Genomic DNA, 144,179 nt, shown 5'->3' with positions numbered 1-144,179 from the left:
GTTGTGAGTGGTATGCGTTATACATGTTACCTAATTTTATCTTCACAGCATAGTGCCTGGAACCAACCAGGTATTCAATACATATTTACTGACTAAATAATAAATGACTCTACAAAATATATATTACTATTAACCCAATTTATATTTGAAGACTCACATAGTTTAAATAACTTACCCAAGCCTAATCAATAATGGCTCTAATGCCTAATCAATAATGTAGGCACACGTAAAGAAAAAATGTATTAACCAAATGAAAATGCCCTAAGTGAAAATACGAAATGAGAGGTTAGAAAGGCAGAAATTAAATGCACTTTTATACGCTGTCCAGTGAACAGTGTATCAGGTCAGTGGCACTATAGTTCTTTAAAAAGTGTCCAGGAGGCTTTAAGATTCTAGTGATTAAGGTCTTTCCAACATTCACCGCCCAACCTCCACCAGGGATCTGGAAACCAGACTGTGGACTTTGTACACCCCTGTAAGAACTCTCGGGAAGATGGAGAGTTATTTGAAAGTTTTAAGCAAATGAATTTTATCAATTTATATATTAGTTGCCAGCGCTGTCATAACAAAATACCACAGACGGGGTAGCTTAAACAGCAGGAGTTTATTTTCTTAGAGTTCTGGAGACTAGAAGTCCAAGGTCAAGGTGCTAGCAGGGTAGGTTTCTCCTCAGACCTCTCTCCTTGGCTTGCAGTGACTGTCTTCTTGATGTGTCCTCACATAGTCATCTCTTGGTCTGTGTATTGTCTGTGTCCCAATCTCTTTTTACAAAAAAGCCTGTAATGTTGGATTAGGTCCCATTATATGACCTCTTTGTACCTTAATTACATCTTTAAATGTCCTATCTCCAAATAAATGTAGTCACATTCTGAATTACTGGGTGTTATGACTTCAACATATGAATTTTGGGGGAGGACACAATTTAGTTCATAACACTCCACCCTCTGTGACCACCAAATTTATGTTTTTTTCATAAGCAAAGTATATTCATTCCGTCCCAACAGCCTCAAAACTCTTAACTCATTCCAGCACCAACTCTAAGTCCAAAGTCTCATCTAAATATCATCTAAAAGGGGTATGGGTGAGACTCAAGATATGATTCATTCTGAAGCAAAATTCCTCTCCAGCTCTGAACTATGGAACTAGACAAGTATCTGCTTCCAAAATACAATGGTGGGACAGGTGTAGGACAGATATTCCCATTCCAAAAGAGAGAAATCAGAAAGAGTTCATAGGTTCTCAGCAATTTCAAAACCTACCAAGAATTCCATTATATTTTAGGGCTCAAGAATAACTCTGTTTGATTTTCAAGTCAAGATGGCAGAGTGGGTAAACACTGTGCTTGATTCTTCTCATGATCTCATTGAAATTACAAGTAAATTACAGAACAACCATCACTGAGAATCTCTTGAAGTCTAGCTGAACTGAAGCCCTACAACTACAGACATACAGAAGAAGTACCTCGAGATTGGTAGGAGGGACAGAGATGCAGAATGGGCTGGTCCCATACCTGAAGGTTACTGTTAAATATCAGGAGGGCTATCTGGGCTGCGGAGATCTCCTCTAAAGAGCGAGGGTTCTTAGCCCCACACCAGGCTCCCCAGCCCAGGGTTCCAGAGCTGGGGAGAAAAGTCCCCATAATGTCTGGCTGTGAAAACCAGCGAAGATTGTGGTTGGGTGAGATGGAGGGTGGCTAGAGTCCGGGGCAATTCTCTTAAAGGGCCCACGCATGGACTGACTCCCTGAGGGGGTTTGAGGGCAGGTTGAAGAAGGTAAAGGGATTAAGAAGTAAAATATAGTCATTGGGATGTAAAGTAAACATAGGGAATGTAGTCAATAATATGGTAATAACCATGTGTAATGCCTGGTGGGTACTAGACTAGTCAGGAGGATCACTTCTTAAATTATATAAATGTCTAACCACCATGCTGTACACCTGAAATTAGTATAAAGTAATATTAAATGTCAACTGTAATTGAAAAATTAAAACAGGGAGAAGGAAAGGAGATTAGTTATCCAAGAGATCTGGTAAGGGAAATGCCTTTGGGGAAAAGATAACGAGGGAGGCAGAAGATGTTGAAGGATCCAAAGACCTTGGAGAAGACAGGGAAGAAAGGAAAGATGGTTAAGTGGAATCATCTTAGACCGCAGTGTGGTTAAGAAAGTATTGCCAAAGCTGATTGGCAGTCCTTGGCCAAGGATGTCCATCAGAGGAAACCTCATCTTCCAGGAAAGGGTTTGCCTTATATCACCCTACCACACTCAGTCACTGGCTGGGGGCGTCCATAGGAAGCATGGCCTTGGCATCAATGTGGTGGTATTTTTTCTCAGAGTGTAATAGCTGGAGCTGTTGTTCAATTATATAATCTGTAGCCGAGATCTGAGAGGCACTTTCCATAGCCACCTCCTCTTTCATGTCTATTTGTAGCTTCCTACGCAATATTTTATATAAATGAGTGAATATAAATAAAAGTATCAAAGGAAATTTGAAAAACTGTCTTTTTCAGAGTCTCTAGTCCACTACCTGAATATCCATAACAATACTTAGTTAAGTAAGTCAACCAATGGCAACAAACTATTGTTCAGGCAACTTAGAATTGGTAGAAGATGAATCTTTTGTCATCAATGTCTAACACATTATCACTATCTCATATCTCACGTCTTTTAATAGACACTCTCTCTGTGCTGCTTCCCCTTCATCCCGTTAGTTACCAGCCTTGAATCAGCCCAGGCCCCAGCTTGCCTCCTCCTCTTCCATTCTCATCCTCTCCCCACAAACTTCCTGTCCACGTTACTCTTTATGTTGTTGCTTAGCCTCTATCCCAGAACGTTAAACAAAGCCACTAGCTCTCAATCTCATTTTCAAAGGAACCCTTCCATCCATGAATGTATCCTTGTGTTTTCATAAAAATGTGATTTAACAGCCATGTACTCAGAACATATTTTTGCAAGATGGGTGAGTCAAAAGGTAATAATTTTTTAATATAGGAAAGTCTGAAGGAGAATATCTAGTTTGCTCTTCTTAACACTTGGACTAAGATTTTTTTTGTAACATAATGTGTTCATTTTCCAATGAAGTAAACTGAATCACAGGATAAAGAATAATTTTATTTTTACTCTTCTTTGTGAATTGACACCAAAGTCAGAAATCTTATATTAACTTTTCTAATCCTGCACCACACTCAATCACTCCTTAGAGATTGCGCTACTTATACAGGCTGAGCACGTCATTTTTGAGAATCATGCATTGTGTGTGCATGAGAGGCTAAATAACTACTTTTGAACCTGAATATTGATTCTTCAGTGGTTTGTCATATTAGACGTACCATTTCACTTGAATCAAGCAATTTTTTTTTCAGGGTTGCAGAGGAAAACACCTACAGAACCTATTTTCCTGCCTCCTAGTTACTTAAATGAGGACTTCTGTTTTTAATTTACCGGTAACCATGCTAGCCTTTGCTTTTATCATTCTCTCCAGTAATGTCTATGCATTTAGGATTTAAAGTGGTAGTGGGGGAAGTGGATCACAGATGAGAGGAAAACTTTTTTCCCAGGGTGAAGGAAGACAGGAATTAATGGCTATATAGTAACAGATTTTGTAATAGTCCTTTTTCTTCTAAGGATTGAGAGCTCAACTGCCCTTATCTATGTAGCACTGACACCAAGATCTACTGTTTCTAAAGACAAAACAAAATCTCTATAGAACCTCATTCACCTTACTTAAGGCATTCATTTACAGGGAGCTTTAATTATTCCATGCGAAGAAGTTGAGCACTTTAGAGGAGTGAAAACAATTTTCTCAGGTCTCCAAAAGACCATTCCTATTTTAGAGCCTCAAGGTCATAGGCTCAGAGTCCTAGGAAGGTCCCTAAGATGTGTCACCTACTATTTTGTTCAATACAGAAATGGCCAAATTTCAGCTTGAAGATAGCAACAGACCCTTATGTGCAGCCCTCTGTAGCAAGGGGAAAATGGCTACTCTAAATTGTGGTGATTTGATGTAATACTATGTTCTTTAAAAGACTTGATATACCTAATATGAATCCTGGAAATGTCTGTTCATTTTATTTCATGTACTAAATTACTATTTTTTATAATGTGGTCTTGATGAGTAACACTAGTGAATTTTGGTTCCCACCCTTCTTAGGTTTGGCCACACGTACTGGGATCCTGTGGGCAGTGTTGAACCTAGCCTTTCTGCATACATGAAAATCTATATAGTCTTTGGTCCAGTTTACAAAGACCTCAGAAAGAGAGATTATGCAAGTTTTTTCCCAGAAAGTTATTTCCCTATTCTTTCTTCTTTTCAGTGATTCTTATTCCCTTAAAAGATTTTGTTTGTTTGCTCTGCTTTTTAAAAAATATACACGAGCACTTGGGGTAGCTTCTCCATCAACTTTCCAGGCTGCAAACATCATAATTGTCTTATGTTTTACTCAAAGATTTTATATCCCAGACTTAAATAACTGGAAAGTATTTCTCGTTATTTATTCATGAAGTAAATTATTTGGGCCTACACTGAGAGCTGTGGCAAAGGCCTGCAATTGACACGGATCCGGAGTCTCCCGGGGCAGTGGCCCATGGCCCTAAGCTATGTAGGACCCTTCTCTTTGCTTGTTTCAGCTTGGCTTCCTCTCTTATGTTTGCCTAATCCTCACACTGTTAGCAAAGCAGAGAGAGAAAGGATGGAGAGAGGGCTGCCTCTGCCACTTTCTCCAGCCCTCCTTCTCTTTGCTTTTTTTTTTTTTTTTTAAGCAAGTACATTTTCCCTATAAATCCTTCAGAGCTTTCCCCTATTTTTTCACTAGCCTGGATTTGGCACTAACACCATTGTTAAAACTATCAGTAATAAAAGAATGGGATTACTATGTTTGGCTTAGACTATTTCAGATGTAGATATTGGAAATCAACCAGAAGAGCTATAGCAGGCATGTTTGAAAATCATAAAGTACAAACCATTAAAGAGATGTAACTATAAATGTTTGGGGTGTTAAACCTGAAGAACATATTTCCAGCTGGGATGAAGAAAGAACTGACTTCTGAATTGAAGACTGGAATTATGCACAAGAAGATGAAACAGAGCATTTTAATTCACAAGTCAAGAAATGGCAATGAAAAAGAATGGGACATATATAAAGTTACAAGGTACATTTGGCTGAGACAAAGATATATGAGGGCATACTAGATAGCTTTTGCCATAACAATAACCCCACATCTCAGAGGTTTACAATAGTTCTCGCTTATCCATGGTTTCATTTTTCAAAGTTTCAGTTACCCACCGTCAATCATGGTCCAAAAAATATTAAATTGAAAATTCTAGAAATAATAAGTCATACATTTTAAATAGCATGCTGTTTGAGTGGCATGATGAAATCTCGTGCAGTCACACTCCATTCCCCCTGAGACAGGAATCACGCCTTTGGCCTGTGTCCCCACACTCTGTATGCTCCCCACCTGTTTGTCATTCCATAGCCACCTAGGTGATCAGAAGGACTGACGTGGTATCACAGTGTTGTGTTCAAGGAGTCCTCAATTTACTTAATAATGGCCCCAAAGCACCGGAAGAGTGATGTGACTAATTCAGATATGCCAAAGAGAAGCTATAAAGTGCTTTCTTTAAGTGAAAAGGTGAAAGTTCTTAACTTAATAAGGAAATAAAAAAGTACATGCTGTGGTTGCTAAGATCTATAGTAAGAAAAATCTTCTGCCTGTGACATTGTGAAGAAGTAAAAAGAAATTTGTTCTAGTTTTGTCGTTGCCCATCCAACTGCAAAACTTATGGCCACAGTTACGATAGAGCTTAGCTAAGATGAAAAAGGCATTAAATTTGCAGGTGGGAGACATGAACAGAAACGTGTTCAGACTGATGGCAATGTGCTGCTCCAGGAAACACTGAGCCTATATGAAGGTCCCCTGCAATGAGTGACAAAACCATTTACTCAAGCAAGGGATGATCACAATAAGATATTTTGAGAGACAGAGAGGACACATTCACATAAACTTTTATTATAACATATTGCTATAATTGTTCTATTTTCTTATTATTTATTGTTGTTAATCCTTACTGTACCTAATTTATAAGTTAAACTTTATTACAGGCATGTATGAATAGGAAAAACAATATAGGGTTTGGTACTATCCACAGTTTCGGGCCTCCACTGAGGGTCTTGGAAAGTGTGCCCTGCAGATAAGAGGAACTACTGTAACCACAACTATTTTTATCCTACTCTAAGTTCTGCCAGTTGTCAGCAGCTCCGTTTGGCCCTATTCTAAGTGTCTTCTTATTCTGGGGCACCAGGATGGAGGAGCAGCCCCCTATCTAGGATATGCTCCTCTCGTAGCAGAGAACAGAAACCCACACCTATGGTGACGTTTCTAGAAGCCCAGTGAGCTGGAGAATGTTAAGGTATGCCTTCTGAGAGAAATCCAAAGTTGCATCATCTCATGCCTCCTACCACTAAGAAAGAGGCACAAAGGTTGCTGGGACTCTGGATTCTGGGGCAGCCCATGTTTCAGTTAAGTATGCTGTTCTATTTGATTTACCAAGTTATCTTTAAGCTAGATAGTTTTGTGAGGGATCAAGAGCAAGAGAGGATCTGCAACAGGTCCAGGCTACCACATAAACTGCTCTACAAATTGGGTGCTTTGATCCAGCAGATCAGGGAGTGAATGAAGTACCTGAAATGCCAGATGAAGCCTCTGAAAGCCACAGTAGGAGAATTACTATGCAGACTTTTACGATTTGGATACATGGCTGTTCCCTCTTCTGCAAACTAACTACTATTCTCCTTGTGAAAATCAGCTCCTGGCTTGCTGCTGGTAGAGAATAAATATTTGACCATGGAAACCAAATTACAACCAGTCAGACAGCAGCCGCCTCCACAAAATAATGACTTTTCCGTCTCTCTTTCAAATCTTGTGCAAATAGCTCACATTGGCAAATTCTAACCTTGAGCAATAAGGAATAAGGAATTGGGGAAATGTAATCCCTGGCTTCTCGGCAGTGCTGAGGCCCTAGAAGAGGTGGTAGTGATGCCAAGTTGGCAAAGGGTAATGAGACTGGAGAGAGATACTAGGACTCAATTGTGGAGGGCCTTAAATGCTACACCAAGAAAGAAGGCGATAAGGAGTCATTTATGGTTTTAGGTAGAAGAGTGGCGTGATCGGAGATTTACTCTGAAGCTCTTTCAAGTTTCTGTAGGTAGGAAGGTTACAGGTGGACACAACAGAGTCATAACACTTACCCCTTAACAGTGTGCCTTTGTGCCTGCTACTGAAATATATCCTTTTGCTTAATCTTTATACTTAAATCCTATTAATCCTTTATATATTATCCTTGCAAGGTAGATTTTAACATCTCTATTTTTATGATAAGGATACTGAGATTCAGAGAGATTAAGGAACCTGATCAACTTTCCCCAGCTAAGAAGGTGTAGGACCTGGTACCTAAGCAGGTTTGCCTGCAATTCCAGCATCCAAATACTTTCATTGTGCTAGACTGTCTCTCCCTGTGAACCAAATCACAGACAGAGAAGGTCCAGAGGGCACACAGTTCTGAGGGGCTGAAATCTCTTTGCATTCATTCATTTACTCCTCCATTCAACAAACAACTAGAACCTAGAAGTTAGGCAATTCAGAGATTTGAAGGATGCTATTTTTAGCATGCTTTTAACTGGGGATCTTTAGATGTTGTATTTAATTTGGTTCCAGGTGAATTAAACTCAATTACAATTGCTGCTTCAATCATCCTCTTCTCCATTACAGTACAAACTCCAAGAAGGCAGAACTATGTCTGTTTTGTATCTCCAATGTCTAGCACATAGTAAGTAATTGCTCAATAAAGATTTGATGAGTAAGTGTTGGAGAGACTGACTCAGTGACTGGCTGATAAAATGAGAAGAATTTACTTCTATTGTGGCGGTAAGAGTCACCTAGTAGGTGGGTTTCTCTTGCTGATGAGACTAGTCCTTTAAACTTGTAGCACAAGCTGTCCCTCACACACTCTCCAGTTTGAGAGCAAATAGCCTAATAATTCTTTCAGCCTCAGTCTCACTTTCCACTAATCCTTTGCCACAATGTTAAGTGTCTAAAATAGATACCTCATTCCTCATGTTAGTCTCCCAATGACAAACCTCCAAAGATCCTTCACTTGACTCCAAGTTTAGCATGACATCTAAGGCCCCTTTGAGCGTCTATTTTTAGCCCATCATTTCAGCTTTCTTTTCATCCTTTACCACCAGCTCCCCAATCCAACCTCCTAGACACTATTACCACCCCCAAGCCCCCAAGATGGTGTGCAATTCCTTAGATACTTCAGGCCCTCCTCCAATTCTCCACTGGAACTCCAGCTTATCCTTCAAGATATGGCAGCTCAAGTTGTCTTGACCATCACACCTCATCCAGAATTAGTTACACCGTCCGCTGAGATCAATGACACTTTGTTTATAACTCTACCGCAGCCCTTCCCATACTATATTCTGACTATATAGTTCCATGTCTAGCTCTTCCCAGACTTCGAGAGGGCTCAGAAGTAAGGCTTTATTTGTCTTGCATGAATGGCCCTTGGAGAGGTGGCCAGTAGGTCATAGGTGTTCAGCAAATAGTGGTGGATGAATGATCCTACAGAGCGAATGATAGAGAGTCTTCCCCTCGTCACAAGGCTTTGATCCAGGCTTCTTTGCTGGGGTGTTCATTCTGGTTGCAGAGGGTTCCATGGCCCTGGGTCTGCCACAGCAAACATAGGAGAAGTTTTCTATGAATGCTTAGTGGTGTACAGATTACGTCTTTTCAGTCACAAAAACATTCTCCTCGGGTGGCAGTAAACTGGGGTGGTGTGTCTGTGACCAGGGAAGGCCCCAGGAGATTGTCCTCTGAAAGAGACTGTGAGGTTTGAATCCGAGATGCTAGCCTTTGGATCAGCCTGACCCACTTACACCCTGGTTCTGTTCTGATTAATTTGTCTTGTAGGGCAGGCTACTTTATGAAAAGAGAAAACACACAGTTGATGATTTTGTGAAACTGGTGCTTGTGTGCGTTTCATCAAGCCATGTTCTCAAAGGGGGGCAGATGTAACGTTTTTGTTAAAGCTTGGTAATGTTGAGGATGTGATCGACATGATCCCTTTCAGCTGAGAAACGTTCCCCTCGCCTTTGTGGGAAATATGAGGATGACGGCAAACTTTCATCTTTCCTGACAAGATAACTCAAACATTTTCCTCAGGGAAAGGCTATTGATCATTTTGTTCTGCTCAAGAATAACTTGGAGTGTATAAAAGCATTCACGGGGCTTCATTCTTTATAGCCGCCTCCTTTGAAAACATATGAGAACACACAGGATGTTCTTTATTACACAAGGAGCCCACTTGTGATTTTTATTTCTAAAGGCTCTTGAGTACTAGGAGCTATGACAAGAGGATATTTCTGCTCTATAATGCAGACCAAAAGAGCCCTTCTCAGCCCCTCCCCTCCCAAACATGCCCCTAACCTAACTACTTTTGTCCACATTCATCTCTCTACTCTCTGAACTCTTGAAAGCTCTTTCTGCCTGAAGCTTACTGCAGAACACTTATTATACATTATACTGTGTCATATGCTCTTCTCTTATATTTCATATTGTTTCAGGTAGATTTAAAACTTCTGAAGGACAGGGACCCTACCATATGCTTCTACCACCTAAAGACACTTAGCAAACAATAGGCTTGGAGATTTCCTCATTTAGTGATCATATATATCAAATATATCTTTAGATTAAAGATATAAATATATCTTACAAGGATTGGAATCGATTAATGGTGCACAGAGCCACAATATGTTATTAAGAAAATCACTCTGGTAATCCCTAGCATGCCTAGTACAATGCTGAGTACATAAATTTATGCTCAATAAATAAATTGATCCATATATTTCTAAACACACAGTGTAAAAGGGATGTGTGAGAGAAGATTAATCATTTTATGTCATCTTTTTTTAAGGCAAGTTCATAAGAAGCCATCACCAATTTATAAGTGAATACTATTTCTTTTTGTAACTATATAACAAACAATGCTCCATTGACCGATGGCACATACAGTTCCCTGCCAACCGGAAGCTAGTCTCATAGCTTATGCTAACATGAGGATGGTTTTTAGTAATAGGATTGACACAGCATCACATGCTTTAGCCTAACCAAGATACGTCTACCTGAGTAATTCTGTGTGTCATTCTGTTATCATACTTTAAAAGCGATAACTGAGAGCTGCAGAGATCTGTGGGAAGACATTGCAAAGAGTAAAGTGATTGGATGCATTTTAAGAAAATCAATTCACATACTCGAATTACTTATTCAGACTATAGAAAGGCTAATAAGAAATACAATAAAAGTTTGTGAAATTATCAAGATTTGAGTGACCACAGAATTACCTACTAAATCCTATAATACTACCACCTAAAGACTCTTGGCAAACAACAGGCTTGCAGAGCTCCTCGCTTAGTGATCATATGATTAAAGATATAAATAGCTCTTAGAAGGATTGGAATCAATTAATGGTGCACAGAGCCACAATATATTATTAAGGAAATCAGGAACACTGGGATTCTTGTGCTGAAGTGCAAATTACCATGCACTCTTGCAAAAATCTTACTTGGTGGCCTTGTCAGACATGCTACTGAGGGGTGAGGGTAGTGGACTTTCCTATTATTATATGTCATAAATTCTTACCTCCAGTCTGGAATTATTTTTCCTTTCCTTGGATTCCCACAGAATTTTATCTGTACCAACAATATAATCTGTATACTTTCTACTTTTTATTACTAATATGTGCATGTCATTTATCCTATCTAGGTTTAGGGGTCCTTAACTAATGACACAAATAATGATAAGAATGATAATGACACTTATTATGCTCTTGCTATGTGCCTTGCTTTACGGGGCTTCATTGATTTAGATTCATTTAACCAAATTGCATATTCATCTTTGTATGTTCGTTACGCCTAATAGCACTTGGAATAAAATTATCTGTGAAATCAACAAATGATCAGCAAGTTCAAGGGTTTCTTTTCCCCTTGAGTAACATGGGAATGTGGGCACATTGAGATCTAATGACTGGTTTTTCTCTCCCTTCATAATTTTTCAGAAGCTTCTTTTACCAACAGGGAGGTCACATCCTCTGATGGCATACTTCCCTTGCAGTCCCTTGCAGTGGTATTTATCTACCTAATAGGTTCTCAGAAAATGCCTCTCAAATTTTATATATTCCATAGCACCAATTATGAAAAGTACCTTAGCACAAATAATGATAGCTTGAGGACATCAATGCGTGTTTAAATACAGTAAACATACCATTTCAAATTTGCAATGCAATCAACATACAGCATCCCAAGATCATAAATTTCACATATTCCAGATAAGCTCTGAGCTTGGTCATGATTTTGAGAGATCCCTGTGTATTTCTAACTAATTTGTCTATATCTATGAAAGTGAGTGGGCTCTAAAATGCCTGGGTTTGCAACTTTTGAAAACCATGAAAATAGTAAAAGAGAAACTGTGTTATTTTAAAGCTCTAAAAGGCTTAAAAATAATTGCAAACACCCTCAAGAAACTCCCACTACTGGGGAAATTATTAACTTGTGAGTAATGTGAAGACATTCTCAGTAGATTCTCAGTTAACGTTTCCATGGTCTGTACCGTTTACTCTTTAATTAGAGTGAGCCTGTCTCGTATTTCTTGTGGACTACCAAATACATAAAATAGCCCAAGAAAAATAATTCTTCTTCCTACTCTCCTTTCCTCATCCCTTCCCACTCCAATTTGGCATTTTCTTGGGGTTACAGTCCTCTGAGGGAACTTGCCCTAGGCCACTGAAGGTTGGGAGGAGAGGATCGAGGGGATGTAAGGGTAGGAGACCATGGCAACTTTGAGCTCTCTCACTATCCTGAAAAGTTCTGGAATGGCCTGTCTTTGCCGCAATCTGTGGAATTTTTCCCTAAGAGAAAGTTGGATCCTGTAGAATTTTTTTCCTTTTCTGATTAAGGGAATCATAGACCCTGGCTCATAGAGTTTGCCTAAGTTTTTTTTCGGTAGTGGGCGGTAAGTCAAGATGGCTGAATTCCCAAGCTTTCTGGATCTATGTGAAAGTTCTCAGCTTCTACCCAAGCCTTTTTCCCTGCCAAGTGGTACGATAAAACTTGTGAGAACAGGTTTTCCTTGTGAGGTAGCTGATGTGTCTGCATCCATTACTGGCAGAAAACCAAAGTAAAAAAGGATTTGGAGTAACTTTACAGAACATCATAAGGAGCTTGATATAAATTTGCTTTAGGAGTTTAATGATTGTTCAAGGGAATGTGATTCTTGTTGACCTTTATCCAAGCAGTTTCTACCATCATAACACTCACACTTAGCTATGACCTAGCTTAACCAGAGAGAATCCAGGCAAGCCACTTTTACTTGAAAGAATTTTTCCAATTCAACATGGTCAGTATGTGGCCTAGCAGGTATTTTTCAACAATGAAATCCCATAAAATAGGGCCGTAGAACTGTATAAGCATGAGAGTTCAAAGGCCTTTTATCACTTTTAATTTTAGAAGAGAACTGCTCCATCTGTCCAATAAATTAATTGGTTCTAATACTTCTGCATTTTTCTCCTATTTTCCATCCTTTCTCTTTAATAACAAATAGAATCAAAAGGGAAATAGGTATCACTGGCTTTCCTTCAGAAATGAAGAGGGGACACAGCTAGCTGCTGCATGCTCTAGGGGACTGAGGTCTGCACTGGCCTGGTAGTATCTCCATGATCAGTGTCAGCCTTTGCTTACCCTTCCACTCAGACCCAAGGAGCAGCCACAGGGAATATCAGTCACTGAGAACCTGGGGTCCCACCTTTCTCTTCTCAGTTCTGCTCTGAAAAGCCTACAGCTGTTCGATACATGGTTGGTGGAGAAGCCAAGCAGGCCTCAAGACCACCAACCAATGTAGACTTATAAAGTGCATTACTGGTTATCCCACTGAAGATTTAAAATAATACTTGAATATTATTACTTGTCATTTTATAGATGAAAAAATCAAAATTTTAATGAGATTAAAGAAATTGCACAAAGTCAGGTGGAACTTGAATTGAACCCATCTCTTGACTCATAGACAATGGAATAAATTCACCACATTATTGTTATTCAAAGCATGTTCTGTGGACCAGCATCATCAGCTTCACCTGGGAGTTAGAAATGCAGAATCTTAGGCGCCCCAGACCTATCGAATCTTCATTTTATCCAGCTGTCAAGTAGTTTGTGTGCATCTTAAAGTATGAGAAATACTAACCTACAACATAACTATCTCCAAACAAGGGGAAGTTTAGTTGAGGCCCCAAATGCAGAGTGACCTAATGAGATGGATATGTCCCTAGGAGAAACATTATGGCAAGCTCACTCTAATTTTGTATTATTCATCTGCAGTTAACTCCAAAATTTAAATCCCTCCAGCTCTTTGAAATCTAGTGAAACAGAATCTCAGCCTCAATGGCCAGATAGACATCAGCTCAATGTCTCTGGGGTGTGTGTGGGGGCAAGCGCTGTTCCTTATGAAAACAGGGTCATCGCTCCTGTTAATGTTAGAGTCCTAGCTGATGTGGCTTTGTGAGAAAGCCCATTTAGCTTGGCTGCTATTGGAGATACTCATAGATAAGCAATATTGATTTTTGCTTGAACAAAAGTTAACTGGTAGTTGCAGGGGATAGGTAAAGGTTGGGAAGGAGAGAGCTGTAAAAACCCCGAGGCGAACAGGGAGGAAAGATGCCTCTGACTTTAGTCCCTTGTCCATGAAGTATCACCTATAAACAGGGCTGAATAGGCCACTCAGAACCTTTCTTTAGGATATCATTATTCAAGGGATTATGGTCAAGATGGCTGAGTAGATAAATGCTGTGCTTGCCTTCTCTCACAACCACATCAAAATTACAACTAAACTACCAAACAACCATCATTGGGAATCACCTGAAATCTTGCTGAACCAAAGCCCAATAACTAAGGACATACAGAAGAAGTCACCTGAAGACTGAATGTGACCTTCAGCTGGTCCCCTCCCAGGTGACCTGGAGTCTGGCATGCCCACTGGCCAGCTTTGAAATGCCAGCATCATCCAGCCTCCTGCAAGGATGACACACACCCAAGGGGTGGATTGGGCAGGCACTGGAGCCCTGCTGAGGCAGCTCCTGCTCTGTAGGCTCAGCCCTTATACCACAATTTCTCCACTGTAATCGTGGGCAGTCAGTCCTCACAACCAGTGAGTCCCAGGGTCAATCCTGCCCACTCACGTGCAAACAGCAACCGAGGCGCAACTAGAAGAGGAAGGCACACACAAAGGACACATCTGGAATGTGCTGCTTAGGTGAGTAGGAAGACTGTGCTACTGGGACCCACAGCACACCTACTACATAAGGCCATTCTACTAAGACTGGGAGATATAGCAGCCCTACCTAGTACGTAGAGAGAAATACAAGGAGGTGGCCAAAATGGGGAAACAAAGAAACATGTCCCAAATAAAAGAACAGAACAAAGCTCCAGAAAAAGAACTAAACAAAATGGAGACAAGCATTCTACCAGTTGCAGAGTTCAAAACTCCGGTTATAAGGATGCTCAAAGGTCTCAGAGAGAACTTCAACAAATACATAGAAAACATAAAAGAGAACCAGTCAAAAATATAGAATACAATAACTAAAATGAAGACTACATCAGAGGGAAGCAGAGGATCAAACCCGTGATTTAGAAGATAAGGTAGCAGAAAGCACCCAGTCAAAAGAGCAAAAAGAAAAAGGAATTAAAATAAAATGAAGAGAGTTTAAGGAACCTCTGGGACAACATCAAGCATACCAACATTCACATTATAGGGGTACCAGAAGAAGGAGAGAAAGCAAGGAATCGAAAACCTATCTGAAGAAATAATGACTGAAAACTGCCTGAACCTGGCAAAGGAAATAGATATACAAGCCCAGGAAGCATAGAAAGTTCTAAACAAGATGAGCCCAAAGAGGCCAACACCAAGACACATCCTAATTAAAATGCCCAAGGTTAAAGACAAAGAGAAAATCTTAAAAGCAGCAAGAGAAAATCAGTTAGTTGCCTACAAGGGAGCTCTCATAAGACTGTCAGATGATTTTTCAGCACAAATTTTGCAGGCCCGAAGGGATTGGCAGGAAATATTCAAAGTGATGAAAAGCAAGGACCTACAACCAAGTTTTCTCTACCCAGCAAAGCTATCATTTAGAATCAAAGGACAGATAAAGAACTTCCCAGACAAGAAAAAGCTGAAGGAGTTTATCACCACCAAACCAGTATTACAAAGAATCTTAGAGGGACTTCTTTAAGATGAAAAACAAAAATGTTAAAAATATGAATAATAAAATGTCAACAATTATTTTCAATGTAAATGGATTAAATGCTCCAATCAAAAGATGGGGGGAGGGTTGCTGAATGGATAAGAAAATAAGACCCTTACATATGCTGCCTATGACAAACTTAGTTCAGATTGAAAGACACACACAGACTGAAAGTAAAGGGATGAAAAAAGATATTTCATGAAAATGGAAAAAACAAAACAAAAGTAAGCTGGGATAGCAATACTTATACCAGACAAAATAGACTTTGAAACAAAAGCTATAACAAGAGACAAAGAAGGACCTAGGAATCCCTCTTCTGGGTATCTATCTGAAAAAACACAAAATACTACTTCAAGGAGACAAGCTCATCCATATGTTCGTTGAAGCATTATTTACAACAGCCAAGATATGAAGGCAACCTGGGTGTCCCTGAATGGATAAATAGATAAAAAATAAGTGGTATGTATATATGCAATGGAATATTACTCAGTCCTAAAAAATAATGAAATCTTGCCACCTGCAACAACATGGATGGACCTAAGTGGTATTGTGCTGAGTGTAGTAAGTCAGACAGAGAAAGACAAATGTGATTTCACTTATAAGTGGAATCTAAAGAACAACATAAACAAACAAATGAAACAGAAACAAACTCATAGATACAGAGAACATTTTGATGGTTGGTTGCCAGATGGGAAGGGGATTGGATGACTGGGTGAAAAAGGGGTAGGAATTAAGAAGTATAAATTGATTGTTACAAAATAGTCATGGGGATGTAGGGTATAGCATTAGGAGTATAGTCAATAATATTGTAATAACTATGTATGGTGTCAGATGGGTACTAGATTTATCGGGGTGATAAATGGGAGGGTGTTGGAGGGCAGGGTGAAAAAGTGAAGGAATTAAGAAGTACAAATTGGCAGTTACGAAATAATCATGGGAATGTAAAGTATAGGGAATATAATTAATAATATGGTAATAACTGCATATAGTGCCAGGTGGGTACTGTTGAATAACTATGATGTACACCTGAAACTAATGTAAAATTGTATGTTAGTTAAATTTTAATAAAAATCTTTAAAAAAAGATGTCATTGTTCAAATAAAAATATTTCTGGATTATTTTCACCTTCCATCCTTCCCAAATTCTTATAGGAGTTGTCAGGAAACCAAATGGCATGATTTCAGAGATTGAGAAAGTCCAGTTATCCAAAATGCACCCCAAAGCCTTGCCGCTATCTGCCCAATGCCAAGAATTCCATTAAGCAGCGTTTCTGCTCAAGGAATGCTCACTCATATTCTAGAAAACATGAGGTAGTTGATTAAGAGCCACAGGTCCTACTGCATATAGATGATGCATTTGGGTAAAGATTTTAGTCCTCACACTTAACTTGTTTTGTTTGAGCATTGGGACTCAGTAATTCCGACTCTTCATGACTAAATGACTAAATGTTTCTATCTCCCATCTTGAATGCCCTGGTTCTAAGTGAAATCCAGCCTTGTACACAGATATGATTCTTCTCTTTTTGCACAGGTTTCCACACCTAGGATTCATGGCATGATTCAGACCTCTTCTATAGTTCTTTATTGTTAGAAGATAAATGTGTAATAAGTTTTAGTATTATCTTTCTCATCTTTGTTTAATGTGACCAGTTGTACGTGAGTTTGAGTCCCACATGCATTATTTCACATTTTCTGTTCTATAACAAATCGTACCTTTAAGAATAGTCTGTCTAGACTCTTGTCCGACTTGGTCTCTAAGAATCCAAATCCAATGTGCCCTATTGCACTGTTCAGAACTCAGTCTGCCCTGTGGGTTCCCCATTATGAATCTGTAGGTATTCCAAATCTTCTGTGTTGATCTGAAGATTAACTCTCTCTTCTGGCTTTTGATTTCTAGTTCTGTTTTTGGGACTGGTGGCCCAGCATTTCCACAGTGATGATCATTTTGTTCTAGCAAACGTCTACTCCAAACAATATCTTTGTGTTCGAAAACCGACATTCAACAACAACAAAAAACATTCTTTTTGAGGTAAGGAGTTTATATGTAATCAATGTGGAACAATTGGTGGTTTTCAAACAAGAGACTGTTTTACAATTAGTAGTTTTAGAATAAGAGACTGATTTGATCTGTATTTTAGAAAGATCACTCTTGAAGCAGTGTGAAGGAAAAAGCAGAAGAGATGATTAAGGAAGCAGGTTTCAATCTCAGGATGAATGATGCACCTCTCTCCCAATCTAAGTTGTGATATTTAGTAGAACTTATCAAGTCAATAGTAAACATAAAGGATTATATCAATGTGGTGCATAAGAATAGTTTTTTGAAGACACCAGACCATAGTCACACACACACACACACACACACACACACACACACACACATAATCTGGGGAGAAAATGGGTCTTTAAAAAAAGGCCTATTTTGGTTATCTACTGCTGTGTAATAAATCACCTCACTACTTAGTCATTTGTAAAGATAAAGTAATTTATTATTTCTCATATTTTGGGCAGTTCTCTTTTGCTTGATGTTGGCTGGGATGCTGGAATGGCTAGGAGATTCAAAATGGCCTCAGTCACATGGCTGCTAGTTGGTGCTTGTGGCTGTCTAGGAACTCAGCTGGGCTATCAGCTGGGAGCTTCAGCTCTCTTTCGTATGGACCTATGTGTTTGGGTTTCCTAAAAGTATGGTGTGTGGATTCTAACAAGGAGTCTTCCAAAAAGTAAAGGCAAGAATTGTAGATCATTTAGGACCTTGCCTTGAAGGTTCACAGTGTAATTAGGCAAAATTATATTAGTGAAAAGAGGTCACTGGGCTAGCCTAGACCCAAGGAAAGTAGAGAGGGTAATGGGCTCCACCTGTTTAAGGGAAGAGTGGCAAGATCATAGTGTAAAAGACCTGTAGAATAAGAGATATTGTTGTAGACATCTCAAGAACATAGTCTGCCACAGGGCCTTTTAAAAGTTCTCTTGCATGGTACTTGAACTATTTTAGAAATGTCAGGAAAAATATTACAATATCATTTTAAGAATCTAGAGGGTGGGATGCCTGAGATTTTCATAGCTCTCCTATAATAGAGGTACATTTCCATTTGATGGATCCAACACAATTCTAATCAGTATACAGGGTAGAGAAAGGCCAGAGTTTGTTTTCACTACATAAGTGAAAATATCTGTTGCCATTGCTAACTAATGGAGCATCCCAAGTATTGCTACAGGGTTTCTAATGGAGTAACCCTATAGCAATACCTCATGTGTCCTCCCTACAGTTAACACTGGACTAGGTATGATGGGCTTCACAGGCAGAGAAGAGCCAGGCTTTGCCCTCTAGCACTTGTCCCTACGTCTTGCATACTTAGATGTATGCTTGAAATCAGAATCCCATTAGTACAGAACTCCCAAAAGTCTAAATAGTCACATATTTCTAAGAGTCCTGGGAAGTTTGCCTAACCTATCAAGTGCTTACTTAATGGGAACAAAAAAAGGAATCATTGCTTGACTTTCTACAATGCTTTAAAAAGGAATGGTTAGTAGAACCTGGTCTAGGGTGAGGTACAGACCACTCTTCTGGGGGAATGAGTCATAGTGGCATAATCACATTAAAACTGGAGTCTAGCTGGAGTTGGGGGGGTGACACTCCTCAGAGGGAAAAGGCAGAATCTTGAGGATGTTATCCAGGCGTGTGACACCCAATTGCTCAGCCTTTTATGGTCACAGCTTAGTGTAGGATTAGATTTGTTGGACCTGAACCTGGACAGAAAGGACCTTATTACAATGAACTCTGGCAAGAGAAGAGCTGGGTAAAATTGTCTGGAGGCTTTATTGGAGTAGGAGACAATAATTTGATTTGTCTGTTTATATAATGCAAAATTTATTCATTTTTTAAATGAGAAAGTACTTAATTATGTAAGCATCTTATGGCAAGCTCTTTTCCAAGATAGGGAAATCTTCAACGTCTCCAGATTTCTAGATAGGGCTTACATCTGACATAGATTGTGACAAAGATGAGATCGGGTCTCTTGACTTTCCTGACATGGGGTGTCTAACACAGGCTTTCTACTTGGATTGAATAGACACCTTTGCGGGTGTGGGGCAGGAGAGTTGGGGGAAGCAGGGTCCAACTTGCCCGAGAGTATCGAACACATAGTAGGCATTTAGCAATTGTAGTTCAGTAGACAACTGCACGATTGCACTAGACAAGACATACAAATTAATTGGATTTTGCAAGTTTTCCCATCTTCCCCCAGCTCCCACCTTACATATACATACCTACCATTTGAGTTGCCCTCAAGAACCCAAGAGACTATAAGCTGTTCCAGATTCCAAGGCATTTCAGACCAAACACTTAGTAAATATTTCCGAAATCCAAACCGCACAGTCTGTGTTCATTTGCTCTACTACTTTGAAACAGTTGCTTTCCATAGCAAGACACTCAGCAGTTGTAAGAAATAGGGCTCAAGTGGGAAATATTTGTGAAGGGAACAAAAGCACATGGTGTTGTGTTTGCCAATGACATCTTGGAGAACCAGTGGGTATTAAAAGAGGGAAAACAAAGAGGCCTGATATTATAATATGCCTTTCTTTCAAGCACACACATACACGAACGAAAATAAGGAAAGCCCCTTTCGGAGGAACATTTCTGTCAGAAATCATTACTCTATACTTATTGCTGCTGGAGTTGTGGCCCAACAGGGGAATAGAAGGCACACAGCAATGAAGTAGAGCAGCGAGGGAGGGGCAACAGCATTGAGCAATTTACAAAGAGCTCAGATTGTTCTACCTGGAAAGAGAGTGTATATTTTAAAATATCACATTTAATTAACACTTGAAGAGAGGAACCTAATGGCTCACACCAGTGATTCCAGGCAGCTTTTGTATGAAACAGATGAAGGGGGAAAACTTGATTAGGCACTGGCCGTAAGCACAGTTTCCTTGGATTTCCTCTTTCCTCTTTACCATATAATAAAATGGCTGCAAATTTGTTCTGACAGCTAATCAGAGTGGCTCTTTCTTTTCCTGGAGTAGTTAACAAGTACTGTGCATTGTGCCAGCACACCATACAATTGAATGGATATAGAAAGGAAGGAACCGATTAATTATTTCATTGCAGGTAGCTCTGTACCTCCCTTCAGTTGAATTCAAGGGATCGTGTGGTACTAGGGCCTGTTATGTGTTTCAGGGCAGTCTCTGGGAATGTTAGGATCCAGGTCTGCTAATATGATGGCCCCTACTCCTCCCTACTGGCCCTCGTGTGCCTCTCCTCTCCCCATTTCTCTCCAATGCCTTCCACTCATAGCTACTTCTACTTCCGATGGCACATTGGAAATCTGGACTATAAAGATGAATTATGGAACTAAATTTAGGCTGTTGAATAGTAAAATAAAGCAGAAAATAACTAAAGACAGAAAACAAAATCAACTCCAACTCTCTTTTTAAAAGAATTGCTTGTGACCTAGGGGGTTGGCTCAGAACAGGACAAGTATATGTGTATGTGTATGATGGGCAGATGTGAGTTAAGGTCATCCCAGGTGAGCAGGTAGGGGTTGGTTCCCCAAGGGGTATTCTTTACTTGGTTGAAGGCAGCTTGTTTGTCTCACCAAGAGTTTTCTTTTTTTAGTTTGGAATGCAAGAGAATCATCATTGCTAAAAGGGAGGTAAAAGGGATGTGTGACGGAATGGAAGGGATGTAAAGATCTTTAAGATTCTCCATATGAAGTCTGTGCAAAGAGATACAATAATTGCCCCGCCAATTAAAAATAATAGCAACAGCAAAAGTGGCCAAAGGGGTGGTATCTGGGCCAAACACAGCCCACGGGATTCCAAAACTTGCCCGAGAGCTTGGTCTCATTCGAAATTCCAAAGAACATCCCTGAGACTGCAGCTCTTGACATGTCCCCTTTCCAGGGTAGAAGTCACGGGAAAGGGTTCTCGGATTAACAGGGCAACATAACAAGCCAAGACCTGAACTGTAGCAGCTCCCACTAAGCTGAGAGTAGCCTTGTCCAAGCCAATGAGCTGGGTGCTTTGTCATACCCCAGTAGGCTCTTGGCTAGGCTCCTCAAAAGTCTCCTTTTTAGGTTATCCTTTGAGAGAGGTGTGGGAACTCATATTCTCTAGGCCAATTTTCCTTGGCCCTCTGGAGGGAGATGAGCCCCTGAAACAAGAGTGAGCCTTCTTTAGCACAAATGGCCTGTCACTTCAGGTCTCTGTTTTGCTGTGTCCATGCAAGGAGGTCAAAGACATAAGGAACACCAAGCCTTCCAAATTACTTAAAAAATGCACTGGCTATATTTTGGCTGAGTGGACACTTGTCCCATCTTTTTCATTTTTGTAAAATAAACGTAACAGACAACTTATATTTAAATCATTTTATTTTACAAGTAAGTGGCATCACGGACATTCATAATGTTGTGCAACCATCACCACCATCCAGAATTTTTTCATCACCCTAAATTCCAGAATTTTTTCATCATCCTAAAAGCAAACTTGTACCCATTAGCAGTCCTTCTTCCATTCTCATCTCCCCCAGTGGCTAGCAACCACTAATCTGCTTTCTGTCTCTATGGATTTGCCTCTTCTTGGTATTTCATATAATGGAATGATACAATATGTGGCCCTTTGTGTCTGGTTTCTTTCATTTCATATAATGTTTTCAAAGTTCACCCATGTTGTAGTGTGTATCAGCATTTCATTCTTTTTATGGATGAATGATAGTCCATTGTATGGCTATACCACATTTGGTTTGTCTCTCTTTTTTTTTTAATTGAAGTTTATTGGGGTGACAAGGGTTAGTAAAGTTACATAAGTTTCAGGTGTAAAATTCTGTAATGCTATATAATGTAATCATATATACATCACATTGTGTGTTCACCACCCAGTCAATTCTTCTTCCGTCACCATATATATTTGACCCCCTTTATACTCATCTACCGTCCCCCTCCCCCTGTACCCTCTGGTTACCACTAAACTATTGTCTGTGAGTTTTTGTCTCTTTATTTATTTGTCTTGTTCCTTTGTTGTTTTCAATTTTATATACCATATGTCAGTGAAATCATATGGTTCTCTACTTTATTTATGATGGCCAAGACATGGAAACAACTAAAGTGTCCTTTGATAGATGATTGGATAAAGAAGATGTGGTCATATAAACAATGGAATACTATTCTGCCATAAGAAAAGATGAAATAACGCCATTTGCGACAACATGGATAGATCTTGAGATTATTATGCTGTTTCCATCTTTTGCACATTCTGAATAGTATTGCTAAAAATATTTGTGTACAGGTTTTTGTTTGAACATTCGTTTTCATTTCCTTTGAGTATATGCCTAGGAGTGGAATTGCTAGGTCCATATGACAATTCTATGCTTAACTTACGAAGGGACTGATAAACTGCTTTCCATAGAGGCTATGCCATTTTACATTTCCACCATCAATGTATGAGTGTTCCAGTGTCTTCTCATTCTCACCAACACTTGTTATTTTCTGTATTATTATTGCCATCCTGGTAGATATGAAGTTTTACCTCATTGTGGTTTTGATTTGCATTTTCCTAACGACAAAGGATGTTGAGCATGTTTTCATGTGATTGTTGGCCATTTGTATATCTTCTTTAGAGAAATAACTATTAAAGATCTTTGCCTATTTTTAAGTTGGGTTGTTTCCTTGCATTTGGTGAGTTATCTATTTACTCTCTTAACAGTCCTGTTTTTAAAGGGCAGATACCAAACAAAGCATTCTGATGCTTTTGGAAAAGGAGTGCCAAATAGGACAATAACAGGTATAACAGTTCTGAGCTAAGGGTAGTCTCTTTGCTATCTTTTATTTGTTCTTCTTCTTCTCTCCTGTGGCCTCCATTGGTAGCCCACATCCCAAAGTCTTAATTACAGCAAGAATAAGTTGTATAAAGACTCCTTGTGCCAAACCTCTTTATGCTCATCCACAGGTTAGTTCAATTTTGTTCTGGGGAGCTTTGCAGCCTCACAGTGCGTGCCTATGGGCCTTCCTGGCCATAGAGAGAAGATCAGTAGAGGGCGTGGGTCCCTGGGTCTAGCACCCACTCCAACTAAAGCAGCTCTGCTTTGATGTCTTTTATAATTTGGGGCTCGGGCATAAATCTTTGCTTAGAAAGAAGAGGCTTCCAGTGCTTTAAATAATTTTTGAAACCCACTCTTAAATCATGCTGCTCCATGGAAGAAAATCCCAAAGCTCTTATAACTTCTTGCAAAATAGAGGAAAATTGGTTAAAGGCAAATTGGTTCTAAATGGGGGGGGGGGGGTTTGTTCAATGGGTATAAAGTTACAGTTATGCTAAATTAATAAGTTCTAGAGATCTGCGGTACAAATAGTACCCATAGTTAACAATATGGTACTGGGAACTTAAAATTTTGTTAAGAGAGTAGATCTCATGCTGTGTTCTTAACACACACACACACACACACACACACACACACACACACACACCCCGAAGGGACAGAAGGAAACTTAGGAGGTATTGCATATGTCTATTACCTTGAGTGTGATGATGGCATCACAAGTGTTTGCATATGTCCAAACTCATGAAATTGTACACATTAAATACATTCTTTGTATATCAATTATACCTCAATAAAGCTATTTAAACAAAGAAAGAGAAAACTAGTTCTTAGCTTCATTGATAGAAACCCAATGTGTTGCATTTGCAAACTCCCACCACCACACACTCCCACACACTTCCCCATCCCCCTATTCTTGCATATTCCTACTCCAGGTGGACTATACAAGCTTGGGAGAGAGTTGTCTCTGAACTCCCACTCACCAAAATAAATAAATAAATAAATACATAAATAAATAAATAAATAAATAAATAAATAAATAAATAAATAAGTGGCTCTTGCCAGCTACCGAGCCCACACTTTCTGGCAGTCACAACTGTCACCATTCATCAGTCAGGTATGCCACCTGCTCACCTTTGATAGTATTCTCACAGTCTCCCAGCCTCAGAGACTCTTCTGACCAGAGCCACCTTTCTTGTTCTTTTTTCAATTAGCAAAATGAGTTACCACCAACCAAAGAGGAAGACCTAGGCTCTTTGTCATCCTCAGTCGCAATGATGGTATTCAGAAAGACAGCCATTTTTTTGGAAACCACAGAAGGTGAAGCTAAATCTAAAGAAAAACAACTTTCAGTTGTCTGCCTGGCCTGACAATCAATTGGATGGGGAGGTGGCTGCATGGCCAGGTGAGAGGTCCATGAGGTGAGAGGGCAATGAGATTGCTACTTCCACATAACTTGTCCGATTTTCTAGACAGAGCAGGTCTCAGTAGGTGGTACTCTCGGCCCAGAAATGCCCTGTGCACAGGAAGCTGAGCTTGGTCTTGAGCTCACTACATTGCCCTTCTTAGGAGACTCTGGCAGACCAGAGTGAGTTCCACACGTTAGAGTCTGAATCTGAGGTTACTCACGGTGTGAAGATGGGTCTTATAGTGGGTGGGCAGCAACATGGATTTGTTCAGCTTCTAAGAACTACTGCTTGAGTTTCTGAAAAACTATCCTGTTGCCAGATGTTCACTCAATTATAATTGTAGTGTGAAATCACGTGAAGATGTTTAATACCATTTATTACTTTGGTCAGAAATTAGGAAGGGGTAATGGGGAACATTCCTGCCCACTAGATAAAATGGGATCCCAGAGCAGGATGCCTTTTATCCTCCAATTCCAGTTTTCTCTGACTTAAACATTACATAGGGTGTCTTGTTTTCTTTTGTTCTCAAAAAATACTCAGCTCATGGTGTGTACTTATTATCAAACTCCTACAGAGTGAACGTGCTTCCTTGCCCCATTGGGCACTGACTGATGGTTTGGTAAGACAACCTGCAGATAGAAACTGCATAGCAGGCAGGTTTCAGCAGGCTGTGTTTTCTAAAGCAAGGCCTTCCTCACCTCCAAATCCTCCTCAATGGCTTGCTCAAGTACCATTTCCCACCTCTAATCTAGCCCAAACTTTCCTAAACTTTAAACTGTTGAAGTCACTAGTAGGTTAGCCAACAAATATGGGGCTCTTGTTGCCAGAAGGCCCCTGGTAAGGTACATGTGGCACTGTCAGCTCAGCTGCTGAGTGACCCCCCTCTGAAAGACTGAGACCACACAAATCCAAGGAGAGAGAGATAAGAGCAAGCCCAGGTGTGTCCTACCACTTGCTGCTTAGGTGGGCTGTGTAGAATGCTCCTGGAAGCTGTTAGAATGAGTTTTGTGTAAGCAAGAATGACTCCATATTGAATGAGCAAGAGTAACTCCATTTTGGACATGTGCAAAGAACTTAGCAGACAATGCCCAGGGAGCTGCCCAGTGGTCCTGATAATTGGGTATAACCAGCTACATCACAAAGGTCTGCTACTGAAGATAAGGTGATGTCAGGAAGGCACTCAGACCTACATAAGAACTGAGGACTTTGGTATCTCAGAAAGCTGGTCTCGACTGAGAGGTGACCATGCTGCCACTCTATTCCAAGAACTCTCTACTCTACTCTGCTCCGCTCAGAACCAGCCTATGCCGGACCAACCTCCCAGACCAGCCACCCTTCCTCATTCCACCAGCGCTCTGTTTGACTTTGACACTGCTTCGTTACTCTGTTTTACCCAATTATTGTATTTCTCGGTGTGCTTTACTGTGTGATGTGTTGATGATTGAAAGGCATTTAAGATCTTGCGTGCTCTGCGCTTTGCTCATGCCATGGCTACCACGGAGGCCTCAGTCAGTGCCAGGTAGATCGTGGGGGTCTGAGAGTCTTCCGGGGTTAGTCCCCCTGACTTGCAGGAAGAGACTGCAGCATGAACTGTGAGCCTAGCAGTAGCTCATGACATGGGCACACCCACGCTGTGCTACACCCAACTCACCTATCCAGATAAGCAGCAGCTGGTCCCCAGGCACCAGCCGTTGGAACACACAGTGAATCAGCTGTGGAACATTCCATACCTTGAAGTTAAGAAAATGCCCTTTCCCCCAGACTTCTTCCTTTCAAAACCCAGGAGTCTACCTGTCATTTACTTTCTTTTGTACAATCAGGAAAAGTTTCCCTATGCCCTGAGAAAGACTAAAACTAGGAGGAGTTTAGTACAGCCCAGCCTGTATTATTTGCCAATGTCTCAGATATCTATACATATTGGTGGAGAAATTTCCAGCTGGAAGAGGCACGGGGAAAAACAGTCCCCTACCCCCACACTCCCCACACATACATACACACTACACACACTACACACTGATGGGGAAATCACTGGCCAGTGTGTCGTGCCATTCAGCCAAGCCTGATAGATATCTGCTACCCCCCATCACAGTTCCTTAGCCTCTCCATTTACTGAGATGTAATTAGTTGATAGGTACTTGGGATACACTGAAAACCATCCTGAAGGCATACGAGAGAGGGGAGATGAGGGTTAGTGGGGAAGCATGATAGCCCTGGAAGGAAAGCAGTACAATGAGGCACTGAATGTCAACCATCTATAGAATGATGTGTCCTTACAATTTAGGGGTGCTTTTGCTCTTAGATTTTCCTATTGAACTCAACTAGCAAATGTCAGGGATCCTGGGTCAGAAATACCATGGATTTGATTTAAAATGATCTTCAGAATACTTCTCCCTCAAAACTGGCAAGGTTTCAATGAACAGCAAATAATAGATTTATGCTTGAGGATATGCCTTATGTGAAATCAGTAAACAAGAAATCCTTCTTTCTCACACCCTAAGGGTCTCCCTAAAGCCCTCCTGCTGCTCTGAACTTTTATGAGCTGTAGGGAGTGTTTCAAAGGGATCACAGTGCACAATTCTATACAATAGGTCAGATATACAAACTATGGTTAGTGCAAACATGCTCGCTAAATTAACCATGGCTAGCTACATTAGTTCCTATAAGCAAAAAGAAGGAAATTTATCAATAGGACTAGTCATGCTTATTGATTTTTCAACGTCATGACTCAAAACAAAGAAATGAAAATGGTGAACGTTTAAAAATTGCAGTAGTATTTAAGGAAGAACCTAAATTTGAAATCAAGTTTGATTTTTATTTCTGTAATACCTATCGTTCTCTTTATAAATGAATATATCTACAGTCTTTAAGAACAGTGCCCTGTTTTCATGCTTGGAAACAGACCACTCTGGATATGTTTAGGGTCTGAGGAGCAGGCTGACCAATGTAGGTTCTTTTTGTAGGGGTTTAAGAGGTTTCTAGGAAGTAACTTCTAAATGTACTCCTCTCACCCAATTATATAACTCATCGGTGGCAAATAGCAAAATGTACAGTTGGATGTCATATGATGTTTTTGTTCTTTTGGTACCGCGATAACAAGTTTACTCTAGCACCAAGATTCATACCTGAGCCAAGTCTCATTTTTAACCATGAAAAAAGACGTCCATTTAAACAATTGGGTTTTGAGTGAGAAAACAGCATAGTTATTAATGAGACAGGAATTTACAAATAATACCTTAAAGGTGCAAGATATAAAAGGTGTTAATTTCTAAAAGAATGTTTAGTTTATTGAAAATAGATACATGTAATACAAGCTTCCTCTTTGAGAGAGAAGAGGAAAACCAGTTCTGAGTGTTTAGCTTCATAGATAGAAACCTGGTGTTCCATCTGCACACATCCACACCCACGCCCTCACACCTCTTCCCTCCACTCCCCCATTCCTAGCAATTTGGCAATCATGCTTCTGAGCAATGGTCACCATGTAATACAGTTGAGATTGTTTTACCCAATATGAGGTTGCATTAGCGATCATCCATTCTCACTCTCTCCTCCAAAATTCCTCGGGGTATGAGCACAGCCCAATCTTGGACTGCTTGTGCGGGGGTAGGAGAATGTCTTATTGCAAAGCTGATTCTTGACCCTTCCCCAAAACTACTGAAGCAGAATCTCTTGGGGGAAGAATCAGGAATTGTTTTTTTTTTTTTTTTTTAAAAAAGAGCCCCAAGTAATTCTTATGCACGATAAAGTTTGATAACCACTGCCAGAAAGATTGCAAATAAATTGGGTCATGAAAGAACCAGAACAAAGGCCTTGACTTCATCCTCATATTATCTCAGCAACTGTAGCTCTAGTGACCCAATGACAAGAAAAGGAAATGCGCAAGAAGGAATTATGTGTAGAGGAACAAAATAAGAGAAATAAAAATATAAGTTATAATGTTAGAATGCTGAAATAGATTGATTTTTAACTCTCCTTAATGATGCAAAGACATCCAAGACATCATTACTTATATTAATAGAGCCACTGACTCAGGTAACTGTTACTACTGAATTATATATACATTTTAATATGGATGCTGATTTAAGTCAAGTGAACCAGAGACATGGGAAGAGCAAAATAAAATAAAATAATAAAATGTAACAGTGGATCTATATATGTGTGTGTGTATTTTATTTTTTATTAAAATATTTGGATTGACAGTGATTACCAATAATTATACATATATTAGGGACGTAGCTCACAATTTTTTACTAATAAGGATGCATAATCTAAAGTGTTTGGAGACCACAGCTCTAACTATTTCATTCCTTCAGGACTTTGATAGTTGAGATCAATTTGACAAATTAAAAAATTACAATATAATACTAATTTATGGTCTTATGTGACCCTTCTTAGAAGATATCTGTATTTTAATAAAGGACAGTGCTTAACCTGGTGGAAGCCATCTCTAGTGGTGTGTTTTAGGTTCTCTGCTTGGTGAGTAGATGAGAGTTGGGGTAGAGAAGACTTTTTCCAGAGAAGTATATTTGACAACAAACTTCTAGGGGTTCTTAACCACCTGTTTGGTTGGGATCAGGAATTCAAGGCAGTTCTGATATTTCAGTGAACTCACCAATCGCCTTCCACTTTCCAATGGGATTCAAAATATAGTCAAATAGGTTCCTGGTGAGTTCTGTAGGTAGTTTGAGGATGAGTGTTTTGTCTGTTTCCTGTATTCATATTTTTATTGCAGTCTTACATAGACTAACTACTTCAGTTAAAGGATCAACACCATGGTCTCATCAATTCATTAACTTTTTTTTTTAAGAGAAACATGTATTTGTGTTTTGCTTGGGAAGGAAAACTCTCAGTTCTTTTTTTGTCTCTACATTTTTCTCCCTTTTACTCTACACTGTAGCTGAAACATGTCCAATTCTCACTTCTAAAAATGCCAAGCATATTTTACAATGGGATCTGATTTAAGGTGACCAAGTGTCCTAGTTTGCCTGGTGCTGTCCTGGTTTTAGCACTGAAAGTCCTGCATCCCAAGAAGGCCCTCAGTCCTGGGTAAACTGGGAGAGTTGGTCACCCAAGAGCTGCTCTGCCCAATATAGTAGCCATTAGTCAGCTACACGGGACTAGATATCAATCAATTGAAATAGAATAAAAAGAATTCAGTTCCTCAGTTGCACCAGCGTATTTCAAGGGCTTAGTGATGCCATGCGGCTGGTGGCTACCGTAGCGGATAGTGCAGATATAAAAATCTCCATCACTGCAGAAAATTCTGCTGGATAGTGCTGAGCTAGAGGGTATTTCCTGTAATTACCTAGAACTAACATCTTTTAAAACAACACCCTAGTCAAGTGTCACCATTTGGTTGAGCAAAGTCATGTGATGGGACCTGCTATCTCAGTGAACACACAGAGTGTGCTGGCTCAGCAAAGCCGCAGTGAAAACTTTTGTTTTTCAGAGTTCACATTTCCTCATGCATCAGGCTTCTGAAACTATGCCCTCAACCTTCCTAGATCCCAGGAATTTATAAAGTTGTTGGCCTTTAGTGGAAATGAGAACGTGGCATAAGAAACATTTAACATGGCAGCAAGAAAACAGGATTTGACCCCTTTTAAACTGTGTTCATAGGCCTGAGGATCACTCAAATTTTGTTCCCCTTTGGAAATTTACCACTGATGCACAGCAAGGAAGAGAGGATAGCTGGATCTAGTTGAGTTAGAGCTGAATCAGGAAGACATGCATGAAGAAAACCACCTTTGGAACGGGTGGATTATAGTCGATCACATCCCCACCCCAAGAATCAGTTGGATGGAGCAATGGGGCTTCTCCCCTTACAAAGTAACCAAGGGTCAAGGAGAAGATGGTGCTTTGGCAACAGCCTTCTTCTTCAGGGAAGAGGCGAATTAACAACAGAAACAAACTGCTTGTAGGTTTTAAGATGCACTGCTGAAATATCGAATTGTAAGCATAGGAATTTACAGGCATACCTCAGAGATATTGCGGGCTCCGTTCCGACAACCGCAATACAGCGAGTGACAGAATGCTTTTGGTTTCCCACTGCATATCAAAGGTATGTTTAATTACACTGTAGTCTGTTAAATGTGCAATAGCATTAGATCTAAAAATGCACATACCTTAGTTAAAAAATACTTTATTGCTAAAAAATGCCGACTATCATATAAGCCTTCAGAGAGTCGTCATCTTTTTGTTGGCAGAGGGTCTTGCCTCAATGTTGATGAACACGCAGTATCTGTGGAGCACAGTAAAGCAAAGCACAATAAACCGAGGTATGCCTGTATTTGTTTTATAGGATGTTATCGAGGACCTACTCTAGTCCCTACTCGAGTCACTCACAGTCCAATGGGGGAGTTGAACATGTTCACTGGTTTTAAAAGTATTAGGTTGGTACAAAAGTAATTCCAGTTTTTGCAATTATTTTTAACCTTTTAAACCGCAATTACGTACTTTTGCACCAACCTAATATAATGTAACAAATGATTATTGGTGAAGACAGTGCTGATGATGGTGAAGACAACGGGGACGACACCTCACATTGATGGGGAGCTTTCCAGGTGGCAAGCTCTATTTCTAAGTGCTTTACATTAACAAATACAAGACAATACTCTGGGAATAGAGATGCTGGAAGGAACTCTGAGTGAAAATATAACACGCTAGTTTTCAAAATTTCTAGGAAATTTATCATATCCACAGAACAAAACCCCTAGAAGTTATTTGGAAAGATAACATAGTAGTGCAATTTAGATAATGGCTTTTTTTATACCTTTTTTTTTATTTTGGAGTAATTTTAGATTTATGGAATACTTGCAAAGAAAGCACATAGAGTCCCCATATGATAATAGGTTTCTAAGTCAGATAACAATGGCTGGGAGTCCCAGTTCTGCTATTTATTGCTGTGTACTTAGACAAATTATTTAACCACTCATATCCTCGTTAAGGAAGATGTGGCTTTCTTAACTGAAAAATGGGACAATAATACTTGCTTTAGAGGGTTGTAGAAAGAAAACAATAAGAGAATATGTGTAAAGTGCTTTGTACATGCTTGGGTCATTGATGTGCATAATAAATATTAGCACTTATTATTATTTATATGGATGACTTGTTTTATCAAATTAATGATGATATATGTTATAATAGTTTTGAGTGGCCAATGTCTAATAATTACAGTTTTAGCTCTTCAAAGGACAAGCTCCTTTTCCTTCCTTATCCTGCTGCTTTTCTCAGGCAGTTGAAGAAGCTCTTTGTTCTAACCTTCACCCAAGCTCAGTCCACACCAAGCCAAATGGATCCATCATCTTTTTGTCTCACATTGTCAACAAGTCTCTCCCCAACTAAACAAATGAAGGGAAGATGGAGTGGGTATACCCATTGCCTTAGACAGTTCAGGCTGCTGTAACAAAATGTCATAGACTGAGTGGCTTAAACAACAGACATGTATTTCTCACAGGTCTGGAGGCTGGAAGTCCAAGATCAAGGTGCCAGCAGACCCAGAGTTTGGTGAGGGTCTGCTTCCCGATTTGCATACTCACATGATGAAGAGCAGAGAGAGGAAGTAAAATCTCTCCTATAGCTTCATGTAAGAACACTAATCCCATTATGAGGGCTTCTCCCTCATGACCTAATGATCTCCCCAAAGCCTCCATCTCCAAATACCATTAAGTTGGGGATTAAGGTTTCCATAGGTGAATTTTGAGAGGAACAAATATTCAGTCCAAATATTCATATCCAGGATGGGAAGCTGAAATATTCTGCTTTGATGTGTTAAATGTGGGCTCACTGAGAGGTATCCTAGGGCACCCCCTCAGGAGCTCTAGCCGTAGGTACCGGGACTCCCTCTTCTGTGGGGCTGGTGAATATTCCACAGCTCAGCTTCCCATTGCTTCTCTGCTGGGCTGTGGAAGGGATTAGAAGCGCAGGGTAACTGGCAACTTCTTCCCTTTTCTTCCCTTTTCTTCCCTCTCTATGATCTCTGAAGTACTGAGGACTGCTTTCTCCTTCTCAAACACAGAGAACTCTCAGGATTCCCAGTCTCTGTGAGGTCCATCAGGGTCCTGCACATGTACCTCCATCACTGACTAATGGTCACTCTTACTATCTGATTTTTTTAGAAGAAAATACTTATAACTAGACAATATCTGAGATATACATTCAAAATCAGTTTTCTGAGGCTTCTTAATTTGGTAATCAGTTGAACACACTTGAAATTTTTCATATTTCTCCCTGCTACCCAGAAGACACTTTTGATTATCACTTAGCGTCCCCCTTGATCAAAACAAAGACACAAACTCAATATTGAGTGCTTTCTTTTTTCCTAACCTCCTTTTCCTACATAAACCTGCCCCTAGTACACACACACACACACACACACACACACACATACACATGCACATACACATACACGTATAATTCTCTTTCTCTCTCCCTCCCTCCCTCCGTCTCTCTCTCTCTCTCTCTCTCTCTCTCTCTCTCTCTCTCTCTCTCCTCCTCCTCAGAGAGAAGTGATAATAATTCACAAACCTTCGACCTTAGCTCAATTTCTGTTGCTCTTTTCAATTCTTAAGAAACTTAGCAAGGGCATTGGGGAATTCTGGGTCATTATAGTCTTAATGGAAAGCCCCAGGTCAAAAGTTATGACATTTTTTAGTTTAAAAGCTAATTCTGACCTTAAGACAACCTGTAATATGTTTGAAAACTGTTCCCATCAACTGTTTTCTGGAAAGAATTCAGGCCATTGATAGGTCTAACACCTCCACCATGCCATTCACTGAAGACACACTGCAAAAGTTGCGCCTGCAAACACACTTCCTAGTAGTGAAGTACTTGTTGTGGGCCAGATGGACATTCTGATTAGGGAGTGGCTGTGAGGACAGACATTCTCGGAGTACTTCTTCTAGCATAAAACCTAACGATTACTGAGCATTTGCTCTCTTAAAGGCTCGATCCTTAGCACTCCACATGTGCTGTCTCATGCAACCTGCACAGCAATGTTATGTGTCAGGCACTGTTTTTTTCCCCATTTTACATTTGAAGAAGCTGAGACACAGAGAGTTTTGTGAACTTGCCTATTGACACGCAGGTGGGAAGAAGTGAAACCAGAATAGAAGTGGGACACGCTGACCTTGGAGCCCACACTCTTGGCCACCATGTGAAAATGTTTTGCCTTATTTCACTTCGGAGTCCATGTTTCTTTCGAAGCCAACATTCAACTACATGCTGGCAGCCTTACCAAAATAACACGGAGCAAACTGAGAGCCATTCAAATCATCCAGCAGTTTGCAAACATTTCCTTTTATTATCCTCTTACTCTTAGAAGCCCTATACTAATGTCACTAATGGTAAAGCAACGGTATTGCTGGGCACTGTATTTTCCTATTTGGCCACTTAGTCAAGGCTTCTAGGTCCAGTGTGCTCTCTCTTAGCTCCTCTGCTTACTTTGAAAGTTAAAACCAGATTGGTGGAACTAGGGATGCTTACACAGAAAAAAAAGAAAACAGAAAAAAAGTCAGTTTCCCAGCACTTCAAGGAAGTTCACTGGCCAAGAGGCCTCATGATTTAAAAACAACCTTGAGGGCAAGTAGCTATGCTTCATATTCTCCTTATACAGGCCTTTTCTAAGCCATTTCAGCATGACTCCCTCTGAATCTTGAAAGGCAGACATAGAAGGGGAAAAGTCAGAATATCATGGAAAAAGTTTTGACATCTTTGATGACAAGTATACAAAGGGTTGGAACTGGAGTAGAGGGTCAGGAGAAGACATTTCCTCTGTCCACCGAAAAATCCGCTGCACTTCTTCTGCCTCCAGGAACTCACAATCTATAAAGCATTCTTATCTCAAGCAGGCCAAGCTTTAAAGAAATCTAATTTATTGAAGGTAAGAGAGAGAGGCTGACTTTATTCTGCGTTGGCATGAGATTTATTTTAGGCAACAACAAAAACTGGAATCATTTTGAGTAGCCCCAACAGCATCACTGTTCTAGAGGAGATTGGTGCGGCATGTTTAGGGACCATTGATGAACCTCAACCAACCGGATAATGTGAAGCAATTCCAGATGAATAATTAATATGGACTAATGTAGACTTGCTTGGTGACAGAAAATGCCAAGAAAACCAACACGTTTGACTTTTAACTTTAGCCATTTTATAAACAAGCGTTATATAAAGTTTTGTTTCATTTTCATGCGGTTTGAGAATGGCAGTTTTATTTAGAGGGTAGTAGAGTAAACAATTAACCAAAACAACTCCTTTTCATCAAATGAGTCACCTCTGCAATGAACAATCATGCAGCTTCTGCTTCTTTTTTTTCCAAAGGGGAATTTTATTTTATTTTTTTAAGCACAGAAACCTTTTCCTTGCTTTTATGAAACACTGCCCTATGTTTCCAGGCAGAAAAGCAAAAGCTTTCAAAAGGTCATGTGATATCATTTCAACAATGTAGAAATAAGAAGAAAACCAACTAAGAAGCAAAAGGGATGTATCTGATAACTATCTTTGGCAGCATGTCTTAAAGCAGAATATATAAACATGCATGCACATATAGGTAATACAAAGAGGATTTTCCCTTGAAACTTGATAGCTATAATTCCTTAATAAAGACCACTTGTTTGTCAAGGGCTAGATTAATCTCTAAGCTGGGTCAGACAGGAAATCAAACCCTGTTCCATTAGAGCCACCATTAGCAATACGCCCTCTGAGTACAAGTAGGAGCAGGTGTAGAAAGAGGCAAATAAAGCCTTTTCCTCTTCCCAGGCCAAAGGAGTTAGTGTATGCAAACACAGATTGGGATCCTAAAGTGCTTCCACAAGGCTTTGGGGGAGAATACATTCCACTGTCCCTAAAGGATCATGACCTGTGCCAGATTGGGGACATGGAATTCTTCTGGTTTCTATAGAGCAATGGTCCTTAACTAGGGATGATTTTCTTCCCAGGGGACTTTTGGTAATGTCTGGAGATATTTTTGTTGTCATACTTGGAGCCCCAGTGACACCAGATAAACAAAACAGATCAAAATAGCATGTCAAAAGCTCAGAAAATTAAGCTGTTATTGGAACCATCGCTTATAAAAGTCAGGCCGAGACCCATGTGTTAAACCAAAACATGGTGGCTGACTGCTAAAATAAAATAGCCTCTATACTCAAAGACTCTTAGTATAATAATCAAAATATCTAGGACACAACTGAAAATCACTGGCCATACCAAGAACCAGGAAAAAACACAGCCTACATGAAAAAAAGACAATCGAATAATACCAAGACAGAGATGAATCAGATATTAGAATTACCTGACACAGATTTTTAAGGCAGTTATTATAAAAGTGCTTCAATGAACAATTACAAATGAGAAATAGAAAATATCAGCAAATAAATAGAAGTTATAAAAAATAATAAAAAATTATAGAACTGAACGATACAATAACAGAAATTAAAAGAAAAATCTTACTGGATGAGCTCAATAGTAGAGTGGAAATGACAGAGGATAGACTGAATGAACTTCAGGACAGCTCAATAGCTTTTACTCAATTAGAAAAACAGAGAGAAAACAGATGGAAAAAAATATGAACAGAGCCTCAGGAAACTGTGAGACAATAATAAAAGATCCAAAATTCATATCATTGGAATCCCAGAAGGAGAATAGAAAAAGAGTTGGATTGAAAGAATATTAAAAAATAATAATAATGGCTGACAATTTCTCGAATTTGATGAAAGATGTAAGCCTACAGATTTAAGAAATTAAGCAATCTCTAAATATGATAAATCAAGGAAATACATGCCACAACACATCATAAGTAAACTTCTGAAAACGAAAGAAAAACAGTCTGTAAAACAACCGGAGAGAAATGACACATTAACCATAGGGGAACACAAATTCAAATACAAGCATATTTCTCATCTAAAACCAAGGAAGCCAGAACATTTGGAAGTTGCACACTATTTTTGAAGTGCTGGAAGAAAACAATTGTCAACAGTGAATTTTATATCTTACAAAACTGTTGTTCAGGAGCTAAGGGGAAATAAAGATATTTTCAGCTGAAGGAAAACTTAAAGAATGTTGTTGTCAGCAGACTTGACCTTAAAAAATGGCTAAAGGAAGTAATTCCAACTGAAAGATATTAATTAAAGGAGAAAACTTAAGTGTTGAAAAGGATAAAGGAACAATGTAAAAAATAGAAATACATAGAAATAGATAAATATATGAACACTTCTCATGAATTTTATAAATTGTATTTAATGATTAGAACAAAAATTATAACATCATCTGATGCTCAAGACTGATATTTAAAACTGGAAAATGTGACGGGGCTAAAACGGAAGGAAGTTGTTTCATTTGAAGTGGTAAAATGTTAATGCCAGCAGACTGTAAAAAATCACACATGTATGTTGTCATATACAGGGCAACCACTAACAAAACTGTACAAAGAGATACACTCAAAACCACTATAAATAAATCAGCATGGAATCCCAGAATGTCTTCGTGTAACACTCAGGAAAGCAAGAAAGCAGGTACAGAAGTACAAGAAACAGAGAACACAAATAAATTAAATGGAAGACTTAAGCCCTAACATATCAACAACTACCTTAAATGTAAATGATCTAAATATACCAATTAAAGGCAGATATTGGTACAGTGCATTAAAAAAAAGAACTCATAACCTAACTATACTGTTTACAAGACACTCACTTTAATTTCAACAATATAGGTAGATCAACAGTAAAAGGATTGAAAAATATATACCATGTAAGTATTGATTTAAAAAAGGGAAGGAATTAAAATATAAATATCAGACAGGACAGATTTCATCTGAGCAAAGGAACTTACTAGAGATACTACATAATGATAAAAGGATCCATTGCCAGGAAGACATAGTAATCCTAGAGATATGTGCACCAAACAGCAGAGTCTCAAATACATAAAGCAAAAACTGTTAGATCTCAAAGGACAAATAGACCAATTCATTATTATTAGGGACTGCAAACCCCTTTCAGCAAATGTTAAAATTGTTAGATAGAAAATCAGCAAATCAGAGTACAGTTCATGTATAAGGATATCCATGACTCATACATACGTCTCTATAGACTGCTAAAACAAGATAACCAGAACCTAACTGCTGTTCTTCTTGTGGTGAATTTCCCTGGAAAGTAGGGATTTGCATGAGACACCAAAAAGCTTGAAAGTGGAATGCGCGTATGGTAAGCATTGAATATGTTTCTTAACTTTGTTGATTAAGTCAAGATAATCTATACGAAATATCTGAGTTTTCTTATTGAGAAAACATATACATTTCTGCGTAACAGGATATTTGCAAAACATGCGAAATCTGACACAGGGTCTAAAAAAGTTGTTCCTAAGTAGACAGTTTCTCTTTAACAACTTCATCAGAGCTGTCATAATCAAGTATGCAAACTAATTCATGCAAGAGAAATTCACTTGAAAAATTCTAGAACTTGGGTCCAAAACAAAGTAATTCAAGAAACACTGAAAGTTTACTGGACTGATTGTTAAGAGACCTGTGTTTTGGTCATCGCTCCCCAACTAATAGCTCTGTGGCTTTAGGTAAGTCCCTTAATCTCTCTGAGCTTTAATTTTTTTCACCTGAAAGATAAAAAGGATGAATCAACTGAACTAAAATGGTTCTTTCCTGCTCTAAACTTTTCAAACAATGTGAGTCAATTTCATGATTGTAAACAGGAAGCATTCTTTGGCCTCCCAACTGAAAATGTACCTTCAAAACTATCAACAGAGAACTGTGTTCCTCTGAGTGAATCTGAGATCACCACAGAACACTGCATCCCTCTGTGAAAGCAAAGCCGCAGATTGAAGAGTAAGGCAGATCTGAATTAGGTTTCCCGGTGCAACAGGCAAAGTGGTGGGCCAGGAAAATTCTCATAGTCTCAAGAAAGAAATTCCCGTGCCTTTCAGAATTGGCTTGGTTTGGTGGCTGAAGACCTACACATGTTCTCAAATAGACTTCTGATGGAGGGTTCGGAATGAATGTTCTCGGTTTTAAAAAGAAGGGCAGTCACAGTGAAGTCTGAGAAAGACAAGTACTCTTAGATGTGGTATAAATAACCCAATGGGTGAGCTTCATTCTAACTCAATTCTCAGCTGCAGGTCCAGCAAATGAACTGGGGCTTCTAAGGATGCCAAGTCCACCGGAAGGAAGATTCTAGTCTTCTTTCACCTTGGCTTCGACTGGGCAACACACACATATTTCATTATTTCTAGAATCACCTACCTTTTATGGGGAAGAGGCTTTTAGAAGATAGTGAGGGTGATATTGGTTCAGAGGCAGTAGGGTTCCAGGGAAATACAAACAGAACTGGGTGATGAGGGTGGTAATGATCAGGAAACACAAGGGTTAGAGACATCCCCCCAACCCCCGCCCAGGTAATTATTAAGACTATCACAATACCAGAATTAATCCATGCAAACGAATCGTTATTAGCCTCTGGAAGTTAATTACCTGATACAACGAATAGTGCTGAGGGCCCAGAGCTGTACCAGACACCCCTAGAGAAGCTCAGTCTGATTGGCTGCATCAGTTAGAGTTCCAGCAGGAATAGGAAGTCCGCTTAAGTGAGAATTGAACGATGGGACTATTTACCAAAGGGTGGGCAAAGCTAAGGCAGCTTATAAGGGCTATAAAGGTATAGATCAGCTTTAAAGGGAAGGAGACATCTCAAAATGGCCTTGTGTAGGTGAAGAGGGTAATGGAATACAAGGAAGTTCTGCTGACAAGTCTTGTCTTGAAGCTTAAAATAATTGAGATTTATTGGTTAGTTGTTCATTTAGCACCAGCAGCTGGAGGTGCCTCTCCCTTGTGTCAGAAAAAAACTACACTCCCTCAAACCTTTTCACCATAACCTCAAGAATTCTGAGCTCTGCCTTCTCTATTTTCTTTTCTGTGCTACCTGCAGCCATCACTGTGGAGGGTCTTCCAACTCTTTCACTATGGTTGGTTCCATGGTATGTGTGGGAGTGGGTGTGTAGTTGTGTGGGCTTGGGGCTTCTCTGCAGTCTCTTCAGAGACCGGCCCTGGTTAATCGCTCCTTTAGTCCAGTAGATGTCCTGGCTTTAGGAAACAAGACAATCAGCATTCCAGATAACCTGAGCCCCATTTCACACTGGAGGGAACTAACTCTCCAATGAGGCTGCCCAAAGTCATGCAGCAAAATCAAGCCCAGGTTTGATCCCCTGCTCTGTACCTCGTCACTCTGTGAATGGCCTGGGAATGAGGTATAAGCTCTACCAGGCAAACTTGTCATCTGTGCTCGTGGCTTTGACTACTTCGCTCAGTGATATTATTTTAATCCTTCTCTTCTCTTATGTGGTGTCTGGAATTCCCCATGATTTACTCAAAGCATTCATCTTTAACTCAGTCTTCTGAATATTTAGAATGACAGAATAATGTGCAGGATAATTTAGGCTCCATTAGTACATTATACATACCTCTATTATAGTACTTATCACATCGTGCTGTAATTTTTTGTTTGCATATCTGTCTCTGACACTTGACTGAGTTACACTCCAGGACTTAGGCTACATTTTACTCATCTTAGTATTCTGCTTCCTCCCCAGAACCCAGCAGTGAAATACTTTGAACATAGTAAGTTTTAAATGAATGAGCAGACTTTATAGTAAGGCTCAGTAGACAAGCCTACCTGGTATTCACATATTCATTTATTTGACACATATTTATTATGTTCTTACTGTGTGCCTAGCACTATGCTAAGCTCTAGGAATCCAAGCACACCACCTCTGAACCCTGGGAGATAATGGCACAGAAAAAGATTAATTCCTAATTGTTATAGACTAAATGTTTTTGTTTCTCCAAAATTCATATGTTGAAATTTTAACTGCCAAAACGATGGTATTAAGAGGTGGGGTGTTTGGAAGATGATTAGATCACAAGGGTGGAGCCCCCAGGAATGGGATTAGGCCCCAGAGAGATCCCTCGCTCCTTGTGAAATGTCAGGATCCTGTGACAAGACAGCTAAGAAGTAGCCCTCACCAGACACTGAATCCGCTGGTGCCTAGATCTTGGACTCCGCAGCCTCCAGAACTAGGAGAAATGAGTTTCTGTTGCTTATGTGTTACCCAGTCTGTAGTTTTTTTATATTATATTATATTAATTAAATATAATTAATATATACAATTAATTAATATAATTATATTTATATAATTTTATACTATATTTTTGTTATAGCACACTGAATGGACTAAGACACTAATTAATCATCATGCAATTTGCAGAGATACACAGAGTATTAAAGAGGACTAGGAGGGTTATTTAATTTGGCCTGGTTGAGGCTCAGGGAAGGTAACTGCTGAGCTGCATTTTGGAGGATGGTTATGAGATAACCAATCAAACACATGTTGAGAAGACGCCATCAGGAAGAGGAGACAGTAGGAGGCATTGGGATAGGACATAACAAGGTGTGGGTGAAAAACTCTGCCAATTTGGTGGTATTGGGGGAACATCAAGTGTGAGACCAGAGATGAGACTGGAGAAAGTACCAAAGCCAGATGGAAGTGGGAAGTTTATTGAAAGTTATGGAACTTGGATATTATCTGGTAGGTGATATTGATTAGTAAAGGGATTTAAGCTGGGGAGGGATGTGGTAAGATTGACATTCCAGATAGAATCACTCCCTGGCCTTGTGAAGAACAGAGTTGGGGGATAACACTAAAATCAAGAAAACCAGTTAGAAGACAGTTGCTATGGCACTGGAAAGAAATGAAGAAAACTTGAGCTAGGACAGTTATCGAAGGGATAGAAAGAAAAGAACTGATTTGAGCTTTATTTGGAGATGCACATGGCCAGCTTTGGTGATTAATTGAGTTTGGGGTGTAAGGGAGAGAGAGGAGATGAGGAAGACAAGAGGTTGATGAGGCCATCCTCAGAAGACAGAGAATAGAGAAGAAAGGCCAGGTTTGGGGGAAGGAAGTGAGTTCATTTTAGACATTTTGAGTTTGAGGTGCACGTGACTCATTCAGAAAGTGTCCACCAAGTAGTTGAAGATGTGCTTGAAGCTTGATGGAGATTGAGAGAGGGCCGGGACAAGAGGTATAAAATTGGTGATCATAAGCTAGAAAATAGTGATAGAAACCATGAGAAAGGGCAAAACCACCAGGGTAAGCATGTAGTGTGAGATGGGCAGATGCCCAGCTCCCTGGAAATCCCAACACCTTAGGAGATGGTAGAGGAAGAGAAGTTCTTTTTTTCTCTCTCTCTGTCTCTGTCTCTCTCTCTTTCTCTCTCTCTCTCTCTTTCTCTCTCTCTCTCTCTCTCTCTCACACACACACACACTCACACACACACACACACACACAAAACAAAACAACAGCAACAACCAAAAAACAAACCCTGAAAAAGATAATCAGAGCATGTGGGGAGTGTTGGGAGGACCAGCCTTGTTCATACATGGCTTCCTTAGGGCCAGCCTTGCCCTAAATGCCCCGAGTCTGGTACTATTACCCTCTAATAAGTCCTCTGTGTTTATCCTTCACATAAGCTATGGTAATTATAAATTAACACCTGATTGTGTTCTTATTAAATGTCCATCTCTCCCGCTAGAATATAAGTTCCGGGAGAGCAGGGAGTAGATCTCTCTTATTCTCCAGGGAATCCCCAGAACCTAGCAAGTGCCTGATAATTAGTAGTTGTTCAGTAAGTATTTACAAAATTCAAGAATGGGGTCCCAAACTCCCAGAGGGCAGAGACTTTCAAAGAATGTCACTTTTAATAATCAAGTTATCTGTATAATGTTCAAGTCCAAGCATAAAATATTCTTTTTGTATCTTTTTAGTATTTCCTATCTCAAAAAATTAAATCTCTGTCAGTTTTTAAGTCAGTGAACAATTCTCTCCCATTTCTTCTGGATATGATACTAGGCCTCCAAATACTTGGCGAGTGGAGAAAGGAAGGCCAATAGCAGCCTTTGTATGTATTAGTTTGTAATATTGTGTAACTAAATGGTGATGTTGTCATTGTTTCCCAACACTCTACCTACTCCCCCAAACTCCAGGGAGCCGATTGCCAAAGTGCTTCATGAAAATTTATCTGGTTATTCAACCAGGGATACAAATTATGATGTGAATATGGTCACAGTGTAGAATTTCCTTTAAGTAATACTTTTGTAGAAAACTTTAGAAGAAAATACACTGAATTAAGAAATTACATATTTTCTATATACGACTCCACAGAAACAATCATGTGCTGCGTAGTGATGTTTCAGTTGTCAATGTAAGAACATCCAAACCTGGAGAAAAATCTTATGAGTTTATTTGAAACAAAATGAAGACATGCCTAGGAGCAAGCTCTCAATGGATTGAGAAAATGATCCAGAGAATGGCAGGTTTGTAGTTCTTTTTATGCATTTGAAATCAAAGGAGGGAACGTAAGGAAGATTACATAAAATCAATTGGTGGTAGGTTGAGGTGGGAGAAAGCAAGGCAGGCAAATCGCTGTGAATGGTTAAAAAGTAAAATGGAGAAATACAGACTTCTCTTACACTGGTGGGTACAGAATGTTCTGATGGGAAAGAGGAATTAAGAGGTGTCGGCAGGGACTGCAGAAGTGCAAAGGCAGTCTGAGGGTGCTCAGAGCAAGCATTGCTTGTTTGTGTGCAGGCACGCTGGGTAGAATACAGACTGCAACTCTGCCCCTTAGTAGTAGTCTTTGAATGTAGTCTTTTAAGCAGCCTGGCATTCAATTTCCCCATCTGAAAATGAGGATTATAATAGTACTCACTTCATAGTGGTGTTTAGCCTGTAAATAAGTTAGTATGTGTAAAGCACTTGGAACAATGCTTGTCATATAGTAAATACTGCAAAAACATTGGCTGCTCTTATTATTTGCAAGTTTAACCTAGACCTTGGGGTTGTGTACAGAGAGTTTTATGCCACCCATTTCCCAGATCATCATCTCCTTGGGGAATGTTTACAGTGCAGACCTTTTATTGCTGGTTCAGGTTTGCCATCCTTCCATCTGCAGTTCGTAAGGTTTGGGATCTGACAACTCTTAGGAGGTGGGTTTGTTTTGTTTTATCTTCCATGTACAGCCTGTGGTTCTCTCTCCCCAGTACTTGTAAATCTTGGTTAAATCATTGGACAGCACCAATTACAAACTTACATAACTGCATTGGGAGCATTTCCCTGAAGAGTTTGTTTAGAACCCTCTGAATCCGTTTCCCAGGGAAACAAGCTGGTGATGTCACAAGGTATCACACCTTCCGCTCTCTCTCAGGTCCTTTCTGGCCAGCTTGAAACTGCCTAGCCGACACACATTCTCATTCTCTCCAAGGCAATGCAGAGACCCTCACTCTCTCCCAGCAATGTCTAAACTCAGGTATGTGGGGTCACGACCACACACTTCTTCCTATGCTTTTTTGGCCACAGACCACTTCCTTCTTTGGCCACAGACCACTTGCTCTGCTTCTTCCCAACCAGGGCATAGAAACACCTATGCAAATAAAGTGTCTGGAGCAGCCCTGGGTAACCTTTGGTTCTCTATGGCATAGATGTAAACACACACCCACACACACACACCCTTGGGGCTGCTCCCTGGAGGATCAAAGGTTGTTTCAGATTTTACAGGGCCTCTGGGACCTCAGAAGCAAGATTGTAACACAATTTCCCTTTCCACTTACCTCCCTCCACGTCCTAAACATGCCAACAATCTCTCCCTCCTGGTTTATCAACCTGCTCCTCATTCTCTTAAGAGATATTATGGCGACTTCCTTGTTCTTCTCAAATGGAAAGGGAAGAAAAGAGAATACTGTCAAGATGGTATTTCATCAGTTTATTGGTATTCGTAATAAGGTCGCTTAACCATGCTCCCATTCCAGTCAAACAGAACAAAGTGCATCTCTTGCATTGCTCCCTGCCTTTATGTAAATCTGCAGATTACTGGTTATCTAAACGGGACATCTGAAAACAAGCACTAATCCTGTCACCAAAGTTGATCAGGAAGGGAGCCTAGGAGAGAAGCAAAACTGTTTCGTTGGAACTCTCAGTCCCAGGGGAGTGTGTTTTACAGCTCTCCCGCCTGCTGTAGGACTTTAGCTCTGACCCAAAAGGACGCCAGAGGAAAGCTACTTAAGACATTTCACAGTTCCCCCGATCAGAGATAGCCATGACACGGACTGCTACGTGCATATACCACTTCCTTGTTTTGTGCTGGTATGTGTTCATCAATTATCACATCTCACAAGAAAGAGGGGATCTACAGAAATTCAAAATTTTTCTAAATGGAGGACGCTGGAAGTACTTGACACTCCTTAATCTGGTAAGTCTATATGAGCATCGCAGAAGCACTCTATTTGTCTATAATATCAGTGCTGCTATATAAATCACCTTGGAATTTTGTTAAATACAAAATTCCATTATTTTGTCTTCCTTCTCCATTGTTTTTGAGTTTTGGCTTTCTCATTTACTTGGCAATTTGCTCTGAGAAGCCCAATTCGGAAGTTATCCATAGCTATATTTTGTGTTGGCTAATTGTTACATGCATTTTTTAAAAGAATCTTATCTTGGAGCTCATCTCCGATGATCCCAAGTGGGGAACTAAATTAATGGTTTCACCATGAGATTGACAACAAATGCAGTAGGGATTTTGAACTTTGCTTAGGGTTTTCTGTAAGGAAGGCAGAATGAGGCATGTTGCGTAGGAAGCGCAATTTCCAATGGAGGAATAATGCCATTTTATAGCACACAGAGACTAACAGATTTATCTAAGAAAAGCAAATACATTTTGCCATGTTCAGATTCCACTTCCATTTTTTATAGGCTCAAGGCCCCATCTTAAAGGACAAATCACAGATGGCAAATACCGATTTTCAACTATTTATAAACCAATCATATGATTTGATGTCTTCTTGTCCTTCTAGCCCAGGTGACTACATTCTGATGAATGAAGCATGAATGAATGGGAGGAAACCAGATTAAAAAAAAAATGTTTTGGGAACATGTACAAATATTTTTATCATTAAAAGCTAAAAATGGTGCGTCCTTTGGGGATGCTAATTAATGTTCGAAATTCTTTAACTAAAATGTAGCGTGCCATATAAACACCTGATTTCAGAAACTGGACAAAATATTCCAATCCTTTAGAATCATACTCCTAAGCAGAGGTTATGCATGGTCAGAAAAAGTGACACTCCTAAATGCGAAGGGAAGTTCAGAAAGTTCAAATCAAGCCTGGAGGTTCTAATTCTCTGGTCATTTGCTGGCCTTTGATTTTGGTCTGAAAGATCAGAGCCCTGAAAGTAGCTCTCTCGTGAGCTTGAAAGTACCAAGGTGACAGTGGCTTATTTCAATCACAGAATTTTATTGGGGAACTAAATTAATAATAAAATCAATAAATAAATTTAATAAATAAATTTAATAATAAAATAAAAAATAAATTAATAAATCACAGAACTTTATTGGGGTTGAAACAAACAAATAAACAAAACAAACAAAACAGAAAACAAAAAAAGAAATGCTTATATGGAGCTAGAACAATAGAGTAAAAACTTCAGCTTTGTGTATCTGTTGGCTTTATGTTACAATGGTCTATGGAAAGAGAGGGGTTTCTGTAGCCAGGTTAATGGCCTAACCAAACCCACATTCCAGTGTCACATTTCACACTAAGCATGGCTAAGAATAGATTTATCACCTACTTCCACAAACCAGCTCTCTACATCTTAATTCTAGCTCAATTGCATGCCCCAGAGCCCTCATATTTCCCCAAATGGAAAAAACTCTTATTTTGTCAAAGACACTATTATTTCCTAGTGTTAATCCCCTTTTTGCTTCCTAGCTAGTCAGCAAATCCTACGATTTTCTTTTTGCTGGGTTCATCCCTTACTGTCCCTCTCAAATTAATTTATATCTGAATGACCAGATCATCTCTTAATTATCAATCCATCCATCTACCACTCAGATTCCAGGTTAATTTCCTACAGCACTGTTTTTGGTTTTGTTTTCTTTTAAACATCATAAGCCTGCTTGAAGGGTTGTCAGCAATTCAAGAAACTATAGTGGCCCCCTCCTACCTAATGGGACCAATTTCAAACTCCTGATTTAAGAGCTCACTTGCCGACCCAGGCTTCAGGTACCCCTCTCCCCAAGAAGACTAGTCTCTTCTCAAGGAAGGCCAGTATCTTCTCCAGTCTTGTCTCCCAGGCTTCTTGCTATCACTGCTCTATCCATGTCCACATCATCCTTGAGTGAAAGGACGTGCCTCCCCACCCCACTGTGACTTTCATAGACCATCCAAAATCCCATATTCTCTTTAAAATCTCTGCTGACCAACTCCAGCCCCAATTTGTTTTTCCTTTCCCAGAGTTTTTATGGCATCTCTCAGTATCTGCTTATTTATGTATAGTATTGTTTTCTAATTTCCATCCATAAGTGAGTCTTAACATTCTAATCAAATTGTAAATGACTCTAAACAGGAATTTTGTCCCCTACATCCTTACCAGACCTAACAGTCTACGAATCTAAGTTGTATTTGCTACAGTGGCTGGCACAGAGTACTCCCATAATAAAAACTGGGTGACTCGGTATGTTGACTAAAGTTGACCTTAGCTTTTTCTGCAATCCTGAGCAATTAGTCTCTTTTGACATCTTCTGGCTCTTGAAATGAGCAGAGAGGGGCTTACCTGTGGCCACTGCCTTTCTGAGCTCTGTTAGGTGTCATCTTGAAAGTGTGACTTGATGCAAAGTTTTCAATTGGTGAAGATGGGTTGAATGTGTTTCAGAAGATCAATTTAAGGATAGGTTTCAAATATGTTACTTAAGGTGAAATGCTGGGCCTTAAAATTTCTAGTCCTTGAGGTCTTGTAGGCTGATTAACGGTTGAATTTCCTAATGATTAATTAGTGCTGACAAATGATTAATTAGTAAATGGTTGTGCTTATAAAGTTATAGAGGTCTCATAAATTGCTATAACATTTAAAAAAATTTTATGTAAGCTTGCTGCAGTCACTATCTTATCCTGCTTTCCAGGAAATTTATATTCCTTCCCTTTAAAGAGCTTTACTTTCTTGTTGGCTGAACATCAGTTATGCCCTCTTTTAAAAGCAAAGGCCACCTTAGTGGAAGTCAGCATTCTGAACATGCCTTATTTCCTCCTGAATCTATCCCAGGGTATTCAAAGAGAAAAAACATAGGATTGGTGTCAGAGGGGTAGGGTGAAACGGAGTGCCACTGAGAATTGGTCATGGTGACCAATTCATGCCTGGTGCTTAAAGAGAGTAAAAAAAGGAGAGGGGAGATGAGAGACTTTGCCTTATGAGGGAGTAAATTGACCCCAGGGAAGAGGCAACCAGTTCTCTATTGGAAGGGAGAGGCAATGTTGCCTAGTGGTTACAAGCATGAGCTATCTGGGATGGTACTCCAGTTCCACCACCTCCTACTGGCTCTGTGACCCTGACCTAGGTATTTCTTTGTGTCTTTCATTCCCAAATCCATCAAATAGAAATAAAAACAGTTCATAACCACAGAGAAGCCATGAGAGATAAATAACCTGACATGTGGGAAGCACTGAGATGGTATAAGCAGTGGATGAAGGAAAGAGAAGATGGCAGGGGGGTATTGAGCTTCTAGTCACCTCATCTTTGAGTAGAGGTGGTACAGAAGGGAGGGTGATTTAGTGAGACATGGGGGTCCTCACTGAGCACCATGGTTGGTGGGTCATGGATACAGGCAGGGGTCACCCACCCACCTCATTGCTCCAACATCTCCCTTTGCAGGCTGCATGCTCTGGCTTCCCAGCTAGAGGAGGACCACTGTGGAGCTCTGCTTTTGCTGCTATAGCTGCCCAGGTGGATGCCCCTGGTACTGGGGCAGTCCCAGAGTTAGAGATTGCAGGCTCAAGCAGAGAGCAGTGAGTGGGAATCCCCCAAAGCTGGACATCTTCAGGATGCTCATGTCGGCCCAGGCTTCCAGTATCCCCTCCTCTCCATCAATCCAGTGACTGTCTCTGACCCCAGGCAAGGCAAGCTGGGGTGTGGGGCAGAGAGGATGTTCTGCTACGATTTGGCTTGCAGAGTTCATACAGTTTTCTGGGTTTTCCTCTTTTTAAAAATAAACATACTTCTGAAACATTGTTAGAGGTGGTGCCTCATAACCGGGATCTCCAGGGGAGATTCTAGGTGGGGCCCTCCCTACTCACACACCCCTACGTCACTATCAGAGGCATGACCTTTCCCTCCCCTCTTCCTTAACGTGCCCAAGCCTCAGGCAGCTCTCACCTCATCATCCTCAAGCTCTCCCAATGACAACAGGGACCTTATCACGTAGGTACTCAAGGATGGCAAAGCAGGACTAGAGGAAGAGGATGTTCCATGGGTCCAAACTCCAAGGCAGCCTATGAACAGTGAGAAGACAAGAATCCATTTATATCATAGCACCCACTTCAATACTCGGGGCCAACATTCAATTTCCATAATCAGGTTAATGAATTAATCTGTGGAACTCTTAAACTCAACAGATTAGAAATAGACGTAACCTTCCATTTTACAAAAGTACATCAGGCCACTGTTTCAGCCCTCAGAGAGCTGAAAGGATGAAGGCTGATAGAAGGGAATAGTCATCACCAGTGCCCAAAATACGATAGCTATAATTTATTGAGCAACCCTGACAATATGATGGTAGCTTCTTTACACACAGTGTAGAGATTAGTGATCGAAGACTTAGCTTCTGGAGCCAGACTCCTGAGGTGAATGCTGGCTCTGCTATTCACTTGCTGAGGACCTTGAGTGAGTTACCTACATTCTCTGTGCCTCAGTTTCCTCACATGTAGTGGATTCTGTGGTGTTGCACCCAGAATCCCCCACCTCCCCAGCACTGAGGTACGCATTCCCCAGCTCCTGGGAAGAGTGTCGGCTGCTCATGACTGACAGCCGAGCTCTGTCCCAGAACTGGGCTCAGCAGAAGGGAGCTGCCTAGACAAAGCATATGGCCCTCCCTGGGGTCACTATAGCCAATGACTGGTTGATTTGGGGTACAAAGTCCAGGCTCCAGGACAACTTGGGAGGCCCACTCAGCTCCAGAGCTCCTTCAGGGACCCACTGATTCCGTGTGGCTGCATTGCCTTTTGGCTTTTCCTGCCACTCAGTCCTATTCCTTACTTCCTTCTTCCCTTTCACAGATGGTCTAAATGTACCTTCCATGAACGCTTTACAGGCAGATCTCAGAATCTCAGATTCTGTCCCAAGGAACCTGACCTACATAATGTAAAATAGTAAACATACAGAAAATGTTCCTCCTCCTACTACTACTAAAAACATATTCACATAGAGCCTGCGCTGGCCTGTAGTATGTCTAATACAATTTCTGGCACCCAACAGACTTTCTGTGCATGTTGGTTTCATGAATAAATGACCAGAGCATGGTTCTCACTGGTAAGAGCCACCTTCTAGAGACCCCAGCCCTCCTGTAAGACAGTCTACCCTACAGCTGTTCTTCTGTTACACAGAAGCAAGTGGTCCTCAGCTGCTCAACTCTGGCCAAGCATTCTTATAATTCTTCTTTCCAACCTGTCCTTCAACGTTCTTGCTTTCATTTTTTTTCTCATCATTCCACCTTATGTTCTTTATATCATTTCTTCTCCTACGTTTTCTTATTCTTTTATCTCAGTTTCTTACTTAAGCTAAAAGCATTAGGGATGATGATTGAAACAATATATACATATAACACAGATATGTTTGGCAAAGGCTTCCTCTACCTGCCCTAAACCCACAATCCTCACTACTACAGTTATATAAAATACTCATCACAATTAGTCCCTATTTGCTGTTTGATTCTGGAATAGTCTCCCACTGCAAATATTGCATCATTTCTAAGGCGAGACCTAAGAAAACCCCGGCCTGGCTGAGTCAGGCATGGACTGCTGAGCTGGGCACTGGATTACCTGACTCATCTAATAAAAGTTGTAATGTCTTACTCAAGAAACTTGTGGAATCTCCCTCTCTGGAATTACTTTTTAAACAGAAAAAAATATCATTTCCTGGGATAGTTTAAAAGGGTTCTGGCTTAAAGGCAAAGAAATAAACTTGATGATTTAGAAAGACTAAATTTCCATGATTTCAAGATTTTTGTGAATTTGGGGAAGACACATGAATGTAAAAACGAAATATCCTTTAGCTATGGTTTCTTAAATTTCTTTAGTTATAAAAATGTAAATTCAGCTCTCCCAGGCAGGAAGTTTGTCAGCTCACAACAAAAACGGAAGACATCTAACAAACTTAGACCAGAAGCATTTCAGAAAAAGGCATAAAAGAACAAACAGAATTAGGGAAGAACTGGTAGAAAAGGTAAATCAGAGAGCAGCAACTCAGAAGTGAACCTTGATCAAAAGATACCATTAGCTCTGCTTTTCTTGGCAGGCAAAATAGTTGAGAAATATAAATGACAATAATTTTGTTGTAAGACTCGTGAAAGGAGGCCAGTTGTTTCTATCTTATTTTAATGGTGTGCTAGCCTGCTCTAGTTATCATACCACTGTAACAGACTGGGTGGCTTAAACAACAGAGATTTATTTCTCACAGTTCTAGAGGGTAGAAGTCCAAGATCAAGCTGCCAGCAGGGTAGGTTTCTCCTGAGGCTTCTCCCCTTGGCTCGCAGATGGCCATCTTCCTTCTGTGTCCTCAGAAGGTCCTCCCTCTGTTTGCCTGTGTCCTAGTCTCCTTATAAAGACAGCAGTCACATTGGGTTAGGGCCCACTCAACTGACTTCATTTTAACTTAATCAGCCATTTAAAGAGGTATTTCCAATACAGCCCCACGCTGAGGTATGAATTTTGAGGCAGGGGCACAATTCACCCCATAACAGCTACCATTTTCTCCCTGACTGTTCTTTCTATGCATGTTTTATAAACATTTCGTTGTATTGTCCCTAGAGCATGAGTAGGCCATTGTCCCATTCAGTGAGCTGTTCTAAGCCTGTCCTTGAGGCCCCTCAGGCAGGCAGCCTCCCCATTGAGTGATGCTTGACAGCTCCCTCTCCTTGCCCTCTGGCTCCGCTGTGTGGCTCTGCTATGTCCTAGTTCTTGCTTCTTTGTAGCTCTTGCCTGTACCCTAGCACCTCCCTCCTGAGCTCCTATGTGGAGGCTCCATTAATATTCCTTATTGATACAAATGATGGCATGTCAATGCAGGCTAAGATCAATGGGGACAAGGCTATCTCACACACACACAGTTGGCACCTTTACAATGTGGCCTATGCCTGGGAAATAACATGTGCGCTGGCGTGGGGTGGCGGGGAAGAAGTGATTGGCAAGTTTAAGGTGCGGAGCAGATTTTTATTGATGAAGGAAAAGCCATGGAAGCTCTGAGTAATGTGTTCTTTTCCCCAATCCAATTTCCACATTCTGTGAATGGGAAAGGCAAGAGAAAGTCAGTATGATCTTGACTCATGATGACTCTAGGAGGCTCTTGCTGAGGAAAGTGGTCACATGGACTTCACATGCTGGGTGGAGGCAGCCTTTCCCCAAAGAAGGAAAACCTGGCAGACACTCAGAGCTCAGTACATGATGAATTGCTATCTTGATAGACCAGTGCAGGCCTCCTCCCCCTACCTCCCCTAAGGCCCAGCCCCCATGCCTGCCTTTCCTAACGAAAGCAGCTACTGCTGTGGCCTGGACAGCTGGAAGTGAAACCAGGGGTAAGGTGAGAGCTGGGGTGGTGGGAAGGGTGGAGGAGGCTACTTCTAACATCCACTGCAAAAGACTGCACTCCAGATTCTTCAGCCTTGGGGGCCAAATGTCAAAAGTAGATGACAAGTTGGGTTAGCAACCGCTTCATAACATTTAAAACTATTGCCCTCCCCCCCCCCACACACATACCAATACCCCTTTCTAGCTTGAAGCTTTCTCCTTCAAAGACCATGAAAGAGTACATTCCTAGTTTTCTACCATTTGATCATTGTTTGCTACTTTGTTGTCCGTTTACCCCCTGCTGTTTCTTAGAGGAGGGCATTTCCTCAGCATTCCCTTCCAACTTTTCTCCTCTTTCCTCTTTCCAGCAATCTCATCCCACCAGGAGGATTCAACTCCCTAGGTCTCCACAACCCCACTTCTCCTAAGAAGGCCAGGATTAACTTTCCAAATGGAAATTCCTCTAGGCAAGTAGTTTTCAGCCTTAGCTGCCCTGATTAGAATTACCTGAGAGAATTCTTTTAAAATTCTGAAGCCTAGGACATACCCCAAGACCCATTAAATTAGAATCTTTGGGTGAGTGAATATCAGGCATCAGTATTTTTTCAAGTCATTTTTAATTCTCTCACCTGGAGAGAATTGTCTCACTTCTCTCTCTCTCTCTCTCTCTCTCTCTCTCTCTCTCTCTCTCTCTCTCTCTCACACACACACACACACACACACACACAGTGCTTTATCTGGACTGTTCTTAGAAACCTGATACATATTTTTTGTTTTTAAGTCTGGCTGAAAAACAGACACTGAATTTCAAACCCTGGCCTTGACATTTACCAACTACCCTGTTTCCCCCCAAAATAAGATCTAGCCGGACAATCAACTCTAATGCATCTTTTAGAGCAAAAATTAATATAAGTCCGGGTCTTATATAACATAAGACCCAAACTTATATTAAAATAAGACGAGGCCTTATATTAATTTTTGCTCCAAAAGACACATTAGAGCTGATGGTCTGGCTGGGTCTTATTTTCAAGGAAACACGGTATGAGACTTTAAGCAAGGTTGTTCATCTGCGTCTCAGTTTCCTCATTCTGTAAAATGGGTTGGGTGAGAGCATAATAATAGAACTTACCTCATAAGGTTGTTATGAGAGATTAAAAGTCTAGATCAGTTGGATATATAACAAGAGATAATACAAGTCAGCTATTATAACTTTGAGTACTCAGTAGGATTTTTAAGTGATAAATTTATGTCTAACCCAGTACATTAAGTTCTAGAACTTAATGAATATAAGGGTCACCTGAAGAGTTTGTTCAAAATCAACTTCCTGGGCCCCATTCCCAAAGATTCCGATTCTATAGTCTGTGGAAGGGCCCAGGTCTGGCATTTCTAACACATTTTTGGGTGATGCTGGTCCTGCTGGTCTGAGAACCTCACTGGAGTATTCTTGGCCGAAACCACCTCCATGTTCTTTTCCACCCACACCTTCGGCCCAAAGAGTGGCAGGAGGCCAACTCTGCTAGAGTTTCCCTAGAGTTCAGATCTCAGAGGTCATTCCCCACTAGCCAAATTGATCACTCAAACTCCCCAGTTTCCAGAACTTGTCTGACTCATACTCTCAGAGGAGAGTCCTGCCCCTTTTTTACCAATCCAGAGCTGTCAAGGAATAAGATGTTTTCGGATGCAAGCATAACTCCAAACCAATTCCAACTCTGAATTGCTGTGACCCAGTAGGCTTTAAATGAGAAGACATGACTTTGTGCAAAATATTGAGTGGATAAAATGTGCCTTTATGTGATCTTACTTCCTTGAAAAGGGCGCTGCTTCTCTTTTGCCCGACCTCGAGGACCTCACAGTATTTAGTGCTACACCAGAGCCCATGGCTTGCTGTATCTTTGTGGATTTAAACAACTCTCTGAGCCAAATTTTCTCTGTGAGGCCTTCAGGGACCCCCGTTTAATGAAGGGAGAGCACTGGCTTCTCCCTCCAATCAGCAAGACGCCATTCTCTGCATCTCCCTCCGGAGAGCATGGAGCTCCTTCATGGCGTTCTGGACCCTGATTCTGGCTTCTCTAATTAGATTGCAGCATTAAGCATTTCTCTTACATTTTCTTCCTAGGAAGAGACAAGAACATGTCCACCACAGAGTCTGGCTCTCTGCCCTTGTGCTGTTTGTTTTTTCCCACCTCTGTGCAGGTATCTAGCTCATTACATTTTCCTTTTAAGCTGACGCTTTATTTTGTTTCCATTTTAGCTCAAGTCCATTACACTAAATACTGTACACATTATTATCCCCTAAACGACTTTACTCAATCAGTTTTAGTGAGCAAGGTCAGGGCCCAGTGAGCTGGAAGACCAGCTCTCGGACTGGCTTTCCACCAAGACAGCCAACCACCCCCTCCTTCTCAAGTCAACATTGCTCCCAGAGGGAGAGGGCTTTACGTCAGTGAAGAATGTATTAATTAAAGCAAATGAAAATGCCCTCATTTGTTGTAATGAATTTAGCTCTTGCAGGCCATTTTCTACGGGGTCGCCTGCCTAGAAGATGTGCTGAAAAGGATTAAAGGGAAAAAAGACATTAAGTTCCTAACGGCCTTCAGAGACCTGCTTTTCACCACTTTGGCTTTTCCCGTATCCACAGTAAGTTCCAAGGATGTGTACACATTATAACACACATGCACATATGGATGAACACATCTCCTGGGGGCGGGGCTGTTTGGGAGTTGATTATTGTAAACCAGAGCAACTGTATTTGAATAAATGTCCTGTCTGAGGACTGGACAACATTGTGCAGTGTCTTTAGGAAATAGGGCACATCATTGACAGATTTAACATTAGTTTTTGTGTCTTTGTGAATGTTTGATACAAGATACTTATTGCTGTGTAACAGGGAAGCTTGAAGGATGTTTCTTAAAATACAACTGAGATAACCTTGGTTCCATCAGGGTGATGGGAATAAAAGGTGCTAGGGAGGGAGAATGACTAATTTTTTCTTTTATACATCTTTTTTTTACTTTCTACCATAAGCATAAGCTACTTCTGCAAGTGGAAACCATTAAAAAAAAAAAAAGGTATGCGAACCTACATAGTTGGCACATGGAAAAATTAATCTGTCTGAAATAACTGCTGTGGGCAGAGTGGGTGCCTCATTCACTTTGTTGAATGAATGGACACTAGGAAGAAATAAGACATGGAAGGGACAATACACTTGTTTGCTGACACTGTCCACATTTTTATGACATTGCTTATGTTTTCATTCATTAGAATGGAAACAAACTGAGATCAAGCACGCCAGCTGCCCAGCAGGGCCTATAATTAGAAATGAAGACCTCCTTCCACCTGTCATTGTCTTGCTTCTTGCAGTATTGAGACTTCAAACTTAAGATCAAAATGAAACTGTCCAAACACTAATGAGTTCTCAGATAACAGAGCGAGAACTGGTATTCCAGTCTCACTTTGCAGGACTCCTCCTCCTCCACCCCCATAAAGTTTTTATAACAATGGAATTTATCCTTTTTTTTTTTAAGGTTTAGAAGTTGAGTCTTTGGAATTTAAGAAGATAGGAAGATTGAAAGATTAATATATATATTTTTTCATCTCTACATTGACTTTGGTATAGAGGACAGACCCTGAAAAGACAACCAAGGGGTACAAGAGGACAGCATCAACCCAAAGCTCTGAGCAATGGAGAGATCCAACTTTCATTTAACTAACTTGTGAATGATCCTGGCAGTTGGGCCCTTGTCTCTTCTCCCAGCCTTCCTGCTTCCCCTTGCCAAGTCTACGCCATGCCTACGTCCAGGGTGGGCAAGGGAAGTGTAAGACTCAAGGCACTCCAGGAGGCTGCTCTCAGCACTCCCAGTGAGAGCTTAGAGAAGAGAGAAGCTAAACTGACATGACTTAATGGTCTGCAAATCCTGTTTCTCTCTATCCTCTCTGCCCGTCACAATGATGAATAATTGATCCCTAACTCTGGAACCCCCAGAGAGTAGTACATAGAGCAATTCTACAATGAGGCATTTTTTTCCCTTTATGTTCTATTTTTATAACGTCTTCAAAACTGGTATCCATTTTTATTGTGCTTTGTTTCCTTGGTTATTTTAGAAAGCTCTGATTGAAAACAAACCTAATGCTGTTTTTGTGTTTTATTTTTCAGTTTGTATTTTTGTCATTCTGGATGCTGTTTCTCTACGACCGAGAACTTATTTACCCGAAGGCCTTAGATGCTATCTTTCCAGTATGGTTGAATCATGCCATGGTGAGTGAGGAAAAATTGAGTGAATATAGAAAGGCCATAGCCTGTGTACTAAGAACTCCCAAGTGCCTGATTTATGTTTCCAAACTTCTCCTCAACCTCCAACATCCTGTTCCCTCCTCCTTCTCTGTCCTGTCACTATTTATTTAAAGAGCTCATTGAGGACACAAAATGAACAAAAACTGGGACTGTAATAGTAGTCACTGAGAGCAGAGGGGATGTCCAGGCAAGACTGCCAAATTGCTTATGAAGTCATTGAAAAGACATGCAACCAGAAGAGGAGGCGACTCCTTGGCGGTGCAGCCCTGAACTAGAAGTGACTTCAGCAAATAGCACGTCATGGAAGTTCTGGGTTAGCAATAGAGACAAGCAAGCTTTTAGAAAATTCACCCACACATCCAAAGAATATATCAGAGCTCCTCTGCAGCTTCTTTCCTAATACGTGATTGGGACTATTCATTGCAAATGGAATAACTTATTTATATGGGTACATTCCCATTTAGTTTTTTTATTCACATATTTACTTTTAAAGGGCTGTGTAGTAAACAGAACCTATTCAGATTTATTCAGGTCCCTAGTATCTAAATACCAGTAACAGGAACCCGGACAAGCAGAACGGGAGCAGGGCTGTCCAGGTCTTAGAGGAAGGAGGGGCCTGAGTCTCTGCATGACAGGCGTGAAATAATTGTTTGATGATCTAGCTTTGCTGCTCAATACTTACGAATGTTTTTACACATTAGTCAGGAGTTCAGAGGGAGTTTTCAGAATCTGTAAAGCAAATATTTAAAACCCAGGGAGTAGCATTATCAAACCTTTTTCTACCTACAACCTGTCCGTTGTCTTAAAACTCACGTGATTACAATATGGAAAAGCAGTTCAGTCCACTGACTCTGCCCCTCCACACACCCCATCCCCCAGTAAAAATGTACCTTCCCTTCAAATATGTGCTCAGTGAGAGACTGATTACTGACAAAGACAGCCAAGTTCTAATCCAATGTAAAGTTCTGGACCAAAACCTATATTAAATAAGTCCCACCTCTTAGGGACCCCCCTCCTACCACCTTCTTTTTGTCTGATCACCTCCCTCTGGGAAGGTCTGACCACCTTTCCAATTCCCATTAACATTAATCTGCTGAGACACCTATGTAGGGAACATTCCTACTCTTTTATGGCATTTTACACTGTACTATGCATGTTTCTCAAATATGAACTCATTCAATTCACACAAAACCTTTAGATTACAGCCATAATCCTGATTTTTTACAAATCAGGGGATAAAAAACTCAGAGAGGTTAAGTGATTTGCCTGAGGCCACAGAACTGACAAGTGGGAGCTAGAATTTAAATTCCATGCTAATTCACTCTTCCTTGTCCCTTGCTACAGTAAATGCAGAACTTGTGGTTTGATCTGGTTTCATAATTAATTACCAGGCAATTAAAAGAATGTCACTTTGCTTGATTAAGATAGCAAAGTGTGATTTCTCACTTAAGAAAAAGTTCAGAATCCACATCTGTATGCTAATAAGCCAAAACTAAAGTCAAAGAAAACGAAGTGATTTGGGACAACTGACAGCACTAGATGTTACTAAACTAAAAAAAGTCAGAATCTTGAAAGTGTCTTTTATTTGGGGCCAAACACATATATCAAATACCTTTTCCAGGCTTTGGGAGCTTATCCAGCAGTTTTCCTGCAACAAATACAAGCTTGCTAGCTCTTTAGGGTTCCGTTTTCCACATGGAAATAAGGTTGGATTTCTTCCAAATAGTTGTGGTGGTGATGCCCAGTGTTGGTGACCTTGCTAAACAGCCATATGGATTTTTAGTAATTCAAAAGCAGACAGAAGGACAATGTACATCCAAGAGCAAGGCAGATACTGTACAACAGAGATCCTAACATATTTTCGTGCCTTCACAACCTGGGAGATTCTATACCTTCCTAGTCCTTTGGTCAACCAAGTAACCCGAATCTCTTAGAGAGAAATGACTAGGGTCAAAGGAGGTGGAACAATGGAGACAAAGAGAAAATAGGAGGCGGCAACCAGCCTTCAGTCAGACACAGACTCTGTGATTGTTAATTTAACTGGAGAAACTCCCAGCAGAGCCATTTCCAGGGGAAAATGTTGGCATCCCCAAAACCTAATGTGGTCATCCCCAAACATCCATGCTTCCCTTTGGTGTCTGTTCCAAGTCCAATGTCCCCATGACTACATCTCATCCATCTCTCCCAAACTGTGTCCCTTATTCCAGACATTTTCTGTCCCCACTATTCAATCCTCCTGGTTTATTGTGTCAAGGAATGCTTTATGCTAACTTGTAAATACTAGTATGAACAAATATGGAAACGGCTGTTACTGGATCAATTTAGTAACAGTTTCTACATTTTAATGTCTTTCCATAACAAACCAAAGGAGTGAATACCCAGAAACCACCACTGTGGCCGCCAGAGTGATGATAGGCAGTCAGGCTGGATATTTTGTACTAGATGCCTACTCGTGGGACTGGTGCTGCTCTTAAAGGGAAACACTTCCTGTTTTGTTCCTTTTTCTCTTCCACTATATACAGGTTATTGGTATATATAGCCTGTGTCATACTTTCCTGAAAGGTTCTCTCATGTCACAACGGCTTTTATGTTTGCTATTCTAGCTTTAGTTTTGAAATATTTTCCCTGCTGCTCTGGGTTCTATGAGTAATATTTGTCAAATTAAGAAATACCACTCTCCCCTTTGACACAGTGTGGTTCTACAACTTTCATGCTTTATCAAGTCCTTGGAATCCTCCCAACACGAGGCTTCTAGCTCAATGGAGACTTGTTATTGCAGTAGGACCATTCAAAGCTGACGATCTTCTCCAATGGACATTTTCCTACCCTTGTTTTGTGTTCAAATCAAATAGTAACATCGGTGAAATATTTACATAAACCATGAACAGGCTGCCATTCACTGGTGCCCTAAGAACTCCCATTTGAGCCCAGCTGCCTTATTGAAAGGAGGTCAACCTGACTGTTTTATTGCTAAGCAGTTCTCCAGTCTTCATGAAAGAAGGGAAAGAACAGGAAAGTATTCCTCCAGGTTTTGCCAGGGAAACATTAACTCCTGAGGTCTTATCTAAATGACTGCTAAAGATAGAACCAGAGCAGACAGATTTAAATAGCAAGAAGAGGACTCAGTCACTAGGAAACGATTAGATGCTTACCTGAAAGGAATTAGGGAATTTATTTCTCTGGAAATAACCTAAATTGTTCAGGTTGCCCCCAAAAAGAAATGAAAGAGATCAGAGAACCCCCTCGGAGATCTTTTACATTTGAAAATAGTACAGTATTGCTGAGAATATATGTGCAAGCACTTTATAAACTATCAAGGACTGCATAAATACGAGTATATTATCATGTAAAACTCTCAATCCATGACCACAGAGTTTTAGAACTAAAAGACTTCATTGATATTAATGGAAGTTTACAAACAATCTGCTCTTAAGAGTCAGGCCTTACTTTGGGTCTTTAATGTGGAGTAAGTACTAAATACAGCTACTTAGTTATTGAATGTGCTGTCATTTATTCACTTGAAAAAATAATTATTCAATACCTATTATGTGTGTAGCACCATGATCAAAAGTTGACAAGGGTTTTCACTTCTAGCGTTATAAATCCGGTTGAGCCTAGTATATGCATACAAAGTTGAAGTAATAAAATAACAATGCTAACAAAATACATTGATGTAGATGGTGTCATGCAGTTGTATATGATTACTGCCAAATGAGCAATGTGCATAGGAAGGCTTCATGCCCCTTGTGTTCTGGTCTGGCTGTGATTGACATGTTAGTTGTGACTTTGAGCCCTCTCCAGGGTGTAGCGTGGAGTTAAAATGTCAAGAGAGTGAAGCTCTAAAGCTTCCAGTTTCTTCCTCACTCTTTGCATGTAAGATGACGTCTATCATTAAATTCAGACCGAACCTCAGATTTTTCTCTCACCCGTAAGCTTTGTGTGAGATTTTTGGGCTGCTCAGTAGAGGTAGGTGACTGCTGATGAGTCAAGGTAAATTGTAGGCATGTCAGCACCAAATGGCCATGCTTTGTCTACCAACATTGCAAAGCACAACCCCTCCCACCACCACTGCCAACTTGCCAGTTTTTCACCCTAGTCCTTCCTCTAGGCAGCGATCCATAATCTAGATATCTCTGGATAGCTCAGGGCTAGTCATCCTTTAGGGAACAGACCCCTTTGTGAGTCTAAGACCCTTTCCCTTTCCCAAAGAAAACACAAATGCTCTTTCCCAAAGAAAACACAAATGCTCATAACACTTTGTGTACTATTTTAGAAGGTTCATGGACCCTCAAAACTCCATTTATGGGCCTCAGGTTGAGATCTCCTGATATAACTGAGCATATACTTGAAAAGAGGGCCCCCAGATGATTTCTAATGCTGAGTTCAAATCAAAAAGACAAAATAAAGACTATTCATTTTTTCAGTCATTATTATGTGCGTAGTGCTATTTTCATTTCTATGGGGTGGCAAGAGAAATATGAGATATGGTTGGTTCCTAACCTCAAAAAGCTTCAATTATAGACATTATATAATCACTTATATACACATTCCCCAACCAGCTTTTTATTATATATAACATATATATTCCCCAACCAGCTTTTAATTTGCTAAAAGCAGAGGCTGTGCTCTGCAGAATCTCCAGGAGAACATTTGGACAGTTAAAAAGCAAAAACAAAATCCCCTAGTATTATTCCCCTGAAAGTCCATGTCTGCAAAGAAAGAGGTAACTCGTCAGGGTTCTCACGGGGGACTCAACCTCCCATCCACTTCTGTTTCCACATGATATAAGACGTTAGCCAGACTATGTCCTGCTGATATAGTGCCCCAGTCCATGTCCCTCGTAGGGTGGTAACAGATCCTTTGGAGAGTACTTGAAGCACGGTCCAAACTTCATGGAAACCATGCAGCTCTTGGTACAGTGAGGGGGCTGGAAAGTAACCCCCTGCATTGCAAGCCACACCTTTATTGATACCATTTTCTATAAAATATTATCTCACTACAGGGAGTCTGTTTAATATACATATATACATATATAAAATATTATGTATTTACATAATATATAATCTTATGTATAGAATGCCTACTACATACCAGACCCTATTCTAGGAGTTGAGGATGCAGAAATAAACAAGACCACCAAAAAAAAAAAAAAGTTTGTCCTTATAGAGAAAACATACATCCTAGTGGGAAAGTTATCAAGAAAACTTGTAAACAATGAATGAATATTACAATGCATGTAGTGAAAGTGCTTAAACTAAAAATAAAGCCAGGTACGGGGGCAGAGTGGGGTGTGTGTGTGTGTGTGTGTGTGTGTGCGCTCACGCGTGCACTGGAGCACGCCTGCTAAGACAGTAGGTTTAATAGAGTGTAGGGCAATCAGGGTGGTCAGTGAGTCCCTCTATGATGAACTGATATTTAAACAGAAATTTGGATAAAGTGAGGAAGGCAGCCCCAGGCAGCTCTGGCAGCGGAAAGGTTCAGAAAGACAGAAGAGCAAGCATAAAAACCTTGAGAGGAAATACTAGCATATTTAGGAAAGAGCAAAAAGGCCAGTGTGCTAGGTCAGACTGAATAAGATGTGAATGCCAGGGCTGTATCTAGGGTTTGGATTATGCCTGACATGACTTATAAGGAGTTAGGGTTTTATTCTGAGCGACATAGGGCAGGGCATATTTTCAGGGAGGCCTTACTGCTGAGGAAGCACTTTCAATGTTTAAACTATATACACTATATGAAGGCTGAGGGAGAAGCCTCACCTGTCCCTTCCCAACACATTACATATAATATATACAAAACAGTGCTGAAGGATGTATATATCCAAGGACAGGCTTCAGCATCAGCAAAAATTACAGGGGTTGATGCCTTACATGAAGTCCCAGTGAATAAAAGCGAAGGTGCAGAGCTATAAACCTGCAGAATATATTAGTCTGCATGGCTAAAACTAACCATGGATAACTACAACCCCTGTTCTTGCATAATACCCAGATTGGGTTTTTTGTGTTCAGTCCACTAACTTTAGCTATATACACTGGTTTTACATAGCGAAATACAAAATAAAGATAACACATTGAGACTATCTGCAAAAATCTGTTGTCTATTTATAGAAGAAAAGCATACATATCATTAAACAAAACAAATAAAATGATTTTTCTAAAAAAAATGCCTGTTCTTCCTCAGCACTTATCTATTATCTGTCTATCTATTATCTATCTATCTATCTATCTATCTATCTATCTATCTATCTATCATCTATCTACGTTGCATTTTACTTATTTCTCTTGTTTGCATTTCAAGAACATCACATTCACTGTTGTGTAGAAAATGAGCTCTAAGGGTGGGCACAGTGGAGCGGTGACGAGGGACGGGAGGAGTGCAGACCAGGTAGGAGGCGTCTGCCAAGTGCAGCAGGAGATGATGGAGGCTTGTGCTAGGGCCTTGGCAGTGGAGTGATGTGCTTGTTTTCAGTATAGATCTTGAATGTAGAGCCATCAAGAGTCACTGAATTGTGGCAACAAAAAAGAGGAAATAAGATTTGTAGCCTAAGATGCTGGGAAGGGGTATGAATAGAGATACTAGGGGAGGTGAAAGGAGTATGGAGGAAGAAAGTGTTTCTGAGATGCCTATTAGACACCAAATCTACATGCAGAATAGGGAATTGAACATAGAAACCCAGGGGAGATTGCAAGGCTGGTGACATAAATATGGTTGTCTTCATCATAAAGATTGCTTTTAAAGTTAAATGAAATCACCTACGGAGCAAAAATGGTTAGGGAGTATACCCCAGCACTAACCCTTAGAACACTCCAACTTTCCGTGCTTGGGAGGAAAAGCAGGAGAACTCAACAAAGGAGACTGACATAGAGGTGCCAATGAGTTAAAAGGAAACTCAGTGCAGTTTAGTCTCCTGGAAGTCAAGCATAAAAATGTTTCAAGAAAGAGGAAGTATTTTATGTCAATAGCTGCTGAGAGATCAAGTAGGATGACATTGTAAGATGACTTGAATTAGAATTTTCCATTGGATTTGGCAACATTGACTCTGGTCTGTGAGCAATTGGATGACGTGGTGGGGAGAGATAGAGCCTTGATAATGCTATATTAGTTTCCTGTTGTTGCTGTAACAGATTAACACAACCTTAGTGGCTTAAAACAACACAAATTTATTAACTTATACTTCTTGAAGTAAGAAGTTCAAATGCGTCTATGGGATAAAATCAAGATCTCAGCAGAGCTGCTTTCCTTCTAGAAGCTCTAGAAGAGAATCAGCTTCCTTGCTTTTTCCATCTCCTCTGCCTACATTTCTTGATTCATGGCCTCTTCCTCCTTCAAATCTGTTGTAACATTAAATTTTAAATTCCTCTCTGGCAATTTTCTGCTCTAGACCAGGTACAGATTGGAAAGAGAAAATATGGCTGCCAGCAATAACCAGGAGACGGTATTGGTGAATAACTTCTCATATGACTCTAGGAAGAGTAGAGACATATACTAGTTAAGCCAATGAATGGATATTTCAATGGTGTACCACTGGAAAGATCCTTTTTCAGAGCACTTTTCTGAAGCTCTTGAGCAAGAATGGAAATGGAATCATTCGCCTCACCCTGATAATTACTTGGATATTTTTTCAGGTTTGATCACTACAGGGTTATTTATGGATTGTCCTCTTGGTTAAAACACTTTGTAGCCATCACTTTCTTTATTCCATTCAGTTCTTACTCCAGCAGTAGTCACTGGGAAACACTGAGAAGTTAAATGAATGCTTAAAGCTCATCAGTGAAATTAGAAGCTCAACTGGGATTAGGAAGCAGAATTACTCAGCTGAGTAAGGGCAATAAAGCTATTCTGCAACTCAGGAAGTCTTAAGGTAAACAGAGGAGATTCTTGTAATGAACAGCCAGAGCACTACCAGTTCACTTAAGGTTTTATATAACTAAAACCAAGCATGCATGATGCCAGCTTTCTTCATCTCTTGGGAGCAGGAACCAAAAATGGCAAAAGTGTATCTTCTTTCTTTAAAAAGTTCAATGCAGAGAACTTTCAGTGAGTGGGGATGAACAGCTTGCTTTTACAGTTCCATTATTCAGTGATTCCCTATCAATAGGCTGCTTTTTAAATAGAAGAATATTGGTAGAAAACACACCCCAATTTCAAAATCAAGGTTAAAGGTTTTAAATGAGAATATATATATTTGTCTTCTAAGAAGTTACTAGGAATTTAAATAGTTGAGATTATTCAGTGTCCTGCTCTCCTGTGTGATGTAATTGATCCTTATTTCCATGGCAACCATGTGTAATACTACCACAGGGAAAAAATGACTTTTATGCTGGAGAATAACCAGGATGGAGAAACTCATAACAGAAGATCCTAAACTTCTCTGAAATACTAGGAGAAATCAAATCTAAGTGGGTAGGAAAGAGCTAAAGTCCCATGATATCAGAACGAAAATGAAAATGCCCAAGAGCCGTCCAGGGGGTGGTGGGTGGGAAAGACTGCTCTGTCAGATCAGATCTGAATGTCTATCCCTTCCTGATTGGATAGCCAGAACAGAAGAATCCCAGTCCTGCTTCTAGTTGCCTCATAACTCCACAGACAGATACTCTGACAGCTGCAGCGTCCTGTCCTTGCCTTCAACAGGGAGCTGCTGACAGGCTTCCAGCCAGCCCCCACATCACATTACTGGGCCCTTCATCTTCTCTGCCCACAGAGCAGTCACTTGTGCTTAATTGGGAATTTGAGTTTGTCCATATCCTCTCTCCGTCTCTACTCCAGGTCCTTGGGTTGCTTGCCAGCAGGGCATTATCTAGTCTTCTGGATGGTGACTCCACTTGCCCACATATCACGCACATGAACGCCTAGCTCTTGGATGCGTTATGTCCAGCATTTTGAAATCTCAGCCCTGCCCTTCATTCCCCTCTCCCAATCCAATGGCATGTTCATTTATATACAGGTACTTGCTTTGCTAATTCCTTCCTAAATCTCACCAACTCTTCCAACCTATCATTAGCCTTACTTACTTACCAGCTTCATCTTCTTTCTATCTCCTTCATGTATTTGCTGGATTCATCCATTTTCTTTAAAAATTTACACTCGAACAAAGCTGAAAAGAAGTGAGAACACGGAGACAAGGAAGAGTTCTTTGTCCAGGGAGCTCATGCATGTTGAACCGGGTGAGGCAGGAGTGACTGTCAGAGTCCACGGGAATGCAAGTAAAAAGTTTGCTCAACGCGGGGATCCTGTTTTTATGCTCAGTGGTTCTACCTGCAGTCTTTTAACAGTGGGCTGACAACTGAAAGAGCCTGGATGTCACTGGAGAGCATTTCAATTTACACAATAATCTACAGGCATGTGGGTTCACACTCCATCTATCCACTCAAAAGAATCAGACATCTAATTATGAATGTTTAAAACAGAATGAAAAATCTGATGTTAGCATAATAATCTCAAGATCCATCCATGTTGTTGCAAATGGCACTATTTCACCTTTTCTTATAGCAGAATAGTATTCCATTGTGTCTATATACCACACCTTCTTTGTCCAATCATCTATCGAAGGACACTTTGGTTGTTTCTATGTCTTGGCCATGGTAAATAAAGCTGCAATGAACATTGGAGCACACGTGTCTTTATGTATAAATGATTTCAAATTATTTGGGTAGATACCCAGGAGAGGGATTGCTGTCATATGATAATTCCATTCTTAATTTCTTGAGGAACCTCCACACTGCCTTCCATAGCGGCTGCACCGGTCTGCATTCCCACCAACAGTGTATGAGGGTTCCTTTTTCTCCACAGCCTCTCCAACACTTGTTACTATTTGTCTTGTTGATGATAGCCATTCTGACTGGGGTGAGGTGATATCTCATTGTGATTTTTATTTGTATTTCTCTGATGATTAGTGATGTTGAGCATTTTTCATATGTTTATTTGCCATTTGTATGTCCTCTTTGGAGAAACGTCTCTTAGGGTCCTCTGCCCATTTTTCAATTGCGTTGTTTGTTTTTCGGTTGTTGACTTGCATAAATTCCTTATATATTTTGGATACTAGCCCCTTATCAGAGTCATTGTTTGCAAAAATCTCCCTTTAGGTTGGTTGCCTCTTTATTTTGTCGATGGTTTCTTTTGCTATGCAGAAGCTTTTCAGTTTCATATAATCCCATTCATTTATTTTAGCTTTTACTTCCATTGCCTTTGGAGTCAAATTCATAAAATTCTCTTTGAACCCAAGGTCCATAAGTTTAGTACCAATGTTTTCTTCTTTGCAGTTTATTGTTTCAGGTCTTATGATTAGGTCTTTGATCCCTTTTGAGTTAAGCGAAATAAGTCAGACAGAAAAAGTCAAGAACCATATGATTTCACTGATATGTAGGATATAAAACTGAAAACAACAAAGGAACAAGTCAAATAAAGAAACAAAAACTCATAGACACAGAGGATAGTTTAGTGGTTACCAGAGGGTATAGCGGGAGGGGGGTGGTAAACGGGGTCAAATATTTGGTGATGGAAGGAGAACTGATTCTGGGTGATGAATACAAAATGTGATATACAGATGATGTATTACAGAATTGTACACTTGAAACCTATGTAATTTTACTAACCATTGTCATCCCAATACATTTTAATTAAAAGAAAAAAAGAAAAACCTGATGTTAGATAGCAGGCCTACAAATGAGCAAGATGGCCTGGTCATTGCTTGAAAGTGTTGTTTTTGCTGTTGTCTGAAGAACAAGTGACCATAACACATAATAAAATGGTAATATTTCCCTTTTTTTTTTTTTTTTTTTACCTATTTCATGCTTGACAATAAATATTCTTTTGTAATGATGATTGGCAGAGATCTAAAATCCTTAACGTTTCAAATAGTATTTAATAAAAGTCTTTTGTCTCCAATCAGCCCAGGGAGTGTAGTGTAAGGCTTATATGTGGGAACATTTTAATTAATAGGCATACTTTTACTGACATATTTTAAAATACTTTGCTAGCCTAATAATGTCAGTGTTAGTAGCTCTAAAACATCGTGATGATGACATAAATTGTCAGGCAGGCAAAAAAGGTGCTTAAAAAATACTTGTTGAATGAAATTTGACGAAGTCGGAACACTGAGTTGCATGTCCACTGGAAATGACAATCTTGGTGGCTTTTGTTTGAGGTGGTGACTTTGAGAGCATGGTGCAGATAATCCAAGACATCTCCAGGTGCAGATCATCAGCAAATGAGCCATCAGGTGAATCATATTCTAGCTTCATAAATGTTCTTTCACATCTGTTAAGTTTCTTTTGGGGCTAAAAAGTTGAAAGGGATACATTATTAGGAAGAAAGGTGCTGGAGCTTGATCCCTGAAAGTCAGATTGCGGTGAGTGCAAGCAAAATTTCTTAGCTGTTTGTCTAAATTACAGTAATGACTATCTCAGATGTTTTCTACGAGTTAATTTTTGATTTCATGAAAAGAATTGACTTCAGTACCAGAAAAACCTCGATTCTGGCCCCATGTCTGCCATTATCTTGCTGTGTGATTTTGGAAAAGTTAATAGACCTCTCTGGGCATTAGGTTGCTCAAAATGGATGTTTTTCCTATTCCTAAGTCTCAGTGATATTATTATACACGTGCGACATAGAGCGCTATCAGCGATAGATAACGATTTATGTCTGATTGCTGTCAACTTGAAATCACTATCACCCCGTCCCCATTCTCCTCTGTGTAGCAGGGGATAAGCCTGGAACCACACACAGCTCCCGGAATTCCTCTCTGCATATGGTTTCAGGTGAGAATCAGCTGATGAGAGGCATTCTTCTGAGATGTGGAAGAGAAGCAGGTATCATTCTCTAGTGGCAGTTGAGAAGAGCTGTGTGGAAGATTGCCCACACGGGATTAGCATCGGCTGCGGGACAAACACCTAGAAATCACACACTTTATCCGACAAGCAGCTGAGATCAATGGTGGCAGTTCCCAGCCACTTTTGAGATTTGCCACAACTTCTTAGCCAGCTCCCTCAAATCACTCTCTTCCATCGGAAGTTTCCTGACTTTTACTGCTCTACCCTTTCCAACAGCTGCCTAACCTCTGAAACCTTCCTCCTTGGGGATGCCTCAATGGCCTTACTGTATTCCTGATGGGAACGTGACTGATACGTGACCATAAAATTTCTGCTTCTTTCCAAATCATGCCCACAACCCTTAACATAAAGAGAAACCTACTCATCCAAAGGAAACAAGGCTCTGAGTGACCTGTTTCTGGCTATAGGTGAAACAGTCCTCTGAAACAAACAGTAGAAGATAACTAAAATGTTAAACAAAATATTTCTCAAAATATTTTTAAATGTTTGACTTACTGACAGGAAAGTAATGGAAATTCCCCAAAGCTAAAAGAAAACAGAAGAGGCTCTAACAAAGAAAATGAGATACAGGCAATATTTGAAGAGAGATTCACTGGTCATTTTTTGGAATTTACGAAAAATTAAAATCCTCAGATTCAAGAAGTACCAAAAAAAAAAAAAAGCCACACTGGACAAAGGGCAGACAGCTAGCCACTTGTGTGACACTGCAGACACGTAGACAAATAGAAGATCCAAGAAGCGGCCAGATTAATAAGATGGATGTCCGAAAAAACCCCAAAAACTACTGTTAGACTGATAGCTGATTTCTCAATCACAGCAAAGAAGCCCGGAGGTGGTGGAACAATAGTTTCAAAGTATTGAAGGAAAAACTGCACCTATTTACTCACCGAAAGTATCTTCTGAAACAGAGGCAAAATAAAGACATCTTCAGACACACTAAAACAGATGTCATCACCCACAGACCCTTCGTCATGGGAACTGCTGAAGGATATACTTCAAAAAGAAGGTCAAGGCCAAAACACCAAAAGCAGTGTCAAGCAATTTGTTCAACTTATGGTGACTTTAAAAAAGAATGAATTAAAATAGCAGATGAAAATAGAATATGAGCTGGGAGAGAGATGTCTGAAATAAAGATGTTCTAAAGCCTTCTTGGATGGCTGGCGGGACGAGGCTAGAGATAATAACTTATATTAGCCGTTACCAAGTTAAATAAGTATGTTATAATGTCTAAAATAACCTCATAGAAATGGAGTGTATGACTTGCACGTTAGAAGAGGAAAAACTGAATAGGAAAAAAAAAAAGATAGAATTTTAATCCATGATCAGAGATGTAGAGAAAGGCATGGGAACAGGGTCTGTTGTAGGGTAGTTTCACATCCATGAATACGGGAGGCTGCTTATGGTGGAAAGGCTTTTTGTGCAGGATTAAGGTACCTCCCTCTGGAAGCATTTTAACTGCTCTTGAAGATACAAATCTCTAAATTACGCAATAACCCTATTCTTATTAATAATGTAGTCAGACGTAGGTGGAGACAGTGGCATATGGTAAGGTCAGAAAATATTTGAAAGGAAAACACAAAGTTTTTAAAGTACTCATTTTAAAGAGGCAGGTAAAAACAAAGAAAGAGAACTAATGATTAAGTAATCCGTTTTGTTCATCCCTTTACTAGGGGCAAGAGCCCTGTTCTCTAAGGTTGATTCCACAGGCTGCTGTTTAATAATACCACATTATGATTATAGATGAATTTTGTAGAGTGTTCTCTTTTCTAATCGTGGCACCTGTCCTTGGTGGGGAGGCCCTTAGAGTTTTCTGGCAATTAAGAAAAGGCTCTTGATCATAAAGTGGAGTCTCGAGGTGATCCAATTGCCTGCCTTTCATGATAGGCAAGGTAACAAGCGCACGTTTGTATTCCTTTATATACTGGTAGGTGCTGTTTAGTGGTGTGTAATTAATGTTTCAGGGTTAGGTTTTAATGTCCCCAGGATTGCTTGATTTACTTCCTGGCTAATGTCAATGTGGGAATTCTGCACACAAACCCACAGAATAACCTGGGCCTACTCTCGAAGGGATTTCCTCAATGAGAGATTTAACCAGAAATCAAACTCTCAGCTCTCCCCAAATTGCCTAATGCCTCCGGATGGAAACTTTGCCATCTGAAGTGCTGCCTTTTTTTTAAATCTCCCCCACTCCCCAATTTCTCAATACCTTGTGTTCTAGCAAATTAGATTGAGCCTTTTTGTCCCTTTAGCTTGGGGCCTCACTAGAAGCAGGGTGGCAGTTTGCTGCTAGTTCACTTTTCTAGGACCTATTCGCTGGCATCCATCCAGTCTTTCAAACTGCCTACTCTATGAGAGGATGAAAGGAAAGACATGAAAAAGAACATTACTTCTTCCTACCACCTGAAGTAGAGGTGAACCTCAAGTTATAATTTCATTTTCCTGAGCCCGGCTCTGACTGCCACCAGGATTTGGTGATGGGGGCGGGGAGGTTGGCTAGTTTCCTTCACGGTGGACATTGTCATTCAAGCCCCGTGGGAAAGAAGCAGGCATGCGTCTGTGGATGGATCAAAGCCATAGAGCATTCCCCCAGACCCTTATGTATTATCTATACTTATTCTGCTCAGTCCTCTTATTCTGGTCACCAACTGTCTCCACATTGCCAAATCCTGGGCTCCTTCCCCCCAACCCATCTTATTAACTCTCAGCAGCATTCAGCATAGTAGACCTCTCCCTCCTTGAAACTGCATTTTTGGTTCTATTGGTAGCACACTAACTAGTTTTCCTACCTCAGTCTCTGCTTGTGTCCTCTACCTGCCCTCTAAATGGTGGTGTTCTTCAGGCTTATCCTGAGCCACCATCTTTGCCAGTACTCCAGTACTCTTCCCAGCAGCTCACATCCATCCCCAGGGATTTAATTCTATCCATGTGCTGAGTCTCCAGATCAGATTTCCTTTGAGTTCCAGAGTTGTATCTCTAACTGACATGGCTGTTAGAGGCCCATCTCTGAGTCAACTTGTCCAGAAGTGGACATGTTATACTCATTGCCAAACCTGTCTTGGGCTTCTCCTCCTCAGGAAAAGGAACCATCTTCCCAATTGCTCAAGACAGAAACCAGCATTGAACTTGCCACCTCCCTCACCTCACCAGCCTTATATCCAATCAATAAGCTAATATCATCCATTCTACCTCCAAAATATGTCGTAAATCTGTTTAGATTCTAGCCCCACGGCCAACACCCTGGTGCTCACCTCCACTTCTCCCACACAACACCTCCAAACTGGTCTTCCTGCTTCCATTCTCAGCCTTCTCCATACAACAGCAAAATACAGTTGACCCTTGCACAACATGGTCTTGAACTGCACAAGGCCACTTATATGCAGATTTTTTTCAATATCTGTGCTGTTTTCTATCCATGGTTGGAATTTGTGTATGTGGAGAGCCAACTGCATGCATTGATCTGTAACTTTTTATACAGGGGACTTGAGCTTCCATGGATTTTGGTATCTGCAGGGGTCCTGCAACCAGTTCCCCACAGATACCAAGGGATGACTCAGTTATTGGGGAGTCAAAAGTAATGTGCAAATTTTTGACCTCCCTGGGAGAGAGGGGGAATGTCAATGTCCCTCCCCCCTCCTCCCATTGTTCAACAGTCAACTGCAAAGAGGAAAACAGTGTTTCTCTTTCTAATACTTTGCAATATTAAAAATCACCAGCTTAAAAATGATCTCATACTGGCTTTCCCTGACTGCTTTACTTAATGTCCTTCCTCTTTTCTTCTGATGCAGATTCCTGTTTGTTTCCTTCATAGCACATATCATAATTGGTATCTATGTGTTTTGAAATTGTTTATAGGAGATTTTGCTGACTAAACTGTAAGGTCTACAAGGGCAGGGACCATATTTGTTTACCATTGAATCCCTGGCACCTTGCACAGCACCTGGCAGGGGTTAGGTACTTAATGAAGATTGCTGCTTTATGATTGAAGTCTTTATCTCCACTTGGGTAGTTTTTCTGTTCCCTTGACTGAACCCAGAGTTCATCCTTAGGGGTAGAGTGGGACGTGCTGGGGTCAGGAGGCACTGAATGCAGAAAGCTGCTAGCAGCCATACTTTTAGACTCTGTGGCTGACGTGTGTGTTTGGATATTTTGAGGTATTCTTTTGTGTAGAAAGTTGTTATATATATGAGGAAATTTCAAAGATATTATTGGTAGGTAGAAATATCTATGGAACTTTTGGCTGTTATATTGAAGACGTATGATATATTAGTAACCTATTTATGTTGAAAGAGATGCACAAGGTCATAGCAATTACATATATTTTGTTAAATAGAGATGATGTTTGTTCTGATTTGGACTATGGCTCAAAGATGGATGCTGTTTGGCAGAACCATTTCCAGGCTTACACTTTCCTCTGTTACCACCAATCTTCGATGTTAATTTGGTAACTAGGTACTCATGCAGCCAAAGTGAGTTTTAAAAAGCCACTGAATCAAGAAAGAAGAGTGGCAGAGGCTGAAATGAAGACGTGATGACAGAGGTAACATGAAAGAAAGATGGTCAAAGGAAAAAGGAGAATCAGCTGAAAAAACACCCTCTTTCTATCTCTGTGAAGTATGTAGAAAGCCAATTTCCCCCATGCTCTCCATTGGTGGGCTAGCACTGGCCACAAGAAAGATGCTTGATAATATACCGCCCAGGGTTCCTATTGATGGGCAAAGAGGCTAGTGATGGTGTGCATTAGTGTGTGTATGTGAAAAGTGAATCCACGAATGTGGAACCTCACCGATAGAAACAGAACTCGTTCTTTGATGGCTGCCATGGAACCTAACATTTTAACAATTCAGTAGTAATCTAGAGTCTTCTTGTTTTGAGGGCAGAATAAAAAAGACTCATAAAGGCAGGGGGGATTTCAGCATTTCACTTCTCTTCACAGGAACAGATTTTACCAGTGAAAATTCAGATTTGAAAGCTAACAACAAAACATAACAAAAACCTTTATGCCTTTCTCCCATCTGAGCTTGGAAACCAAAAAGTGCTTGACCATTTTAGAGAGGTATTCTGGAAAGCTCTCCTAGTATGAATTGGTTGGGAATAAAAGCTTGTGTATTTTTGGTGTCTGTCTAGATGTGTTTATATCTAGAACTCATAAAAGCCACATTTTACTATTCTGTGGTGAGAAGGAATTTTGTGATCTTTGAAGAAATGTTGTGACCTTTGAATAAATTTTGCTTTGTTTTTCCTAAGAAGACCACGATAAGGAAGTGAGCAAAATTTTTTGGCAATGGGAAGATTGTCTCAGTGACACAGCTTGCATTCCCAGAAGTGTAGAGGGCTCTGAGCAAACTGACTTGTCATCAACTTGTCCTGCGTGTAGGTTCCTAGATTTTACATTTACAAACTTGTCCAGATTTCCACCTACCCTTTGGTTTTGTGGAACAGATGGCAATGGCAGCCATGGGGACAACTCCGTGCTAACCTTCTCCCCGTGCTCAGGGGCTCCAAGGTCCAAGTCTAAGAATACTCTGAACAGGAAGTTGAAACCCAAAGGTACAGGGGACTGGACAAGGAACATGGCTATCACCCTGGCAGGAAGAACAAGCAATTTGGGACAAAAAGAGCAAGCTCCTGCGTACTTCCCACAGTGTTCTTGTCTCTAAGACTAGGGGTTTGGTGTTTTGATACTTTTCCTTGCATTTGACCCATTGACCACATCTTGCTCAAAATATTCCCTTCCCCTCCTTACCTTCAGACTTTTTGATTGCTCCTTGTCAATTATCTTTGCAAGATGCTCTTCTTTTGTCCATCACTTAAAGCAGAGATTCTCAAGTGGGATTGATTTTGCTCGCCAGAGGACACCTGGTAATATCTGGAGACAGTTTTGATTGTCACAACTGGGAATGGGTAGGTGCTCCTGGCATTTAGTAAGTAAAAAGCCAAGGATGCTGCTAAACATCCTACCATGCACAGGCAGCTCTCCACAACAAAGAATTTTCTATTCTACAATGTCAATAGCGTGGATGTTGAGAAACTGGCTGAACTATTGTTATATCACATTGTTTACTCCTAGACCATTTATTCCTAACTCATACACTCTCTTTGGGTCATCTCTTCTACTTCCACTAAAAAAAAGTATTATCTAACTCTATTGGCTCTCAAATCTCTATCTCCAGCTAAATTTCTCTTCTGAGCACCAAACTCATATCTATGATCCTACCTGACATCTTCAGTTTTATATCCTACAGACAGCCCTTCTGTCTTGTTCTGTGATTATCAGCAAGATAAAACATGCTCATAATTGAAATAGTAGTCTGTAATATATAGTTATCTGTGTTTAGTAAAGGGGAATTAAAATTAGTTTTATTTTGAAAGAACAAAACACAACCTAGTGACACTTACAAGATAATAAGACACAGTTTGAGATGCCACAGGAGCTCTTGAAGTGAAACCCTTGAGTCTTTTAGGTCAGAAAGATTTTTACTGAGTGAGTGAGAGAGAAGTAGGTCTTTGCATTAAACAAGGACTTGTTCTCTTTCACTGTGGACTCCCAAGGGCTCAGCCCAGTGCTACCTATTGTTGTCTATCACTTTCAGACGAGCCTAGTCCTAGTGACACTGTGGGGCTACAACACATATAAGTTGAAATTCATTCCTTTTTGAGTTCCAGGATCACATCTTATATACTTTTTGATTGCCTAGAGTGCTGAAACATAGCTGCTTCTCATGAGATATTTAATGACTATTGAATGAGGGCATTTCCCAAGCAAACTTCTTTTTCCTTTACCTCTAGGCCCCATTTCTTCTTCTAGTAAGAGCCCCACAGTTAGCTCATGTGCCCTTCATGCAAACTGACATACAGACTAACACACAGACTTACTCAAATCAACCAGTTGCTTACATTTGGGAAAATCACTAGTGAGGAACTGTCATTCTAGCAGAATGGTGGGGAGTCCCTTTAGGAATGCCCTGACAAGTCAGCAAGGAAAAGCTGGAAGCAGGAAAGAGAAAGTGTGGAAACTGGTCCATCATGGGATCGGTCATGTGGGGAATTTGGAACTTTGCCCCAGCTCTTGTGCTCACAGGATGCTTCCCTAAAATACTGTTATCTCCCAGGGAAACCAGCTGCCTACACATTCTTAGTCCTTTATTGACATCATGATATCCGAGAAGAAGGGATGGTGTCCTGAATGATGGTGGCTCTAAAGCAAGAGCAGATCCCCGTGATTCCAAAACTTTCTTTCTTGAAAAGAACAGTCTCCTTCCTCCAACTTGGAGCAGCTTTCTAGAGAGCTACCCATCTGTCTGTCTTAAAAACAAGTTTCCATGTGTGCTATGCGGAGCCAGGCAAAAAAGCGTGGAGGAAGGGTGAATTACAGATTGATACAGAGGAGGGGGGTATAAGAAGATATCAAGAAAACCTGGGGGTTTCCACCTAGCCCAATTTCAGAGTGGAGGGCCACGGGCCAGTGGGTCCCAAGATGAACAAAAAATAGCCTCTGCTGGCTGATATCTTCCAACTTCCCGCAGGGTTGTTAGCTCCTGGATGGTGACAATACTGTGTTGAGTCTACAGTTCAGTTGCCATGAAGTAGACACCCAGGGGTTGTTGCCAGGAGTGATATTTGCTCACACATTTCCCTGTGACTCCTAACACCCATTTTCAGGATTTGGTGTGCCATCTATAGCCAAGACAAAAGGTAAAGGTGACCAGCCTGAAGTGGGGCTGACTCTGACCTTGCTGCCATGGACACAGCCTGATATGTGGCTGCCATGTCAGCTGAATCTGGCCTGCAGCTGTTGTTTTCTCCCACCAGGATGTTGGATTGTTTTCCCAGGCTATGCAGAAGAACTCTTCCTCCTCTTTATTGTTTCATTGATTCATTCATTCCTGCCACAGATATTAAGTGGCCAGAGTAGGTTAAGCCCCATGCTAGGCACTGGAGATGAAATGGTGACAGCTCTAAGCTTTGAACTGTTTCCATTGCTAAGGACGGTTTGGCCAGTATTAAATGAAGGCAATAACGGGATTCTGTGATGGGGATGGGCACAGGGAGGCCCAGCCAGGCCAAGGAAGGGCACCTGTTGGATGTTTCAGGCTCTGCCCTGAAGGCAATGATATCTAGGCTGAGCCCTATAAGGTGAGAAGGTCGTGAGGGCTGAGAGGCGGTGGGGATAAGTGTGTGATGTGTCAGTGGTGAGACAGGGAACTGTGGGTAGAGTGCAGAGTAGCCAGGAGGTAAAGGTGGGTGAGGGCTATAGGTGGGTGGAGCAGAGCATAAAAGTAAGACAGGACAGGTAAGGAGATCGCGAGGGGCTTTCTAGGCCAGACTAAGGGCTTAACTCTACTTTGCAACATAGAGGTTCAAATGAAGAAAATCAGTCAAAAAGCATTTATGAATCATGGTGGAGGGGAGTCCTGAAAAAGGAGGTGAGAGCTTTGACCTCAAATTGTTTATAACTGAGAATAGAAGAAACAAACTCATGAAACTGACAGTGTAAAAAGAAAACTGAATATAATTGAGCACTGAAGAGTCTAGTGTAGACCAAAATTGCTAAGGGAAGGACAGGAGTGTGAGCATCTCATGCAAAGACAGCATGTGATGTGGGTGTGACATAGAAGTGACATGGGCCCCAGAGGTAGCAGAAAGGGCGGGGCACTCAGTTCCAAGAGGCAGGATGGTGTCCTTGGGGAGGCTCCTTATTTGCAACAATAGGGTGTCCACATTCCCACTGGCTCTGAATTGCTCCAAGCATTTCGATCTCTGTGTCATCAACGGTATATAATACCTTCACTCCAGGTTCTAAACAGAGAATGAAATACTGTCTGTTGTCTGACTCATTGCTGGAACAAAAACAAACAAAAACACTCATGGGGGAAATGGTATTTCTGGAGTCCATCAAAAGGGCTACATAGTTAAATAACGTTATCTTCTTATTGACAGAATCCCCTTCAAAAGATCTTGTTTTATTATTTTGCCTTCAGATTTTATCAGTTTATGGAACCTAGATCTCTGTTTGGCTGTGAGGGGACACAGTTGAGGTCACTGCGTCCTATAACTCAGTGTCCCCTAAATGCAATGGTAGAAATTTCTTTGAGGCCTAATTACTAGTAGAAACACTTAGTTTTCCTTAAGAAAAAACAAAAGAACTGTGTACATTCCATCACTCTCTTTTTACTTTGACTGTCGGGAAAGGATTGCTAAATTTGAATCTCAATATAGAAGACAAGCAAGCCTCTGGTGTTTCAGTGTTCTCCTGGGTCTTGATTTTCATTTATATCTTCTCATGTTCATGTGTGTGTTTTGGTTATAAGGAGTCTCAAAGGTGGAGCTGGTTGGGAGAGAAGAATTGAAGAATTAATGAGAAAAGAAAGGATTTCTAGGGGAGGAAATGGAATAAACACAAGCATAATGAGAAGACTGGTTTCACTTAAAAGGAGGGAGTCTGTTGAGATACTGTGGAAAATGAGAGTGAAATGAGATTAGAGAATGAGTATAGGCAGTGGACCGAGGCAACAGGGAGCCACAGAAGGTTTTGGAGCAGGGAGTAGAAACGTGAAACTTGTTTTAGGAAGGTTGGTCTAATTGCAATGTTGAGTATGTACCCAAATCAGGGAAAGCTAGGGAGGCGATGCTGGAGAAGATTAAAGAATAGACCTTTACGAGAAGCATTTGAGGGGGAAAGTGAATCACACTTGGATGTAAGAAGGAAAGGAATGAACCAGAGATTACTGCAGGTGTCTATGGGTGTTCTTATCGCCAGAGAGAGTTAAATTAGAGGAAGGAATTTGGGTGCTCTGGAGAGGGAGGGAGGGAGAGAGAGGAGGAGAGCAGGAAGAGGCAGATATACTTCTGATTGTAGGGTCCTAAGATGTTAGATCTTTCTTTTATCTTACCCTTAACTGGATAGGCTCTAACTGGCAACTTCTTCACCTGGCTGGATTCAGTCAAAGCCAACTAGCTTCCTAGCAGCAGAATGCTGCTTTCAGATGTTGGCCAAACTACATATTAACCCAAAGGACAACAATGTAGTAAGTAAAAAACATCACTTAGAAGCTCCGAGAAGATTCAGAAAGTTATCATTTAACCACCTGTTGAATTCACATATGAGTTCATAAATAATGGCATGCTTTTCTTCCTTGGCCCAATGGAGCATTTGTTTCTCTTTCCAGGTCAGTAAAGACTATTCACATTTCTGCCAACATTTTATTATGAAAATTTTTAAACATAAAGTGCAGTTGAAAGAATTTTGCAGTGAACGTTATATTATCCACTGCTTATATTCTTTTATTAATAGTTTACTGTATTTGCTTTATCACATATGTATGTACCTATCTATCCATCACCTCATCTTATTTTGGTGTATTTCAGAGTAAACTGCAAACATTACTACTCCTCTGCAGTAAGTAAAACTATTGGCTTTTCACTTCTATTTTTTGAATTTTTAGCAGGCTGGAATGTGTCAGCTCACCTACGTAGACTATGGAGATCAAAGAGAAACCTGTGGCTCCTTCTGTGGATGGTTTATCTTCCAAATCCCTCCTCCCCAGGCATTTCAACATTGACTCTTTAATTATCATGGTGCCTAGCCTATGTACTTGAGTTTTCCTAGAAAGTGGAAAAGAAAATTTTAAAAAATCCAATTGTCTTTTAAACTTTAATATTTGAGACTGAAAAAAGCCTTGCAGGTAGTGTGGGTAGAAGAGTGGAGAAGAAAAAAAAAAAGTTGTCCCCTAGAGATATAAGCAATTTAGCTTATGTCTGCATTTCCAGATTACCACATATCAGTTAGATGTAAAGCAAACTTTCACCTTTAACAATATAGGGGCTATAGAGAATATAGATGGTTAGAGGCAGAAACTTCAGTGAGGGGAATTGGTAAGGTGAGAGGTAAAATTTGCAGCTGGCAAAGGGATGCTATTATCAAAACCAGAGATTGCCTTACAAGGATTTACAAAACAGCTATTACTGTGTGTTTTCACTGCGGGTAGTTTTCAAGCTTAAGGAATATGATCCAGCAGTGTAATAACAAGCCTGGGTAAAATGACGTCCTGTTAAGTTTTGTTTTGTCTCCATTTTCATGTGGGTTGTATTTATGCTTAAGTTTTAATTGATATTTTGACCATGTGTTTGCCCCCGAGGAGATCTCGTGAAGGCTTTCATTTTTTAAATAAATTAAAAAGTGACATATTTAATATATAGTAAGCAAAACTATCCTCCTTAATATACCCAGAAATGAGATCTTGCCAGTGGAGTAAAACTTGATTTAAAACTATCCATTAGTACTATAAACAAGCCAAAGACATTATCTTAGAGACTTGGGGGAAAGGACACTAGTTTGGGAAGAGCCAATGTAAGGAATTAATTCTCAGATGCAAATGTTGCCTGAACAGCAAAAGGAATATTGAGACAAACATGAAGTGGGCAATATTATGTAAGTTCATTATCAGAAACAGCATATGAAGGAGAAAGTCTCTCAATGACCAGTCCAAGAAAGTAGAAGCTGGCTTGTTTATCTTCGCCAACTCAGCTTAACACAAGAGCTAGTCCAACAAGGAAATGAAATAGAAGAAAGAGGCAGAGATCAGATTTTAAAATGTTATTATCTGATATTTAAAATATGTAGGCTCCCTGAATTTCTTTCACTGGAGATAATAAAGTGCTCTTGTTCCCCCGAGAATCTTAGAGATAAGATTGTGACCTTCCTGGCCTTAAGGATTCAGTTGTTGGAGCCTGCATTACAATGATGAACTGTCAAAATTCTCAGCTCCAGGGATTATCTCAGGGATCAAGGCTGGTCTCTTTCACATGAGTCAGACAAATGCATCCCTTTGTAAATTTAGCTTCATACACAAAGAAGCTGTTTATAACAGCTACTTATCTACTGGTGTGATAGTGAGTAACAGTAAGTGCTCATTATTTTCCATGTTGCCACTCATGTAACCTTGTAAGAATGCACTATGGGCTAGTAAATTTTAGTGCTTATCCACAAGGCTATTTGGCAAACAGGGAATCTAAAGGGCAACTATTATACTAACACTTAAATCAATATTTCATGCTTATAGTTCTGTCTCCAAGATATTCAGATGGAAGCAAGGACAGGAGGCAAAGACATAATTTAGTAGAAAAGGATAGGAAAAGAACAACACTGTCCTTTTAACCGGTGCTTTTGGAATGAGTTATTTAATGGAAAATCTACTAAAATTATGGCTTAATTGACAAGGAAAGATAGCTTCATTTAATTCCCTCTGTTTACACATAGTATTGTTGTAGCCCATGGTGTTTTGTTTACTTTGGAAGGAAATATTTTATCCCCTCTGAGATAATTAATTTTTGTCAGCTTCACTGTTTATAAGGGAAACTGAGAAACTGTTAATTGAAATACAGAATGAGTCACTGTTTTCAGCAATTTTTGGCAGCATTCTAATTTGTGTCAATCCCAGCTTAATTATTAGATATTTTGGAAGCAGAAAGCATATTTGATTTTTCTCTTACTGAATTTTCTCTTCCTCTTTTTAATTTTTTTTAAATATGTGCTGCCTGACAAAGGTTATATAATTTATGTCAACATGAGGTGAAATACCAGCAAATTTGAAATACCAGGAGGTTTATTGTGTCATGCTCAGCTCTTCACAGTAGCTAAATATTTAGAAAGCTCACAGAATGTGGTCTTCCTCCTTTCTTTATTTCTATGCCCAACCCTGACCAAAAATTGTGGTTCTTCTAAAAACTTTTAGCTTGTATTAAGCCACAGTATATGGACCATCACTAATGACATCACTGAAGTAAACTTCCCAAAAGTCATCAGGGAGAATTCATTTGGAAATCCAATTGAATGTCTCTTACAAAGGGCAGGCTCCTAGAAGAGGTGATCAGTCATGCATTTCTGAGTTATTTGTTGTAAAAACATTAATCACTGTGAACTCATTTGCTCCTAATGCAAACTCACTACATTATTCCACAGGAATTCTGTTCCAAATGATGGTTAATGTAGAGAGCAGAAGCTTCCGACTGTGGGCAGGGTTAATAAAATCTGTCAGATCATTGGCCAGTATAATGGGCCTGTTAATGGCTGCTAGTAGAAACTGGATCTTCCTGGCTGTGGCAGAATGAAGGCGGGTGGAGAGGCAGGTGGTTTTGCTGGGCAGGCAGCCCCATCTCACACCTCCTGAGGTGGCCTCTGGGTGACAAGAGCATCACCATGAGACCCAGCATTGCCTGGGCTCTGAGGCAGCCATGGCTGGGAACACAGGCACGAGCTGTGGGCTGAGGAAGGGGTCACGGGGGACCATGGGGACATCTCTGTTACCACACTCCAGCTGCTTGCATGCCATATCCTCCTGCAGGCCACAGGCCAGGGTGCATTCGAGCACCTAGTGCCGTGGACATCCCAGAACTTTGCCTCACCCACTCACATTGGGTCAGTGATGAGACAAGGATGACGATCACAGGAAGAGTGACAATCACAGCTGATGCTCACTGAAAGTCTCCTGGGCCAAGGCCTAAGCCCTTTACATGCACTTATCTCAATCCTCGGAGCAGCACCCCTAAGACATGTGTACTATTTATTATCCCATTTCATAACCAAGGAAGCTGAAGTTCAGATTCAGAAACTAGTCCAGAGTCAGATTTGAAAGTGTGTGCCCTTAAACACCATGTTCTTTCATTAGAGACAGACACACAGAAGTTGTAACCTTAAATCAGAAAGATGCAAGGTATGACAGTGGGCCTGGAAGTCTTTCCATTTGCATATCCGACCAGTCATTATATTAGGACCAGCTTTGGACAAAGTATATAAAAGCTGTGGTTTGTCCAAAATGCTGTTCCTCTAGGCTTTGCTACTAAAATGTGGCTACCCAGGGCCTTTCAGAGGCCTGATTGTTATGTGTCACCCAACAGCACCCTTGATCAGGGGCCCGCAGGAGCCCCTCTCTGTCCAGTAATACCCTAAACTTAAGACTTATTCTTTCTCATCCCGCCCCTGCTCCCTCAAAACTTGACGCATTTTCTGCCATGTGAGGGTCTGACTGAACCTTAGCTAGTTCAGGTAGGGCAGGAGGGAGCTACTGTCACCTGGGGATGCCTCTGAGCACAGAATGATGTGACTGACAGCAAAGACGACCCCAAGCCAGAGCCCAGGGTTCAGCAGCATAGCTGGGTATGGGAGCATTGTGACACCAGCACCGTGACATTCCTATGCCCCAGTGACGACAATAACTGAGGTGCTGACAGAGCTGCCTTGGGGCTCAGGAAAGGGAATGAGATGGAGCTAGCATGTAAAGCCTGTGGAGGCCAGAAGGATGGAAGAGGAATGATAACTGTAAGTGCAAAACATGTAAAATAACACTAATACTATTAGATGTTCCCGATAAGCACAGAGTATGGCAGAAGGGCTTAATAAATGTGTTTAATAAATGAAAGGACATTGCACATAGACTAACGTCACCTACCTTTCCCAGATTGGTTTCCGTACTGATAGGGGAGCAGGCTTCAGTAGTTTTTCCACCCGAAAACATCACTGTTCCTAGAGGCTTGTTTCCTTGATTACATCATTAAAAATCTAGTGTTAAGGGTTTGAAAGATGTGAAAAGACAGATGGTTATGAAGGAGAGGGTGACGCAGGGAAAGAGTGGGAGGCATACAGCGTTTTAGAGGGAGGCTTTCACATACCTCCCCTCACTCACCAGCCATCGAAAGGACAGTGACATAGCACCAGGTACAATGGGGAATGCAAAGATGGGCTAAGATGTGTTCTCTGGACCCCTAAATCTTATGAATACACATCATAAGTGCAAGACTGCATGGTCCAGGATATTAACGCAATAAAAGTGAGTGAAAGAAATTATCCAGAGGAAAATACAGAGACAGCATCATGGAAGATTGCATTGGATATGAAAAACATGGACAATGTGAATATAGGGAGAGAAACTTATTTCACACAGAGTCGAGACATGAACAGAAAGGTAAAAGTGGGAGTAAGCATGCTGAGTGCAAAGGAGAATGAAGGAAACAGCTTTGTTCCAGCGGAGGAATGTGTGTGTGTGTGTGTGTGTGTGTGTGTACGCGCGCGTGCGCGTGCAGGCGCGTGCATGTGTGTTAGGGGAGCAGCAGGCAATAAGCAGGATCAAAGAGGGTGAAAACACACACATTACAAAGAACCTTGGTAGTCAGATAAAGGACTTTGGATCAGTGCCATAAGTAACAGAGTCACTGTAGTCCTTGGACACGTAAGGAGTACAATCTAAGCCAAGTTTGGGAAAGTGTCACCTGGTAGTTGTGTAGGAAGTTAGACTGGAGAAGGGAAGAGAATTAGAAACACCATAGACAGCCAAGGCACCCTGACATTATGGCTTGTCATCTTTTCTCCCACAGCACACATTCATATTTCCCTTCTCCCTGGTGGAAATCGTCCTCAGGCCACACTACTATCCACTGAAGAAGAACGGACTCATCTTGCTGGCTGCTGCTAGCCTTGCTTACATTAGCAGGTAAGACTTGCAGAGGGAAAACCCACTTACTCGTAGACTTGTCGTTCGAGACTCTGAGGGGTATCCCTGAATCGTATTGTTCTGTAAGAGTGCCTTTATCTTGAGATAATAAGGATTTAACCATCTTTAAATTTTCAAGTAAGAAGGACTCTTATTGTTTGCTTTTGATACTCATAGAAACCTTGCGTGCACAAGTATACACAGATGTGCACACACACGCACACACAGCAAATCATGAGTTCGTTTCTCCCTCTCATGAAAAATTAATGATTGCAAAATTACATGTGTTGCTTTCCTCAAGAAAATGTTGATCTTTGGTTCCATTTACAACTGAACATTTGAGTGGCTGAATGGTCCAAGGCATCTAAATATATCCCATCTAAAAAGGCAATTGGCAGGTTGAGTATGCTAGGTTTGGTCCATTCCTGTTGCCCATATCATGATGGGTCAACATCTGGCACTAGAGCTCCTAGAGGGCGTTTTGGCAATCGCCCAGGGGCCTGCAGAGCCACCTGGCTGGAGGCATGTGAGATCATTTAAGTAACTGGCCTAGATTTCATCATTCAACCACCTGGCAACACTAATTCCCAGAAATACTGCCCAATCCTCCATAATCAAGGGAAAGTATTTAGTCGACCTTTCACCCAGTGACTGGAAAACCCCTTTCCATTCTATAGCTTGCTCATGCACTCCATGCTTTCGCTTTACTAAAAGGGCCATGCCAAGCACAATGCCTCCAGATTAGAAGCTAATCGTGATGTTCCTTCTCTAGTTTAGACTCACATAAACTGTTCATTTCTGACAATGTAGGTAATCCCCTAACCCCTAAATCAGCATGGTGCTGTGTCAGAGACAGAAGCCAGAAAGAGAACACCTTCCAAAGGGCTTGGGCTCACAGTATCTGCTCCATGAGCTTCACCAGACTTTGTCTTGGAGCAGATCACCTTTGTGCCAGAACTCAGGTGATGGTTGCTTCCTAACCTTTCCTTCCCTTTTGTGATGTCTGCTCCTCCCCTTTCACACCCCTCTTTCCCTGAGTGCCCAAAGTCTTTCTTGCTTCTCTTGAAGAAAGTACTTGCCCAGTAAATCTACCCCAAGACACCAGTGATCTACACTGTTTTTCCAGCCTGGAGCCTTTGTGTGTTAACAAAAGTCATTCTAGAGAATAAGGTTTAACGCGGGGACCTACTGGTAGTTGACATCTGCCAGTAGCATGAGAATGGAGAGTGGCAGGATATGGGCCATGTATTTGGCAAATCTGGCTTAACACAAAGGAATAAATTCCTAAAGATAGAATTCCTGGGACCTGGGATGGAGTAAGAGTATATCCATAAAGATAGTTCTTTCTGTTGTATGTTTTGAGGAGAAAAAAGGTGATAGCTGGCTAATAATGCACATGAAATTCCATACTCTTTCTTTGGTGGACTTTAATCTTACTTACTCTTTCTTGCCAAGTGTAAATTTTGGAGTTCATGTATAAGATAGTACTTTTGATCTATTAACTTTTTCTACGTAAGGACTTGGCAGTTGACCATGAATCCTCAAATCCAACCCCTGCTCTATTCCAGCTCAGAAACCAAGAAGGTACCAGAGTACCTAAGGCTACTGGTATTTGGGGGGAATCGCAGTTGCCATGAAGATGAGAAGTAGTGATCAAGAGGGCGTGGCTTGTCAGTGTCGGGGCACACATTCTAACAACGCAGGAAATTGTGTGGTTGGGGCCAAAAGGTGCAACAAGATGGGAGTCAGGTGTGAGTGCATTATATGTCCTTTTAATTATTCACCAGTGCTAGGCACCAATGCCAGTGCTAAGATACCAATGATACAAAATGTACAAGACACCATGCTGTCTCTGGGACTGAATGGGAGAGAGGAAAATATACACACAGTGGGAAGATAGGATGGGAAGACTGTAATGGGGTAAACGCAGGGTGCCGTAGGATGCTAAGGGCTGGCTTCCTAAGGAAAGTAATGCTGAAACTGAGACCCAAAGAATGAATAGGAATAAGTCAAAAGAGACATGGGAAAAACCTTCAGGCAGAGGAAACAGCATCTGTGGAAGGCTGGAGGAGCTGCGGCTGTGGCTGAATTGGAGGCCAGGGAAAAGCTAGCTCATGAATTCACATCAATGAGTTTGGACTTTTAAACTGAGGGATTTCCTGTGGAAAAGTTTTAAGCAGAGGAGTGAAGTGATGTGGTTTATGTGAGAAAGATGATTAGAAAGCTGATTTTTGGCTGAAGTGTGGAAATTAAAAAGGAACAAGATAGGGAGACCAGGTGGTGGCATTTGTGGTAACTCCGGACAGTTGACGTTAGCCAATGGGTGACATTATTAATCAATCTGCAAATAGAATTAGAGAAGGTGAGTCGTAGAAGGAGACTTAGAGGTCAGCTAGCATTGGAGACCTGCAGTGTCAGTGGGTTACATGACATTCCCAAGGTCATATGGCCAGGGAAAATCAAAGCGGGGACTTACGTGCAGCTCTATTTCCAAATCCAGTTATCTTTCAGCTGTATTCATATGGCCAGGTATTTGTTCAGTTCACAGTACGTGCAAAACATGCTCTGCTAAGTACTGGAGGGGTCGAGTATGCAAAGAAAACTTAACATTGTCTCTAGAGTCTAAAAGCTTTCCAGAGCTGTGCTTAGATTGGATGTCAAAGTGAGGTCATGGAGCAAGTGGAAGGAAGAGATGGAGATCTGTCACCACCAGAAATATGACTCGGTGGACCCCAGTGGGGAGCTGGCATTTGGGCCTCCTTATCATTAATGAAGCTGTAAATCGCGTTTGGTCTATGAGGCCCCATTATTCCTAGAATAAATCAAATACACTTGTATGTGGCCATTTTATGCCTCACCACTGATTGAAGCTTCCGTACTCCCGTTCATTTCCTGATTCGTGGAGGTCAGACTCTTTGTTGCCTGCTGTCTCCACCCTTATGCAACACTCTGGGGCCCGTGGGCCCTCACGGCCACAGATGACCATCAACAAGTTCCACAAACTGTGGATATCCATGGAGATGTTTTAGGGAAGTGGCTGTGGGTCAGCTGTTAGGCGTGCCTGTTTGGATGGTCAAATAGGGAAACACTATAGCAGGAATGAGGTCAGGAATAGGGTCTCGGGCCAGAGAGAACGTGGGAAACAAACATGAGTCAGAAAAACGGCAATAACTCTGAGCTGGGGAAGCATTTCACTGCCGAAATCACATCACAACAACCTAAAAATAATTACTGAGACCACGGGGACTGCCTCACATGTGGCACTTGATTTCTGTTATGCTTCAGATTGTGAAATTGGAGGGCTGGCCCTTAAGTGGAAAAATAAAGCTTTACAAAGTAGTAATAACTGCAAATCTTTCACTTCCTTTGGAAAGCATTAGTCACCTATAAATATGGTAGCTCACTCATTCCTCCCTTCTCTCTCACCCCAAAACACCTCACCTAGCTCTTTCGGAGGCAGTGGTGAGGAGCAGGAAAATAGAAATGTTCCTACTGCTGGCTCTCATTCATTCTTTTATTGAATAAATATTTCCCCTAACACAGGGCTGGTCTTGCTGGGAAAAGCAAAGTTATATAAAGCCAACCCCCAGCCTGTAGGGAGTTTGCACTTAATAAGTGGAGATGAGCCATGCATACAAATTATAAGAACACATGATGGGAAGTGATAAAATGTCAGTACAAATACAAGGAGCCACAGGAACATGTAGGAGGAAGTGGTTATGCCTTGCTGTGCAGTGTGAGAAAGGTGGGCATTGAATCTGAGTCCTAAAGGACTGGCTGGATTGGAACTTCAAAAAATGGGAGAAAGTGAACAACACAGCACAGTCCCAAGGCCAAGAGAGCACTCACCACGTTTGGACAATGGTCAGCAATTCACTTGCTGACCTCTTAGTGAAAGAGACTAATAGGGAACCACCTTGGAACTGCCCTCTTAAGGCTGCGGATATCATGCTAGAGGCCGTTAGACATAGTATAGACAATGGGAGATATGATTGTTGCTGTTGTGTGCTTGTTTCTATGCTATGGAGGTAGGAATGAGAAGTATTAGTAACATGGCCAGAGAATTTCAAAAGGCTATGTTGACCTCAGTGCTTAAAACGGATTGAAATGGCAAGACATGGGACACAAAATAGAATAAAACAATACGTAAATAAAAGTTAGACAGAATACTCTTTTCATCTAGTGTAGTCATAATGTCTTTTTCTTCATCCACGGTTATTTCATAGTTACAGTGTCTTCCCATGTCTGAGTGCTCAGAGCCCCTTTCACCTGGCTGCAGGTGCTCCTGTCCTCCAAGCCCTCCATCTCTAAAGACGTCCTACTAATTGAATGAGTGCTCATGTTGTACACACTCCTCAACATTGTTCTGCCCCAGACTGTAGAGCCATAGTACCTAGTTTTCTGGGCCCATCATCTCCACCCAGCTCCGCTTTTAAGGTCAGCATGCTGCCCCTCTCCCACATCCCCACTGCTAACAATGCCAACACTGCCAGCGCCCATTAGTCCTCTATGTTGTGGAGCTAAAACAGTGCTACTGGCCACTGAAACAGCCCCAGCTGGCCTGGAGCGTATCCCCACCTTGCTTTTGCTAGATCAGAAATCTGCTGATGCCATAGGTATCTCTGCTAATGTATAAGGTATTGCATTCCAAGTGCAAGTGTCACACAGATATGCAGCTATGACCCAGCTTTGCGGGAGATTATTGACAAAGTCACTTCTCAGTAGCAGTTGGTATGAGGCGAGAGATAATTCCTTTCTTCTATACTATGCTCACTCAGGTGACATGCACAGCAAAGCCACCTGGGCCCCCAGGTTTAACAATCCTCTAAATTTATGCACTCATTTACATGTGCACTCTTACACATATAGATATCATACCCCCAGAATACCTTAAAAACTGCCAGAGGGCTGGGCTGAGTTCTCGGATCAGCCATCTTGCCATACCTCGCATTAGTAATACCCTTCTCCACCCAATCGTGCAATTGTGTATCCTGTTCCCTAGCCACTGTTACCCTTTCCTGAAGCATGACCTTCTTCTGGGACCACCTAGGTGCACCATAGTTTTGTAATCCCCAGTCTTTTTTGCGATCAGAATCCGAACACCATTTTCCACAGAAGGAATCCTTAGCCCTCATGTAAATTAATATATGAAAATAAATATAAAGATGCCACACGACTCCCCTTATTTATCAGCATTTGGGGGCCAGGCCATCCAGCATGCGTACTGAAGTAGGGTGGAAGTGGAGGGGTAGGAGAGGAAATGGTTATCTACACTTCTCGTCCTTCCTGTCTAAACCTCAGCTGCTGCTCACCCAAAATACCTGTTACAGATATTAGAAATAAGAGCAGCCCAAAGAGGGATACAGCTGTACAATCAGAAATAAGGGACATACCTGAGACACATTGTTGAAGTAACAGAATAGGTTCTCTGGATTTACTGGCATGCCCCAGGCAAATGAAAGGAAAAATGAAGGTTAATTCTGAGAATTTTCAGCTGGTAGACTGGGAAGAGAGTGATTCCATTAATAGATGTAGAGAAGTTAGGAAAGAAATAGTGTGGGGTATAAGAAAAAACACCTCAGTTTAAAAATCTTATATCTGGGTCTCATTCTAAAAGATTCTCATTTAATTGGTTCAGGATATGTCCTAGGCATCAGAAGTTTTAAAGCCCCCAAGGCAATTTTAATCAGCACCCAAGGAAGAGAAACACTTGCCTAGAGGCACTTCCAGGAGAGGCCAGGAGACTCAGACCTGGCCTTCTCAGGAGAGGTTGGGTTGCGGAGATCCAGGGAGTTGAACCCTTCTAGTGGTGGGACAAGATTGTTGGAGAGAGAGAGATAGAGAGAGAAAAAAAGAGGGAAGAGGGGCAGGGCGGGGTGGGGCGAGGCGAGAGAAGAGAGGACAGTGAGTGCTAGGGAAATGCCTTCTAAGGGACAGCATGGGTAGGGGGCAGCAAAGCAGCAAAGAATGATGAGATGGTAGAAAACCAGGAATGTACAAGAAACTCAAGGTCCCTGAAGGGAAGAAGACGCTTCATGCCAGAAGGAGGCATTCCAGGGAGGGGTGGGCAGTGATTTTAAATGCCATGAAGAGATTGCCACTCCAACTCTCATTACTGCCAAAACTTTCAACATCCAGGTAAATTACTTATCTAGCACTTTAGTTTCACAGTTTCTATTCATTCTATTTATCTATTATCTATCTATCTATCTATCTATCTATCTATCTATCTATCTATCTATCTCTATCATCTATCTATTTTTGCTTGACCTAAATTTATTTGAAAGTAAAGTAAATTATGATAGGAATTTATGTTTTAAGACAATGGTAGAAATTCACAACTTAATGTTAAAACTCAGATTTTATTTTTCTAGCTATTAAAGCTAGAGGTTGTTTTTCATATGTCATTATTCATATTTGATTAGCAGCATTTTGTATGGGAGGAGTAGAAAGCCTGGGAAAGTAGGTGAACTGAGCTGTGATCAGGAGATAGAAAGGGTAGCAACAGGCTGCTAAGGAATCAGTCACCAGGTTACACATTCTCAGGGACATTTTCGTTGTAGGAAGTCTTCTGCTAACTTGAATTCATTTGCAAATGTAAATGCAGGTTGTGCTTGCCTTCTGGCATGAAACGTAACGCTGACCATCTCACATATTTATGTATGGAGTTGGCATGAAACATGGGACCAGAGGAGCCTTTTTTTTATGTATTCCACTGGGCTAGAAAGACATGACCTGAGGGTTAATGCTTTAAGAATTATGCTTACAGCCCACAAACACCCTCGCTTGCTACTAATCTCTAAACCACAGACTTCCACTATTTCCCTCCTGATAAGCTATGGATTTCATGATAAGCTACAAGATTTAGGAGAGAAGACTATAAGATTAATTTTTAGCTACCGGTTTGTGCCTTCCTGCCCTGACTCACAGATTCACATGGCAGACAGCTCCAAAAGGACACGTATTATTGAGCTCTCTCCTGAGGAGAGACTCACTGAACTCTTCAAAGCAGTAATAAAGTGAACATCAGGCTAACTAAAATTTGGGAGACTACTGGGTACATTTTCCAGTTTCCAGAGGCTGCAGTGTTCTTGTTGGTTCGGGCAGCTGAGAGCTGTCTACCTGCAACTGCAGGGAACAGCACTTAAAGGGAACCATAGGTGCTTGTAGAGCCACCCAAACAGCCATTCCTTTAAAAATATAAAGAACTTGCTGTGTTCTGGCATTTAGGAAACTGATACGCGTGATAGATATGATCCCTGTCCTTGTAGAGCTTCAAGCTGGTGAGAAAGCTAGTCAAATAGGCAACACGGGTAGGTTCATGGTAGGGGAAGCCCATGCATAAGAATGTAACCGAATGGGGGTGAGAGGATGTTCAGGAAATCTTGTTTTGGAGAAACTGACTTTTAAGCTGGGACTTGAAGCATGAGTATGATTCAGCCAGGCAGAGGGCAAGCAGAAGTGTGTCCCAGGAGGTGCAAACGTCAGAGGTGTTCCAAGCAGACACAGCTCTGTGGGGAAGGCCCAGAAGCTGCAGAGCTTGGTTCATCAAAACACAGATGCGGGTCCAATATGGTGGACTGCAGATCTGAGGGTGGACGGCCGGGCAGGGCAAGGCCAGGGAGGCTGGGTGAGGCAGCTTGGGTATTTTTCTAAAGTAACAGGGATTCACTGGAAGAAGGGGAGCACCATGAACAGATTTCTCTTTTGAAAAGATTATTGGATGACGGGTGGTCTATGGCATGGAAAGTGGATTGAAGGGAGCAGGACATCCCAGTGAGTAGGCAATTACAGAAACCCAGGTGAGATGAAGGAGCCTGGACTGAGATGATGAAATGAGTGTCCTGGAGAAACATTTAGATATGAGCTTATGAACCTTACCGGGGGGCTGGGGAAAAGCTGAGACTGACTGAGACGGAGGGCAGTGATGAATTTACTTTTGGATTTGCTAAGTCAGTCCTCTCTTTCCTTCCTACTTTTCTTCCATCTTTCCTTCCTTCCTTCCTTCCTTCCTTCCTTCCTTCCTTCCTTCCTTCCTTCCTTCCTTCCTTCCTTCCTTCCTAACTTCCTTCCTTCCTTCCTCCCTTCCTTCCTTCCTTCCTCCCTTGCTTTCTCCCTTCCTCCCTCCCTCCCTCCCTCCCTCCCTCCCTCCCTCCCTCCCTCCCTTCCTTCCTACTTCCTCCTTTTCTTCCCTCCCTCCCTCCCTCCTTTCCTTTCTCCCTCTTTCCCTCCCTCCCTCCCTGCCTCCTTCTTTTCCTCCCTTCTTTCCTTCTCTCCCTCCCTCCATCCCTCTTTCATGCCCTCCTTCTTTTTATTCTCTTCCTCCTCTTCTCTCCCCGCTCCTCTCTTTCTCCTTCTTTCTCTCTCCTTTTAACATATATTCAGGCAGCCCTAAAGAAGTGATACCAACTGAGTGTGACTATCCCCTCTCTCAGGCCTCTCTGCTGACTGCCCTTCTTTAAATAACTGCGGTCTTGCCTGATACTCTATTTGTATTTTCATTACTTTTTCACTGTCAGTGAACACACCTATAACTTTCTTTGTACTTTCTCTGTGAAAGCAGACTTCATTATCTTATTTCCAGAACTTTCCTTGCCAGAACCTTATGTGAAGGAAACAAAAATGAATAAACAGAAACTTCCCAGGCCGCTAGGAGAATGTCCTTATTTGTTGACCATCCTATACTAATGTGCACGGGAACTAGAAAGCCCGAATTTCAAATACATAAAGTAAACAAAGTGAACTAATTAATGCAACTCATTTAGAATGTCTTCAAATCTCCTCATTGACCCCAAACTGCTAGGCCTAGCTACTTCTGTCCCTTATACTTTCTCTGGCCTGTCACGAGAAGCAGCCATGCAGGAAAGAAGTATTGTGGATGTCCTTCTAAAACGCCCACGCCCGTGGAATGCACATTAACAGAATTCCACTACTGGAAATAACAATATTTATTTTCAATCTAGTGGAGTTCTGATTACATGAGAGGAGCATCTAGACAAGTTAGGGACAGAGTGAGACTAACAGGGCTGGGATTAGGAACCAAGGGCCAACCCTACACTCACACGACCCTAAAAGTGATGCCTGAAATTTTTTTATTGTCATAAAATACACGTGAAGTTTACCATTTTAGCGTATACAGCTCAGTGGCATTAAGTACATTCACATTGTTGTGCAGCCATCACCATCGTCCACCTCCAGAACTTTTTCATCTTCCCCAACTGAAATTCTGTCCCCATTAAACAGAAACTCCCCATTCCCCCATTCCCCCCAGCCCTTGGCCACCACCATTCCACTTTGTGTGTCTATGAATTTGATGATTCTTGGTACCTCATATAAGCAGAATCATACAATATTTGCCCTTCTGTAACTGGCTTATTTCATTTTAATATAATACTCTCTAGGTTCGTTCCTGTTGTAGCATGTGTCAGAATCGCCTTCCTTTTCAAGGCCAAATAATATTCATTGTGTGTATATACCACATCTTATTTATCTGTTCATCTATAGATGGATACTTGGGTTGCTTCAATGTTTTAGTTATTGTGAATAATATTGCTATGAACATAGGTGTACAAATGTCTCTTTGAGTCCTTGCTTTCAAATCTTTTGGGTATATACCCAGAAGTAGAATTGCTGGATCATGTGGTAATTCAATGTTTAACTTTTTGAGCAACTGCCATACTGTTTCCCACAGTATTTACACCATTTTACATACCTATCAATAGTACATAAGTGTTCCAATTTCTCCACATTCTCTCCAACACTTGATAGTTCCTGTTTTTTTGATAGTAGCCCTCTTAATGGGTGTTAAGTGTTATTTCATTGTAGTTTTTATTTGCATTTCCCTAATTATTAGTGATATTGAGTATCTTTTCATGTGTTTGTTGGCCATTTATGTATCTTTGGACAAATGTCTATTCAAGTCTTTTGTCCATTTTTAATTGGATTGTTTGTTGAGTTGTAGAAGTTCTTTATATATTCTGGACATTAATGCCTTATGAGATATGTGATTTGCCAATATTTTTTCTGTTTCATAGATTGTGTTTTCACTCTGTTGATTGTGTCCTTTGATTCACAGGGATGGCCTCTTATATTTCATACCATAGTTGTCTCCCTTGCCTCACCCTTGTCCTGGCTCTGAGATTAGTCTTTGTCTCTTCCACAAGCATTTGACAAGTATTTGAAACAACCAAGATCACACTTGGGTTTATGAAAATTTAGTTAAGTGCAGAATTTCGTTCTTTCATCTGAACTCCTTTGATAACCTGGGATATCCAAATTTGAATGTTGTTTATGAAGCATAATCTAGCCTATCCTAATTGTTACAAGAGATGAGCAGCCTCAAAAGAAAGGTTGCTGAGAAGATTCCCACTATGCCATCCTCAGAGGAGAGAAGCTTTTACACTCTCATTAAATGATTGCAGTGTGCCAGGCACTGTTCTACTTTACACATGTTTAACTCCTTCAGTCCTTACAATGGCCTTATAAAGTACATGATGTTTGTACTTCCACTTTACACATGAGTGCTGGGCATGGAAAGGTTGAATAAATTGTTGAAGGCAACAGGACTAATAAGTGGCAGAACTAGGATTTGAATCACAGAAACCTGGTTCCAGATTCTGTACTGTTAACCAATGATAAGCTGTAGCTAAAAAATCATATTCCCCATTTTTAATTTTAAAATTATTTCAGACTTTCACATCTTCCAGTGCAGTTGGTTTCCAGAAAATTGAATTTTTAGGTTTCACTTAGACACTGTGGCTCCTCGCCTAGCATTTCTTTCCTTCTCTTGGCTAACAGAAATTACTTATATTCTATTCTCACATGAAAAAGATTTAAGCCTCCTGTAATTCCATCCATTCCTACTTCACACTCTATCCATGGCTATATCCATGAAGTAAAATCAGAACCAATAATTAAACCCCAGGCATACTGTGTTACAGCAATAATGCTCAATCTCTGCCCCTCCTATCCCAACAGATTTGAAGAGCTACTTAAAGATACACCTGACTCTAAGGTACAGAAATGCAAACCCTACTTGTCTGGCTGACGGCCAGCCATTGGGTGCCATCTTAGCAGGTTCAATGTCTCAGCAGGTGATACCTCTCAGGAAAGGAATAATTCATGTTCTCCCACACTCTCTTTGGCTAATGATATGTTCAGTATCCCCCCATATTTTTTCACCGACATGGAACTTAATAGATTAGGGGAAATAGCCCAGCCCATGAAACAAGATGTCTTACCGAATAATGCCTATCCAGAAAAGACTCACTTCTGTAGTTTTGTGGAACACCTTAGCTGTTGGCAAATGTCCCCATTGATTCCTTTCATTTGCGTGGGTTCTAAAATCCATTGATCTTGAGGAGAAAAGAGCTTCCCCTGCCCTACTGTCTTAATCACTGTGATTTATCATTTTTTGCAGGGTCCTATGGATCTACTCTGAGACGGGCACGTGGGTGTATCCTGTGTTTGCCGAACTCAGCCCAGTGGGTCTGGCAGCCTTCTTCTCCGTCAGCTACATCTTTATTGCAGGCATCTACCTCTTTGGAGAGAAGCTTAACCACTGGACATGGGGTCAGTGTATTTCTCTTTTACCTACAGAAACACTTCTTACCATCTCTCCACTCCTGGAAATAGAGGAGAAACTAGTCCAAAGCAGAAGGCAGTGATGCTTGATGGCTTTGTCCAAGGACTCAGACAGGTCCTTATCAAGGTGTGCAAAGGAAAAGCCTGGGGGAGTTTGCACTTTCTCAAAGGTCCCCATCAAATTATCTCCCCTCCTCTGCCAAACAGCACCTCATTGAACTTGAAGGCTAAAAGCAATATTGTTCAGATTGCTTAGAACCCAGAGAGCAAGGTGTCACCATCCCCAGCATGAAAACATGGACTCAGGGTCTCCCTCCCTTAAGTAAGGACTTGATGGATACAAAATGTTTAAATGTGAAGATTTTTTGTTTCTATTTGTTTGCTTTGCTTTGTTTTGTTTTAAGGAAATGGGTCCCAATGATCCTTTTAGGTCTTCCTACCTCAGCAGTGCCTTCCCAGATGAGTTCCATCCCTCCCCCATTAGGTGGCATCTCAACCTTTCGTCAAACATTTACCAGATAAAAATCACATCCTGTACTTGAGACTGAAATTCTCATTTCGACAGGGTCTTGGGCAATGTGAGCATGTCAGTAAGCTAAGCTTTCTAATCATAGGTGGGTGGAACCATTTGCTTCTCCATAAGAAGAATTAATCTTAACTTAGTTGATTTTAAAATAAAAGGTTTTATTCTCCTTCATGTTTCCCCCACACTCCCACCCCCAAAATATTATTTTGTTTGAAAATTAACCACCAAGAAGTCAGGTGGCAAAGTACACATTTTTTTTCCCATACCCAAGGAGAAGTGCAGGAACTCTACCCTGCTTTGTATATAAAGAAGGCAAGAGTCACATAGTCTCCCACATAACACGCCCACATGTCATTCTGTTCTAGCAAAATAGAAATGGCGGAAGTAGCATCTTCCACCCAATCTATGAGCTGGCGTGAAAACATAAGCTGTGTGTGCAAAAACACAACAATTCCAGAAGGTTCAGTACAAGAGTGTATATTTCTGAGAGGAGACTGAGACCCTGGAGAAATAAGCATGCAATTTGGCTTTTTCACATGCTTTCTACTTTTGGGGAATTTAACTGATTAAGAAAGTCTCAAAGGTAATATCCTCCTTGAAAGCAAACACTTAGAAATGAAATACTGAAAATTATTCTCAAAATCAGGGCTCCAAATCACAGGAAGCTATTCAGAAAAAAAAATGTGTTGACATTTCAGATGTGTCGACATCTAATGCTAACCAATTTTGGCTCCTTAAAATTCTGGGTGAAGATTTTTGATGTCTTCCCCAAATCTATATTTAAAAAAAAAAAAAAAGAAGAAGAAGGAAGAAACTAATCCATTTAAAATTTGGCAGATATAAGATGTGCAGAGAAAAAAATTGATTACTCAGAGCTTAGAGAACAACTTTTTAAATCAATTGTATTGAGTTCCATAATGATTAATTTTTAAATTGTTAAACAGTGATTTTTAAACATCCATTGAATTAAAAAACAAAAATTTCACCATATTTAATATTATTGAGATACTTATTTTCAACACAAAACTCTTTTTAGTAAGTCTCATTGTGCAAAACTATATCCAATTTTTTACTATAATTAGGTCCCGATGAGCAAATAGGAACACACCAGCATGCGGACCTTCATTTCCATCATGCATGTTTGAATGTTTATGTGAGTGATAGAAACTACTGTCAGTGGGTACAGATACTGTGTCTCTTCTCTCTCTAGATTTTTAACTCCTTAAAGAGAGGATCATAAATGTGTTAAATTCTGAACAGCATCAAAATGGGATCCTAAATGTGTTAAATTCTGAGCAAATCCTAGTTACAATTGGTTGAACAAGAATTAAAAGTTAGATCACTTAAAATGCCAATGGCAGTGAACACTTTTAAATTGCCTAAAACTAAACAGAGCTACCTACGTAAGCATTTTCCCATGTCTTAGTCTGCTTAAAACACTTTAAGCCTTCCCTCAACTTACAATGAAAATGCAAGCCCTTGGAATGCCACACAAAAGGCTATGTGACCCAGTTGCTGACTTGGCTCTTGCTCTCCTTCTTCTACACGTGCACCCCAGCAACACCAACCTGCTTCTTTTCCTTACACCTTGATGCTGTTTCTCACCTCCATGGCCTTCTCTCTCTTACATCCCCTAATCTTTGCCTGTCTCACACCACTCATTCATTCCAACTCACCTCTTACAAGAAGCCTTCCCTGCACTGCCCAGAGATTTGTTTTTACATTAGACCCTGAGTTTCTTAAGTGTTAGGAGTTTGTCTTCTCCATCTTTGAACTCCACATTTGCATTAGCTTACCCAATGGATCAATGAGTGCAGACAGAAGATAACCAAGGGCTCTTCTCTCTAGGATTAAATGGGACTTTGTGCAAAGATGTTCTAGAGCCCGTGGTCAAGGAGTGACTCTAATGGTTGCAGACTAAAGTACTGGACAGGGAGTTTAAGGACCATAGAAGGGTGAGTATGGTATGCTGGTTGGAGAGCTGTTGGAAAAGAGATACATTGTTAGGGCAAGAAGAACAAGATAGTGGGAAGAGCACTGGAATAGAAATCAAGAAAACTAGGGTATGTACCTCACCTGTCCAAAAACCAACTGTGTAACCTGTGTCAAATCCATTCACCTCCAGTGATAAGATGACCTCTAAGTAGGGCAATGGCACATCTCAGTGTGGTCCTGGTTTAATGCCTGCTGTGCCAGTGTGCATATAATTTAGCATCACCTAGTCTTGGACAATCAATTGTATGATTCCTCTATCTCTGAGTTCCTCTCCAAACGTTCTGTTCTGAATCCATGGGAACACTTAAGTAGCTACCAACTCTGTCCAAATCCAAGGCTAACCCTATTTTCTCACCTCCTTGTTCAGCCTGAGCTTTCTTGGATCAGAACAGAAATTAAAAGGAGTACACTGGTGATGCTATGGGAAGCAGTGGTTAGAAGAAAAGTTCTGTGGCAGACTTTCCGGGTTCCTACCTTGTTCTTACTACTTGTAGACCTGTGACACTGGGCAAGGAACTCAGTGTGTTTCTGTTTTAGTTTTCTCTTGTGCATCATGGAGACAATATTAGTACCCACCTTCTGGAATCCTGGAGAACAATAAACGACTTGGGAAGTGTCAAGGGCCAAGAACAGGGCCTGGAATATAGGGGTAGTCACTATTGCTGTTAATCTCATTTTTTTCCAGCAAAAATCAGCAACCTTCTTTTGTATGTGGGTATTCCAATCCTCCCCTTTGATTTTATGCATAAATTACCAATTTCCTCAGCTAAGGCAATTAAAAGTAACAACCACCTAACCAAATGCAAATTGACAGAGATGGTGCAGTTCCTGAAGAACTTATAGAGTGCAATAGGAGTTCAAGCTAACTGAGGCTAGAATTAATTTGAATCCCTGCTTCTGAAATCCTGAGACACAGTGTGGTCTGTTGGGAGTCACCAGCCAAGTACCAGTGGTCAAGAATGATCAGTCAAGACTCATGATATGCAGGTGTCTCTCTGGCAGTAGTTCTTGACCTTGACTGGACATTATAAAATCACTGGGCAAATTTTACAAATGCTAATTCCCAGGTCCACCCCAGATCTATTAAATCCATCTCTGGAAATGGGGACTTGACATGGGTGTTTTTAAAAGCTTCCTAGTTATTTTAATTTGCAGTCAGTGTCAAGAGCCACTGTTACAGCAGTGCCTCTCAGATTTGCATTTTCCTGCAAATCTTGTTAAAATAAGGATCTTATTAAAATGCAGATTCTCTCATTCAGTAGATCCAGAGTGTAGCTTGGGATTCTGTTCTCCTACTGTGCCCCAGAGAAACAGATGCTGCTGGTCTGAGGACACAACTCTATATGCCACAGGAACCTGGACTCCTCTCAGCTTAGAAATGGTGTCTACAAGCATCCTAATCCAATGTGGTGTTCTCCGAAGTCAGCTGCTGGGCAGAGAAGGGTGCCGGTAGTGATGGCCACAGTTGCTGAATATCTACCCATTTTCTATCTCTGCATGTGTTATATCAGTGGGTTAAAGTGCAGAGGAGAGTGACAAGGGCAATAATAAGGAATGGTACCAGGAATCAATTGTAAACTTGGAAAGTATGTGACATTCTTCAGGGGTACATAGACGTAGGGAGCCGTGTACCAAGGGGACAGATGCTGTCAGACCCTCAGGAAGGTCTTGCTGGCCTTCAAGAAGATGTTCAAAAAGCTCTCAAGTGGTTCCAGAGGGCCACCCTGCATGACGTGTCACCATCTCACTCCCTGCCCTGTAATAGCTTTTATGTGTCATGGGACAGAGGACTGACTCATTATTGGGATCAGCTAGATACCCACCAGCAAAGATTCAATGTCTACTTTTGGGGCAGAGTTAGGTGGAACACTGATTTCCAACAATGATGGAAGCAGACAGGAGAAAGCTCTCTCTGCAGACCATTGCAAGCTTGGTCCGCCATGCCTGAGGACCTGGGGATACCCAGACAGATTCTTTCCACCCTGACTGGGAGAAAGAGGCCACTGCTGAGGTGGGGGGGACTGGGGCGAGAGGGTCTCAAGATAGGTTGCCTTCTCTGCCACTTAATACTTAATTTTGTTTTTATTTTCTTGATGAGACACAAGGATACTGACCACAGGACACAAGTCCATCCCAAGGACAAAGCCAATCCACAACATATATCAGGCACAGAATGAGGCTACTTGCCTCCAGGCCAAAATGGAGGGCCTCTTGTATGTACTAGTAGCTATGGCAAGAGAGGCAGTCCCTCAGCTTATGGCCCATGACCTCTCTCAGTACATTCCTGAGGGGTAGGTACTGGGGCCTGAGACCATAGATCCTTTTCCACCAAACGACAGTTTGTAAGCTGATAACTCCTGTCTGGCCAGCCTTCCTTTCATATTAGTTGCTCTAAAGCAGAATTTTTAAAAAGGAGATTTTATTGGTAAACGCAGCTTAGAGGCCTTCTAGTCTATCGCCTTGATTTTATCCATCAAGAAATTTGTTGTAAGAGCTGCCTTGCATGTTGTCCCTGATCATTTCATACGAAAAGAATCTTATCATGAGATAACGCCACGTGTATTTCTAAAGCATTTTTGCATTTCTTTTCCTAATTTCATCTCCCTAAACTGAAAGATAGTCCACTCTGGATTATCACATCTCCCTCTTCCTCAGCCTCTGTCCCCATAAGGGTTTCTCCAGCCAGCCCTCAGCTCCATCTCCTTCCTGCTACTTCTGCACTGCGATTGTGTTCATCAGTGCTCACATCTCATTCCTCTAACACCTCATACCACACCCCCCTCCCCAACCATCTGCCTTCTCACCTTTTCCAAGCCAACCCGCTAAATCTAGGCAAATGTTCTTCCAATTTTCAATTCAAAGTCTAGCAGCAGCTTTGTGGTTATAGATACATAGATGTAAATCTTTGTGAATAATATGTTTTTACTTATCACGTGTTCTGACTATTGGAATAATAAGGGGTATAATCACATATAGTATCCATAGTGATATTGATTACAAGAATAGTTCCTTTACCATGCCAGCAGAAAAAGTTTGGATCTTGCACAAGACGAACATTAAATGTTTGGCCTAAAATATCTCTACTCCTTGGTACTATCTAACAGAGGATGAAGAAAGGACGAAAATAAGTCAGGACTGTACCTAATTCCCTAGCAGCCAACTAGAAGGGGTTCCACTGGGAAAAACTCCCTTCAATGAAAAGAGCGATAACAATATTATTTTCCAATCAAACTTCGAAATCCATTTTGAGAACTTTGTTTGGGTAGAATAATATAATCTGTGACTAAGTCAACAGTTCCCTTATCTCCAGCCATGCACTATGAAAATGTGGTAGGAAAGAAATTCTGACGACTCAGAGAAGCCTAGAGACTGCTCAGCCCCAGTATGCAAGACTAAGGCCCCACCCCCACCTGCTAGAAACAGAAAGGCAAATATCATTTCTAAAAAATTCTATTCACACCATGTAAGTCTCTACAGAATGAAATGACTGCTAGAGTTCCTCACAGAGACACATTTGAGGACAGCACCTTCTCTAGCATTTTGGTGACCATGTGGTGCTCCATCTAGCTGCTTGGTATTCGATATGGGCCGCTCTGACCCAGTGGAAGGAGCCACCTGTTCTCCTCATCCAAAGGGACTTCCTGCCGCTACTACCACTCCTGCTTCTGCTGTTTCTCTCTAAGCCTGCACATTCTGTCGTGTTTCTTACATGGAGACGGAGTTCCTCATCCTTGGCACCTGGGGTCAAAAGAGTGGGGTTATGATGACAGTTCAACTCAAAGCACTGGGGTTGGTAAACAACAGGCAAAAAGAAAGTTTTCAGAGTCCGCAGAATGACTACAAGGGGAAGACATTTGAGAAGTTTATATTGACCAAGCTCTTGAACATGAGGGAATTCATGTGTGACTTAGTCAAAAAATGATTCATTCAAAACCCAAAGTATATACTTCACAGAAGGTACAGTGTTTGTACTTAAAGGCCTAATGTAAAGAAAACCTAACTGGGGAGGAGAAAATTCACATCAAAAGCAAAAAATAAGTGAAAGCATAAATGAAAAGAACCTGAAGCCTGTAAAGCTGGATAAATTAGTAAGGCTTTGCTAGAGTGACGGGTGGTAGTCTGAACGGGTTTAGAAGGTTTAGAAGAACAAGGGAGAGGACTGTTCTTAAAAGTATTGAGAGACATGACTACGGGGACGGCCATGAGGGCTGTGAGGATCCTGTGAGGATCACATGGCACCTCAGTGTGATGAGGGTGCCACAAGCAGGACTTCAAGTTATCAGTCACTAAAGCCTCTGAGAAGGGGAGATCAAGAAAAATAAAATTAGGAAAATATTTAATGTTCACTGTTAAGGATATAATTTAAGTGTGTGTGTGCATTTGGGGGGTCAGGGATTAAAAGGTGAAGCATGAAATTAGGAGAAGGAGATTGCTGTGGTAATACTGAGCCAGGACTAACAGAACTCTAACTGCCAGAATGATCAAGAAGATGCTGAGTTGACAAAAGTTTTCAAAGTGGGATTGATAGCATTTGCCAATAGACAGGACAATGAGTTAATGAATTTTAGAAATTTCAAAGCTCATGCAAAGATTTATGATCATTAAATATGGGGCAACAAGTTGCTGGCTGGATGGAAGTCATTCTAGAAATCTGATGATGTAATTTCAGTCAAATAAAGATCCTTTAAAGAGCTTACTAAAAACTAATCAATATGCCAGTACTTTTCCACCTAGGCTGATAAGTTGGTGTGGTGAGAGGTCATGGAATGACCCCTAATTACGTGAATATTCACTCTTCTATTTCCTCTCTAATTTGATGTGGTCTCTTTGTCTCCATATGCAAAGTCTCAGTTTGTTGATGGATTGTGCACCGCCTGCAAACATGTGGCCAAAATCAACAGCAATCAGTGGTTTATATTAGACATGCAGAGCCACATGAAGACCAGCGGCACCACCAGCAGACTGGCCACCATGAGCCGAGCACCAAGGGGAGACCACAGAGTGGCTTCCTGCCCTTGCGATAATGGTGGTGGCACTCTGCTGTCTTTAAAGTACATCTTCCTACCTTGGGAAAAGTGTTCTCGACTTTCCACTGCCCCAAGGGAGGGTGAATGTCCATCTGTATAAGAACACCTGTTAGGGAAACCCTGAAGTCTGAAGTCTCTGTTCTTGTTTGCACAGGTGACATGAAGCAGCCAAGAAAGAAGAGGAAGTGATTACATGCCATTTTCCAAGAACTAAGGAGGAAGAAAACACGAGAGTTTTTTGTTCTGTTTTTGTCTTTCTTTGTTCTTTTCTTTCTTTCTTTCTTTCTTTCTTTCTTTCTTTCTTTCTTTCTTTCTTTCTTTCTTTCTTTCTTTCTTTCTTTCTTTCTTTCTTTTTTTGGTATGGAGAGGTGGCGGAGAAACATAGGAAAGTAGAAAGGACAGGAAACCATATTTAAATTTAATAAGAGGGTTATAAAAGTAGCTTAATTTGAGGACTCCTGGTTTTTGAAAGGCTTGCTGGACATGCCCAAATCAGCTATTGCTGTCTCAGAATTTGTGACCTTTGTCTGACCTCTGTGGAGGATAGTCTGTGCCCAAAATCTGGCCATAGGCCAAAGGAACTCATAAACTCGGTGTTAGAGAATATTTAGACAGAGTAAAGACTTTAGGATCATTCAAGCTACTCATTTTACAGAAGATGCTGAGGACCTAGGTGAGAAGTTACCTGCATGAGGCCAAGTGTCAGACCGAGACAATAGCTTTAGTCTTCCAGATCTTGTAACTTCCAATCCTGTACCATTTCTGAATAAACCCAACTTTCCTAAAAATAAGCCTTTTTTGTAAACTAGTTATTTTCATGCATTGCTCAACTAGTGTTTTTCCCCTCAATCTAGATAGACGTATAGGGAGATGGCTTCTACCTAATTGTCTGTCTACCTAGTAAGGTATGATAGCAAGTTATTTGGGGCAACGACAAAATAAATTACAAAAAATATTAGGAAATCTGTCTGTCTCTCTTGTGAGCAAGCATTCAGGGCAGCTATAAACACTGAACATGGTGACATTGTCAAAATCTCTTCCATTTGAGTTTTGATTAACTCATCAAATAAATGCTGTACATTTGATTTGGGAACAGTCTAAATGGGACGTGATATGATTATGAGGAGTGCTGAGAGTGCTTTGGTACAAAGTGCTTTGCTGAGTTCGTTTGTAGTTTAACAAAGCTGACTGTTAGGTGATTAGCAAGCACATTCATGAACCCTGCTTTGATTTTCCTAGTGGAATTTTCCAGGTCTTTATTTCCAGACATATTTTGTAAAGAACACAAATGACAGATGTCTAGTAGCAGGTAAACATATTCAAATCCATGGGTGTGTCTTCAGGCCCAGGTGAGTTGGGGTGTGGGCACCAGAGTAAATTGTACTTGGACTTCCCAACCTAACATTATACAGGAGAAACTTGGTAAAAATGGATGCAATGTGGTAAAAACTGTTTTGGGAACCAAATTAAACCTTGATTGCTGCATGACTGACTATTGTGCAATACCTCTTCCAACACCAGAAATACCTCAAAAATACCTAGAGCAGTCTTGAAGGGTTACGGAAGAGACAGGCTAAACCTGTAGGGGAGGCATTACAAGGGGAGACGAGGCGAGGCACCAAGAAACCCGCGTGATCCCTACTCCTCTACTATCATGCAATATGAGCCTCAAGTCTTTTTGGATTGAGCTGGGAACACCCACTCTTTTCCTATACCTTCTGCTTTTTGACTGCTCCAAGCACCTGGTCTCAGCAGAAGCCCAGAAGCAGTTGTCACAGTGGAAATTCTCCAACTATGAAGACCACAGGGGATCACCCAAATTTTCCACACCCCAAAGATGACTCGGGCTGCATAGGTCTCAGAGTCATAGTAAGCTCTTGGCTAGGATGAGCCTGCAGGTTTCTATTTGTGGCTCCACTGTCCCCAGGACCAAATTAAACCTGTATTGCTGCATGACTGGCTACTGGGCAGTATCTATTCCAGCACCAGAAATACCTCAGAACCATTTCCCATTGAGCACACAAGTGCTTCCTTGGTGATGCTGTGGCTTAAGAAAGGAAAAACAACAAAACACCTATAAAGAACACTGATTATACATTCATTCAAAGGTATGCAGTGCCTATATAGGCTGTGGTAGGCCATTGCTGGTTAGAAAACAACGATACAAACCAAATGATGAGATAAGCAGCCATATCTGTATAGCGTCATGTAATTTGTTTTTTTTTTTTGTTTGTTTTTGTTTTTTTTATTTTTTATTTTTTTTTTTCCATGTTAAGTATGCATTTTAATGTATGTCATTTTTAATTTTAATTTTAGAAATATCTCAGGAGATGTCTCAACATATATTAAATTACATCCTTTCTGAAATAATTCTTTCTTCAATTATTACTCCATTTGCAATTATCTGCAGATTCATTGCATAACAAACAAATTATGTAAATTTATGAATCTAATCATAGTGATATCTCAATTTCTTAACTAAGGACATTTTATAACAATGCAAACCGGTATATTCTCGATTCAAGTCCAGTTCAGACATATGATTTGCAAATATTTTCTCCCAATGGGAAACTTGTCTTTTCATCTCTTAACAGTGATGTTCAGAGTCCAAAAGTTGTTGTTGCTGTTGTTATTGTTATTCTTATTGTTTTGATGGAGTCGATTTATCTTGTGCTGTTAAAAAAAAAAAAAAGGATTATGTGCTCACTTCAGCAGCACATGATGAACGTCTAAGTATTACCTTGTTTTGTACACCTGAAACTAATAAATAAATTAATTAATTAAAAAAAAAAAAATTTAAATTTAAAAACCTGTTAGAGAAAAAAATATCAGAGAAAATCTTTATTAATTTAGGTGAAGAGACTTGACACCAGAAGACTAATTATTTATTGATTGATAAATATGGAACACTTCATGAATTTGCATGTCTTCTTTGCCCAGGAGCGTCATGTAATTTGTAACCACACTGACATCCATGGTCTCATTTTGCCCTATGACAAAAATCTTACAAGTAGCAAATGTATTGTGTGCTCATTTTACAAATGAGCAGCCTGAGTTTCTGATATTTGTGTGCCGATATATGATTAAAAAGCAACTCTCTGGAAAAAAGAAAATTTTAAGTCCCTGATTTCCATGGTGTAAACACTCTGGCGTGGCCTTTTTCAAGCTACCAACGAGTCACTGAATGCAGAGCTGGGAAGAGACGTGCACAGCCACTCAGTTCTCGCGAGCCTGAACAAGCTGGCTTCCGCCCAGCACCGGGTTCAGAGGAGGGAAGGACTGATCCAAAGTCACAGAGATGGTTGATTCCTGAGCTTACCTTCCTTCCTCTTTATGACAGAGCAAAAAAAATAACTGGTCATGTGGAAGCCTTTATTTAAAACAACAAAAATGTATGTATATCTGCAAGGCTTGACAAAAGAAGGTGGTCAGGGGACCCCAACTTGAGCACTCTTATCCATACAGGCAGCGGGAAGAGTACCACGACTGCCTCATGGATGGGTCTGCACCTGTGCTTATGTTTTGGAGGTGCCATCTCACATGCGACACCAATTCTGAATTTGAGGGAAAGACTTATCTTGGTTGTCTACACAATACATTAGCCCTACCCGCCCCCAAAAAGAGTCATACATTTCTCAAGCTATTTCCAGCTCCCCTGCACTTACTCGCAATACTTATCATAACAGAAAGTCAGTTTCACATATTGTAATCCACAAACACGTTGTGTCTGCACATGGAGAGTGAGAGGAGGCTGAGGAAGGACTGAGGTGAGGACAGGCCTCCCAGAAGGCCACCTGGCTAAGCACTGAACCCATCTCAAATCTGAGCAACCCACCTCCCAGGGGAAGTGTCAGAAACCAGAATCCATATCCAGACATTGTTTTCCTTTTTCATGCACTTGGTGGCTCTTTTTTTTTTTTTTTTTTTTTTTTAATAAAGCATTTGAGTAGGCAGCAAAGCCAGTCAGAACTGTTTATTTATAGCTGTGGATTTTCAATGCTGAATAAATTAGAAATCATTGCTGAATGAGGCCTGCGCCCACTCACACACGCAGGGCCGCTATCTGTGAGTCCTTTCACGGAGTTTGACTGTACACAGTCTAAAATGGGAGAAAATGACATGCTCCAAGTCAAATGACGGAGTCACAGCTAAACTGCAAAGCAGAAAACCAGCAATTATTTTTCCTCAGCACAATATGGGGAGTACGACAGGTGCAATTATCCAATATTATTTAACAGCACTGGTTTGCGGTATAGGGAGAAAATAAAGGTTTCTGTGTCGTAGAGAGGAAAGAAACAGAAAAAAACCTGCCTCCCAGCTCCTGTTTCTGTGGATTAAGCTGGGTTATGTAAATTGAAACTGGCCAGGATTCCGAAAAGGAAAGAGAGAACTGCCTGGATCCCTCATGCTTCCTCCCGGAAGTTCACAATCTGCCTGGTCAGGGACTTCTGACCTTGGGGACTCTGAACATCGTCCTCTTAGCTCCAGGTAAGACTGCAAGAAAGGCTGGGTTTGCTGAGTTCCTGTCCCTAAGAGGGGAACCCTCTCCTGCGTTGGCTCTCCCTCCCTCAGCTGAATTAAGTTGAGGTAAAAGAGAAGGCAGCCCACATTGAATAATTTCCATTTCCTTAATCAAGTCTCCCCTCTTTGGCCCCCAGCACATTTTTATTCCTACTCTGCAGCCTTTTCTTAAACTGGTCACCCTACCTGGAAAGACCTCTGTTCTTTCAGCCACTATCGAACAAATACATTTTCCTTCATAGTTTCAGAACTTACAGGAGCATCACTCCCTAGCTCTCCTAAAAAGTTTTCTTTTAGCTCTCCAGGCACTGGACTCATTCCCTTCTTGAAATCTCATGGCAGGTCACACCAGTCCTAACCAGCATTCAGTCACTCTCTTCTCCAGCTAGTCTCTTGGCTTCCATTTCCATAACATTATGGAAAGAACCTAAGATTCAGAACCAGATCAGCTCTGAATTCAAATCCTGGCTCCTCCATATATAGAACTTGGGAAAATTAGTTTACTTTCCTGAGCCTTGGTCCCTTGAAGTCATATGCGAATACCGACCATAATAAAATAAGATTATTTAAAGTGGTGGAAGCAAGTGCTTGGCATCCAAGAATCCTTATCCCATCCTGCTTAACTGCAAACTCCTTGAGGCCATGGGCCATGTCTAATTGTCAGTATTCCCCATAAGGCCTAACTCGGCACCATGAGAATGTACTGAAAATACTTACAGACTGACTTAAGGATTGCTTACATTTTATCAATCCTGTAGGCTTCATCACCAAATATCCTCCTCCTCTCCCAGAAGCTGAGATTCCCAACATAAGACCCCCTGTTTCATTTAAGATCCACTCCATCCTAAATCCCAGAATCCTATTAAACAGTGACGATCAAGTTATAGTTTCATATGACCTAGCAGTGGAAGCACATTGATGAAATGGGACACAGGACAAATAAAATTTGATAAAGAGAAAAAGGATGGAGGAATGGCATGGAAAATAAAGATTGCGTGCTGGTGAAGCTCTGAATTAGATAACTGAATGACCCTGATTACCCCCAAGTAGAGCCTATGAGATACAAAATTCCAAGTCAGGGAGACTGATCTTTAAAAGAGAAAGTAGGTATCGTTAAGGCCTGGTTTATTCTGACTCTTCATTGTAACCCAGACTTCAGTCACTCCAGTGGTGTGAGTCTTCATGGACCATGGAAAGGGCCTCTGCTCTTACTACCACCCCGTGTATCTTGCTAATGTATAAAAAATTATCCACCAGCGATAAAGCCTTTCATTTCACATGTAAAGACCAATTTAACATGCAAATACTTAGGAGAGAGGTTACCTATTGACTTATACTCATTCATGTTCAATTATAAATAAAAGATATTTGATGATTGGAAAGCAAGTATTAATATGGGAAGGGGTATTCTTGGCAGAATGAAAATGGGTACACAGTGAGGAAAGGAACAGCTACAGAAAGGGTCAGCGGCAGACTCTGAGGACAAACCTTTCCTAGTTCACAACATTTTACCATGCGAGTTGCCAAGAGAAGACTGGGTGTTTATCTTGGCTCTCTACCCCTCCTTGGGAGAGCTAATCTATGGTTAGCATACCCCAGAATAGAGTTAGACAGTGATCCTGCCCACTGATGGGTCAACAAAATTCTACATGCCTTTGGAGGAGTAGAAAGAAGAGGCACAGCTGTGACATGTCACTCTTTATGTTTTCAGTCTTGATTGTCTGCCTGGCACTACAGGAATTTAAACTTGTTTCATGGCTGGGGAGAGAAGTTAGTGTTCGGTTGTCATCATTTTTAAGAAAGGCGACAAAGCAAAGACAAAACTTTGGATTCCATTGGTTCATGAAGAGATGTAGTCAGGGTTGAACTTCCCCGAGATTCCTTCTGTGTAAACATCAACCAGTCCCAGAGCTCCTGAAGTGTTGAAGAGAGACTGCCTCTTATTAAGGGCTCACTATGTGCGATCTTGAGGGCAAGGGTTATAGCTTATCGTTTTCCACGCAGAGCACAGTACATAATATACAGTAGACTTTAAATACATACTTGACGCTCAGACAGATTTAAGTAACTGGTTCAATTATTTCATGGAGGTATTAGAATTCAAACCTACATCTATCGGACTCAAATATTTCCCATTCCACTGTGGCTTTTAATATTTCCTAATGGATGTCTTCAGAAATAAATTTTATATTATGACCCAGTAGAAACACACATGTACTTTCAATATGTGTGATAGACCTCTTTATTTTCTATCCTAGTATCTTCTATTATTTGAAATCTATTGTGACCATTAAATTGATTTCTTAATCCAACAATAGGTGTGCAACCAATAAATTACACAACACTGCATTCCACCATGCTGTAGGATTCATTAATATACTGAACAAGTAATTATCAAGTGCCTACTATGTGTATGGCGTTGGTCATATGCACTCCATGGCATGAGAATAGGGACACGGTGGTCATCGTCCTTGCCATCTGCATTAGGGTTAGAGGCTTCTATTCTTTCATCCTGCAACACCTTTGGGAATGCAGAACGAAACCCTGTTTTTCCAGCACACTCTGTCAGCAGCTGCTCTGCTAGACTGAGCTCCTTTGAGATGCTGACAGGAAGAAGAGAAAAAAACACTTCCACGACAACGGATTACAAAACCTTCCACTGAGGCTGTGGTCTGGCCTGAGCAGATAGATTTGGTTACATTTTAGGGATTTGTTTTCACTCAATACTTAATCTTATTAAGATTCAAACTATGAAGTTAGATGATATAGAGTTAGGAAAACAAGTACTGTATGATTTTACCTTGCCAGAAATCTGGCACACAATTCTGAAAACTCTCAATGTAGGCGTGTTTTATTTCATTGGAAAAATTTTCTAACTATAGTCTAAAATGTACCCACATTGTCATTTTATGTACATGCATTAACTCAACTTTGCCAATTTTTAAAGTCATGTGATTAAATACAATTTTTTTTTTGGTAAAAGTAGATTGCATTGTAATCTTTTTATTATAAAATAGATTGCATTGGCACTGCTTGCATTTTCCTCTGCCAGACTTCCTGCCATCACGACCTTTTAGTGCCCTCACATATCACCAAACTAAAAGGCCAAGGGATCTATCTGCAACCAATTCAGTCAGTCTTCCTGATCAGCAATGTGACTTTCTGGGTAAGACTCACATAAAGGGAAAGAAAAGACCTGTTACCAAATATCCTTCCAACAGATGAATTTCTCCCAGGACCACCTGGGAGCCATCTTAGAATCTGGACATGGAATACAGGGGTTACTTGAGTGGCTGATAAAACAATGGTAAAGGGAGATTTGTATGTGCATTCTAATTTAATAAAAACGCCACATGCTCATGAATCTTGGTTCTGTCCTTGCTTATTGGGAAAGAGATTGAAATTATATCTCGGGAGTGGTGGGGTAGGTATCTCCAAGGGTGAGAGTCAGCAACACTCTAAGCTGTTTGTGCATAAACGTGGTTGTGTGTTCCAAGGAGTTGTGCTTGTGCGCCTGAGATCAAAGAGCAGCCAGCCTTTTTTCTCCTGGTTGGTGGGTGGAGGTGCCCAGAAAAGACAGTTCTTTGATTTTTTGACTTATTGCATTAATGACTCTCACCTTGTGCCCTTCTACACTCAGTACTTGTCATTGCACTTTATCTTACATGGTAACCCTTGCAAGATTCTACAAGGACCAGTGGCCTTGGCGCCTATTACAAAGTATCATTACACTAGCCTGTTCATCCAATATCTAAATAATTCCAATTAACATCTAGCTTAAACTTTTCCATTCCTAAGTTTAATTATATTTACAATATAAATTCATTTATAGTTGCAATAATCTAGAAGTAGTACAGCTGTAATCTGTAGTGGTTTTCTAGGGATACCATAACAAAGGACCACAAACTCAGTGGCTTAAAAACAACAGAAGTTTATCCTCTCACAGTTCTGGAGGCTAGCCGTACAAAATCAAGATATCAGCAGAACCATGCTCCCTCTGAGAACTCTAGGAAAGAATCCTTCTTTCTGATGACTCATGACAATCCTTGGGTCATGGCTACACCACTCCAATCTTCATATGGGAGAAGGACAAAGGGTCCCAGACTTAAATCCACCCACACCATGGAGACACTAGCTTCTCACTCATGATGGTAGAAGCAGCAGGAGGAGTGGCTTTCTGGAGCAGACTCCAGCTGGAGGAAGGAAAAGAAGGTTCGTTCCCAGTACACTGTGTCAGCCCAGAAACCTGCCAACTATCCTAGGGCAGGAAGTGGGGGCCACGCAAGGCCATCTGTTTTCAGGCTTCTGGATCTCTTGGTGTCCCTTTTTCTTTGTATCCCCCTTGATTTATGAGACTAGGAGAGATGATCACTTCTCATTTAACTTACTGTGAACATGATTAACTAATTATATCTGCAAAGAACCTATTTCTAAACAAGGTCACATTCTGAGATTCCAGGTAGACATAAATATTGGGGGAACACTATTCAATCCAGCACATTACGCCAATGAGAGGATTGAGAAGCAGAGATCATTGGGTATCAAATTCTAGCTTTTCATTCTTCTCCTGTCTGTCTGAATTCAAACAGTCACCAATAATTCATACCATCTATTGAGCATTTGCTGTTCATCATCTCTAGTCCTCCCCACATCCCTGAAAGGTAAACATTATTATCCCATATTATCCCAGTGTGAAGGATAAAGAAACTGAGGCTCAGTGAGGCTGATTGATTTTTCCTAAGAAAAAATTATCCAAGAAGAATGGAGCTCATGCCCATTTTGATCCGCTGGGATGACTGCCCCCTTTCCTTTATGCCACAGGATTTCTACCAAATCCTGTTCCTGTTTCCTTCATGATGTCTAGAAGATCAACGCTTCCTTTTCTCTCCTCAAGGTCAAAATGTTATACATTTTCATTTTAAATCTCCTGAGGCAATGTAGAAGGCTACAGGCCCTGAAAAAAAATGCATTATTGTGGAAAACCATCTTTCCTGACACCCAGCAGCCTGAGTGCCCTGGAAAATGGGTTAAATGGACACTGAGGGGAGCCTTAAGGGAGGAAAACAAAGTGTGGCTGAAGGAATAAATGGCAAAGTTATTCAGCCTTGCCTGCATATTTGGAGTCACCTGGAGAGCTTAAAAAAATACTTATGCCCAGACCACTCCTCTAGATTTTCTGCATTGGTCTGAGCTATGGATTAGGCATGGGCAGTTTTAAAAGACCTCTAGGTCATTCCAATGTGCAGCCAATGTTGGAAGCACTGAGGTATGGGAATTCTCCTTGAATTTTATTTTGAAATGGCAGCAGATGAGATCTGATTGAACATAATAAGTTTCAGGTTGTTTTACACATCACCTGGGAGAGCTACCACCTTCTTTCCTAGCTGCCTTCTGGAGCCCAGCCATCCTGGCAAATTTAGTGGCATGACTGACTGACTGCCTGGTCCCTTTGGATTCAACACCAGAGGTGACTTTAGGGCGAGTATGGGCAAGGCTCTGGGAATGGTTCAGAGGCCTCTACAGAGCTTTCTGATTGGGTGTTCTCATGTCTACCTACATAGCTCAGCTCACTTCCCTAGCAGTGAAAGAACCCAGACTGCTAGAACATGATGGAGGCTCCTTGTAGGAATTCTGCTAGTAGTCAGCCTTTGGACTTGAACTACAGCATCAACTCTCCCGGACCTCTGGCCTGCCCGTCTACCACGCAAACTCGGGGCTTGTCAGCCTACTTAACAGCATGAGCCAATTCCTTAAAACAAATCTTTATCTTCACACACACACACATACACACCATAGTGGTTCTGTTTCTCTGAAAGACCCTGACTGACTAATACACTTCTCTACCTTTCTTCTTCCCTGAAGTGAGTTCCTTTCTCTGGGAAAGGAACTCAATCACTTGTCCCTCAATCACTTGTCCCTCTCCAGATCATTTGCCTGCTGTCTTTGTGACTCACAGGCTTATAATAAGCCCTCAGCTTCCGTTTGCCAAAGTCTCTGTCTTCCTTTCATTCAAGAGTCTCCCAAAATGTCACATCATCCAATCAAGGAAACAACAGTCTGTCCTCCCTCAGATGAGCCCATTCAGTGAACAGATTTCAGAAAGAAAACCCTAATGTATGAGTATTGCTTTGAAACTGTTCCACATGTGACCATAAGGGCACTTGACATTTCAAACTGCTCTGCCTTAGAGACTGGGTTGCACAGGGCTGGGTCTGTACAACACAAATTCCTGTTTGGCAAATGTGCTAATGATGATCACACAGCGATGGCCTTGGGTGTGGCAGCTTCCTGATTAAGGTGCTAAAGGCCACTGCCCTCCATGGTTACAACCAACCTCACCCCACCTTTCAGCTCAGACAACGTTGCTTACCTGGTGTATTGGGTGAGAAGGTATGAAGGAGACAGGGCAAATCCATGAGCATAAGTCCTTTTGACTGTGGGTCATTGTGCCTTCCTCCTGGGAGCAAGGCCAATTATTATACAAGTTCAGTGCAAATGATCGATACATACAGTCCGCAGCAAGGAGCACAGTCGCTGATCTGGTGGCCTATTACCGCCTCCACACCTCCACTCCCACCCCCCCACCCCCATGTTTACTTGCAGGCCCGCCCAGGGTCAGAGGACCTTAGCAGCTACGAGAAGAGAAGCCAGGGCCAAACCATGGCAGTTGCAAAAGAACTGCAATAGTCTCATCACTACCCCCTGCATTCTGGTTGATGTAGGTTTGGGGGGACACTACCCTTCCCTTCCTACCTCACCTAGGAAACGGCCATGTGCTGTTTCTGCAACCACCATTAAAGCATGCTCCCAGTAGACATTGCATGCATGGGCTATAGAACACACTGCCTTAAAGCTCCACCAACAAACTATAGTTCTAAAGACCTTTGAATGGCTTGGGGAGAGGGTGATAGCCAAAGGATAAAGAAAGCCCAAAGGATAAGCTCATATTATAGAGGCTACCTCAATGTCAGAAAGAGCATGAGCTTTACAGGCAGGCAAAATTCAGTTAGTCCCATTTCCACAGCAGTGGATGACTCATTCAACCTGTCAGAGCTGGCTTTCCTCATATACAAACTGGAGCAAAATACCTTGTATTACAGTTACTGTAATGTATGGATGGAATGTCATAATGGATATAGAACACAGCCCAGGCTCTGGCAGTCAATAAACATCAATTTCCTTCTCCGCTCTCTTAACTCAAAGGCTCTGTTAATCCAATGAGGGATGTTTATAGGTTATCATTTGCGATCCTTATAAATCTAGTGCTTAAATCACAATGGACAAAGCAGCTGATGGTACACAAGGAGTCAGAAGATTTTAATGGGAGGGACACTAACTTATCGTCTGTGTGACTTCACAAAATCAACAACGGGGTCCCAATCATTCCCTGACTTTAAGTACAAATTAGAGACCACTACATATTACCCCACAGAATAAAAATGGGGAGAAGGCAATGAAAAACTGCAAATGCCATACACTCCAGTAATCCTAGTTTTTAGAACCTTCTTAGTCTTCATAAAATACTAAAATTTCAACAAGCAATACCATATCACATAGACTTCACTAAGGGAAGCAGCCCCTTGCAAATTCCTCTTTCTTGCCACCCAACATATGGGAATACCTCCCGAGCAATCCTTGTATTACAAGGCACTAGAGATCAATTCTTGTTTTAATTAACAAGAGACAAGGAGGCCATTCTTGACATTTGGAAATGGAGGATTTAAAGCACATTTGCTGAGTTTCCATTCTCTCATCTTGTAATAAGATGACTTGGCAGGATGTCCTTACAATGGTAGTATACATTTAATGGGGTGGGGGAGAATATTCTGGTCTTCAACTGCATTTTTTTTTTTTTTAATCTCATGAATAATTCTAGGTCTACAGTTAAATGGAATGATGAGAGCCCCCTGGTGGCTAAATTGACTTTTCCCTTTACTTAGAAATATTAAAACAAATTATCTTGGGTTTTGAAAGTCTTATGCCTTTTCCCAATTAGCATCTTGCTGCATAAATTTCATGTTTTTGCCACCTGTGCCACTCCACCCACAGGTTAAAAGATCATGAGATATTTTATTTTAATCTCTTTGATGCTCACACTCAGGAAATATCTGAGCAAATATTTAATCTACCTTCTGAAAAGATAAGACATTTTTAGAAATTTAATTTTCAGACATTTACCCAACAAATATCTCTTGGGCATCTATAACAAGTCAAACACCTAGTATAACAAGTCATACTAGGTACTATAAGATATGTAAGGAAATTTAAAATATAATCTCTGATTGTAAGTAGTTTATGGTTCAGTACAGAAAAGAACAGCCTTGAATATTTTTAAATGTTTTTTTTCTATAAAACACAATCATTTTATCAAATACATACATTTTCTTTGAAGAGATACGCTCTTAGGTTCTCTATCTTCTATCCACTCAGGTGCGTGTAGCAGGAATCTGAGCACAATTCTGGACTCTTCCTTCTCCCACTCGCCAATCCAGTTATTCACTATTGATAGTTATTCACTAGCTATTCACGATTGATTCACTATTGGTTGAATAGTTATTCACTATTGATTCACTATCCTGCCAATTCGACTTCCTTTTGTCTCTATTGACATCAGCTTAGCTTCAGGCACCATCATTTCAGGTTATTATAATATTCTGTTAAAATATCTTTAAATTATTTTTGAGTGGTTAATACATGACAAACCATAAAATTCAAAGTGAGTGCACAATAGTGAATGCATAAAAAGTAAGTCTCTCTCATACCCTATCCCCTAGCCACCCAGTTCCCCTCTGCAAAAGCAACTGTAATTCCAATCTCTTGCATATGCTTTTACAGATGCTGTATTCATGGACAAGCATGTACATATTTTCCCCACAAATGATGACATGCTGTTCTGCACCTTGCCTTCCTATCTTTCAGTACATGTTGGCGAAAATACTAAATCAGTGTAAAGAGGGCTGCCTCATTCTGTTTTAAGAGATGCATAGATTTCTATTATATATATATATATTACCATAATTTATGTAATCAGTTCCCTATTGATGGAAATTCAGATGGTTTCCAATCTTTTGCTATTTTAAGTTGATGCTGCAATAAATATAATCGTATAGACATCATTTTGCATGTGTGCCAGAATATACTTGGGATAAATTCCTAGAAGTGGAATGGTTGGATCAAAGGAAATGTGTATTTTTACTTTTGATAGTTATTGCCAAATTACTCTCCATAGAGAGTTTATCAATGTCTACCCTCACTGATAAAATATGAGACCATATTTCCCCAAATCCCCAAATATAGTGGGTTGTGCAATCTTCTGAGTAGAAATAGTATCTCAACAGTTTTAATTTACATTATCCTTATTCTGAGTGAGTTTTAACATCGTTTTTGGTTTAAGATGTATCTTAATATATATATTACATATATTTTTTTCTAGGAACAAGCTTTTATATCTTTTGACCTTTTTTTGTTTGTTTGTTTTGAGTTGTTTTTTTTGTATTTTTTTTATATTTTTATTTTGTATTGAACTACAGGAGCGTGTAGCAGGCAGCCTTCAAGATACCCCAGATGGCCCTTACCTCCTGGGACGACACCCTTTCATAGTCTACCGCTCCCACATTGTACCAGGGTTGGTTTGAGTAACCAGCATTATATGGCAGAAGTAATGGTACATCATTTTCAAGATTAGCTTGTAAAAGACATTTGACTTCTCTCTTGGTGGCTCTCTTTCTTGAGTCACTTGCTCTGGGGGAAAACAGTTGCCATGTCAGCCAGCTGTTGCTGGGGAAGGCCATGTGGTGAGGAACTGAGGCCTCCAGCAAATGCCGGTGAGGAACTGAGGTTTCCTGCCAAGAGTTAAATGAATGACCTTAGAAGTGGGTCATCGAGCCCCAGGTGAGCCTTCAGATGAGACTGCAGTGAGAGCCAGCAGCTGAACAGCAATTTCACAAGAGACTCTGAGCCAGAACCACCCAACAACACTGCTTCCAGATTCCTGACCCTCTGAAACAGAGAGATAATAAATGTTTGTATTCGAAGCTGCTAAATTTGGGAGCAATTTATTATGCATCAATAATAATAATAATGTAGAGCTGTAAATATATTAAGAAAATAACTTCTTCCTCTTGAGTTTGATCTTCTTTATATGAGTTTCAAATACTTCATTGTATTTGTTGAATATCTATCGGTTTTTAGGATTTTTTTCTTTATTTTTTCCTTTCTTTCTTGCCACACAAAATTTTTAACTTTTACATAATGAAACCTACCAATTTAGGGAATTACTTTTACTACTTAGAAATGACGAAAAAGAGACTAGAGAAATGATGAAAAAAATGATACCTTATTTTATTGCACTTTACAGTGTTGCAGTTTCATCAACATCGAGGCAAGACCCCCCACCAGCAAAAAGATTATGACTCACTGAAGGCTCCATTGATGGTTAACAATTTTTAGCAATAAAGTATTTTCAATTAAAGTATGTACATTGTGTTTTAGACATAATGCTATTGTACACTTTATAGACTACAGTATAGTGTAAACGTAAATTTTATATGCACTGGGAAGCCAAAAAATTCATGTGACTCACTTTAATATTCACTTTATTGCAGTTCTGTAATTGAACCAGAATATCTTTGAGGTATTCCTGTATTAAACATTATTCATGTTTCATTTTCCTCCATTTCCAATAATAAAGCTAGGCTTTTGAACCAACCATTCCACTAAAATCAACTAAAAATAATGGACAAAAAAATTTTCTAATCTTCTTAAAATTATCAAAGAAATGACAAGATAATAACAAGTTACTAGACCAAGGTAACTCTAAGACTCTAAGAACCCATAAAGACAAGAAAGGCCACCAAAGCTTTTTGCCCTGAGGACAAATGCTGGGAGACCGTGTGTTACTATTTTGGAGACCTCATAGAATAAGGACAAAGGTCAGGGTACACCAAGTAAAAAGGTTAATATTAGTCACCCCATCTTATGTTAACCTAGAATCCCAAAGGAAGAACCCTCAGGAATAAAGATAAAGCAGAAGTAAAACTACCTGCTCTTCCCCTCAAAAAAAAAAAACAGTCCCAAGATAGAGATGTCTTAATGCTGAATAGACCCAAGGGGGAAAAGCGCATAAATTATCTGTCCCTGAGTAGTTCTACCCAGAGATTAACACCATGAGAAGTTACAGCCTAAATTCAAAACCCAGGAGTGGTTCAGAAAACATAAAGCCACGACATTAGTTGAAATTGGTTACAGAGAGGTAGTGCCCCTAACTGCCTGGCAGGGGCAATGCAAAACTATCTAGAGAAAAATCCCTTCACCCAAGTCACAAGAATCACCAAAAGCCATGTCTCATGGACAGTGACAGTACTGAAGTAAATGGTCACCCAGCCATAAGGAAATAAGTTATAACGAGAAGAAAAGAGCAGCAAAACAACAACAAAACAAACAGAACACTGTAAACAGATCCTGAAAGTCTTCAGGTCCTGGAATAATCAGAGGCAAATTATAAAATAACTATGTTTAAAGAAACAAAGATTTAAAATATCTGTAGTGAACAGGAACTTGGGGGGAAAGTGACCTAGCAGACTTTAAGAACCAAATGGAACATCTACATATTAAAAAATACAAAAACATAAATTAAAAACTCAGTAGATGGGTTTAAGAGAAGAGTCAGCAAAGCTAGAGAGAATGAGAAGACAGAGCGAAAGAAATTATCCCAACTGTAACATAAAGAGACAAAAATGGGAAACATATGGGTGTAGTTAAAAGAAATGGAAGATTGAATGAAGGCCATATGAGGACGCCAAAGAAAATTATATTTAAAAACCAACTACCAGAACTAATTACTGGATTTATCAATGTCAGAAGATACAAAGTCACTATACAAAAATCAGTTGCCTTGCTATATGTAATAGCAAACATTTGGAAATAAGATTTTCAAAAATACCATTTATAATCAATAGTATAAAAACATAAAATATTTAGGGGTTTTTATTAAGGGAAACGTTATATACAGTGAAATGCACACACCGTGTGTGTTCAGTTTGATGAGTTCTGACAAATGCATACACCTGTATATCCTATTCCACGCCTCCTCCCCCTCATCAAGATGCAAAACATTTTCATCACTGCAGAAAGCTCCCTTATGCTGCTCGCAGTCAATACCTGTTCCACCTTCAAGCCCAGGCAGCCACTTTTCTGATTCCTTTACTACACATCAATATTGTCTATTATAGAATTCCATATAAATTGTATCATACAGGATGTACTCTCTTGTGTATGACTTCTCTCCCTTAGCATTGTATCTAAGGTTGTATCATATTCTTAAGGTTTTCCATGCCTTTGCACCAATGTTTCACCCCTTTTACTGCTTTTATTATATCCATATATAATATGGATATCAGTCTGTTTATCCATTTTCCTACATTTAGACATTTGGGTCAATTTCTGTTTGAGCTATTATAAATAAGGTTACTATGACCAGTCCTGTCCAAGTACTTTTATGAACAAATGTAGAACATATTTTCTCTTTTCTCTTGGGGAAACACTTAGAAGTGAAATTGCTGAGTCAAAATACACTTATGTATTAGTGGTATCCTCACAAATGGCTGACCCACTGGACTGTAAGCTATTTGAAAGCAGGGCAAGGTTGGTTCACTGGCTTATCTCAGGTGCCTGGCACAGTAAAGGGCACACAGGAGGTATTAACCACGTATTAACTGAGTCAATATATTGAGGAGAAAATATCAAAAACACATTATATAAGCAGACAATGTATCTTCCATTCAGCTTGTGTTTTTTATACCTTGGTACTATTTTCATTGCAATGTTATATACACCTTAATAAATTGACAATTGTGTAAAATAAATTGCATGAAAAAGACCCAAGGAAGTTTGAATCTCTAGTGATAACTATTTTTAAATGATTAATATTTATTGAATCCTAACAATACTAAACAACTTACAATGATCTTCACCGTCATTCTATGTACTCCAAAAAGTCCGTGCAAGGAACTAAGGCTGATAGAAGTTAAGCAATTTGCTTACTGTCACACAGTGAAAAATTGGTGGACCTATAATGAAGAGGAATATTTGGCTTATTTTTTAAATAAGTATCTATTTCAATTCTTGTTTTTTTGAAAAAGCAGTTCCAGTCCAAATTTTCCTACACACAAAAAATGATGATAATAAAACCTGTATCACCAATGTACTATAGGGATCAAATGAGATCTCTTATTGAATAATTCATTCCGTAAACAGAAAGCCTGAGAAGTGGGTAAGGTCTCACCTCATTGTCACCATCATAGAATTTGACCACTTACTGTGCGTCCTTAGATACGTCTCTGTTAACTTGTAAAAGGGGATGATACCCACTACCTGCTTAGAAGATACCATGTTCATGAAGCCCAACACACCAGTCGGCACTGAATACAGGCCCAGCACCGAGCTGCAGCTTGTGCTGCACTTGGCATGTTCACACCATGGTTCTTATTCCTGGCCCACTTGGCACTCCCTGGTAGGTAAGAGGTCTCCTCATCAGGCTTTATGATTCTCTCTCTCTCAGCCATACCAATGCTTTCACCAAAACAACCCATCACAATGTGCACTAGCGAAGTGCCTGGTGTCAATCACAAGCGATTCCAACAGAAGTCCAAGTAGTCGCAAACCTGAGCATTCCTTGCTCTCTCATGGAAACTTTCACGTCTTTCGTTTAAACTGTGCCTCTGACTTTTCACGAATGTGAGTAAAGTGAGCCATGTGTATAAATCGGCAATCAATGTTTCTAAACATAAAATGCCTCATTTACAGCCATATTCATTTCTATATAAGCCAGGGGGTACAATTTAAGCTTTGTTTAGCTACTTTTCATGCATCTGAGCCCTAAAACACTGAGATCATATTATCCTTAAGTGACAGCATCATGTTCATAGGTAATTTGAAAGCTGCAAGGCCTTACTAAATTACAGGCCGTGCTCATAAATCAAACTGAAGGCAGGGAGGTATAGCACTTCTGACATCATATCAGCCAAAAGGGGTGGATTGCCAGGTTGCTTCTGCCCCAACAAGTGGCACACAGCCCCTATTCCCAGCCAAGACTATTCCTGTGAAAGAAAGTGACCACAGCAATTCCATGGTCCTCCAAATACTGCCAGGCTCCCTGGCCACACTCTGCCTTCTCTGCTGAGGGATGTACTGAGTCAACAAAACAAACCTCAGGGCAACAGGATCTTCCAGGACAGATGTGGCCCTGCCAGGCCTGGGGCGGCCCCCAGACTCATCCTCTCTAGGTATCACCCACTCCGGTTTGGGTGACGCCAGTGAGCTGGGGGCCCGCTTCCTGTCATTGCGCTCCTTCTCCTGAGGTGGCTGCTTTTACCACCAGTGCACTCTTCTTGTCCTGTTGTCATTTGGCCACTGGCTTTCTGGTGTGCTCACCATTTCTGTTCCAAGTGTACAGCTAAACTTCCACCTGAGGTTGCTATATAGTTTCCCTTTTTCAAAATTTAAGTATAGTTGGTACACAGTATTATATTAGTTTCAGGTGGAAAATATAGTGATTCAACACTTCTATACCTTACAATATGATTACCTCAGTAAGTCCAGTAATCATCTGTCACCTTGCAAACTGACAGTATTATTGACTATATTCCCCTTCACCTTTTTCCCCCAGCCCCCACCCTCTCCGTTCTGGCAACCATCAGTTTGATTTCTGTTTCTATGAATCTGGTTTTGTTTGTTCATTGTTTGGGTTTCTTAGATTCTATACATAAGTGAAACCATATGATATTTGTCTTTCTCAGTTTTTCTTATTTCATTTAGCATAATACCCCCTAGGTCCATCCATGTTGTAGCAACTGGCAAGATTTTATTCTTTTTTATTGCTTAGGAATATTCCAGTGTGTGTGTGTGTGTGTGTGTGTGTGTGTGTGTGTGTGTGTGTGTATCACATTTTTTTTATCCATCCATCTGTCCATGGACACCCAGATTGCTTCCTTATCTTAGCTGCTGTAAATAATGCTGCAATGAACATAGGAGTGCATAATCTTTTTGAATTATTGTTTTCATTTTCTTTGGATAAATACCTAGAAGTGGAATTGCTGGGCCATATGGTCGATCTATTTTCAGTTTTTTGAGGAATCTCCATACTGTTTTCCATAGTGGTTGCACCAACTTGTGGTCCTACACAAGGGTTCCCTTTTCTCCACATCTTTGCCAACACTGGTTTGTTGACTTTTTCATAAAAGCCATTTTCACTGGTGTGAGGTGGTATCTCATTGCGGTTTTGATTTGCATTTTCCTGATGATTAGTGATGTTGAGCATCTTTTCATATCTGTATGTCTTCTTTAGAAAAATGTCTCTTCATGTTTTCTACTCATTTTTTATGATTAGCAAGTTTATTTTTTTGGTGTTGTATTATACAAGTTTTTATATGTTTTCGATATGACCCCTTATTAGACATAGCATTTGCAAATGTATTCTCCCATTCAGTGGGTTGTCTTTTTGTTTTGTTGCTGGTTTCCTTCATTGTGCATAAGCTTTTTAGTTTGATGAAGTCCCATTTGTTTATTTTTGCTTTTGTTTCTCTTGCAAAATGCATCCCAAATAATATTACTAAGACTGATGTTAAATAGTTTGCTACCTATGTTTTATTTTAGGAGTTTTTATGGTTTCAGGTGTTACATTTAAATATTTAATTCATTGTGAGTTTATTTTTGTATATGGTGTACTAAAGTGGTAGTTTCTTTTTTTTTTTTTTGCATGAATCTGCTCAGTTTTCCCAAAGCCACTTTTTAAAGAGACTGTCATTTCTTCATTGTATATTCTTGCCTCCTTTGTCATAGATTAACTGACCACATAGGCAGTGGTTTTATTTCTGAGATTTCTATTCTGTTCCATTGATCTATGTGTCTGTTTTTGTGCCAATACCATGCTGTTTTGATTAGTATAGCCTTGTAGTATAGTTTGAAATCAGGGAGCATGATACCTCTAATTTTGTATTTTTCTCAAGACTGCTTTGGCTATTAGTAATCTTTTTTTTTTTTTTAAATTAATTTTATTGGGGTGACAATTGTTAGTAAATTTACATAGATTTCAGGTGTACAATTCTGTATTACATCGTCTATAAATCCCATTGTGTGTTCACCACCCAGAGTCAGTTCTCCTTCCATCACCATATATTTGATCCCCTTTACCCTCATCACCCACCCCCCACCCCCTTACCCTCTGGTAACCACTAAATTATTGTCTGTGTCTATGAGTTTTTGTTTCTCATTTGTTTGTCTTGTTCTTTTTGGTTTATATACCACATATCAGTGAAATCATAGGGTTCTCTGCTTTTTCTGTCTGACTTGTTTCACTTAGCATTATTCTCTCGAGATCCATCCATGTTGTCACAAATGTTCCTATATCATCTTTCCTTAACGCCGAATAGTATTCCATTGTGTATATGTACCACAACTTCTTTATACATTCATCTATCGAAGGACATTTTGGTTGTTTCCATGTCTTGGCCACCGTAAACAAAGCTGCAATGAACATTGGCGTACACGTGTCTCTATAGAGAAATGCTTTTATATTTTTGGGGTAGATACCCAGGAGAGCGATTGCTGGGTCATATGGTAATTCTATTCGTAATTTCTTGAGGAACCTCCACACTGCCTCCCATAGCGGCTGCACCAGTCTGCATTCCCACCAACAGTGTATGAGAGTTCCTTTTTCTCCACAGCCTCTCCAACACTTGTTACTATTTGTTTTGTTGATGAAAGTCATTCTGACTGGGGTGAGGTGATATCTCATTGTGGTTTTCATTTGCATTTCTCTGATGATTAGCGATGTTAAGCATTTTTTCATATGTCTATTTGCCATTTGTATATCCTCTTTGGAGAAATGTCTCTTCAGGTCCTCTGTCCATTTTTCAATTGGGTTGTTTGTTTTTTTGTTGTTGAGTTTCATGAGTTCCTTGTATATTTTGGATATTAGCCCCTTATCAGAGGAACTGTTTGCGAAAATCTTCTCCCATTCAGTTGGTTGCCTCATTATTTTGTCAATAGTTTCTTTTGCTGTGCAGAAGCTTTTCAGTTTCATATAATCCCATTTGTTTATTTTAGTTTTTACTTCCATTGCCTTTGGAGTCAAATTCATAAAATGCTCTTTGAACCCAAGGTCCATAAGTTTAGCACCTATGTTTTCTTCAATGCAGTTTATTGTGGCAGGTCTTATGCTTAAGTCTTTGATCCATTTTGAATTAATTTTGGTACATGGTGACAGATAGCAGTCCAGTTTCATTCTTTTGCATGTAGCTATCCAATTCTGCCAGCACCATTTATTGAAGAGGCTGTCTTTCGTCCATTGTATGTTTTTAGCTTCTTTGTCAAAAATTATCTGTCCATATTTATGTGGTTTTATTTCTGGGTTCTCAATTCTATTCCATTGGTCTATGTGTCTGTTTTTCCGCCAATACCAAGCTGTTTTGATTATTGTAGCCCTGTAGTACAAGGAAAAATCAGGGAGTGTGATACCTCCAGTATTGTTCTTTTTTTTTAATATTGCTTTGGCTATTCGGGGTCTTTTGTGGTTCCAAACAAATCTGATGATTTTTTGTTCTATTTCTTTAAAAAATGCCATTGGGATTTTAATGGGGATTGCATTAAATCTGTATATGGCTTTGGGTAATATGGCCATTTTAACTATGTTGATTCTTCCAATCCATGAGCACGGAATGTCTTTCCATTTCTTTGTGTCTTCTTCAATTTCTTTCAAAAATGTCTTATAGTTTTCAGCATATAAATCCTTCACATCTTTGGTTAAGTTTATTCCTAGGTATTTTGTTCTTTTTGCTGCAATTGCAAAAGGAATTGTTTTTTCTATCTCTTTTTCTGAGATTTCATTGTTGGTATATAGGAAAGCAATGGACTTTTGTACGTTGATTTTGTAGCCAGCAACTTTACTATATTCATTGATTGTTTCTAATAGCTTTTTGGTGGAGTCTTTAGGGTTTTCTATATATAGCATCATGTCATCTGCAAAGAGTGACAATTTAACTTCTTCATTCCCAATTTGGATGCCTTTTATTTCTTTCTCTTGCCTGATAGCTCTGGCGAGGACTTCCAACACTATGTTGAAAAGCAGAGGTGATAGGGGACAACCTTGTCGTGTTCCTGAACATAGAGCGAAGGGCTTCAGCTTTTCACCATTAATTATGAGGTTAGCTGAGGGCTTGTCGTATATGGCCTTTATTATGTTGAGGTATTTTCCTTCTATACCAATTTTAGTAAGTGTTTTAATCATAAATGGATGTTGTATCTTATCAAATGCTTTTTCTGCATCAATTGATAGAATCATATGATTTTTGTCCTTTATTTTGTTTATGTGATGTATCACATTGATGGATTTGCGAATGTTGAACCATCCTTGTGCCCCGGGGATGAACCCCACTTGGTCGTGATGAATAATCTTTTTAATGCATTGTTGTATTCGATTTGCTAGAATTTTGTTTAGGATTTTAGCATCTGTATTCATCAGAGATATAGGTCTGTAGTTTTCTTTTTTTGTGTTGTCCTTACCAGGTTTTGGTATCAGGGTAATGTTGGCCTCATAAAATGAGTTAGGGAGTACTGACTCTTCTTCAATTTTTTGGAAGAGTTTGAGCAGGATTGGTATTAGATCCTCTTTGAAGGTTTGGTAGAATTCACTGGTGAAGCCATCTGGTCCAGGACTTTTGATTTTGGGAAGGTTTTTGATGACTGATTCAATTTCCTTACTGGTGATCGGCCTGTTAAGATTTTCCAGTTCTTCATGATTCAGCCTTGGAAGGCTATATGTTTCTAAGAACTTGTCCATTTCTTCTAAGTTATTAAATTTGGTGGCATATAGTCCTTCATAGTATTCTTGGATGATCCTTTGTATTTCTGTGGTGTCCGTGATAACTTCCCCTTTTTCATTTCTGATTTTGTTAATTAGTGTCTTCTCTCTTTTTATCTTAGTGAGTCTAGCCAAGGGTTTGTCGATTTTGTTAATCTTTTCAAAGAACCAGCTTTTTGTCACATTAATTTTTTCTATTGTCTTTTTGTTCTCTATTTCATTTAGTTCTGCTCTGATTTTTGTTATTTCCTTTCTTCTGCTGACCTTGGGTTTCGCTTGTTCTTCTTTTTCTAGTTTTTTAAGGTGTTACATGAGGTTATTTATTTGGGATTTTTCTTGTTTCTTGAGATAGGCCTGTAATGATATAAATTTCCCTCTTAAAACTGCTTTCGCGGCATCCCAAAAATTTTGGTAGGATGTATTTTCATTGTCATTTGTTTCTATGTATCTTTTGAGCTCTCCTCTAATTTCTTCTTTGACCCAGTCGTTCTTTAAAAGTATGTTGTTTAATCTCCATGTATTTGTGTTTTTTCCTGCTTTCTTTTTGCAGTTGATATCCAATTTCAAAGCTTTGTGATCAGAGAATATGCTTGGTATGATTTCAATCTTCTTAAATTTGCTGAGGCTGATTTTGTGTCCCAATATATGGTCTATCCTTGAGAATGTTCCATGTACACTAGAAAAGAATGTATAGTCTGATGTTTTAGGATGAAGTGCTCTATATATGTCAATTATGTCCAATTCATCTAATGTGTCATTTAGGGCTGCGATTTCGTTATTTATCTTCTGTTTGGATGATCTATCCATAGCTGTCAATGATGTATTTAAGTCCCCTAGTATAATTGTGTTTTGGTCAATTTCTCCCTTTAGTTCTGTTAGTAGTTGCTTGGTATATTTCGGTGCTCCCTGATTGGGGGCATAAATATTGATGACTGTTATGTCTTCTTGTTGTATAGTCCCCTTTACCATTATGAAATGTCCATCTTTGTCTCTTTTTATCTTTTTCACCCTGAAGTCTGTTTCATCAGAAATCATTATGGCTACACCTGATTTTCTCTGGGTACCATTTGCTTGGAGTGTCAATTTCCACCCTTTCACTTTGAGTCTATGCTTGTCCTTGTAGCTGAGATGTGTCTCTTGTAGGCAGCATATGGTTGGGTTTAGTTTTTTGATCCAATCTGCTACTCTGTGTCTCTTTATTGGTGAGTTCAGTCCATTTACATTTAGGGTGATTATTGATATGTGAGGATTTCCTGTCATTCTGTCTTTAGTTTTCTGGTAAGGCTGTGTCTCCATTGTTTCTTTGCCTTTTTGTTGTTGTCTGTGATTTCTGTGTGGTGGTATTCTATGATGTTTCCCTCTGTTTCTTCTTTTATTACAGTATATATTTCAGATTTGGATGTTTTTTGAGTGGTTACCCTTGAGTTTATGTAAAAGAAAGTTTGATATTTAGAGTATTCCAGTTTCATCAGTACGCTTACTTTCTCTATTCCCATATTCCAGTTCAGGCCTTTACGCTCCCCCTTTTTATGTTTCGGTTGCCACAAGTTGTCCCTGTTGATGGTGGACTAATAGCCTCCTTTAGTATTTCTTGTAGTGCAGGTCGTGTATTAGAAAATTCCCTCAGCTTCTGGATGTCTGGAAAGGTCTTTATTTCTCCTTCATATCTAAAAGAGATCTTTGCTGGATATATTATTCTTGGCTCATGATTTCTCTCTTTCAATAGTTTGAATATTTGGTTCCATTCCCTCCTAGCTTGTAGAGTTTCTGCTGAAAAATCTGATGATAATCTAATGGGCTTTCCTTTGTAAGTTACCGTCTTCTTTTCCCTGGCTGCCTTGAGGATTCTTTCTTTATCATTGATTTTAGACAGCTTCAATACAATGTGCCTTGGTGAAGGCCTGTTGGGATTGAGGTAATTAGGTGTTCTATTTGCTTCTTGGATTTGAGGATCCAGTTCTGTCCACAAGTTTGGGAAGTTCTCATCGACGATTTGTTTGAATATATTCTCTGTTCCCTTCCCTCTTTCTTCTCCTTCTGGTATGCCCATTATTCTTATATTGCTCTTTCTGATGGAGTCAGAAAGTTCTTGTAGAGTTCTTTCATTTCTTTTAAGTCTCAAGTCTCTTTCTTCTTCCCTCTGTGTAAATTCCAGGTTCCTATCTTCGATGTCACTGATTCTTTCCTCCATCTGGTCAACTCTACTACCTAAGCTGGATATTTTATTGTTAATTTCTTCTATTGAGTTCTTAATCTCCAGAAATTCTATTTGGTTCCTTTTCAAGATTTCAATCTCTTTTGTAAAATGCTCATGGTGTTCTTTGATTGTGTTTCTGAGTTCATTAAACTGCCTTTCTGTGTTTTCTTGCATCTCGTTCAGTTTTTTCAGAATTGCGATCTTGAATTCTCTGTCATTTAAATCACAAAGGTCCATATCTCTAAGTTCCTTTTCTGGAGACTTTTCACTTTCTTTCTGAGCTATCTTGTTGCCTTGGTTATTCATGGCAATCACTGATTTACTATTTCTCTTCCTAGACATCTACAGGAGTGTCTTCTGCAACAGGTTGATAGGTATGCGAAGAGCTTTTGGAGTTCCAAAGCTCTTTCTGCACCAGATTCAGAGCCCGTTTGTTTCAGCAGTTCTATTTACTCCTGCAGGGATCCGCCCAGATAGGTGGGGCCAGGGGCGGGGTGAGTTGTGAGAGGTGGCCCAGAGCAATGGCGGCGACCACCACCACAGCCAGTCCTGCTTCCACAGCTCCCTCCCCTTTGCCGGAACTAGTTGAGCTGCGAATCTGTGTCTGCGGTCCACAGTTCTCAGAGCAGCAAATATTCTGTCCTTTGATCCGACACTGCTACTTTATTGCTTCTAGCACCGGCCAGGTGGGGGCGGGGCGAGCTCTGGGAGGGTAGGGAGGGGGCGGCTAGTCTCCGTGCCTAAGGCTTCCGTTCTCCGCTCGGCAGTGAGGGCTTAAACCACCAATTTCAGCCCTCTTCCCTCAGTCTTTGCTGCCGGGAGCATTGGGTTCAGCCGAGCTATATGCTGCCCCCTCAGCCCTGTGGGCCGTAAGCGGAGCCCTAGCAGTCCGAGTCCTTCCCTGTCCCGCAGTTGCGGAAGATCCGGGAGCAGCGGGCTCCGAGCACTGAGCTAGGTCTGCGTCCTGCGCCCGTGCGGCTCCGTCTCCGCACTTCTCCTCTCCCTCCTCCCCCGCTCGCGCGATTCACCCACCTGGAGGTGAATTCAGTAGTCGGCCTCTTCGTCTTGCCTGTCTGCTGTGCAAGGAGTCCTTTGTGGAGTTATTGTTGTCCGATTCGTTGTAACTTCCAGGGGAGCGTTACAGAGGCTCACCTCACGCCGCCATTTTTTTCCCAGGAATCAGTAATCTTTTTTGATTTCATATAAATTTTAGGATTATTTATTCTAGTTCTGAGAAGAATGTCATTAGTATTTTGATAGGGATTGCACTGAATTTTTAGATTGCTTTGGGTAGTATGGTTATTTTAATTACATTAATCCTTCCAGTTCTTGAGCATGGTATATCCTTCCGTTTATCTGTATCCTCTTCAATTTCTTCAATGTCTTATAGTTTTCAGAGCATAAGTCTTTCATTTCCTTGATGAAATTTATTTCTAAGTATTTTTCTTTTTGAGCAATTGTAAATGGGACTGTTTTCTTAACTTCTCCTTCTGATCATTTGTTATTAGTGTATAGAAATGCAATCGACTTCTGTATATTAATTTTGTATCCTTTTACTTTACTGAACTCATTTATTAATTCTATTAATTTTTTGGTAGATTCTTTACGGTTTTCATATATATATATATATATATATATATATATATATATATATATATATATATGGTGTCATGTCATCTGCAAATAGTGACAGTTTTACTTCTTTTCCAATTTGGATACCTTTTATTTCTTTTTCTTGTCTGATTGCTGTGGCTAGAACTTCCAATACTATATTGAATAACAGTGGTGAGAGTAGGCAGCTTTCTCTTATCCCTGATCTTAGAGGAAAAAGTTTTATCTTAAGTATGATGCTAGCTATGGACTTGTCATATATAGCTTCTCTTTATCATGTTGAGATAAGTTCCTTCTAAACTCACTTTGTCAAGAGTTTTTATCATAAATGAATGTTGAATTTTGTCAAATGTTTTTTCTGAATCTAGTGAGGTGATCATATGCTTTTTATCCTTGGTTTTATTGATGTGATGAATCACATTAATTGTTTTGCAGATGTTGACTGACACTTGTATCCCTGGTATAATTCCCACTTGATCATAGTGTATAATACTTTTAATGTGCTGTTGAACTCATTTTGCTAGCATTTTGTTGAGAATTTTTGCATCTATGTTCATCAGGGATATTGGCCTGTAATTCCTTTTTCGTTTTTGTTTTTGTTTTTGTTTTTTATAGTGTCTTTGTCTGATTTTGGTATCAGGGTAATGCAGGCTTCATAGAATAAGTGTGGAAGTGTTCCTTTCTATTCAACTTATTGGAATAGTTTGAGAAAGATAAGTATTAATTCTTCGTTAAGTTTGTGATAGAATTCACCTATGAAGCCTTCTGACCCTGGGCTTTTGTTTATTGGGAAATTGTTTTGTCTTGCTTTGTTTTGTTTTGTTTTGTTTTGTTTTTGTTACTGCTTCAATTTCATTGCTAGTAATCGATCTGTTCAGATTTTGTTTCTTCCTGGTTCACTCTTAGAAGGTTGTATCATTCTACAAATTTATCCATTTCTTCTAGATTGTCCAATTTCCTGGCATATAATTGTTCATAGTATTCTTTAATGATCCCTTTTATTTCTGTGGTGTCAATTGTAATCTCTCCTCTTTCATTTATGATTTTATTTATTTGGGCTTTCTTTTTTTCTTGATGAGTCTTACTATAGGTTTGTCAATTTTATTTATCTTTTCAAAGAATCAGCTCTTAGTTTCTTTCATCTTTTCTATTGTTTTTTAGTCTCTATTCTGTTTATTTCTGCTCTGATCATTATTATTTCCTTCCTTCTACTTACTTTGGGTTTTGTTTGTTCTTCCTTTTCTAGTTCCTTTAGGTGTACAGTTAGATCATTTATTTGGGATTTTTTCTGCTTCTTGAGGTAGGCCTGTATAGCTATGGACTTTCCTCTTATAACTGCTTTTGCTGCATCCCATTAATTTTGTAAAGTTGAGTTTTCATTTTCATTTGTCTCAAGATAGTTTTTGATTTCCTCTTTGATTCATTAATTGTTTAGTAGCATACTGTTTAATCATCATGTATTTGTAGGTTTTTTTCTTTTCTTTTTCCAGTTTCCTTCCTGTAGTTGATATTTAGTTTTATGCCATCATGGTCAGAAAACATGCTTCCTATAATTTCAATCTTCTTGAATTTATTGAGGCTTGTTTTGTGGCCTAATATGTGTTCTATCCAGGAAAATGTTCCATGTGCTCTTGAGAAAAATGTGTAATCTGAAGTTTGAGGATGAAATATTCTATAAATGTCTAAGTTAATCTGGTCTAATGTGGCAGTTAAGGCCATTATCTCTTTATTAATTTTCTTCCTAAATGATGCATTGAGGTAAGTGGGGTATTAAAGTCCTCAATTATTCTTGTATTACTGTTAATTTCTGCTTTTATGTCCATTACTATTTGCTTTGTATACTTGGGTGCTCCCATGTTGGGTGAGTAGATATATACAATTGTTTTATCTTCCACTTGGATTGACCCCTTTATCATTATTTCATGTCCTTCTTTGTCTTTTTTTTACATTCTGTGGTTTAAAATCTGTTTTGTCTGATATGAGATTGCTATCCTTGCTTTCCTTTTATTTCTATTTGCATGGAATAGATTTTTCCATCCCTTCACTTTCAATCTGTGTGTGTCTTTCAATCTAAAATGAATCTCTGGAGGACAGCATATAGATGGGTCTTGTTTTTTATACATTCTGCCATCCTATGTCTTTTGATTAAAACATTTAGTCCATTTACATTTAAAGTAATTATTGTTGGTATGTGGTTATTGCCATTTTGTTAATTGGTTTTTTTGGTAGTTTTTGTTGTTTTTCTGTGTTCCTTTCTTCTCTTGATCTTCTTTTTGAATTGCTGGTTTTCATTAGTGTTTTTATTGGGTTCCTTTGTCATTATTTTCTTTTCTTTTTTTTTTTTTAGGCTTTTGGTTTATGGTTATCATGAAGTTTACATATATCCATCTATATCTACAGCAATGTATTTTAAGCTGATAGGCATATAAGTTCAAATGCATTCCAACAGCACTATATTTTATTCCCCCCTCTATGTTTGTGATATCACGTTTTACACTTTTTTGTTTTGCATAGCCCCTGTCTATTTATTGTAATTATAGTTAATTTTGCTACTTTTATCTTAAAAGATAAATTAATATGAAGATAAACCTTCATATTAGCTTCTTAAGTAGTTAATTTACTATGTTTATTATACGTTTGTCTTTACCAGTGTCTTTACCATTTTCTTATTTCTGGTCATTGCCTTTTCTTTTCTGCATAAAGAAGGCCCTTTAGCATTCCTGTAAAACCAGTTTAGTGGGGTTGAATTTTTTCAGGTTTTGCTTGTCTGGGAAGCTCTTTCTTTCTCCTTCAAGTCTGAACGATAACCTAATTCTGGGTTGTGGGCTCCTTTCTTTCATTGCTTTATATGTGTACTGCCACTCCCTTCTGGCCTGTAAATTTGTTGCTGAGAAATCAGCTGAGAGCCTATAAGGTTGTCCTTATTGTGAATTTTTTTCTTGCTACCTTCAACTTCTTTCTTTAACCTTAATTTTTGCAATTTTCATTATGATATATTTTGGTGTGGGTCTCTTTAGGTTTAACTTATTTGGAAAGCTCTGCTTCCTAGAACTGGATGTCTGTTTCCCTTCCCACATTAGGAATGTTTTCAGCCATTATTCCTTCAAATGTACCTTCTGCCCCTCTCTTTCTCTCTTCTCCTTCTGGAATCCCTATAATGTGGATGGTAGAGTACTTGATGTTATCTCAGAGCTCCCTTATACTATCCTCATTTTTAAAATTCTTTTCTCGTTTTGCTGTTCTGATCTGTTGGTTTCCACTATTCTGTCTTCCAGGTCGTTAATTCAGTCTATATGAACTAATCTGCTGTTGATTCCTTCTAAAGTATTCTTCATCTTGATTACTATATTCTTCATCTCTGTTTGGTTCTTTAATCATATTTTCTAGCTTTTTGTTGAAGTGCTCTCTGAGTTCCTCTATTCTATTCTCATGTGTATTGACCAAATGCATCCTTATGACAGTTTCTTTGAATTCTTTATCAAGCAAATTAAAGTTTATTTCTGAGGTCTTTTTCTTGCTTCTTCATTTGGGGCATATTTTTCTGTCTTCCCATTTTGTTTGACTTTCTGTGTTTGTTCCTATGACTTAGATGAAGTAACTCTATCTCCCAATCTTGAGAAAGTCCTCTGCATAGGCTGTGTGCCAGATGGTTTTTGCAGTTGGGTTGTAGTTAGGGTACTTGCGTGCTGTGTCTGATGTGTAGCCTGGCCAGAAGGACTGGGTTCTGGGTAGGGCAGCCTGCTGTGGGTGCACTTCCTTGACCTTCTGATTTCTACAGGGCTACCTAGTGTGGGTGGGGCTGCCCAATATGTGCATGGTGTACCCTGTTGCTTTGTCTATTGCTTTAGCAGGGCTTGGGTGGGGCTGCTCTAAGTGTGTATGTCACCATAACCTACTAGCTCTACAAAATTCTTCCCACAGGACAGCCCTCTGTGCACACACTGCTGCACTTTGCTAGCTCCACACCCTCTCCTGGTGGGGCAGCCCCATCCATGTGCATGCTAGTAACACCCCACTATCTCCACATGGGGCAGCCTTGTGTGCAGGCACCTCAACACTTTGTTAGTTCCACACTTTTTTGGATGGAGCAGTCCTGCATGCACATAGTAGTGCCTCACTAACTGCACAAGGCAGACCTACAGGCATATAACACAACACTTTGCTAGCTCTGCACAATCTCCAGGTAGGAGAGCCCTACATGTGCACACACTACATGTGCACACAGCCCCATGTGTGCATGCAGCAGTACACTGCCATACCCACTGGATCAATCTCTGGCTGGAAGAGACCCTTGTTCACAGTGGTGCCCTCTTGTTCTTGTTGGAGCTAGCTCTGGGAGGAGTGGCTGGGGATACGCTACAGCATCTCTGTAGGTTGGCCAGAGAATCTGAATAGAGCTCCCACAAGCTATCCAAGTGGAGGAGAAACATAAACAATGGCTCTCAGCAGTCCCTTTAGTCCTGGATAGTTCCCTCAGCTCTGGGAGAGCGCTCGTGGTTCCCAATGGTCTTGATGCAATCTCTGTCTACTGTTGTGCAGAAACTGTTCAATTGGCTATCAGATGTTTCTCAGGAAGAATGGCTCTAAATATAGGAGTACATTCAGTATGTTCTTGGGAGGGGCAAGCTTAGCATCCTCCTATGCCACCATCTTGGACCCGCTTTCTATATTTATTCCTATATTTTACAGCTTTCTCTATTGAGGTCGTGGTGGCAGCTTTTCCTCTATTTGGAAACTTCAAATGAAGTCCTAAGATGGTTATACTGGGAAAGCTATTCAGCAAATCACCACACAACAGCCCAAGTCCTTTTCCTCCTACCATCTTCTCTGTGCTCTAAAGAGAACACTTGTTCTCTAACTGCTTCCACCCCCAAGTTAGCTTTCTGCTTCACCAGAGCTCTCTTGCCAAGGAGCACAAAAAAGAACTTCACTTCCCCTTGCTGGAGACTAGATGCAAATGTGGTGAGTGGAGAAATTCATGGTTATAGACTGTTCTCTTAAAAGTTCATTCTACACAAGGGTGCCCGGAGCCCTATTGGCCATATGTAAATTGGCCCAATGGTCTTGGGTTTAGATAATCAAAACAAACAGATCTGCTATCAGGTGTTCTCAAACTTTTTATAGTCTCAAAACCCCAACATGTAAATCTAAGGGCGTAACTGCAAGAGCTGAGTATGTTTAGCTGTCCAAACTCCACCCTTCTTTCCCACCTGAACTCCAAGGCCCCTGAGATAGCTCTGATAATGCAGCAGTGTGTGTGTCTGTGTGTGTGTGTGTGTCTGTGTGTGTGTGTGTGTGTGTGTGTGTTTTTAATCTGTGCTTTTCAATCATTTATTTTCAAAGACGGTGCTTCTCTTTTCACTTATTTCCCATTCTGACAGTGACAGGAAAGCTGGGAGTCTGTGAAGAATATGTACAGACTTCTGGTTCACTGAAGGGAAAATGTGAACACTAGATGTGAATTTAAACCAACTGGAACATATGTTTGCAAGATTCGAGCCCATTCTGAAGAATGGACAAGGAAACAGCTTCCCTGGAGACCCTCACAGTAACAGACACTTGTTTTCTAAGTGTTTTAAGACAGGCAGAGATTGCTCTGTTTGACATTTGAGTTCGTCTGAAAGCAAGTCCTTTAAAGCCCTTCATACTCCCAGGAAACGGTCCCTCGCTTAGTCCCTACATGTTCTCTCTCAGTTTGTTTGTTTTTTTGATAACAGTCTTTTCATTTTCACAAACTTACATATTATTTCCATTTATTTATTCAAATAAAGGTAACTTTATTTATTGGGATACCAGCATGCAGAATGATACCAAGAATTATAACAGCACAGAGAGGGCCTAAGGTTATAAATAATGAACCTGAAATGAAAGCAGAGAAACAATTAAAATAGTATATTAAACTTATAGTATTTCATACAGTTTACAAGGCACTTTAATGTATACGATCTATAATAATCCAAGTTCTTAGTGGCCAAGAACTGAAACAGAGAAATATGTGTAAGTGTATTAGAAGGACAATGGATAGTTCACATAACTTCTATAAACACAAAAGCATGGAAAATATTCAGAAACTAAGGGTACCTGGTTCCATGTGACACAACCAGTCATACCACAGAGCCACATTTGGTCTGAAAGTAGTGCCAGGCTCTGCCACCACTGGGAATCTGCCACCGTTACCACTCTCTTCTGAGGTTGACCTCTAATAGTCCCTGAGTCTTTGTGTCCCTCCCTGGAGATTCAAAGTTCCAGGTGGGCACATCTGATGGGCAATGCCTATGCCCTAGTGTTGGGGGTGGGGGTGATAAGAGACAATAATCACTTCCGTCACCCCTCACCTCTTGGTGTTCCGTTCGGAGTAACTATATTAGTTTCTACTGCTGCATAATAAATGACCACAGACTTAGCAGTTTAAAATGATACAACTATGTTATCTTAAAGTTTCTGTGGGCCAGAATTCCAACACAGTCTCAGCTGGGCTTTCTGCTCAGGGTCTCACAAGGCTGGGATCAAGGTGGTGACTGGCTGCATTCTCATCTGGAAGCGCATCTGGGGAAGACTCTGTTTCAAGCTCCCTCAGATGGTGGCAGAATTCACTCATGTACAGCTGTGTGTCGGAGGTCCCCACTTTCTGGCTAGCGGGAACCATTCACAGCTCCCAGAAGCCACACTCAAGTCCTTGTCATGTCCATGGGCCCACCCCTCCATCGGCTGTTGATAACAAGGCTGTTGGCTTCTTCAGAGTCAGCAGGAGTTGCTCTACAGCTTCATATCTCCCTTCAGGAAGGCTCTGGTTTCTCTTTTAAGGGCTCGCTCGATTAGTTCAGGCCCACCCCGGGAAATCCCCCCTTTCAATTAACTCATAGTCAATTGATTAGTAATCCAATCATAAGCATGAACTCCCATCACAGTCATAGGTCACACCTACACTCAAGGAGAGGGAATTACACTGGGTGAGTACAGCAGGCAATGAGCATCTTGGAGCCCACCTTTGAATTCTGCTTACCACACTTACTAGAGAATGACAAACACTTCCCACTTTATCTCATTTGAGGGGCAGACCAGGTATAAATTTTCCAGCTTTATAGAGAAAAAAGATACATCTCTGAAAAGTCAGCCACAGGGTTAAGAAGTGGCTGAGTTGAAACGACATCAGAATTTTTAACAGTGCTCTTTCCAAGGGCAAATGGAAATATATAGTAGTAAATATAAACATTCATGAAAATAAATGATTTGACAATCCATGCTACCGGTTCTGATGGAAAGAAGACAGGGAAAGGAAAGATGGGGAATGATGATTAACGAGCCCACAGACTGTACTAGAGCCCATTCATGAGCCACAGAAAACAATGCCGACAAAGAACATCAGCTTTCTGATGTTAGAGGGAAGGACGCGCATCTGTGACATGACTGCTATTTTTAAAATGAGCAATTCAGAGCAAGTTTCAAAGGTGAATATTCAAGGTGACAAAAATCTCTAGAAAAGACCAAGAAGGAGCTGGAGAGTTACCGCCAAGTCCCTGCAGTTTTCTCTATCTACCCCCTTCTGTGTGTTTTTTGCGTCCTGGTCTCCCCTTCACAGTTCAGACACCTCCCAAGGAATCTTTCCTTCAGTAGGGTTATCATAGAGAACTTGAGTTTATTATTTCCTTCATCATCATCCTGAAATGTTCTCAAAGAAGTTTCTGAAAGGCAGAATATAGAAAGAGAAAAGGGGCAAGTTTCTGAACGATATAGTTTGATATTCTACAAATAACAAAATTTTGTCTAAGAATATATAAGTAAACACTTAATAGGTTTTTGAACCCATGTCTGTGTACAAAAAACATAAGTATGCAATAGAGAGAGCAGAGTTTTAAAAAACATATTCAAACATATCTGAACACATAATAATGTATTTAACCTCTTGCTCACATGCATGCCACATGTAACAAGTAACAACGAAGTTACTGGAAAACCTTTGTGCTGATCTTGGCCCTGCCACCATCCAGTTATGTCACCTTAGAGATATCACTTAGTCTATCTAGGCCTCAATTTTCTCATTTGTAAAAATAATTTGATCTATAAAATTTGATCTATAAAAGCCCTTGCAACTTGAAATTTTAGTAATTCTTCAACAGGCTAGATAAGGTGCAACAGTCAACATTAAGGCAAGACTATTCTCTTCTCTCATCTTTAAATGGGAGGGTGTTAGTTCATGTTAATCACAAGCGACCGTAATTTTACTTACATTTTGGATTACATTCAACTAAGAATATTAACCAAACCCTTTGGTTATTTGGGGATATTTGTCTATTATAGAACTACTTACCATAGCCATATATCTAGCTGAATAGAATTACACACACACACACCCCAGAAAGCCAAATATAGGGACAAAGTTAACAGAAAGGAAGAAAAGATCAGCCTGTAGTAGGAGAGAAGAATAGAAGAAATAGACTCTCACAGCTTTCACAACTTGACATCATCCATATGCATCACCATTAATCATAATAATCATCTCCTACAATGAGCACACTGCTTTACCCTATACCATGTTTTATATATTTTTTTAGTATTTATTTTTCCCATAACTTTCTCCCAAGCTGTTAGTACACAGTGAAAGATAAGAGAGGTCTTCAGTATGTGGTCTTTATGGCCTGCCCCTGCTCCTGACTATTTTAAAGTACTCCCAACACTTTTAAAAACAGCAGTACATTTTGTCATGACCAATAAGATAGCCAGCTCTCTTCTCTTCTCTTAACCTCTTGTTTTCCATTTTTATTGCAGAATAGCAAGACATGGGAAGGCTAGAACAGAGTCCAGACCTTACCTGAAATGCAAGTGAAATATCTGGGCCACATGCCCATTTCACTTTTCCAATATACAAGAAGAATGCGTATTCTTGCTGTGACTTTAAAAGCCAACTATAGTCTCTTCCAGAGAGATATGGAATCACATTTTTTTTTTTAGGAAATAAAAAAAAAAAGACTTTCCACTTCATTGTCATTTCTGCTTCACATACTCCTTCAATCAACACAGACTGAACATCCTATAAAGACTTTATCATGGAGGTAACTTCCTCACTTCACAATACTATCTCAACTTCATCATCCATAATTCAAATTTAAGTGATTCCTTACTTGTCCACTACCTTCTACTTAAACTATTTTCTTTACACTCAGAAATTACCTACAAATTGCCTTATTCAGTGGGGCTGGTGCTTTTATTACTCAATCTATTGGAGGTCAGTTTATTTATTGTTAAACACTCCTCCCTTGGTGAAATCTGCTCCTTCTTTGGCTTCTGTGCCTTCTTCCCTTGTCTCCGTCCTACCACTCTGATCACCCCTTTTCTGTCCCCTTCAGGGCTCTCCTCATCTACCTGCCCCTAAAATATAGGTGTTCTTCATAGCTTCATCCCACAGCCCTTTACTCCTTTCATTTTTTTATACTTTTCAGAATGACTTCATCCAAGTTCATGGTTTCACTCACCACCCACTCAATGACTACTCCCAAATTTATTTCTCCAGCAAAGACCTCCCTTCTGGAGTCCAGATTTATGTACTGAAATACCTACTAGAAACACCAGTGAGATGTTCCCCAGATACCTCATCCTCAACTGGGCTTGGTCTTCCATAACTAAAAACACAGAATGCTTGGCTAAAAAACAGAAATTTAATATGGTAATAGAAGGAAACTAGACTTTGGGTGGGAAGCATGCAATCAAGTACACAGATGTCAAATTATATCTTGTACACCTGAAAATTAGATAATGTGTGAAGTAGAGATAGGGTGTAAAACATTAGCAAGTTCTAGGATACTATTTAAGATGGATCTAAGAGATTTTTGTGCAGTTATTAAAAAGAAAAAAAAAATTAATGGGTAATATTACCAATAACTTACTTTGTGCCTGCATTTTATTAGCATTTTACATGTATTAACTCATTTAATCTCATCTCTGTAGATACTATTAATATTCTTATTTACAGATGAGAAAACAGATGCAGAGGACCTGGACAGTAGCCTCCCAGTTCCCAGTTAGGCATACAATGTTGGAATTGCCCCCTAACTAGTTTTTCTGCATTCTCCCAGCCATCTGTCTAATCCTTTCCACACAGCTATGTGAGTGATCTTTTCTAGTTGTCATCATCACATTTCTCTGGTCAAAAGTTTTCAGTGGCCCCTCCTGCTTTCAGACAATGTTCAAATCCTTTAGCATTGCCTAGAATGCCCTTTGTGGTAGAGCCCCTGCTGAATTCTCTAGCCCCTGTTGGGAGAGGCAGTTCACCATGGGTGCCAAGTGTCTCTGCACTTTTCTTGCTGTGTGTGCCAGACTGCAAGACTCATTCATCCCCTGATACTGAACAGTTCTTTTAGATGGTTACATAGATACTTAAATAGATCAAGGTGACCACAGCATGACTGCTGTGTAACTACTTGGTCCCTTGGAGAGGGGGACTGATAGTTGGCTGCTTGCTTAAAAAGTACTGCACCCTTGGCTCTGGGTTCCTTAGCTGCAGTGCAGATCCACTGAATGTGTAGCATCCAACTGGGCCCATTACATCACCCACGTGGGACGTGGGGGAAAGGGGAACCAATGTAAACATGCTGATGTTCATGCTGCTTGCTATACCATTGATAATAAAGCCCTTTGTCTCTGACCCAGGAGTCTCATGTCATCTGCCAGCATCCATGAAATGGTACCACAGTAACTTATTAGTTTAGAAATAGGAGATAATCCCATACCCTTCACAGTTTTGGGTAGCCCCATCTCCTCCTATTTCTTGTTCTATCTCTTATCGATGCTCTTGTAGTACTGAACTGTTTCCCACCCCTGTGCCTTTAAAGATGCTTGTCTCTCTTCCCAAAATCTTATTTCCTTTGTTTTCAACCAGTTGCAAGCACTATCTCTTCCAGGAAACCTTTCAGATCACTAGGGTGACTTTGATGCCCTCCATTTCTTTCCCCATAGCAGCCTGGGCACTTCTGTAGGGCTCTTGACAGTGTGGCCGATTTCCATCCTGCAGCTTCTCCACTGAAAGCTTCTTGAAGGTAGGGGTCATGTTTTATTTGTCTTTGTATGCCTAGTTCCTAGAGATTTTGTATCCTGCAACAGTTCACATGGAAATGTTCAATAAATGTTACATCATTGAATGAATGACTAGACCCTAATAGGTTTGAATCCTTCTGAAGAATGAGCTTAGAGATGACTGGATTAAGAAGCTGTGGTACATTTATACAATGGAGTATTACGCAGCCATAAAGAAGAAAGAAATCTTATCATTTGCAACAACATGGGTAGATCTAGAGAACATTATGTTAAGTGAAATGTCAGAAAGAGAAAGACAAATACCATATGATCTCACTTATATGCGGAATCTAAAGAAAAGAAGAAGTGAATGAACTAATCAGAAACAGTTTTGCGGACAAAAAGGAAAAAACCGAGAGTTGTTAGATGGGCGGGGCGGGGGGTGGGGATGAAGGGAAAGGTGAAGGGATTAGGAAGCAGCTGGTAACCACAAGATGGCCTCAGGGTTTTTGAAAATTAATTTGGGGAACTTATTCAATAATGTTGTAAAGATTTTGTTGGGTATCCGATGGACATGTGTCCTATTTTGGGAGACCATCTCAGGGATACTGTGGATGCCTGATCATGGCATTGTACACCAGAAGCTAAACATTAATGAATGCCAACTATAATTTTATATAGTTGCCAACTATAATTTTATAGGGGCTTCACAGTGTGAGGGATATAAATGATGAACATCTAAGTATTACCTTGTCTTGTACACTTGAAATTAATAAATTTTTTTAAAAAATTATATTGTCTCCCTCTTTGCCCTCTACATTTTGTTTCTCTTTGATACCTTCCCATCTCTTTTTTCTATTCTAAGCTACATCCTATTCTGTGTGCTTAGTTAGATGCAAATAGACTTAAGTGAGGCAGAAGTATGACTGCAGAGCAGTGAGATGGATTCCATGCATCACACAGGAAAATTACTCTTACCTCATATAATCATTGCCTAAAGAGAGAAACTAAATTTCCTTTCTTCTCCCAAATATCTTAAGAAATAGCAAAAATGGATTAAGTACCAGAGATGAGGTGGTATTTATTATATTCTTTTAATATTTACAAATTTACACATCTCTCTCTCTCTCTCTCTCTCTCTCAGACACACACACACACACACACACACACACACACACACACACACACACACAGCCCTCCTGGTGATAAAAAATGGGCCACGAAAAGAAAACTGCAATGTTTCCCCAAAAATAAGACCTAGCCAGACAATCAGCTCTAGTGCATCTTTTGGAGCAAAACTTAATATAAGACCCGCTTTTATTTTACTATAATATAAGACCGGGTCTAATATAATATAATATAATATAATATAATATAATATAATATAATATAATACCAGGTCTTATATTAATTTTTGTTCCAAAAGACGCATTAGAGCTGATTGTCCGGCTAGGTCTTATTCGGGGAAACATGATGTCTAAGGCGCTGGCTGACTTCAGACAAATTTGCTACTGCCACAGCAGAAAGTTCAGCTTTAAATAAGCCCTCTTTTCCATCTATAGAATCTCCCAGGCAGCAAACACCATGAACCTAGAAGACACATCCTGACAGGTGTTAAATGCATGCACTAACATATAATGCTCATGGTATACATGAGTAACCCTACAGAGGTTACATTAAAAAAAAACATTTTCATGGGGAAATAATATTTTCTTTCCTAGGGTAAGTGTATTCCTCTCCTACCTCCTTAATTCCTGTCCTGATTCTGGCCACAACTCGTAAGTGTACTAAATGATAAAGTGGCTAAGACCCCACACTAGTGCACTTTATTAGTGAGCCAGTTATTAAGTTATTCTCTCTCAGCTCCAAGCTCATCCTTCCCTAGTCAGCTTTGTAATTCTGGCACTGAATCTGCAAACTCCATTTCTGCTTTGCCAGTTCCCTCCATGTTCGGTTCTTTCAAAAGGGGGCCATGGGGGAAGAATGGACTTGCTCCTTGTTACTTGCCATTGTTGTCAGCGTCACCCCGCTTCACGTCTTGATAATTTTAAAGAACCTCCCTCTTCTCCCATAAACAGCAAAGAGCCCTTGTCCGTGGGGCAGCATTTTCATAGAGTTCGCTTCTGCTCTCTTTCTCTCTCACTTCTGCTCGCTAACAATGCCCATGGCAGACTCTCTGCTTTCCTTGTACTCATGTCATCATGCTCGCCTTTCCCCTTCATTCTCTCTTTTACAGCACCCTGTGAGATCACAGTACTGTCCATTTATAGGACAATTGCTAAAATAGCAATAGAGGTGAGAACTGAAAACAAGCAGCCAAGAAATAAATATTTGTGCTTATGTGCTTAAAAATAACCAATCTGGAATGACATAATAAGAAAAGCCCAGATAAACCAACATTTGCCCTGGTATGAAGTCACAAACGTCTTTACTGTTAGATGTACTTTTTCCCTTTGGTACCACAAATGTTTAAAAGCAAAAATAATCTCCTGCATTTCTTAATCTTTCTTCCCTTCAAAACATACTAAAGAATTAAATTTTTTCATTTCGTATCCGGTATTAGTTTTTCCATTTTAAAGAGGAATAAACTGAGGTGCCAGCAGTTTTAGTAATATTTCACAATTTTCAGCTCAACTGAAAACTTAAAGCTTCATTAACTTCTTGAAGAGATGGTGCAGCTTTTAGTGGGGAAAGGAGGGTGAAAAAGGAAAAGGAAAAGCAGCCACAGAAACTGCCGCTGCTGCACCCCCACCTCCCTTGCTAGAGCTGCTTATCACCCAGGCCCCCATTCTGCTTTGCACTCCCCTCTCTCCATCCTTCTATGTTCTAGAAGAAGACAGGAGACTGCATGCACAACCTTCAGGATGCTGATCAGCAGCATGGTATGGCTCCGAGAGTTGCTAGCAAAATCTATCTGAGGGCTCTTACCAATTGTTGTGAGGGTAAATGACTTGAATAAGGATGTAAATAATGTTCTAAGCAAACTGTAAATGGCATGTTGGTAGGAGTGCTAGCTAAAACTTTCCATGGGCAAATCAGAGTCCAAAACGATCTCAA

At 40.3% G+C, this 144,179-nt stretch overlaps 1 protein-coding gene across 1 annotated transcript; it reads left to right on the top strand.

Moving 5' to 3' along the window:
* The first annotated feature begins 44,511 nt into the window (after positions 1-44,511).
* ADTRP (androgen dependent TFPI regulating protein) lies at positions 44,512-104,414 on the top strand. The gene is made up of 6 exons (XM_081056410.1): positions 44,512-44,845; positions 54,704-54,838; positions 56,355-56,456; positions 83,684-83,799; positions 95,219-95,370; positions 103,085-104,414. The coding sequence occupies exons 1-6, from the start codon at positions 44,693-44,695 to the stop codon at positions 103,117-103,119; spliced, it is 693 nt and encodes a 230-aa protein (XP_080912536.1). The 5' UTR covers positions 44,512-44,692; the 3' UTR covers positions 103,120-104,414.
* Positions 104,415-144,179: the final 39,765 nt, after the last annotated feature.

The sequence above is a fragment of the Rhinolophus hipposideros genome, assembly GCF_964194185.1.
Source record: "Rhinolophus hipposideros genome assembly, chromosome: 8".
NCBI lineage: Eukaryota > Metazoa > Chordata > Mammalia > Chiroptera > Rhinolophidae > Rhinolophus > Rhinolophus hipposideros.
The sequence above is the reverse complement of the archived record's forward strand: the minus strand, read 5'-3'. Positions and strand labels throughout refer to the sequence as shown.

Bases quoted from the DNA above. Each gene is read 5' to 3' on its own strand.
- ADTRP (XM_081056410.1), top strand. From the start codon at position 44,693: ATGACACGGACTGCTACGTGCATATACCACTTCCTTGTTTTGTGCTGG. The intron at 44,846-54,703 runs GTAAGTCTATAT...TAATGAATTTAG, and splicing joins ACTTGACACTCCTTAATCTG to CTCTTGCAGGCCATTTTCTA. The intron at 83,800-95,218 runs GTAAGACTTGCA...CATTTTTTGCAG, and splicing joins AGCCTTGCTTACATTAGCAG to GGTCCTATGGATCTACTCTG.